This window comes from Schistocerca americana, chromosome 4 (assembly GCF_021461395.2).
Source record: "Schistocerca americana isolate TAMUIC-IGC-003095 chromosome 4, iqSchAmer2.1, whole genome shotgun sequence".
Lineage (NCBI taxonomy): Eukaryota > Metazoa > Arthropoda > Insecta > Orthoptera > Acrididae > Schistocerca > Schistocerca americana.
The window spans coordinates 652,111,241-652,255,419 of NC_060122.1; the positions used below are offsets into that span (position 1 = coordinate 652,111,241).

Consider the following 144,179-nt stretch of genomic DNA (forward strand, 5'->3'; position numbering starts at 1 on the left):
AACAGCATGCTTCCAGAAAAAGAATGCGTTGCACTTTTTATCGATCGCTTCTCGTACATAACCACTGCTGCTGTGTACATGTACGGAGTTATATTGACATCCGACCATGTCTTCTTGAGTGATATACGATTTTGTCAGGCAGTGTACAATCGGTGGTGCACTTTCTGCGATGGGCAAAGATTCCGGTTTCAAGTTCCTGGTCGGCAAATAATTTTAAAATCTCGCAACTGTCCATTGCAGTCTACTACCAAAGAGTATAAAATTAAAAAAAAAATAATATATTGGACAGGCAGAGTTAAGAATATTTTCTATCTTCAGAAGGGTGTTGGCACGCTGAATACAGAAAGCTAACTTGTTTGCAATGGTGCTGTAACAGTCGCAACAACTACACTGTTTGCAGCCTACTTACTTTCCAAGCTTTTACATCTCAAAGATAGGGAAAAATTTTCTATAGGTGCCGACTTAATCCTTTAGCAGCAAACCATAAAAATATTGTTTGAAGAGCAATTATAAATTCACAGCGATTCGAAGTTACTCTCAGACGATACGTGGCTGCAGAATGTCGAAGGTAAAATTAGCCTCCTCTTTAAAAAGCATGTTATAATTTTAACTGTTTACCACATGTCCAATCATCTCTTGTTTCTTCTTCTTCCTAGCCTTATCAGGTGACTCGAGGGAGTCGGCATGTTACTGATAATTTGGCGTTCTTACAAGGGAAACTCCCCATCGCGGCGCCCTCAGAGTTAGTGGAGAGACGCATTCACGCACGACTGCAGTTTCAGGCAACTGAAATGCGGTTTCAGTTGCCTAAGACTGCAGTCGTGTGTGCGAGTTGCGTTTGCGTGAGTGTGTGTGTGTGTGTGTGTATCTATTGCTTTTATTATTATCGTATGCATCAATTACAGTAATACAGATTTAGCAAAACAAAGAAATATATATAAAAACGAACATGTGAAATTATATATAGCACACAAGTTTTAAAACGGCTCAGACTACACTCGGATGTTGATGGACTCGATCCAGCGGAGTGCCTCGTGGGATGCTTGATGGAGCTTCTCAGTGCCACCAGGGAAGCGTCTGATTGGACAGTTATTCACAATGTGGCTCATTGTTTGGGTGTCACCACAGTCACACACACTGTCACTTGAAAAGCCCCACTTGTGCACGTTGTATTTGCACCTACCCTCTTCGGTCCGATATCCGTTTAACTGCACCCACATCTCCCTTGGTTGGTGGAAGCCTGGAACTGTAACTGTTGGATTGTTTACAAGTTCGTGGTTTCGGGTTCTTGTAGCTTGCCACTCACGTTTACACTCTGCGTCCTGATCGAATCCTGTGGATAGCATTTGGACTCCCACTTCATATGCTGATCTTCTAGATTCGAGGCGTTTCCTGGGCAGTGATAGCAAATCGTCATGGAGAGGGATCGAGTTGTTTTCAGAAACTTGCTGACAGAGGTTGTAAAGAGCAGCCTTTCGACGGAGGTCTGGTGGACAGATGTTTGAAAGCACTGGTAGCCAGTAAGTAGGTGTAGACCGGACTGTACCACTAATTACTCTCATAACTGAGTTCAGTTGGACGTCTACCTTCGTTGCGTGGGTACTTCGGAGCCAAACTGGTGCACAGTATTCTGCTGCAGAATATACCAGTGCAAGGGATGCTCCTCGGAGAACTGATGTGGTTGCTCCCCATGTACTGCCTGCCAGATTTCTCACAAGGTTCACTCGTGTTTGTATCTTGTTGGCCAAGTTGGAAAGGTGTTTTTTGTACGTTAAAATTCTGTCCAGAGTGACTCCCGGGAATTTTGGGTTTTAGTTGTATCTGACTGTGCCAAGAGGGCCGAACTGTGGACTGATCTTTGCTGATGAAAGGCGATTAGAGAGGTGGTACAGGCTTACCTCGGTTTTAGAAACATTTGGTCTCAGTCGCCATGTCTCAAAATACTCATAAAGTTTAGTAAGGCTGTTCGTTAGGTGTTCTTCACATTCAGGAAGGTCTTCACTCTGATATGAAATTGCCAGGTCATCTGCATATTGAAATTTTCGGCAGGTCAAATTCGGTAGGTCAGCTATGTAGAGGTTGAATAGCACTGAAGCAAGAACAGAGCCCTGAGGTAATCCGTTACTGAGTACATCCCATCTGCTTTTCTCTTCTCCTTGATGTACTTTAAACCGCCTATTGTTGATAAAGGCCTTGATGGCCGAAAGCTATAATTGTGTGAATCTTTTTGTTGTGCCTATCTGCGACTCAGTATCTCCACTATACGGCGAGTAGCAACTTTCCTTCTCTAATATTGTTGAAAAATTCAATATGTTGGGCAAATTTCATACACAGCAACATATTACGTAATATCCACCAAACGCTAAATCATAGAGTTCCCTGATTTTCATTGCAAAGTTTTTCGAATTTCGCGCCGTGTCTTACTTAAATCCAAATATCACAATATCTATGACAATTAACGAGTGAGGGCATCTCATCATGAAGTTGACATATAAATAAAATGAAATTTTTTTAGTGAATACTTTCTGTAAAATCGTTTGAGAAAGACTGCAGGGTGTGTGCCTCGATTCTGTCATTGCATCACATAGCAGACAGGCCGAAAACAGTCTTTCAGCCTTCCCTTCTGAACAAATGAATGAACGCACCCAGCGCTTTGAACGAGTATTGGTCATTGCTCATAGGCCACCATACCCTGCGCAGACTCTGACAATGCAGCCTGTCCTTCTCCATGAGCTCCATCACCTTTTGGTGGTCGTCAGTCATAGCCATTCGGACAAATTTCGAGATAGCGATATTTCCAGCAGTCTATTGGAGGACCTTGTAATGATCTATTCATTGGTTGTCGATAATAGGAGGCAGCAGTGCGGCGTCGTCCTCTGCGACTGCTCTGGTATAGCTGAGTACCAATTTGCAGTCTTAAATGGTTTAGGTTGTACCTGCGCAAGCACTTTGGTCTTGTCCATGAACTGGCAGCCTACACCCAGGAGGTGTGGAGTGTTATAACAACAATGTTATGCAGGAAATAAGAGGAAAAATTAAAATTCCCAAATGCTCTCGTCAAGAAAAAATAGCTGGAAGGAACAGAAGTAATTGTTAAAGTCATAAAAGAGGTAGTTTACAGGAAAACGTTAGGTACATACTGGAATTCGAAAACACATCTTCTCTATGTTTGTCAAATTACTGGCTGAAGAAAGAAATAAATGATTCAGATGCGGATTTAAGTTATAAAAATTAAATTGGGCATTATTAAAACTACAGCCGGCCGAAGTGGCCGTGCGGTTAAAGGCGCTGCAGTCTGGAACCGCAAGACCGCTACGGTCGCAGGTTCGAATCCTGCCTCGGGCATGGATGTTTGTGATGTCCTTAGGTTAGTTAGGTTTAACTAGTTCTCAGTTCTAGGGGACTAATGACCTCAGCAGTTGAGTCCCATAGTGCTCAGAGCCATTTGAACCATTATTAAAACTACACCTAACAAAAATAATGTATAAGTTCTTTCTCTATGTTACTGTATACGCAAAAGTTAATAAAGATTTTGTACTAGAGTATTTGCTTGTCATATTCGTTAACCTACCAAAAATCCTAAGATATTTTCTATATACAATGATCAACGTAGTGGAAACTAGGTTGTTGAAAGTATAGTAACACACTTTTCTTACCTATATGATGGACAAAGAAGAAAAACCGGTACAAGCGATAATAGCAGCACAAAGAACAACAGTAAACACAGACATTAAGTAAGGGGTACTTACTCTTCCGCGGCTTCTTCCTATTCTGCTGCGGCTGGGTAGCGCTGGACGACCTCGGCTGGCCGCTTCATGCTGACTGCTATTGAGGCTGCAGAGCTGCTGGGGCCGCCTTATATCACCGTTGTCATTGGATGCTGCGTTCCTATTGGCCACTGCCAATTTCAGGTGCCTCTAGTGGCCTAATTGTGAACTAGACCAGTTCCTTGGGTCTCTGGATCGGTGGCGTATGTTTCTTGTGAGGTGGAAAACAGTGAATTTCAAAAATGGCAGGCAATTATAACAACAGCATCGGTCTGTCTGACTTACAGAATGCATCTTGATACCATTCTACTGCATAACCATTATCTGCTGGGCAGTATTCCTCTTCTTCTTCAAGCACTCATCCAATATAACTTTTTTTTCCATTCTGCATTCAGGAGGCTATGGCCACAGTCCTCGGCTGTATAATTACAGGCAATATGGCCGTTAAACTCCTCCCAGGCAGACAGAACAGATCCTAGACAGCATCGAGGATGGGAGGGGAACTAGATGGTGATGAGCAGTTGAAGCGCTTCAATGGCATATATCACATCTATGCTCCCACTGAAGCGAATTAGCATCAACCGCCCGCCTCTCCTGCTTCGGAAGAATGAATGCTTCATGTGAAAAATCTCAGCAGTTTGCCATGCACATGGGCTTGTAACGGTTGCGACATGCTTCTTGGCTCAATCCTTCTGCATTGTCACAGTCTACTGAACTGATTTCTTCTTCTTCTTTCTCCTATACTCTTCCATTATCATAGTCGTCTATTTCCCATGTACTGTACTGTGGCTACAGTCCTCATTTGAATGTTTACATGTAATACAACTATTGAAAGCTGCTCTATCCTTCACATACATCGCACTGGTTGAACGCATCGCGATGCTTCCACAATGACTGCTCAGTATGGACTGAACCTCTCCCACCAATTCTGGTCACATGAGTGTAGAAACAAAAAATTCCCACTACATTTGAATTTCCCGCCAATTTCTGTGGGAGGGGCTGATTTGTAATGTTGGCCCAGCCCTGGGGTAAAGTATCTACCACCAAAGTTAGAAATTCCCGACAAAATTCGAAATTCTCGCCAACATTCGAAAAGTTCGCCAAAATTCGAAATTTCCGCCAATAGGACAGGTAGCGAGAGGGTTGAGGAGGGGTGGGGAGGGGGGAGGGTGTGGGGACCAACTTGCCATCTGCGGAAAGCAAATGACGTTATCCAGGGCTGGGGTGGGGGTTGGCGTTGGGTGTAGTTGAGGGGGTGGGGGTAATTAATTGATCAATTTAATTAATTTGTATATCAGTTCGATATAAATTTGAAATCGAATGCAACAGCAGCCCCATCTCCCTACTACTTGCCTCGAAGTGAGTCACTAGAGCTCATTAGTCAGAAATTTGTGGAGAAGGCCACCAACTTTGTCAGGCACGTTCTATCCTTCACTTATTTTCTATTCAATGGAGAATATTGTGAATTAACGGAGGGAGTCGCAATGGGTTGACCATTCTTGCCAGTGGTTGCGAATTCGTATGTGGAGCACTTCGAGGAAGAGACCCTGACGTCATCCAACCAGCTTTTTACGTTATGTGATGATACGTTCGTCATCTGGCCCCCTGGAAAGGACAAACTCCTTGACTTCCTTGTACGTCTGAATTCAATACATTCTAACATGAAATTGGCTATGGAAACCAAAGAAGAGGGAATACTACAATTCCTGGACGTCAAGGTCGACAGAAGAGCTGATGGCACTCTGCGTCACGTTGTGTATCCGGAGAAAACGCACACTGACCTCTATTTGCACGCAGGTAGCTGCCACCACTCTGCGCAGAGGAATGGAGTACTAAAAACATTAGCAATCAGGGCGCACCCCATCTCAGACGCTGAGAGTCTGCTCCACGAAGTGGAACACCTCTGAACTCTTGGAGACAGAATAAATCGCGGAGGAAGAGGTAGCTACATCCTGTCGGGTAAAGTAGGGGCATGCTGAAAAACACCGCGTAAAAATTGTCTTTTGTGCATCGAAGATAATCTTATCACTCAGGACTGTGGCTATTATCTCAGCAAGGCTTGGGACCAAGCACTGGTTCTAATTAAGAAGATGCTCAGCAAACAACGACCTGGCGACCAGGGCGGACAGAGCAACTACATTGACGCTACCACAGACGCTAACGCAAACGTCTCCGCGACTGTCGACGTGCGCCCTCGGGCGCGAACTGCAGATGGAACAACTTGCGGTAGGAGGGGTTATAAGGCAGTTGTGTGCCCTCTGGGCTACTCCCGTCCATCTCGAATGTTTTCGAGAGGCTGTACGCCAGGAAGAAGATGCTACACGTCACTCAAGCGTCATACCAGAAAACAATTTGGGTTTAGAGCGACAATTCTACTTCTCACCAGTTGATAAGACTGTGGAACTGGCAATGAGGGTGCTGGAAACAAGAGAGTACCTTGCAGTAGTGTTCCTCGACATCTCCAGGACATTCGACTCCATGTGGCACAACGATCTCAATCTCGCGTACAGACTCTCTGTGCAAAGGATACAATTAGGGTGCGAGGCAACGGGAGCATGGGTGACGGAGTGGTGACTTAAATTCAATGCTACCTTCACCCGAAGGAACCTCCAGCCAGATCTGCCACCTGTAAATATCATGAGAGGGCCCACCCCATGGACAAGGACTACGAAGTGCTTCGGGGTGATACTCGACCAAAGGCTCACCTGGCCCCCGTACATTCGTGACGTGAGAAGCAGAGCAGTGGGGCACCTCCACGCCCTGTATCAACCCTGTATCCGCGGCTGAATGCACAGTTGTCTGTCGCGCACCACGGCATTACAATGTATCTAACACCGGCCAGATCAGTGTTGGAGTACGCAGCCGTGGTTTGAAGAAGTCGGCTGCCTCACATATCGCGGCGCTGCAAAGGATGCAGAAACAAGCTTTGAAACTCTCTCTACGCCTCCCAAAGTTGTATTCAACTCATTCGCTTTTGTGTGACAAAATATGGCGGAGTACACGTACCTTCTACGAAAAGCTGGGTCGATCCTGTAATCGGCTCATCATGGAACTGGAGCACCAGCCACACTACAGGCCAATAACACGTTGACCTGACCTGCTGCGAGAATAATTTTCTCCGCAGCAGCCTGAGGCAAGCTCACTTCCATATCACCAGAGGCCAGCCTTGAACCGAGAATAACTTTCTCTGGAGGTACATGAGAACAATCATCTCCACCTTGCCTGAGGCCAATCCAGTAAGTAAGGTAAAACACACCGCTGCAGCGAGAGGTTCACCAGGAATAACATTTTAATGTTTAACCTGCAAGGAATGCTCGACAACTGTAGCGACTAGTGACCGTGGAGCTCAGTTCGTCAACGCGTTTAACGATGGCGACATGTCTGATCGCCGAAAAATTGTGCTAGTTGGACACTATGGACTGGCAGACATCTGCGGACAGCTCGAACACAAAGTAATTTACAGTAGATTACAGCATGAACAGTGTTTAATTTCTAGAATTTTAGCTGCCAGAACACACCTCTTCAACCATACAAGCCCAGCCATTAAAGTTACAAGTTTCGATTAATGAAAGTGCGTGATAAAACTTACAATGAGTAATAATTTAAAAAAAAATCTGAAATCCAAATTTTTAAAATTTAATTTCTTATAACCAAACCAATAAAACCACAAGATTTAATACAAACATCAGGTGCTACCGCGTCTGTCGCCACAGCAGTGTCACTTTGCTTCCTCTGCTCGATATATGTCGGCACAAGTTGAGAGTTCAAAAATGGTTTAAATGGCTCTCAGCACTATGGGACTTAATTTCTGAGGTCATAAGTCCCCTATAAATTAGAACTACTTAAACCTAACTAACCTAAGGACATCACACACACCCATGCCCGAGGCAGGATTCGAACCTGCGACCGTAGCGGTCGCGCGGTTCCAGACTGTAGCGCCTAGAACCGCTCGGCCACCCTGGCCGGCCAAGTTGAGAGTCTTCGTGATTATGACGTCATGTTTTCAACTACTGTCAGCCGCAACAATTGCACTGCAGCTGCTCGGTGATATTGAGTCCAGTATTAACTGCTTGTAATAAATCGTTTAGCGATGAATGACGATGAAGATATTGCTGGCTCGTCAGGATCAGCTACAATTCCGCTTTCTTGAAGAGTTAGGAAAAGCAAAACATGGTGTGACATGAGACACAGTGTTAGATGTTTAGTAAATCCTCTACACTGAGGTGGCGAAAGTCGTGCGATAGCTTACAATATTGTGACGGACCTTCTTTTCCCCGGTGTAGTACAGTAGCGTGACGTGACACGGACTCAACAAGTCCCCTGCAGAAATATTCACCCATGTTTCCTCAATACCTGTCCATAAACGCGTACGTGTTGTCGGTGCAGGATTTTGCGCACTAGCTGACCTCTCGCGTATTCGCCATAAATGTTCGATGGGATTCATGTCGGGTGACCTGGGTGGTCAAATAATTCGCTCGAATTGTATAGAATTTTCTTCAAACCAATCGCAAAAAACTGTGGCCATGTAACATGGACATTGTCATCCATAAAAATTCCATCGTTGTTTGGGAACATGAAGTCCATGAATTGCTGCATGCGGTCTCGGCATAGCTGAATATAACTATTTCCAGTCAATGATTGTTTAAGTTGGACCACAGAATCCAGTCCATTCCATGTAAACAAGCCCACATCATTATTGAGCCACCACCAGCATGCGCAGTGCCTTGTTGACATTTTCTCCATGGCTTTAAGGGGTCTGCGCCACACTCCAAACCTATCATCGGCTCTTACCAACTGAAATCGGAACTCATATAAGCAGGCCTCTGTTTTCCAGTCGTCTAGCTTCCAGCTGATATGGTCGCGAGATGAGAAGAGGCGCTGCAGGCAATGTTATGCTGTCAGCTGTAGCACTCGCATCAGTCGTCTGCTGCCGTGGCCCATTATCGCCCAGTTTCACTGCACTGTCCTGAAGGATAAGTTCGTCATACGTCCCACATTGACTTCTGCGGTTACTTCACGCAGTGTTGATTGCATGTTAGCACTGACAACTCCACGTATACGCCGCTGCTCTCGGTCAGTAAGTGAAGGCCGTAGGCCGTTGCATTGTCCGTAGCGACAGGTAACGCCTGAAATTTGGTATTCTTACCACTCTTGACACTGTGATCTCGGAATACTGAATTCCCTAACGATTTCCGAAATGAAATGTCCCATGTGTCGAGCTCCAGCTACCATTGCGCGTTCAAAGTCTGTTAATTCCCATCGTGCGGACATAATCACGCCTGGACTCGCATTCGGGAGGACGACGGTTCAATGCCGCACCCGGCCATCCTGATTCAGGTTTTCCGTGATTTCCCTAAATCGCTCCAGGCAAATGCCGGAATGGTTCCTTTGAAAGGGCACGGCCAACTTCCTTCCCCATCTTTCCCTAATCATATGAGACCAATGACCTCGCTGCCTGGTCTCCACCCCCAAACAACTTAACCCCAACATAATCACGTCGGAAACCTTTTCACATGAATCACTTGAGAGCAAATGAGAGCAGTGCCAAAGCACTGCTCTTTTATACATTGTGTACGCGATACTACCGCCATCTGTATGTGTACTGTTCTCTATCCCGTGACTTTTATCTCCTCGTTGTAGGTGTCATTTGTCTTCTAATGAATTGTAACTGTGAAGAACTAAATGTGATATAAAACGGCACGATACGCAATATTATACCAGATCTTTTTTGAAGGCGAATAACAATCGACGAGGCTGTTGCCCAAATTTATCAATAGCTAAGTTAGTAAAATCAGAGTTTCAATCACTTGCCTTCCGTGTGCCCTTAGGATGGTACAATTCACATTACCTGTTTGAACTTATCATAGTTTACAATCACAATTTTACTCTTCCTGGAGTTCTGAAGGATCTTTGGATTGTGCGTGTAGCAGCAGGCACAGTACCAGCAATTAATACAACCTTTTCTATAGTATACGGAAACTTTGTATGTTCATCAAAAATATCATACCACAGCGTTGCTTCAGATAAGAAGTTATCAATATTATAGTATTTTTTAGTCGCTTTGGCTCATGAAACACTATACTTTGCGAGCTGTAAATTATCAAACACATTCGTCACAGCATGCTAAGTTACTTGTACTAGTTTTGATAAGACAAATTCTGGTACCCATTCAGTGCTCATCCAGATGTCATAAACGTGTAGCAAATTGCAGCGTGAGTTCAACCAATATTGTGATATGAGAAATAACATGAAAGGCATCTTGCAATATTGGTAGATACCTGCGTAGCCTTCGTCTCCAACCCAAATCGAGAATATCGGAAGATGTGTGTCGGAAATGAGTGTTTCTACAGAAAAGACTGCTGAAGAACTCTCCACATAGATTAAAACTGATGGCTCTGCCGTCTTCCCGTCCCAGAAGTATACATCTTTCTTCCCCAAAGTCCGAGTTATTTAGAAATGGGTTCAACTGACGACTTGTGAGGAACTGCTTTCTATTGAAAACATCAATCGCTGACTCCCACCAGGCCACGCCAGCCCTGAAAAATGCGACTTATCGTTGTTTCAGGCTTTAGCCTACTATAGTCCATTGGATTAGACTCATTTCGGATTTGAATGTCCGGAACTGGCAGTAGCGTTCCCTTGTTGTTAAATAAACATAATTCACTAAACTAACTCACCACGCTTCCTTAAGCAGGCTAATCTTTCTTTCATTATTATTTGATATCACAAATGTGTACCAGCGGCAATTTATTATTTCCTATTGTGTTACCAATAGGAGTTTTGTAGCACACCACTTCTGTGTGTTCTGTGTTTCATCTTCGTCTTGTTTACTCTTCTCACTATGCTGTGGATATAAAATTTGATTTACCTAGGAATGTGTCCTTTGTTACACCTTTGTGACTTCGTATCAGGGCACGACTTACAGCTAAGTATACTCTTAAATTGTTAAAACAAACTGTAATATAACATCTTCAGTGCTAAAATGTCTGTATGGACAGGTTCCGAAAGCTGTGTTTAGCAATTGTTGGAGACTGCGACGGTGAATTTCATTCCGCTACAATTTGGGTCCGCCTCGTAGGCAACTTAACAACAATACTTCGAAGAAGCCCGTAAGGAAGTAGCCACAGCTCACAAGAACGACTTAAAAGCCTTCGTTTGAGCCGCATTACACCAACGAGCTCGTTACTAAGGAAGGCAGAACGACCCACAAACGAATGAATCCCATACTCTGCATTCGAGTGTCTGGTTTTATACTTTCTACAGAGAAGATGGTAATTACCATAGTATTGTGTCACGACGATCGGTCACATAATGCTACAAATGGCTAAACTAGAAGTTTTATAGAATCACTGTAAATCACTTCTAGAAGTGTATGAGAATTCTGTAAAAACTCTGTACTCCACTTTCCAAGTGGAGGGGGACGGGGAAGGGGAAGTGCCGCAAATTTATACTCTTGTAGCTGAAAGCACGTTATCCATAAGCTCATGTTCAAACACTGCTTACATCATTTATTTCTAAATGACACGTATGACAAGAGACATCGCCATGCTATTAGATCGAAGAGGGTGCTGCCAGTTGTAAACAAAATGCAGTAAACATCGATCATAACTTCGGAACGAAGGTCAACTTATCTTGGTTGTACTGTAGATCTCTGAGGTTGCCGCCAGACGTAAACAAAAGACAGTCGACCGGAAGGTTACCCAGGGCGTTACTACAATTAGACAAAACTAGGCGGCCTGCTAGGGTTGCAAAATTTTACGGGCTGCAAAGGATGGAAAAAGTTAATTACAAATCAAACAGCAAAAAAATTGGGCAAATGTGGAGAAAATTTGGAAAAAGAAAAAAATAAAATTCCGAATTGTTTTCGAAAGCGTACGGAACAGTTACTGAATACTTCTTTACTTACTTTGACGAAAGTAAGCAAACCCATTATCTCTACCTACCTCAAAACTAAAGGAGTCGCTACTCTTAATTTAAAATGAAAACAAGGCATGATTTATTTATTCAATTGCAAGAACGTGGATACTGAAATATGTGAGAGTTATTCCTCATCCTAAAAATAATTCAATTAAAACAGATATGAAATAGCACCACCATTATCCAGACGTCCTTGTCTGATGCTTAGGCATGTCTCTCATCAGTACAGCACAAATTCTAAATTCAAGGAAAAATTCATTCTCACCAGAAAATAGTTTCACACCTTCATTAGGCCATTTTCTTGAAATTGAATAAATTTGATGCAAAATTTGGTTGCATTGGCATATTCAATCAAGTTCTACTTTAAAATGTCCAGCACATTCTTCTTATTTCAATTATTTTGGGAAATTTCAAAAACTGAGTGCAAAAAGTAAGAAACTGACAATATTCGTTGTCCTCAGTATTAACAGAATTCCTCAATTCGTGTAAACTGAGGACTGTCCCCAGAAAATGAGGACGCCTGGTCACCTTACTTAAATGATTAAAATTATAATAGGAGGTCAGCATTGTTGTGCCGTTGGATGTTGGTGGTCGTGAAGGGGAGGGGGATTTCGTTGACGCCGATGATAGTAAAAAGGAGGGGGGCCTTATTTTTCAGTTCTCCCCTAGATAGGTTGCCATACCTAGATGGGACCTATTCGGGATACTCTTGAGATGGGGATGTAGAAATGAAGTAAAAAAAATTGTTTAATATAATTACTTTTTGTTTGGAACACAATTACATGGAACTTTTTGCGGAAGTAGTAGATGGTCCACCATATTTTTCGGAAGATTTCGTCTTTTTCAGCAGGTTTTTTTTCCCTTTTACGAATTAATAAAACTCCATGCAACGCAATCTGCGAGACGACCTTGTCAAAACAAACTGGTTGGCATCAATAAAAACAACTGAGGCTGCATTTATTTGTTGAGCTAACAGATGGCATTACTTCAGTATTTTAGCCAAGCTGGTGAAAGTATTTTGCAAAATCGGGACAAAATTGGGTCTTGTTGGGATGTCGGGACAAGAAGTCTATAACTGTGACGGCCCTAATATATCGGGACGGATGGTAAACCTACGCCTGGGGCGGCTAAACACTTAGCAACGGCCCTGAGGTTATCGATAGGTAACGATTACAACTTCGGGCCGCAAATTATTGTTACGTTGCACTTTAATACGCTTGTACTGGTTTAAACCTCCGGTGCCGACTTGTTCAAGTGAGTTCAAATAAAATCCCCTGGTAGATGCCAGAACGGCGTTCCGGTCGAAATTAAGGCCTGGTAATGAAGCATATAGAGTGACCTGCAGTTGGATACAGCGTTACGCAAGAAGCTAGAGCTAATAGCTTACCGCTGGAGGGGAAGGTGCGTGTGCCTGATACTGAGAGAGGGAGAGTGGTGGCGAGCGAGTTGAGGAGGGGAGGAAGGCGCGTCCGTTATAAATACGAAGTTAAGCCGCTCAGATTGTTTAGTCTGTCATCTTATGTAGGCAGCCAGCAGTGGAGACAAGAGGAGCAATTTGTGAACATCATGTCGAAAAAAGTAGACGTCAAGTACACGCAGGTTAGTGCTGGCTAAACAGTGTCAGGTCATAGGCTGCCCGCAATAGCCCTTTCTTTTAAAGAAGAAAATACCATAAGAATGGGATAATGGGATGAGGAGTTCCGCCTTATGCAAGACACCTTTTTCCTTTTGTTTCACCCATACATGTTTCAGCACTTTTGTGCTACCATCAGTGGGTTCTATTTTTATTTTTAACTGTAAATTTGTTGTTAACATATTAACATTTTCGTCGTTTACAACATTATGTAAAAGTTGCATTTATAACTTAATTGGCGAAAAGTAACATACCTTACATTATATTATTGTCCTCTTGTTTTGGTAGCTGTTATGCTACACAATATACAACATGTCATCTGCAAACAGCAAAACGTAATTTATTTTCTATTTGTTATGTATTTACGAACTACGTAGGAACTGATAGATATCTGTACGGAATTGTATCAGTAATCTCTAATTGTGTATGCATATACACTGAGGTGACAAAAGTCATCGGATACGTCCTAATACCGTGGCGGACCTCCGTTTGCCGGCGTAGTTTAGTAATTCGACGTGGTGTGGACTCAACAAGGCGTTGGAAGTCCCCTGCAGAAATATGGAGCCATGCTGCCTCTATAGCCGTCCATAAATGCGAAAGTATTGCCGGTCCGGGATTTTGTGCACGAACCGACCTCTCGATTACTTGCCATAAATATTCGATGGGGTTCACGTCGGGCGACCTGGATGGCAAAATCATTTGCTCGAATTGTCCAGAATGTTCTTCAGCCCAATCGCGAACAACTGTAGTCCGGTGACATAGCGCATTGTCAACAATAAAAATTCCATCGTTGTTTGGGCACATGAAGTCCATGAATTGCTGTAGATTCCAAGTAGCCGAACATAACTATTTCCAGTCAATGATCGGTTAAGTTGGACCAGAGAACCCAGTCCACACCTTGTAAACGCAGCCCACACCATTATGGAGCCATCACCAGCTTGCACAGTGGCTCGTCGATAACTTTTGGTCCTATTGCTTCGTGAGGTCTGCGGCACATTCGAACCCTATCATCAGCTCTTACCGACTGAAATTGGGACTTATCTTACCAGGCCACAGTCTTCCAGTCGTCTAGGGTCCAGCTGACATGCTTACGAGCCCAGGAGAGGCGCTAAACAAAATCAACAAAAATTCCTAGAAAAATCCCTGTACATATATTAAAATGTGAGTCCACGTAGGATGCATAACTAAATTTAAAATACGTTAAAATATGTTAAAATTGCGCATCCCTGATACATGGCATGCAACAAGATATTCTCTTCAATCCTAGGCCGGCCAGAAAGTCTCTCGCAGTGGACGAGCTACATAAAACGACAAAGGTCGCCAATTAAATGAGCCGAAAGCACCGTTGAATCAAATACAAAGTATTAAGTTCCAACATCCCAAATCCTCATTACATAACTTACAACGGTCTTGACTTAAAGGCGTGCCGCACGTGGATGCGCATGAAGATAGATAGGCGATCTTTCGAACACTGAAACGTCCAAAACTGGGGGTTATCTAAACTGTGCACCTGCAGGAATGTACGGAAACACAATTTAACCCCCCTGAGTAAAATTTGCGACACTCCAGTGCTGCATGTACACCCATCAGCTTTTTAAATTGGGGATCTTTGTCTTTTTCTGTCGGCACTATTTTAATATACACACATCAAAAAAGTTTTGCATCACCGCGTTTCCCAGAACTCCTGAAGATAGATGTTGACTGCGGATATTTTATCTCAGACACAGTCCCTTTGACTGTTCATATATGTCACTAAACCCGCCCAAAGATGTAAACAAAGATGCAAGAGCAGCGCCTATTAGTCGGAGGTTGTCCGACAGCCGATTAGTTCCAGTCATTCCACCAGGAAGGAGGTACAAGGCTCGTGTTGTCTGTAGTTCAACCATGTCTAGACAGTCAATACCGCGGTTCGATCGTGTCCGCATCGTTACATTGTGCCAGGAAGGGCTCTCAACAAGGGATGTGTCCAGGCGTCTCGGAGTGAACCAAAGCAATGTTGTTCGGAAATGGAGGAGATACAGAGAGACAAGAGCTGTCGATGACATGCCTCGCTCAGGCCGCCCAATGGCTACTACTGCAGTGGATGACCGCTCCCTACGGATTATGGCTCGGAGGAACCCTTACAGCAACGCCACCATGTTAAATAATGCTTTTCGTGCAGCCACAGGACGTCGTTTTACGACTCAAACTGTGCGCAATAGGCTGCCTGATGCGCGACTTCACTCCCGACGTCCATGGCGAGGTCCATCTTTGCAACCACGACACCATGCAGCGCGGTATAGATGGGCCCAACAACATGGCGACTGGACCGCTCAAGATTGGCATCACGTTCTGTTTACCGATGAGTGTCGCATATGCCTTCAACCGGACAATCGTCGGGGATGTCTTTGGAGGCAACCCGGTCAGGCTGAACGCCTTAGACACGCTGTACAGCGAGTGCAGCAAGATAGAGGTTCCCTGCTGTTTAGGCGTGGCACTATGGGAGGCCGACGCACGCCGCTGGCGGTCATGGAAGGCGCCGTAACGGCTGTACGATAAGTGACTGCCATCCTCCGACCCATAGTGCAACGATATCGGCAGCATATTGGCGAGACATTTGTCTTCATGGACGACAATTCGCGCCTCCATCGTGTACATCTTGTGAATGACTTCCTTTAGGATAACGACATCTCTCGACTAGAGTGACCAGCATGTTCCGCAGACATGAACCCTATCGATCATGCCTGGGATAGATTGAAAAGGTTTATGGACGACGTGACCCACCAACCACTCTGAGGGATCTACGCTGAATCGCCGTTGAGGAGTGGAATAATCTGGACCAACAGCGCCTTGATGAACTTGTGGATAGTATGCCATGACGAATAGATGCATGCATCAATGCAAGAGGATGTGCTACTGGGTATTAGAGGCAACGGTGTGTACAGCCGTCAGGACCACCACCTCTGAAGGTATCGCTGTATCGTGGTACAACATGCAATGTGCGGTTTTCATGAGCATTAAAAAGGGCGGAAATGATGTTTATGTTGATCTCTATTCCAGTTTTCTGTACAGGTTCCGGAACTCTCGGAGCCGAGGTGATGCAAAACTTTTTTTGATGTGTGTATTTTAAACTCAGTAATGCATCCTACATGGACTCACATTTTAATTTACACACGTGGTTTTTTATAAGACTTTCTGTTTTCTTTTCTTGTGTTAACAACGTGGATAAATATTATTATTGATTTATAACTTAGCAGATACACCTGAAGATGGGACACAACTCCTGCTTTCCTTTTTAGAAATAAATAATTTTTACAACTGTAGCGCGTTGTGTCATTAATGACGAATACCAAGAGTTCTGGAAAGGCGTGTCTCTGAATTCCTCTGATGTCTGTTTTGTAGCTTCAAGAGAGTAGTAGGCCCTTTGGAAAGAGGCATTTCAAGAAGATATGGAAAAACAAAGGCTAGGGGGTAGAGAGAGTGCTGCTTGTGATGAAATTCACATCATCTGCAAAAATATCGAGTGAAACTGAGACAGAGTAGTATACCACTACACATAGGGAAAGACAGATTTTGAACCATTCCAGTAGTCCAACTAATAAGTCATGGTGTATATTCCTGCAATTGGACGGATGAAGTAAACATAACTACAACTTTTCACCAATCTGGATGTTTCCCATATTCATGCATCTTGAAGATGTTGCAATGTGTGGTAGGTGTGAAGTGTGATACTTGCCATGCCAGTTTTAGTCTGCCACATTTTTAATAAATAAGAAGTATTACTACTACCTAAATGACAATGCACTTTCATGTATTTCTGAGTTGTATATTATTCAGTTCAGACTATTCTAAGCACATGTAGAAAATATCAGTTCACCAGCAAAATGGATTTGGTATGTGCACTTGTTCGGTGGAAAACTGTTTTCTTGGGTTTAGTTATAATATTTTTAGTAGAGTTATCAAACCTACACTGCTGAATACGCAAATAACAAAACACTAACATGCTTTTTACAATGCAAAAGTAAATATATAAACAACTTCACAAATAGTTATTACTTTTAATTTTATTATTTTGTGATTTTTTTCTATATTTTTATCTTAATGAAATGTAATACAGTTGACATAATGATTTTGTTTCAGATTTTCATCAACAACGAATTTGTTGATTCAGTTTCTGGGAAGAAATTTCCTGTTTACAACCCTACAAATGGAGAAAAAATTGCTGATGTGTCAGAGGCTGACAAGGTAACAAATTCCAATTTTCTCATTTCTATGGAAATGTGTTTATTGTGAATGAAAACATGCACAATACTGCAGTAATGTTGTATAATATTGTAGAATATTACAGCAGTAGTGTGTGTATTTTCATCACAAATCATTTGTATTTTCATCACAAATATAACGCATAAAATATGCTACCAAGAACCACCGGAACAGTCAATCAGTGAAATGTGTTTACTCAACTCACATATGCAATTTTCTTTGATTATTGATGAAACTGAATGTTACAGGCTGATGTAGACAAAGCAGTTGCTGCAGCTAAAGCAGCATTCAAGAGGGGCTCAGAATGGAGGACAATGGATGCCTCAAAGAGAGGAACACTGATGCACAAGGTAAATATTACAATTCAGAAATGTCGACTTTTTCTACCACTTGTCTCCAAATATTCGGGTTTGACTGTATAGCTGACTTCTGGAGGAATTAAGAAGCTATATTATACTGCATAGTCCATAACTACGTTAGACTGACTCACAACACAATAAAAACAACTGTTCTATAAACAATGCAGTTGAGTACATTTATTTCTGTCAGTTTTACACTGACGTGTCATTACTGTATTGAAAAATAAAAGAAATCTAGCATGGGCACCCTTGCATCAACCAGATGCTGAATAAAAGACACTCATGGGACATTAGTGACATGAAGAATACCAGAAAAATACTAGTATCTACTAGCATATGTGAGCATAATCAGTTATGAAGTGCAGGTATAGAAAAAATACGTACTACCTAATGTGAGTAGTAACATAAGCATCTAAAAACAGCGAAAGAGAAGCAGTGAATGGATGGAATAAAATAACACAAATTCTGATCCATCAATTTGTCCCCCTTCTTCTCCCCAGCGCAACACTCAGTTTATGTGATAGGGCAATTTCATTTTAGTTGGTTCCTCACTATAGAGCAAGATAATTTTGGTGACTGGTAACGACTAAGAGGTAGCCACTGTATTACTGATACTAATATTACTACTACTAATAATAACAGTTACAGGTATAGACAATGTCACATACAGTACACAGTACAATACAACTGATAACTCAAAACAGTTCACTAGTTGTTAATATAAGAGTACTTATATATTACAATGGATAAATTCCTCCTCATAGTGGCAAGGGTGGGCAACTGATTAGTCATGCAGTCTTTGGTTGAATGGTTGTTCTTGATAAATTCTAGTCTTAATGACAAGTAACTTTTTGGTGATGTTTAAAGATGAACACTTTCATGTAACTTATTCACATACAACAAGCTTGGACAAGAAACAACTGGCTGACTTAGTAAAGAGTAATTACTAAAAAAATTACATGGAACATACACACACACACACACACACACACACACACATATATATATATATATATATATATATATATATATATATATATATACCTTGCGTTATGTATAACAACAAGATATAGAAAAATAATTGTATCTCAACACTTCTCCTTAGTTATTTTTCTTCTTAATCCTACAAACACTTCACAAGTCTGTGGTTTAGTCAATATTTCAGCAAGTTGACTTGAACATTCAGCATGTTTCAGTTCGATAGTCGTTTCAATTTGACAGTAGTTCGATAGTCGTTTCAATTCGACAGTGGTTCGATAGTCGTTTCAATTTGATAGTGGTTCCAATATTTTGTTAACTGAACTTTCGTGGGATTTCAGTATATTTCTTTCCCCTTGTTGTTTTTTTGTCATAGGTATTCTTCAACATATACAAGTATATATGTCATCTTAATTCTCAACACACAGTTCTGTCTGTTGATTGAAACCTGAAATTCCAAGTTCTTGTCCAAGGCGTCTTACCCAACACATGCCATTGGCCGAAGGGACACCGTCTCGGTATTCCTCTTCAGCTGTTGAAGTTGCCACAAGACGTTCTTTCGATCGTATCAAACAATGGGTCCTCCTTGCATTATAAGAACTCCACTGGTGCCACATCTAATTGATATCTCATCTCCATAATCAGAATCAGCATAGACAGTGTTGAGCCTCTATCAAAGAATATACCACACGTCACAGTCGTTTTATGTACCGGTACAGCAAAATATGTTTCATGACTTGTCAGTGACTAACCATTGGTTTATTACTAAATCAGCTCGAGTAACGTTTATTACTAAATCAGCTTGAGTAATTAATGGCAAAACTAATGTCTGGACGAGATATTGTTGCAGAGTACAGTAGACTCCCTATAGTCTATCGATGGGGTTCAGTCCTTTCCAATGGTTCATCATTGACAACTTTTTTTTCATCTGCCAGCGTTCCAAGCTCCATGGTATAGCTACTGGATACAAATTATCGAAATTAAACTGTCTCAAGATTTTATTTGTATTCAAAAACCGATTAACAAAAATTTCATGTGAACTTATTTTAATTTCCATTCTGATATATGACGTTTTATTTCGAAATACTGGGTGAAATGTTATTTGAAACTTCTGATTCAGCTCGTTCAGTTTAATTTCCTGTCCGGATGCTACTGAACATGATCCTCTGACAAAAGTCCAAATTTATTGTTGTTTAATAGACTCCATCGATAACAGATAAAAATCTACTGTCTGCGAAGTTGAAGAATGAAACTGCCCTCTCTGCCTGTACCGACAGTAATTTGCCGGTTGACGCTGTTTCGGATTATCTACTGATATGCAATTTGCGGTCCCTGCCCCCCTGCCACACATATTTTCGCAATCAAGCAAAAGGTAATACAGGCCTTGGACAATAGGTAGTAATATTTAGTGAACGGTTATTGAAAGAAGATACCATGCAGCGACTTTCAATTAAAACGTACTCTCCTGTACGGCAATTACGTAATGTGTGTACGAATACAGGTTGTGACATAGGAACGAATTACGGAAGTTTCGACCTGGCCGTGAGTCGTGTGGGGATAGCCACAGCGGTTAAGGGGACCCGGAACGTCGTATACCTCCAATGTTAAATGTAAGGAACATTTTCTTATGAACTATTAACACCAGAATGATGAAACTTTTACAGTATAATATTGCATATATTTAATACCATGTACCATATGGATTTTAATTTATTGGTGTTTTTTGGGAAGATATTAATTATTTTGTTACTGAAAATAATAGACACATTTTTTGGCATAGTATCTTCGAAATAAAATCTTTTATCAATTATGTATCACAAAAAGGCTATGAGACAAGGTGTATATTGGCACTGTTTACATTTCTTGATAATTTTAAGCCTTTATCTCAAATAGTTTAGCAGAAAATGTTCCTTATATGGCAAAAAAGTGAATTTGTGGAAAACGAGTTTCAAAGTTTCACTAACATTTTTGTGGAGTCCAGTACCATAAGAGGGGTTTTCACTGTCACTGGACATCTCCCCATCTAGCCTTCTTTTCACACCTTCCATTCTTTGTCTGGCTTGCCTCTCACGCCCCTTTTCTTTCCTTTCAGCATCCCGTTTCCTCTCATTGCCCATCAACATCATTGCACTCACCATGTACTTTCCGGGCATCACATCCAACTTCTGCAGCACATTGCACTCTATAATGTTGTACGTAGCAATGGCATCATATACTCCAAAAAGAAGAGTTTTGGGATTCTGGTCCAAATTACATTATTCACACTCTCATTTTGATTTTGTGTACGTCCATGGAGACATTTCTTCAAAAGTTCAGTTGCACAAATATCTCTGAAAATTGGTTTTATAGCCTTCATGACAGTTTCTGGTAGACTGTGATGATGCTTGTATACACGTTCAGATCCCTGATATTTGTTGTACTTGCACCAGGAATTAGGTCCCTGTGGGCATAGTCCATGAGTGGTTCCTTCGCAGTCGATAAGGTGTGGTAGTAAAGTGCCATTACAGCCTTTTCCACTGTATCAACACTGTGAGTATTTTGTCTTATTGCCAGTCCATAGTCTCTCTGCAATCTGTTGATTACCTCGCCTGTCAATCTTTTATCTCCACCCAAAGGTTTTCCATCACTGAGCACGTGGCCTTTCATTTTGGTCTTCAGTCGACGCAACTTTGTTCCCATACGTTTCTGAACGTGACCTATGCACTCCTGTTTAGAAATGGTAACATCATTTCCATAAGGTTTCAGCTCAGATACAGCAGCAAAAGACTCCGAATCACCTTCACCCAGGAACTGTAGGTATCTGACCTTGTACCACGGAAGAGAGCGACTGAAAATGTCTTTCACACCGGAAACTTCCGTGGCCCCACTAGACCCACTATAATTCTTTCGACAGTTTTCTGCATGCTCATCCTTGACTCTTTTAGGACACCTACAGTGCTTGGATTTAATTACAACATCTATAACTTTTGTAGTATCAGCACTTGCCGTTATTACCCCATTATGTGAAGTGTGCCCGCGCTTCTGCCACGTACCATCTAGTGCGAAAGTCAGGTCCAGAGGATTCTGAACATCTGGAATTTCTTCATTCACCGCCACAGCCTTCTCCACTGCTTCTTTCATGGATTCTTGGGCAATATCTTCAACACAGGATCCAACAACCGAGTTATATTTTGAGAATTTCGTTGGTGGTGGTGGTAGATTCATTATACCACAAAACATTTGAGCAGCAGGATATCCCTTACCGATTGAACTTAGAGCATAAACACATCTAATATTCACACCATAGTACTTGCTTTTCTCACTATCAGTTTCACCTTGGCCTATTTCGAAATATTCTGAGTTCCAAAATGAAACACTGTAATGACAACTAGTACAATGGAGACAGGTTTCTGCTGCAAGTCCTATGTGTCGCTTGACATTTACTGACATACTCAATTTGCAACATTCCGTACACAGTACTGAACTCTCAATCACCTTTGAGAGCAATGAAATGTTAATTATTTCGTTCACATTATCCTCACTACACTTTTCCAATAAACTTTAGTATTTTTCAGTTGATCCATGCAACTTCTTGCTTGTGCTAGAGACAGGAGTAGATTTCACTTCATGAATAACCTCACTATTTTCAGAATCATTTCCCAAGGTCGGAGAAATTATCACAGTTCCACTAGTGTACCTCGGAGGAGGCTTCTTCCTCTTGTAAACTCTGTTACTAAATCGAGGCATATTTGATGAGTTCCAGTTACGCAATAGAAATACAACACAAATCGTGCAATTAACCACCAAATGCTCAAAGTAAACAACAGTATCCAAAGACTACAATACGCAGACAAAACAATTACCTACGAAATCGTGTTGCCAAAATAATATAAAATCTTTGGAAAGACCGGAAGTTTTGAAAAACGATGTTTTCAATGAACATGTATCCATGGAAATTTCAATGAACATGTATCCATGTCCTCTACAGCACATTATTGAAAATACTGTTTTCAATACTTGGAGTTGAGCTACAGATAAGATTAATATGTCATTTTAAAGAGGAAGATCTGTAGTATTTTATTTCACAATAAACTGAAAACCCAAAATTTCATTTTTTGGTTCCGGGTTCCCTTAAAGCGACGGCTCGCATAAAATGGGAAATCCGAGCTCGCGTCTCGGTGCGGCATTCATTTTCATTGTCGTCATTCTCTTATACGGCTGATACGATTGTTCGTATTCACAACGGCGAATAAATTTCATGTATTTCATAATGGCTGTAGTAGACGCAGTGCCTGTTCCTTCGCACATGCATGCATGTCCCAAGGAACAGTGCATCGTCCTTCTCAACAACGCAAGCACTGCATTATCGTAGTTAAGTTTGGGCAGTATTTTTACGTATAATAACAAATAATAAATAGACCCATACTCAAGGATACGAGCTTAAGGGAGCAGATGCAGGAATCCTACAGTGCCGCTAATGGCAAGATCCTAGTGGCGGGTGGTCTGCCGTTGCCTTCCTCCAACTTTTTATTAAGTGTTATGTGTGTAGCTGTGTCGTGTGGACTACTGTGATAATTTTTTTGCAATGTAATGTTGAGTTTGTGTTGTTATAAATGAAAGGAATGGGGAGGGTGAAACTCGGTGCGGGTACATAGCCTAGTCCCCGCGAATAGCACCAATGGGGCCGCAGAGCTTAACGTCCACAGTCGACGAACGGATCGCCATCAGTTGCGTCGCATGCCCTCACTTCATGACACGCTGCTTAGGAGTTTGGAGATTAATCCAGAACATTGGTGCAAAGACTGGAGATCAGGAACTTTACACTACCATTTCTCCACACGTTATCGACGAAACAGTCGCACTGAAAATTTCATCCACCAAGTCGAGCGCCACCACAGAAGCGTGCGTTGGTGACCTTGGCTATGGAGGCTGGTACTCTTACGTATATTGTTGTTGTTGTGGTCTTCAGTCCTGATAATAAATTGATTTGATGCAGCTCTCCATGCTACTCTATCCTGTGCAAGATTCTTCACCTCCCAGTACCTACTGCAACCTACATCCTTCTGAATCTGCTTAGCGTATTCATTTCTTGGTGTCCCTCTACGATTTTTACCCTCCACGCTGCCCTCCAATACTAAATTCGTGTCCCCTTGATGCCTCAGAACATGCCCTACCAACCGATCCCTTCTTCTAGTCAAGTTGTGCAACAAATTCCTCCTCTCCCCAATTCTATTCAATACCTCCTTATTAGTTATGTGATCTACCCATCTACTCTTCAGCATTATTCTGTAGCACCACATTTCGAAAGCTTCTATTCTCTTCTTGTCCAAACTATTTATCGTCCATGTTTCACTTCCATAAATGGATACACTCCATACAAATACACTACTGGCCATTAAAATTGCTACACCACGAAGATGGCGTGCTACAGACACGAAATTTAACCGACTGGAAGAAGATGCTGTGATATGCAAATGATTAGCTTTACAGAGCATTCACACAAGGTTGGCGCCGGTGGCGACACCTACAACGTGCTGACATGAGGAAAGTTTCCAACCGATTTCTCATACACAAACAGCAGTTGACCGGCGTTGCCTGGTGAAACGTTGTTGTGATGCCTCGTGTAAGGAGGAGAAATCCGTACCATCACGTTTCCAACTTTGACAAAGGTCGGATTGCAGCCTATTGCGATTGCGGTTTGTCGTATCGCGACATTGCTGCTCGCGTTGGTTGAGGTCCTATGACTGTTAGCAGAATACGGAATCGGTGTGTTCAGGAGGGTAATACAAAGCGCCGTGCTGGATCCCAACGGCCTCGTAACACTTGCAGTCGAGATGACAGGCATCTTATCCGTACAGCTGTAACAGATCGTACAGCCACGTCTCGATACCTGAGTCAACAGATGGGGACGTCTGCAAGACAACAACCATCTGCACGAACAGTTCGACTGCGTTTGCAGCAGCATGGACTATCAGCTCGGAGACCATGGCTGCGGTTACCCTTGACGCTGCGTCACAGACAGGAGCGCCTGCGATGGTGTACTCAACGATGAACCTGGGTGCACGAATGGCAAAACGTCATTTTTTCGGATGAATCAAGGTTCTGTTTACAGCATCATGATGGTCGCATCCGTGTTTGGCGACACCGTGGTGAACGCACATTGGAAGGGTGAATGCGTCATCGGCGTACTGGCGTATCACCCGGCGTGATGGTGTGGGGTGCCATTGGTTACACTTCTCGGCCACCTCTTGTTCGCATTGACTGCACTTTGAACAGTGGACGTTACATTTCAGATGTGGTACGACCCGTGGCTCTACCCTTCATTCGATCCCTGGAGAACCCTACACTTCAGCAGGATAATGTACGACCACATGTTGCAGGTTCTGTACGGACCTTTCTGGATAGAGAAAATGTTCGACTGCTGCCCTGGCCAGCACATTCTCCAGATCTCTCACCAATTGAAAACGTCTGGTCAATGGTGGTCGAGCAACTGGCTCGTCACAATACGCCATTCACCACTCTTGATGAACTGTGGTATCGTGTTGAAGCTGCATGGGCAGCTGTACCTGTACGCGTCATCCAAGCTCTGTTTGACTTAATGCCCAGGCGTACAAATGCCTTTATTACGGCCAGAGGTGGTCGTTCTCGGTGCTGATTTCTGAGGATCTATGCACCCAAATTGCGTGAAAATGTAACCACATGTCAATTCTAGTGTAATATATTTGTCCAATGAATACCCGTTTATCATCTGCAATTCTTCTTGGTGTAGCAATTTTAACGGCCAGTAGTGTACTTTCAGAAACGACTTCCTGACATTTAAATCTATACTCGATGTTAACAAATTTTTTCTTGAGAAACACTTTCCTTGCCATTGCCAGTCTACGTTTTATATCCTCTCTACTTCGACCATCTTCAGTTATTTTGCTCCCCAAATAGCAAAACTCCTTTACTACTCTAAGTGTCTCATTTCCTAATCTAATTCCCTCAGCATCACCCGACTTAATTCGACTACATTCCATTATCCTTGTTTTCCTTTTGTTGATGTTCATCTTATACCATCCTTTCAAGACACTGTCCATTCCGTTCAACTGCTCTTCCAAGTCCTTTGTTGTCTCTGACAGAATTACAATGTCATCGGCGAACCTCAAAGTTTTTATTTCTTCTCCGTGGATTTTAATACTTACTCCGAACTTTTCTTTTGTTTCCTTTACTGCTTGCTCAATATACAGATTGAATAACATCGGGGAGAGGCTACAACCCTGTCTCACTCCCTTCCCAACCACTGCTTCCCTTTCATGTCCCTCGACATATATTGAGTCTATAATAATTCTTTTTCAATAGGAGGTAAGTAGGCATTTATACTGCTCATTACTCGAGGTGCATCAAGTCTGCTGTGGACGGGTACGCTCTACTTCGTCGGCTTACCGTTAGCTGATGGGCTGGATTCGGTTAAACCTGGCTTTGCTATTTTCAGAAGATTCTACCTCTCACAAGGGGGAAGTTCTAGTAGCAGGGAAGGGAAGTACTAGAGTCTGTTTAAAATTACTTGACAGGTGACGTCTGTCACTTACCGTTACAATGTTGTCCCATCGGCTGCCGGCTCCCGCTTGGCTATAGGCGACACACGCAAGCTGTTTATGTGTAACGCAGTAATGTCGGAAGTGGCCGCTACGACGTATGTCGGAAATGCGAGATGCTCTGTTGGCAGCTGATTTTAAATGATCGACGACCGAACTGCGCAGACGACGCGTTTTGTAGCCCTGAATGTAAAATAATGTCCTAAGCTAACAACAGCCTCAATATATTATGCTAAGTATCCGGGAATACGGCGGTCAAGAATCCGCGGCAGGACTGAAAACAATGTCACTTCGTTCACGACGATTAAAGCTAACCTCTGCGAGCAAACTCAAAACAGAAAAAATTTCGCGCTTCAGCGCTCAAAGTAAACTGTAATTTCTCGCTCATTGCTTACCTCTAATTATTACTACACTAGGTACACGAGCTGCCGCTTTACCAACAGCTGAGCAGTGCTCGTAGGCATTTCGTTGTAGATTACAGGCGACACAGGCAGATTGCACAAGAAAAAATAGTGATAGGAAGAAAAATAAGAGTAAATAAAAAAGTCAGTACGATGACGATAATGAAGTGGCAAAGAAAGAGAAATAAAAAATTGCATTTAAATGAATTAATGGAATAAAAATGATAATCAAAGTCTTTCGGTAATATTTAGAAAGAAAAAAATTTACTGCCTTTAACAAAATTCGAACCGACCACCTTCAACACTGCAGGCTGCTACACTACCCATTGCACTCTGCACAGTGAACTGTGACCTTACATGTCTGACTGTAAGTCGCCTAGCCTCAACGATAAACTGCAACCTTCAGAAATTCGGCTTCTCGCAGTTTCCAGCGAAGCTTATCTAATGTAAGCCGATGTTGGTAATAATGCTAATAGTGTAATGACGCTGAAGCGCGTATTGTGTGGAACTATCGACTAGTGTTTAGTTAGTTCTGCGTATGAAAAGTGTTTATTTAATTCGCATCGTTGTATGTATGTGTGTGTGTGTGTGTGTGTGTGTGTGTGTGTGTGTGTGTGTGTGTGTGCGTTTTGTCATTTGATACGAAATAAAAGTGCCAGACCCGTAATTCGGGATCCAAATACGTCAAGAAAGAATGCCGGACAAGGAATTCGAAGTGAACTGACAAACTGTTGTCGCTGTTTGGCAACGGCGAACGGTTCAGACGTGTCGTTGACAGCGCTGGGTGGAGGAAATTAAATCCAACGCGTGAAGTGTCAACTATCAAGCAATTTTAATCAGACTGTAGCAGCAGAAGATGAAATCGAGCCAATGGGAGTGCTTATACTGGGACGGAAGCCAGCCAATCTGTAACCACACCACTTCGTGGCTGAAACACAGCCGTGACTTACTCGTATATCTAATAGTAATACCATGGAGCTTGGAACGGTAATGGATGAAGAAACGGACTGTTAGAAAGGACTGAACCCTATCGAAATGTTCTCCAAACTAGAGATTTGGAGAGTCTCATAAGAAACCATTGCGGAGTCTAGAGTACAGATAGAAATCCTGCGGGGTACGGGATTTTTTTTTTTTTTTTTTTGTGCCTCTTATTTTCGAGGGCGAGTAATTACGTATTAACTTAGGCATGGCATTATCTTTTGGTGGCAGTCCTGTGTTAGACGGCTCAGGTAAAGTTAGTTGCAGAAGGCTTTTGACAGAAAGTGGACTTTCCTCTAGCTAGGACTAAAATCACTGGCATAGTAGTTGTGACGGAATATTTTGTCCACTTCTTTAAAGCGAATCATTAAGTATTTCTAGAACCGTCGATAAAATGTACTTAAGATTTCCTTTACTGATCCTGATATAGTTAAGATTACTTTGCATAATGAAACAGATTGCGTCCCACGTCAGCTGGAGAACAGGGACGAAGACATCGGACGTTCTCACGGATGTCGCAAAGGCATGAAAAGGAACGTCACAACTTCATTGCGTTTCGCATTCATGTGCCCTATGACGTCCTAGATATCATTTCAAACAAAGAACAATGAAATCAAATACAGTTGTGTTGTACTATTGTTTTATAAGACCTAATGGTGTTTCATTGTTTGTAACATCCTTCTGCTTTACAGAAACAATCTATTAGCCGCCCTCCCCCCCCCCCCCCCCCCCCCCTCCGCACACGCTAGCGACATTTCCTGCAATCGGTCGCTTTCCTTGACCCTATCACACACACGAGCGATTTAGTAAGTAATTTCAATTATTATTCCAAACGTCACAGCGTCTTAAGTACTGCCTTGGAAAGTAAACTGCTGTGTTCAGGGATGGCGCAGGTCTCCGTAAGTTGACTTAATAATTGCAAAAAATAATAATAAACGGAATAAAAATTATTAAAGTTATTTACTTCTACGAGGAACTGTAGGCTATATTGCAGAATACATTACATCTTCGTTTCACACCATGTTTGTTGTGTACATCTTTCCAATCTGCATTTCGCAGATATACTTTAAAGTCTGAAAGCTTCCTACTCCCTTTTGAATCAAACGGAGTTCAGGACTGATATGACCTCAGTGAAAACGCCCTGAAAATATTTCCCTTTTTACGATAAATTTTGATACATGAGTGAATATTACATGATCTGACTTCGATTTCATTGATATATTCAGAAGTAGGAAGTATTTTCACAGAGCAACTAAAAATATAAGGCAAGCCTGAACATAAATTTAACTAGATGCAACTTAAGAATCGCATCTTTTTATTTCAGGGCAAATCTGTAACTGTATTTGTGGTCTCCCTTGTAGAAAAGAACGTGTGATACGAGGATATAACCTCACTTTGTTAGCCCTAGAATCACGGGTGACCGGCGGGGGAGGGGGGAGGACAGTGGGGGCAACTGCCCATAATGAGAATTCATTTTGTTTACCAGTTGGAAAAGGATCTGTAATTTCAGGTCCCAGATTTTTGTGAACTAAAACACCTAGACAGTCATCACTAAAATAACCTGAAAATAACGATAAAATGACGAAAAAATGATAAAAACATACGCAAAGTGAGCTATAAAATGAACTAGAGCGATGAAAAACTTTATAGGAGGTTAATACTGATATTACAGAAAGGAAAATTAATTTAAAGATTAATTTGAAGACTTGCGAAACATCTTACAGCTATTGCAGTACGATAGTGGCTACGCAGAAGTTCTCGAAAGTGAGAGAACTTCCGTTGATGGGTAACACTTTATTGTAGTTAGAAAATCTTTCAGTGTTTGCTGAAAAAACTGGAGCATGTGCTTTGATAATTTCGTTTAGTTTCAAATACTGTTGTTAAATTGAACAATTTTGAGCTGCGAGTTCTATTTGTCGAGATGCTCCTTTGTTATTCTTCTGCCTCCAAACACTTGTTGTTGAGAGCGAACCAAGTAGCTAGAGATGCTGTTCCAAATCTTGCTCCAACTTCTCAAACAGTAAACACTAAACTCTCCTGCTGTCTTTGGCACTAGACCCCATACCGGGGACGAATTTCTATCTAATTCAGTTTTTAATCATGGCTTCTAATTTTTAGATAAATGCTCACATAAGACAAAATTGACCCTTTCGAATCTTGAAATAGATACCAAAAATTAAACTGAGACGAATATGAAAAACGTAATCACAAACCTCAAGAACTAAGAGAAAATTTCCGTCATAGATGTATCTTGGATTGCAATTTGTCTGAAAAACAAATTTTTAAAAGTCAGCACAAACGTGACAGCACTGATATCTCAATAAGAACGACGTTTGGACTTGTATACCACCTGCCATTATCAGGGCATAACAATTGACTGATGAAGAAAGCAGAAGGAAAATGCAGCATGGATACAAAGTTCAGCCTCAGTTCAAGTATTAATTTTTATCGCTGTTGCGTTGCTCTAAATCGTTTGGCAATAATGAGGAACAGATACCTACAAGCCGAAAGAAATGTTATGAACATGTATTTCGCAGCTTATTTAACCCTGCAGTAGGCGTGTGCTATATCGTTACGGGGTTAGGTGCGTGGGGGACTCCTATCCCCCATATGTGTTTCTTAATTACTCTTTGAAATTATTATCAAATGTTCTTTAGTTGCTTTTTCTACGTTTGTATATGTTTAGGGATGGAAGTAAAACACAAATTTGCAAACAAAGATTTCAATAATTTATTTCAGAGACAGTTAACAAATGGCTCTGAGCACTACGCGACTTAACTTCTGAGGTCATCAGTCGCCTAGAACTTAGAACTAATTAAACCTAACTAACCTAAGGACATCACACACATCCATGCCCGAGGCAGGATTCGAACCTGCGACCGTAGCGGTCGCTCGGTTCCAGACTGTAGCGCCTAGAACCGCACGGCCAGACAGTTACCACATACGGTATGCAAATGAGGCAAACACATCCCCCTTTTACATTTATGACACCATTTTCTAGTTGACTTGTCTTCCTGCCTTCCACGCTAGTAGAAACTGAGACGTCCCCTTAGAACAATTATACACGACTGTGCTTAAACTGACACACAATATTTTGTTAGCGCAACGCAATCTGACTTTCAATAATCCCTACAAAAGAATGGGCCCTGACTAACATTAAACTATACTTTTCACAAATCACTTACCTCACAAAAATCTTCGCTACTCAAGCTACTGCAATACAGCGAGCGCCACTACTGCCAGCTAAATAAAAGATTCAAACTACTGAAGGCACTAACTACTGATAGGGATAGTTAGCAAATGAAAGATATTAATAGAGAACAAACAATGTATTTACCTTGATATCATCATATATAAATATAGCAGTTCATGACAAATTTCAAAACTCCGCCATCTCTCTCCCCACATCCACCACTGCTGGCGGCTCACCTCCAACTGCGCAACGCTACGCGCTGTTCACAGCCAGCTGCCTAACACTACAATGGCGAGTATTACAACAATGCAAAGCAGCCACAGACTGCACACAGCACAGCCAGTGATTTTCATACAGAGGTGGCGTTACCAATAAAAAAACCTAAACAGCCTACTTACTATTGGTGGGCCACCAGAGGTGCAGACCCACTGTAGTCCTTGTAGAAATAATGGTATTTGTGGGCCATCAAAGATGCAGACTCACTGTAGTAATTGTAGAAATAATGGTATTGGTGAGTCATCAAAGGTGTAGACCCACTGTAGTCCTTGTAGAGATGGTCAGCAGCCATCTGTTGTGACTGCGTAGGTGCACAATCACCATCGAAGAGTCTTGCAGAGAATATAGCAAGTCCATAAACCACCAATTGTGCACTCACAAAGTTTTTGGAATTGTCCTTAGAACCAGCAATGCTGTTATCCAGTCCCTTGCTGAATCATTAACACATGTGCAAACACTATCAGTCCCTACTTCTCACATATTGTCCATATATTATGACCAACAGAAACGTGTGCAGTGAAATGTAACTTACAAGTTAATAATATGATGAACTGCTGCCAATTACAATTTTATAACATGAGAATACAATTACAAAGATACAGAAAACATCATTAAAAACATAATAATACATATAACATTTGTAGTAATACAGGCTTTACAAAAGAATAGAAATAAACATATACATCAGTGTTACATAAATAATGACATAAGTACATACATAAAAGATCAGAATAACTTTCGAAACATCAATTTCACACATGAGCATTAAAACAAAACAGAACAAGTAATGTCTAAACATCTTTACAAAGTAAATGACATAGTATTAGAAAAATCCTACAACATAAATCTTATTAGCTAAACACTTAAAGACAGGAAAAAGACAAATACACAATGGTACATACACACATAGCAAAATAATACAAAAGGAAAGGACCGGGTTTGTTTTACTGCAGTATTTTGCATGGAGATCTCCCTTGGTTCATCATTATTCCCAAAAGTCCTATCTATACCTTATTTCTGTACTTTTTTTTTGTATAACTTCTCAATGCATTTTTTTCCTATTGTCCATAGTCAGTTTCTTATGTAGTCTACCCTCTCTTAAGCTAACTCAAATCTACTGAGCTCAGATGCAAAACTAAGGGACGAGGCAATGCAGCAGCACAAAACAATTAGCACACACAGCAATGATCAAAAATACAAATGGCGAAGCAAGCAGCATAAATTACAACTAATATAAGGCAATGAGCAGCAAACAAGAAAAATAAATCAGTAGTAAACTGGCTTAGCAGAGTAACACAAATTAAAGTTCCGTAGCACTATGCCTGGCAAACAGCAGAAGCAAATGATATAACTAGTACCTAAACATGACAAAGCTCCAACAGAAAAAATATTACACTAAAAATGACCATGTCTAATACCTATGTCATCTTAACACTAGAGTGATGCATCACAAAAACTTACTCTGCAAGAAAGTTACCAAGTCAATAAAAAAATTATTTATGCAATTCCTGTGAAAGGAAATGTCTATTTGTGCTCTCTTTTCTAAGAAAGTATATCATAAACGTATTCTTTACCGGGTCTGTAGACAGAAAATAGTGATATTAGTACATATATTAAATTTTATAATAACCAATGCTGCAGTGCAGCTAGGAACTAAATATTAAACAAAATAGGCAAAGCAAGGCGTCAAACGTCATTCACTAGGCATATGGCATTTCATAATGCAGTAAACAATCTTTCAACTAGCAAGACAATAGACATAAAATGTTTCTCATCATTTCATTTCAGTAAATATCATAAATTAAGAACTCTACAGTGTAATCATGTTTTCAAGTTTTAGGGTGTCGTATTTACGATGCTTTCTACAAAGGAATGTCGATAGCGAGGATAATGGCCCCCCCTTTTTTTTTCTACCACCTAATGGCTTTTTCTCAAGGCGGCTGTCACACCTGGCCGCTCACGACGCATTACGTGCAGGTGGTCACTTAACTTTCTTACCGAAATATTTACGACACCAGTTTCCGCAACAGTGACAGTCTCATATAAAAATATTTCACAGGTCAAGAATTTGGGTTACAAATCTGTAGAAACAAAATCTTATCAATATAACAGTGTCCAAAAAATTTTCGCTGGCATTGTGATATATTCACGCATTTACACACATTTCATAACTCTTAAAGTACGAATCTTGGTTTCCAACAACCTTTTTCACAAACCAGAGCCTTAAACACTACTCATTATTCCTTACCTTATTCGTCGACACTTCTTCAATATTTCATCATAACAGCTACGTGGCTTAATCAAATAACTCATATAGCATCAGTCTATTAATCATAAACATATCTCAGCAGCATAATACACATCGTCGTCGTAATAATAACATCATAACACCTCAGTCAAATCTCAAAATTGTCGTAGCTTCCTCCAATAATTTCAAAACCTAAAAAGAATTCTCTGCTCATTTAAATAGTGTCATCTACCTCAAACGTACTTTAAAAATCATGATCTCATACCAAATACATCATTCAAAGCTCTCATAGTATCACATTGGGTCCAAAAAAATATGAACAGTTCACACAGTACAGACAAAATACAATTTCATAAGTGTGAAGTAATCCAACTGTGTAATTACGTAAACATCTGTCACTGATATAGTAAAATAAATGTTTGTCTCTCTCAGTTAAATGATCAGATAGCTGTGTAATTTACATGTTAGAGAAATATGGTACCGATGTGTAAAGTTGTATAAGCAAATACCATATTAGCTAGGGCTCCTTGTGCTTGCCAAACACATGGTACACAAAGTAGGCGTGTACCCCCCTGAGTATTAATGTAATTATACCCTCAGGTGTTACAGATTACACCAATGGAATGAAATATATCACGGAAAACTTTCTTTGTAATTCAAAAATCTTTAAAAATAAATGTTTTAAGTATAAAATTAATCACTCAAATACGTGTACTGTAGCGCTAAACTGTGCGTCTTGTAACATAATCTCTGTGGAAGTGTCGTAGTTATCGTCCTCCGAAAGCCAAGTTCCGCAGAAGTCAATGTACTTACCTCATGATAAACAAAAGTGAAATGCTTTGAGTATAGATATCGTAGTTATTATGCTTATTGGTGTGATGAAGAAAGTACTGTACAGTAACGTATTGTTGTGCCACGAAAAAGGCTGTCTCATTGTTGCTATACCACAAAAATTACTACTAAAACATGTTTTTCTTTCCAGAAGAATTCAGAAAACTGTGCAGATATAAAACAGATACAGCACAAAAGCAACATTGTAAATTGTCACTCATTAGTAGCGTCGTGATAAAATCGTGTAGCTGTCACATAAACTAACCACTGTGTCATCTGGTATTTCGCTGAAAGTACTTTAAATCCTGAATGTATTTTCAAGTAAACCAAAATGTTGCATTAAAATCTCATTAGCAGTACCAGTATATGTTCTATGTATGTAAACCTGATAGTCGTTACGTAATCGTGCAACTAACAAGCAAGAATGTACAAATAACAACACTGTGTCGTCTGTTCACTATAACAATGCATTCGTAATTTCTGTTTAAATAAGTTCTCTTGGTTCTTGATTGGATATTTAACTTTTGTTGCATGGTAACAGATTCTAAGCATACTAGTAATGTAAAGTGAAAAGTTATATGGCAAAGACAAAGTTAAAAAGCAGATTATCTTTCAATAAACGGTTTTACATTTGAAATGTGGTGTAAACCTTTACTCTTCCTAGTAAGCAGAGTTTCAACTTCAAAGCAATTATCATGTTGTATACATCGGTAAAGAATGCTAAAATTTTTCTCAAGGCTAGCGTCTTATGTTATTTTTCTCGGAGCCAGCGGGCGCACGCGGCTGCCTGCTGTGCAAGTGATTGTCTGTCTCTTTGTTGGCGCGCGCCGTTATTGGGATTAGGAGACCTAACTTCTACAAATTCACTCTGACGAGAAGGCCCTGCTCTGTTTGAATCCCGCCAGTTCTGATGCAATTCAGGTCTGTCGTTACGAATATATCGTCTGTCGTCATGTCGGTAGATTCCGTAGTTTCTTCCTTGTCCGTCACGTGGTGGAGAATTTCTCCCTGAATCGTAACTGTGCGCCAAACTGTTGCGTCTGAAGTTATTCTGCCTCCCTTGATAATAATTGTTTTGGTTCCCATATTGTCCATTTCTAAGGTAATCTCTGTCATATTCATTACTACGGAAACACGATCTTTCTCTGTAACTATTATTACTCTGCCAGTGGTTGTCATATGGGTGGTGTCTGTTTTGGTCACAATTTGCGTTGTGAGAATAGCCTTGTTGCGTCCAGTTATCGTTTCTGTCATCACAGAATTGTGACGGATCCCTGAAAAGCTTCAATGTCGTCTTTGCAACGTCCTGCCAAAATAATGTGTCGTAAATGTTCAGGTAATTTGATTAAGCAAATGCGGATGAGTTCTGAAGGGCTGTATGGGTTTGAAAGATATTGATTCTTATGCAACATGTTTTCAAAATATTGGACAAGACTGGAAAATTCAGATTGTTCAAAGTGTTTCATCATCATGATGCTATGTTTTACTTGGTCTTGTGTAGCTTGAGACCAATATGCTGAGAGGAAGGCATGGTAAAATTCTTCTTCACTGTGGCAATCGTGAATGACCGATCGCATTCTTACAGCTGGTTCATTCTCTAAATAGCCACACATAAATTCTAATCTGTGCTCTAACGACCAGTTGGGAGGAAAACAATGAGAGAATTGATGGAGCCACGCTTGTGGATGAATGTCGTTGCCAGAATTCTTAAATGTTTTGAATTTACGTGTAGTAATGAACAGCTTATAGTCAAAGTCATCATGTCGACGAGTCGCATATCGGTCATTGTTACGTCGTTTCGGCGGTTCCATTTCAAAATTCGGTGCACCTTGCCAATTTCTTTCATAATTTCCGAAATGCGCTGTGTTATTATTTTGTGGCTGTTCCGTATTTCTATGTCCCTCTTCCTGTATTGGGGCGCGAGTGTCCTCTGAAATACGTAATTCTTGTATTACCTGTGTCAGCTGATCTTGTACTTCCCGGATTTCTCTTTGGTGTTGCGTATTAATTTGATTCTGATTTTGTTTGAATTTCCTAATCTGTTCGCACTCTTCTGTGTCATTAAAGACTACCGGTTTTGTGTCGTTCAGATTATCATCTACCTTCGTAGATAAGTTAGTGAACTGATCCGAAAGTTCGGCTACTTTCTCCGATAGTGAACACGTTTCCACAATGTGTTTTTCTGAACCAAGTTTCAGAGTGTCCATTTGTGTTGAAATCGAATCTACTGTGTCCTTTAAGTTTTCCTGAGTTTTTGCAAGTTGCGGTAGATGCAACTGAGTCAAATTTAGCTTGCAAGGTCTCATGATTTTCATGAACAATAGTCTGCAGTTCTTTTATGGCTGCTTCGTGATTCTGTAATGCAGTTTCATGCCGCGAAAAAATAGGTTGAAAATGCTCACAAATTTGTGTTTTTACGTCATTACAGACTTTTTGACATTTCGATTCAATGTTATGTAACTCAGTAGTTAAATCTTCACGTGTTTGTTCAAGAGTTTGTTCCAATGAGTCTAACTTTTGAAGCTTTTGCTGCGTTTGTCTCTGATTTTGTTCCATTGTGTCTAACTGTTTAATATTTTGTTCCACTCTGTCTAACGTTTTAAGATTTTGTTCCACTGTGTCTAACTTTAGAAGATTTTGTCCCATTTGTCTCTGATTTTGTTCCATTTGTTGCATTAATTGCAATAATAATGTATTAGTGTCTGGAATCTGTTTCTCTATGCTTTTTGGCAGTGCATTTTCACCGGCAGCATTCACATTTTGACAAGCAGAAAATGTGTCTTGACTTATTTGAGAAAACGGTGATGACCCAAAACCTGAATCTACAGTATTTGCGAAATTGTGTCCTGTCATTTCGGATTCCTGAGGCGAGCTGTTGCCGACCGATCGATCGATAATGCTTCCCTGTTCACTACCTGTTTCACTGTCTATGGCATTGTTTGCAGCCCGCTCCATATCCCTATGCACAGTTACCAAATTACTACTTTGAACGTCTGTTAATTCATTACACAGTGGTGCTGGCAAGCTACGCTCGTCGTCACTATTATTTCTCAGTTTACTTTGGAGCCTAATGTTACGTTTTTCACACGCCATTATTGTCACAATATTTCACACGATAACACAGAAAAGCACAATTTGAAGAGCAAAATAAAATAACATAGCAATGGAAATAATGTCTACTTAATTGCCAGCGCAGCTGCGAAATACTTGGTGCAAATCTACATGCATGCCACAACTGTGTACAACAATGAAAAACTACAACTAGAAAGGAAATTCTCTCAACAATTACGCGCTAGCAATAAACAATAGCTACACTAATTACACAAACTACAAGAAAAAAATCAGAAGATTCCAGTGAGGTATCCTAGGCTAAGGGTCGACATATGAAACGTCCCCTTAAAACAATTATACACGACTGTGCTTAAACTGACACACAATATTTTGTTAGCGCAACGCAATCTGACTTTCAATAATCCCTACAAAAGAATGGGCCCTGACTAACATTAAACTATACTTCGCTACTCAAGCTACTGCAATACAGCGAGCGCCACTACTGCCAGCTAAATAAAAGATTCAAACTACTGAAGGCACTAACTACTGATAGGGATAGTTAGCAAATGAAAGATATTAATAGAGAACAAACAATGTATTTACCTTGATATCATCATATATAAATACAGCAGTTCATGACAAATTTCAAAACTCCGCCATCTCTCTCCCCACATCCACCACTGCTGGCGGCTCACCTCCAACTGCGCAACGCTACGCGCTGTTCACAGCCAGCTGCCTAACACTACAATGGCGAGTATTACAACAATGCAAAGCAGCCACAGACTGCACGCAGCACAGCCAGTGATTTTCATACAGAGGTGGCGTTACCAATAAAAAAACCTAAACAGCCTACTTACAAAACGTCTTTTGAAACCTTCTAAGGGATTATCTTGTGGCGTAACTGTTGAATTTATGGCCGGCAGAACACGTGCACGCCGCCGTAATTCAATGGGAATTTGAGAGACAGCAGATCAGTACTGAATTTGAAGTTTCATCATTTCCTAGGCGAACCTCTGCAGAAACTCCGTTCTTTTCAATGATTTAGGTGTTGTAGAATTTGCTCGGTACATGCACAGTGCGTTCATGGCAGAAACATTAAGTAAATTATAGAAAATAACCATAGGCCACCTATGAATGTTTCGCGACAGATCATTTTTTTTAATTAGCTGATCAAGTAAATCAACTCCAATCTCTGTCATATTGTGACAATTTCTGGTTTCAGTGAATGTCTTGTATCTTTATCAATGGTATCATCATGATGTAATGTAGATACCAAGAGAACAGCTTGATTAACTTTAGGTCAGTGTGAAACTAGCGTACAATTCTCTTGGAAGCTAAACAAAGAAGAATATTGTGGTCTTTGCTTATGAGGTAAAAACTCTTTGGGGATTTCATTCTTGTTTTCCCGGAGCGTTAAAACGTATGTCAGTCTGTTGTCTTCTAGTTGCTTCTTAGCCAGTGCTATACTACTGAACCAGTTGTTACACGTAATGTTACGGTGAGTCCCGCTGACAGGTTCCACTAATCTCATTACTACATCTGTAGGAGAATTACTGTGCGTGAAAGGACCCTCTGGCTGAGTGACAGCATAATTTTCTAAGTTCAAGGTATAGCACTTTTAGCATCTACCAAAGCAAATATCTTAATGCCGTATTTGGCGGGATTTTTAGGAAGATACTGTGTGAATCGGCATTGTCCTCGAAAAGAAAGTAACTGCTCGTCGACAGTGAAATACACACTTGGAACAAAGTTTTTGAAAAATTATGAACAACAGTCTCAAAAATGTCTCTAATTGGGGCTAATTTATCAATTTCTTTTCGAAGGCTACTATCCCTTACGTCATCAGAACGTAAACATCTCAGAAGAAATTTAAATCTTTTTTCACTAATAGTTACGTAACAGGATGCTAAACCATTGCTTCTAGAGTTATCGCAGAGCAAGCTCAGTACTTCTTAGGGTTTCTATTAGGACGAGTATGCCGAAAAGTGCTCTTATTTCAGTCTCATCAGTGTGTCTAGAAGCTCTATGTCTCTGAAATTTGCTTTTCAAATTTCTTACATAAATATTTGTGCAATTAACTATAATTTTGTAAACACTGCTGTCTAAGAAAAGATCTAATAACTTATCTTCAGAAAGTATTCCTGATCCTTGCATCTTGGGGCCATGTAGATGAATTATTATATTCTCTGACCTTCTTCTCACGTTTATTTTAGGAAGACTTAGACCATTTTGTTTTACTGTCCTTCCCAAGATAATAGGAAATACTAGACTCGCTGTTCTTACTATCGTATTCATCTGCAGATTGTTCAGTTTCAGTGTCAAGATCGCTTTCCATTAGCTGATCATCGTCATTTGAATCAGATTCTTCAGAATCAAATACGTCATTTTCATCATTCACTGCATCTTCATCCACACTTCAGGGTCGGAAGACACATCCACCCTGCTTTTTTTCGGAACTGACATCACTAAAATAAAAACATGTTCCTGAGTCTCAGATTATGTAAATTATAGTACACGTTGAAGACTGCATGAGGAATCATTTTAGTTAACATAGTTATTTTATTCAGATTAATAAAAATTTTGAATATTGTACTTATAACGAATTAAGTACGAAAAATGTTAAAAAAAGAAAACGCCTACCTTAAAAAACTGTTATGCACATAGGCGCGTGGTGGACAGTTGTATCCCAACTCACTTCAACGTCCTGCTGCTCTCTGCTTAGCTGCCCAACTGACGTTAGCTGCAAACGGATCTTCAACAATGCACCCATTTGAAAGGTACTGAGCGTGGGAATGCCGCAAATTTTGTACACAGTGGAAATAATCACAATGTAAAATCGCTGAATGACAGCTGTACCCACTGCGGCCACTCCAGGGTTAAATACGCTGGAGTCAGTGCTTCCCAGCGCACTAATGGTCAGATTTTACGCTGCTTCCGCACAGAATAAGTACGTGCGTTTTTCTTTCTTGCTAGCATTTAAGAAATGAATTGTCGAGCCATAAATATACTTGGGCTTGAAAGGCAAACATGAAAAAAATGAAGCAAAATCTTAAAAATTATGTCGTCCTTGAAAAATTAAATACCGTGCACTACATGTATGACCGATAAAACGCAAAATAAAATTCCAATTTCTATACCCAGAATGTTCTGGATCTTGGTAATTGTGAACAAGGTGTCACTCATAAGAACAGAAAGAGTACATGTGAATAAACTCTGGGTGTTACTGATAATCTATAACAAAATGAAACGAAGCTGCCGATTGACTGACAACGAGTGATGAAGCTACTTCATTTGTGGTCCCATTAAGATGGATATCCATAGCGAGACTTCTGTCTCGGAAATGCAGCCTTCCTAGGGAAACCTCTAATGGCTACGGGCGTAATAAAACAGTTGCGCAACAAAACACACTAGACACAAACTCACTCTTTCAAAATTCAAATAAGGATTAACAATTGTCAGTCTCTAATACAAAGTTGCACATTGTACTATATTTCTTTACATTTAGACTGATGGGGTGTTCATTTTTACTGTGTCGCTGCTGATTGGTGCTAGTCGTTAGAAGTAGAAAGTCCGTCACTGGCACCATTGACAACCTATGTGGTCTAACAGCGAGTAGCGCTCAGTGAATCGGTGAGATACGACAGCATTCATTTAACTGATTTCATAATCACTACCGCAAATAAGCGCCATATTTGAGCATGAACTTCTCTATAATGTGCTCTAACGAAAAAAAAAAAGGAAGGAAGATTAGGGTTTAACGTCCCGTCGACAACGTGGACATTACAGACGGAGCACAAGATCAGATTGTTTCATGGATGCGGAACAAAATCTGTGGAGCCCTTACCAAGGACCATTGTGGCATTTTCCTGGATCGTTGGAGAGAAATCACGGTAAACCTAGATCTGGATGGCCGGAAAGGGGATTTGAACCGTCGTCCTCCCGAATACGATCCCAGTGTGCTAACCTCTGCGCCACCTCGGTCGGGTTGCGAAATCCATTTGATTGATACGGAGTGGAAGTATTGTCGGCAGTGAATGAAGTTACCCCTCAATTTTTCCATAATCAACAATGAGCTGTAAGCGAGCAATGACGCATTATAAGGTGTACAAACATAGTGGATGGAGCGAAAAACGTTCGATATTCGTCAACTACCTCATAAACGAATGAAAACCGAAAATGAAGGTGAGATAATCGAAAAATATACTACCTGCGATAAAACATAACAGGAAGGTGAATCACTTTTAGATGTCTCCATTAAATATCTCAGCAAATGTACTGGTGGAGGAAATAGAACTAGCGTGTACCTCTGCTGGCTTCAACTGGTTTGACGAAAGGGACAGTAATTTCCTGACTGGTATTCCAAAGTTAGAGAAAAGGAGAGTGACGATTAACTAAAGAATAAGTTTTTACTGTCTCCGTGGCAACCGTACAAAAATCATAATTTCAAGAATGACGTAAGTAGCATTTAGAGAACATTTTTATTAGACTGGCTGTCATGATATCCAAGTGTGGTTTATTTAAAAACAGTTAAAAGTGTTCTTTGTAAGTTATCACGCACATTCATAAGCCGTCCATGTTTCACGAATCTGCAAAAATGCATATGAATTCCGAATGGCATAAAGATGTGGTTGAAGAGTCAAGTGATTCAGTTAATGTTACGACAAACAAAACTAAGAGTGTGTAAGAATTTGTCAATGACAGTCTTGCGATATTAGTACAAACTAATTGCGCTAAGTTGAAATCAGTTATTTCTTGCGTAAGGTTTTGTGCGTCAAGTGACTTCTCTTTAAGATGAAAAAGAAATTCGGATTGTGTTTTCGATGATTTACTGCTTTACGATGCAGCCAGGTAATGAAATATTGAGGAAACATTTTGAAGGTGCCCCTAAAAGTGCCGCCTATATTTCTCATAGACCCCAAAATAATTTACTTGAAGGATGCCCCGAAGTACTGAACCTCTCACTTAGAAAGTGGACCTTGTTCCTCCACTCCGTCTAATTTTTACGTTACTGCCCAATGAACAAGTGCCCTTGCCTTTCCTCGAACCTCAGAACTCATGTCAACAAATCCTGAGTCACGTTGCCCTAAAATCGGCGGTTAAATTCCAGTGCGGTCCCATCTTTTCGTATGTTTGTGCTCCCACGGAACTCCGAAGATCTTGTCTATAACCAGACCTCCGGGACACGGTTACTGTGTGGCCAGTGTACGGTTTCTGGCCAGCACACTCACCGTATGCAATTTGGAATAACATGAACGCGACTTTAGAAATGCTGAGGCAATCTGCAGTTCCTGCCGTTTCTTTTACGCTACACAAGTTATCCACACGGATCCGTAACATTCGCTAGACGCCTGTCCCTATTCTGCAAAAAAGACGTCTTGCCCCCAGATCCAGGCACCCGGCTCACAGAAGCTGCCTGAGCAGTCAGGGAGAGCCGACTACCGGGGCTGAGCGCCCAGCCTGAAAGCTTGTGGTTCAACTCTCTCAAGTCCAGGTAAGGCGTAACCGTACCCCCGGAAATCTTTGCCCCTCTGGTTATCAGTAAATGTTTCATTGACATACATACATACATTAATCCTTGTTCCATAGTTCATGAATACGACATTTCGTAGTGATGCGGAACGTGTGATTTTAACATGAGTTTTCTTTACACAAAATAATTATTTTTTTTATAGTTACTACTTCATATCTAAGAATTCATCTATGAGTAGAAGGAGTTTTCATTCAGAAATTCTTTTAATTTACTTTTAAATGTTGGTTTTCTATCTGTCAGACTTTTAATACTATTTGGCAAATGACAAAAAAATTTTGTGGCAGCATAATTCACCCCTTTCTGTGCCAAAGTGAGATTTAATCCAGAATAGTGGATATCATCCTTTCTTCTAGTGTTGTAGCTATGCACTTCACTGCCATTTTTGAATTGGGATGGGTTATTAATGACAAATTCCATAAGTGAATATATGTATTGCAAAGGTACTGTGAATATACCGAGTTCCTTAAATAAATGTCTGCAAGGTGATCTTGGGTGGACTCCAGCTATTATTCTGATTACACACTTTTGTGCAATGAATACTTTCTCTCTTATTGACGAATTGCCCCAAAATATGATGCCAAATGAAAGCAGCCAAAGAAAATAGGCATAGTAGGCTAATTTACTGATATGTTTATCACCAAAATTTGCAATAACCCTAATAGCATAAGTAGCTGAACCTAATCGCTTCAGCAGATCATCGATGTGTTTCTTCCAATTCAATTTCTCATCAGTGGACACACACAGAAATTTTGAGTATTCTACCTTAGCAACAGACTTCCGTTCATAGTATATATTTATCAATGATGTTATGCCATTTACTGTGTTTCCTCAAAATTTAGTGAGAGTCCATCAAAATTTAGTGAGAGTCCGAAACTGCATATATACTAGTCTCACGCCACGTGCATACCTAAAGTACAAATTAACAAAAATTATTTAATTAGAGGGATGTTATGACCTCTTAAACCATAATCAGTGTCCCATTTGCATATGAAAGCTAATCATTACTAAAGTAAGAAAAAAACTTTGCCGATCCCTTGTTTGAAAAATTATTAAATGCAATTAAAACTGAACGTCGGACTGGATACAGCCTGACTCATTTCATAACAAACAGAAGCAATTACTGCTGCTTTAAGTAATATTCGTGATTTTAAATTTGAGGAACTTTGGCTTAGGAGGGAGCAAACTGTTGTTGATCTTGATCTTGACGAACCCAACCTTCCACTTCGACACACAGCACAAAAAGTTTCGATCTAGGTCAAGAATAGGTAGGGTACATCAAATTCTAAGTACTTCAAGAACTTTTCAGAAAATAATATTCCGACTTTTTCAACCAGTTGATTGCGTCACTCAAGAGTAGATTCGACACTGATTCTGGAAAATCTTTTAAATTACTGGAAAAATTTACTCTTGGACATCTTTCACGCGTCTATAAAATTGTAAACTTTTACAAAAATTATGTTGATGGAGAGAGATTGATAAGCAGTAGAGACATGTTTTCTTGTAACTTCTGAAAAGCCGAAATGAAAAGGAAAAGAAATTGAGGAAAGTTATGGAGTTCTTAACAAATATAAATGCACAAGAAGATTAATCCAGAGTTTGTGCACTTTGTTCGCTTGCTTATCACAATTTCTGGACCATCCTGTTCTAATGAATGAAGTTTTTCTTTGCTTACGTTCATTGACAATGATGTTGCAAGATGCTTCGCTATTTTGCACATTTACTCCGATTTTACCAACAAACGAGATCCAGATGATTTGTTAATATTTGTTTAGCGGCATCAAAGGACATCATAGTTTTTACATTATGCATTTGACTTTTTGTACTGCATAATAATACTGCATTAATAAAATAAATAGTAAAAATCATTCCGAATTATATTTACAAGAGGGTGATTCCTTTTTTGATAACTACTCACCCGCACAAAACATGAACTGCCAGGCTTGATATACTGTAGTTCAAAATGACTAAATAGATCTTTCTTCACAAGTTTTGGTGATTTCACTTTTCCAACAAAGCTTCCCATTTGTAGAGCTAAATGTCCTTCAATATTGGGCATTTCCGAGGGTGGGCTTTATGCAGTCGATCAGAACACACTCAACTTCTACTCGGTAATCATTCGAAAACCCGTGAACAAACTACATTTTACAAACAACAGTCTAATTTTACAGATGAATGTATTTTATAGGCAACTTATGCCCGCAATAATACCGCGTTTAGAAGTTAGATATCTGATTAGAGTCCCTTGAGCCCAAATCAAATGACAGAAACAATGGTCTTAAGTAGCCTACTTTTGTGTGTTACGTTGACAAGTGAAAGGTATGAAACTTGAAGAAAAAAAAAAAAAAAAAAGGCGACACGTACCAACAATCCGCAAACTTTGATGGCTAGGGTATATACGGAAGTTGAGGAGCGAACAAATCAACAATTTTTCACTGTGACAAACTGGCCATAGCAAAGCATCTGGCGGCCAGTATATGAACTAACAAATTTATTCATACCGAGGCCCACGCAAGAGACGCACTGCAGCGCGTATGCAACAGCACTTGACAATGCAGGTGTTGCGAGTCGCAGCAGCCTTCTCTGGGGGGGGCGGGGGGGGGAGGGGGGGGGGGGAGCGAGCGAGTAACTATTTCATTTCAGATGAGATTGACAATTCTCAACTGCGCGTTTAAATGCATGCAAGCCCTCGGTAGCACATGATAAAGTTAAGGTCTTTAGTGGGTTTCTTTCCATTGCTATAACGTATTGGTTTTCTGTTGACCCTCCATGGAGCCGAGCGTTAGTGAAGTATGGTGGTCAAGACACTAGTGTGACGTCACAAGTTCGTTGCGGGCCTCGTGTTTGTCGCGGGCTCCGATCCATACTAAGGACACTGCTACCAATTGGAAAATCATAGTTGTAACACACTTCTTACAAGGGATGCTCTCCATCGGAACCCCCTCAGATTTAGTGGCAAGAGGGCCCAGTGGACAGCCCGTCAAAACTGAACACACATAAAGCACGAAAACAAAAAGATGTACTGAACTGTGAAAAAAAAGCAAAATCAAAACAATTTTTTCTTCAATGTTTTCTGTAGTCAAGTTTACGTCTGTGTCCTGGTGTAACGTCTGTTTGCAACAGCGGAGTGTAAGGTAGGGACATATAATGACAATTAATTCTGCACCACAACTACTCTATTAGCAGCCGAAAGGAAGTTGTTTTTGAATGGGAACCGCAAACATTTCATGAAAAGGCGACAAGTCAAGAAAATTCTCCACCGGGAAACACGTTTGGTGTGCCACACACGACATTAGTGGCAGTACTTGTGTCATATGGTAGAAATCTCATATGCACACACCTAATTTGTATGTCTGGTAAGTGAATGAGAAATGCCTCCTTGGCTGATTTAGATGTTCATATGAATGTGAATTTGATCACACCCAAGGAAATGATGAAAACATGATAGTTTGTCACATAACCTGTAACAAATGGACGCAACTGTTTCACAGTCACACAGTTTCTCTGTGCTCTGTCAAAACATATGTTTTTAACGTTTTTGAAGCTGCATTTCAGTTTTGAAATTCTGGCTCTTGAATTCCTTGGTTGTAACATATGGGTAGTTCAAACCTGTTTATTTGTTGTTTTTATTTCTGTGAGACGCCTATGTGGTATCTCGCCTGCCGTTGCTATTCATCACATGTACTTGCGATGGTACCACATGACTCATATTCTGTAACCAAAGTATAGTGTGACAACTGCCAAGACTGCAGAAAGAAGACAAACATTTCAATGACCAGACGGACAGTTCATAATGTGAAAAAAAGAAAATAAAATAAAGGGCGTGAGGGAGTTTTGAACTAAGGCTCGTCCAGTTTACGGTCTTACGCCATAACTACTTAATCACAATGCCACGATATTGCATTTGTTAAGCTTAGACCATCACTCTTCTTATTTCGCTTTTTTTTCACAGTTCACTACAGTTTCTCCTGTTTTCATGTCTGATCTGTGTTCATGTTTTGACAGTCTATCCATTGGGTCATCTCATCACTAAATCTGAAGGGGGTGCGATGGGAAGTTTCCCGTGTTAGTGACTGTTGCCTCTGACAACAGACCAAAGCTTTTTTCCTTTTTGGTTTGAAGATAACTCTGAGGGCTCAAGTAGCCTAGTTTACAGTACAGCCCGTTTGTTTAGGTCAAATCTTACGACTCTATTTTGAATCACTTCTACTGGTCCAACTACCTGCAATTGACGTGAAGTTCTGCATAAGTACCTATGTAATCCCAGTGACAACACTGTTACCTGATCTAATGATCACACAGACAGTAACGACACTGATAATCCTTAATAAAAACTGATGAATATGTGGGATTTCTGTTGGTTTATAACCCAAGGAAACACACTCATTTCTGTAAGACTCGGTGTATTTCACCACAGACATGCACATTACAAAAAGTCATACAGCCAACTGAACAAGCAAGATGGCGTGGGCTATTAGGCTATAGAATCAAAGAACTTGTGATGGTGGAATATGTCGTTCGTAACTTTTTGACACCACTCAGCATCCCTCCCCCTCCCTCCCCACAGTGGAAGGAGGGCGTGTCCAGCAGTGAAGCTGCTGAGAGAGATGGCAGTGAGGTGACGGGGATGTCCATCTCTGGAGGTTGTTGCGGCAGGGGCCACTCTGGGGGTCGACGTGGAACTCCTATAAGTGGTGTGGGCATCGAGGCGTCAGCCCGCGCGTGACGATGGAGCGGTGGGGGGAGGAACTGTGTCCCCCTTATGATCGGCTGGCAGCATTTGAACTGTAACTGTCCCTAGGGGGTTTACTGTAGCTCAGAACAGCGTGTGGTCGACTCTGCAAGGGAGCGAGCAGAAGCTGGTGTTCAACTGATGAAATGGGTCCCTGGTTGCATCTTGCAGCAGGATGAAGATGTGGTTGTTGTCGATGAGGATGGTGACATCCTCCACAAGTTCGGGCAGGACATCGTTTTGCAGAACCACTAGAGGGAGTAGGGGAAGGAGGCAGAGAGAGAGGACGAGAACCCGAGGAATGGCATTGATGGTGATGCAAACGCATGTTCAGGTGAGGGCTGTGGCAGCAGCTCTGATGGGTCATAGCTTGAGCACGAGCCCTCAGTGCGGGGAGGCTGCATAACCATCAATGATGGCGCGCGGCCTGCCCTTGCCTGCGGCTGGGTGAGCTACAGGTGCAGGAGTGCCAACCTATTGCATGAGCTCCTGCTGGTGGCGCTGATGTGTGAGCAAATAGACCTGGTCAGCCATCTGCAGACATGGGGGAGGAGATGAACCTGGAGATCTGTATACAGTTTTGATAACCACACCGACCACAGGGTTTTGTCCATCTGCTCGCTGACCAGGAGGCATAGCCAGCGCCAAAGCTGGGACGGGGTGTGGTTGCCGAGATGTTCCTCATATAGTATTTGCAGAATAACCTCTTGTGGGGAACGTGGATCAGGTATGTGTGCCTGTGCAGTTGAGTCATGATGCACAGGAATTTTGAGTTGTCATTGGTGATGTGGTACAGTTCCAACAAGTTCTCCAACAGTGCAAACCACGTTGCTGGGTTGTCCTCAGATAGCAGGGGCACAGTCGGTAAGCAGCCTGGTAGTGGCGACAAAGGTGCGGCTAGTCCTGCATCTGGGTCTCTCGTATTGCTCATATGATGTGGATGCTGGATCGGCACAGTCGTCATAGATGGCACTGCGTAGGGTGTGAGCAAGCAGTCTGTTGGAGCAGATGAGAATTGCACAAAAGCACTAGGAAACGATGCTGTATAACTGTCCAATGCAACGTTTGTGGTGCAGAAGTCTGACATGGAAGACATGGCCGGCGCCATTTGAAAAGCGAGTGGGTGAAGAGCTGAAGCGGAAACCCCCTGCAAGTTTACTTGTGATGGCGGGGGTTGGAAGATGGCTGGCTCTGAGCACTATGGGACTTAACATCTGAGGTCATCAGTCCCCTAGAACTTAGAACTACTTAAACCTAACTAACCTAAGGACATCACACACATCCATGCCTGAGGCAGGATTCGAACCTGTGACCGTAGCGGTCATGTGGTTCCAGGCTGAAGTGCCTAGAACTGCTCAGCCACACCGGCCGGTGGGTTGGAAGAGTGGACGTTCGCGGAACAGCACAGCAAAATGTTCCAATCGGGCTGTCAACATGACGAGCCAGGGCTTGTTTGGAGGGGCAGAAACCACAGTTAGTATCACTAAGCGGAACATTGTTCACATCAGGTGGGGGCCTGTAAAGTGCACTGGGGGGCCGATCGGTCACTGGGGCAGAAAATGGCCTGGAAATGTTCATGATACACACTGGGCATTGTCCACTTTGTAAACCAATGAAACAGTAAAGCACTCGGCTGCTGCGGGAGCATGATCAGTACACATGGTCTGTCCTAGAAAGGGCAAGGTTGCACACGGCACTGTCGTAATGGTCGCCTGGGCAGCTGGTGTGTAATACACAGTCTGTGCGCGAAATGCAGAATCCATATCAGCATGATGAAATGCAGGAACTTTGGTCTCCTCGTTATCATTTTCGAAATGCACATGTTGATGCACTCTCGCTGGAGAGGCAAAGCTTGAGTCTGCCGCCATATATTGCACTGGTGAGTGGCAAAAGTGTTGAGACGACTAAACTGCAGGAAACGTGTTGTAGAATCCAGGTGGTGGTAAAGCGACGAAATGTCCCGTTGCAGGTGCAGGACCTTCCATATCCATGTGCTGTGTGGCAGGATGCATGGCCAAGTGGAACAAATGAAGGCATAAACAAATCCGGTGCAGTAGACGCAAAAATACTTGCACTATGCGCAAATGGTGCGCGAATTCTTACTCGGGGTCACCACTGGGATTTCTGTTGAGTTGTACTCCAAGGAAACAGACTGATTTCTGTAAGACTCGGTATATATTTCATCACAGACATCCATATTACAACAAGTCGTAGAGTGAAATGAACAAGCAAGATGGCATGGGCCATTAAGTTACAGAGTCAAAGAACTTGTGATGGTGGAGATATGTCATTTGTATTTGTCGACGCCACAAATAGTTACATATTTGGTGATGTTCAAGGAAATACACTTTAATGTAACTTATTCATAGACAACATACTTGGACAAGAAACAACTGATTGACTGAGCAAAGAGTAATTACTACAAGTGTTATTAAGAAAAATACATGAAACAAACAAACACCTTACACAACAAATAACAACAAGACAAAGAAAAATAATTAACTCTCAACACTTTCTCAGATAAATAATGTAAAGTTTGTGAAAGCTTATTAAATAATTTGTACCCCATGAATTCATAACTGTTAATTGATTTTGACATGCTGTGGTTTGGAGTATGAACACATCTATTGCTTCTTCTGTTGTAACAATGTACATTTTCCCTGCATTTTGCTTCTGGTTACTCCTTTTTTGCAGAAATTGAAATATACAGAGGGGTCCAGGAAAATTTAGACACTCTTTGATAGTTAATATCTGTGGAACAAAATGACACATCATTGCAATTTTGCGCACTAGCATAGTCTGTTGTTTTCTCAACAGATCTTGGTGTGAGTTTTCCAGGAGATGAAAGTGCACCAATGAACAAAGTAATATTGTCATTTGAGCAGTGCAAGGCCATACTGAAGTGCAAAAAACATGATGGAGGTGCAATGGCATGATGTGTACAGAATCCAGTCATCAACACATACAACAATTTATCATACAGTATTTTGGATAAATTTGAAGCTAAGGGTACTGTTCAGGGAGTGCATAAGAAAATGTCTCATGGACCAAAAACATCAACAAATCCAGCTTTCAGTGCTGCTGTGTTGCAACATGATACTAGGTCACCTCAAAAATCTATGAAGCAGTGAGCACATAAAAGTGGGGTAAGCCGATCAAGAATATGACAAATTCTGAAGGCTGCAAAGTGGAAAGTTTACATTTGAAGATAGCAAGGATGACCCATATCAAAGAATGGAGTACTGCATGTTGTTTGAAAGCATGCTTGGTGAGAATGAATGGTTTGCCGGGACTGTTATCTCATCTGATGAGCCACAATCCAAACTGAATGGTACTGTAAACTGTCACAACTCCATGTTTTGGGCTCCTGAAAATCCTCATATTCATGTGGCCAAATATGTTAATCCACTGGGTGTTAATGTGTGGTGTGGTGTGGTCTGTCACTGCATGGTTTAATTGGCCCTGTCTTCTTTGAAGTTACTGTTAGTGGTGAGGTGTATCCTCATATGCTGCAGACATTGATTTTATCTGCTCTCCAAGAGATGTTTGGAAATGAAAGATTTTATCTACAACAAGCATCACTACCTCAGAGATCTCAGAGCCTTCTTGGATGAAAATCTACCTGGACAATGGATAGGTCAAAGAGTACCCACCACAGTCTCCAGACCTTAGACCTCTTGACTCCTACTTATGGGGACATTGGAAAATGAAGTTTATTGGCAGAAGCCAGCTACACTGAGCAGGCTATGAGAAAACATTAAGGCTTCCTATGCAGCTATGACATTGGCAATGCTGATTGCTGCAGTTCAATCAACAGTTCAACGGCATTGATGTTTGCTGCTGATCGGGGTCTCGTTGAACACATAAAGTAACCTTCCTCTCATGCAAGAATTGTAATGGTGTGTCATTTTGTTCCATTAATTTTGACTATCAAAGAGTGTCTACATTTTTCTGGGGCCCTCTGTGTATGTGTAAAGAATTTATTACAGCCATGACTTCTTTTTTAAAAAAGGTTAACAGTGAGCTGTATATGAAGTACTCCTCTAATAATTTCCTTCTGCAGCATTAATATTCCATGCACCCAAATTGCTTCCTCACAAAATAATGCCATACGATCTGGAAAACTGAAGAAAAAAGGGCGTTATCACATAGGTACATTTCAGGTACACAATCCATAAGCCACCTTAAAAAATACATTACTCTAGACAACTTGCCACCTACATATTTTACATTTTGATCCCAAGATATTTTATTTTCTAAACGTACCCTCAAAAACTTAACATAACGTGGCGAATCTCATGGAAGCCCGCCTTTTAGAGTAAAAACCATGTACTGGGTTTAGTTTTCACTCAGCAAGAATCCATCAGCTTTAAACCAGTATATACTTGAGTGAATGTCTTTTCAAAACAAGTTTTCAGACTATTGATATTGTTAATAGTGTGAAGAAAAGCTGTATCATCTGCTTGTAGAGCTGCACTGGATGTAAAATATGATGATAGGTCAGTGGTAAATAAAGCATCCAGCACAGATCCCTGTGGAACACATGTTTTAATTTATTCTATACTGGATAGTCCTTTCCAACAATGACAACCTGGTTACAGTTCTCTAGATAGAATTTCAAAAGATTTAAGGCTGTTATCTCAAATGCCAGAGACGGCGATTCTTTCTAGAAGCAGTGCACTCTTTACATGGTAAAAGGCTTCGCTTAGGTCACAAAAAATTACTTCATCAAAGCCTTTGTCCTCAAACACTCAAAGAAGATATTGGACTACAGAGTCTATGGCGTTGACAGTTGACAAGTTTTTCTTAATATATGATACATTAATTATTCATAAGTTTCCAAAATAAACAGGGAACTTTTGGTAAATTATATACTCCACTAATTTAGAAGAAAACTGGGGCTTTGGAAAATGGCGTGAAACTTGTAGAAGTTTTATCTCCCTTTTTTAATGTGGAGCTAGCCTAGACAGTTTAAAGCTTTTCAGCCAAAATATCTCTCTGCTACACTCCTGTTTAAGGCTCAGACTATGATAATCAGCCTAAAGCTTGTAGAGGTTTTATTTCTCTTTTTATATTTTGGAGCTACCCTAGATAGTTTGAAGGTCATCAGGAAAAAATTCCTTGGATCCATACTTGTTTTTACAATACATTACAAGGTACACAATACAATATATTTCTTTTATTAGTAGGTTGCAAGATATTAGTATACAGGGTATTCAAAAAACCGTGTTGAATACTTTGAAAGGTGATAGTACTCATTGAAACAAGAAAAATAACTTCAATAAACACGGGTACAGAAAAACATAATTTCCGAGATAAACATGAGTATATAGGAAGGGCTGTGTGAAGCTTAGTTATGGATACCAGCACAGTTGCTGCAGTGACACTCCGTCAAATGTGTCAGCAGGGTATTATGATGTCTTACTCACAATACTCTACCTGCTATTAGGTGGTCTGCAGTCAGCTGTGTTGTTCAATACATGTTGTAGGCTATGTTAGTTTTTGTCATGTCTGTGTGCCTTATTGTCCATTAGTGTCAACCCTGGGTACATATCACGGTGTTTTACCTTCTTCCAAATGCGGATTCACTTATGTGTTTACTGTTATTGCACTGTTTGTACATATAAATGGTATATGACATTTACATTTTCTCTCTTGCATTACTTGTTAGCAATGGAAGCCTATTACTCAACAAGTGGAATGGTGGATATGATATCCTGCTGTGGTTTAGCAAATGGATGTAGCTTGTGAGCCCATGCCTTCTCTGCTAAAAAATATCCACAGCACAGAGTGCCATCTGATAAGATGTTCAAGCAGTCTTTTCCAGTGTCTGAGGGACATGGGTACCCCTGCAACTTGGAAAACTGACAGTGGAAGGCCCTGCAGAGCCCACACACCTGACATGGAGGAGAGTATGCTATGTTCAGTGGAAGAAAGCACTTGGACCAGTGTGTGGTGGTTGGCAGCAGCAGAAGATATGTCTCACTCTCTTATCTGGGAGGAACCTCATGAACAATTTCTGTGCCCATATCATCTGCAGCATGTTCAGGCCCTGAGGCCACAGGATCATCATGGCACAAGACATGGCCGTTGCAGAAGTATGCCGCAGGTCCACTGATCACATCCAAGATTTTATTTACTAATGGGGTAGGGTTCACAAAATAAAGCGTTAAGAGTTTCAATAACCAGCATGTACGGGCAGATGTAAATCTATGGGTAATTCAAGAAAAAGTTCATCAACACCGATTCTCAATCAATGCACAGGGAGGCATATTTGGTGACATATTAATTGGGACATAAGTGCTACCACAAAAGTTAACTGGGATGCATTATCTGGACTTTCTCATTAATGTATTGCCTACCTTCCTGGAGGCTGTGCCATTGCTACTATGAATACAAATGTTGTTCATCCACAATAGCGCACCAGCACACTTTCATCACAATGTGCGCAAACATCTGACACAGACACTTCAGGACCGCTAGGTTGGTTGAGAGGGGGGGGGGGGGGGGGACAGACCTTGGCCTGCTCATTCCCCAGGCCTCAATCCCCTAGACTTATGGTTATGGGGACACTTGAAGGTATTGGTCTACACCATGCCGCATCTTCAATGCATGCTGGCAGGTACAATGATAACCGGATATACTTCATAGAGTGTGTCATTCCTTATGCCGGAGGGCAGAGGGGTCTATTGTCATGAATGGACACCATGTTTAACACCTCCTGTGAACAAGTGTTTGTCGCAGAATGAAAGCATTTCTGTACCCATATATATTTGACTTATCTCAGAAAGTATGCATATCCAGACCCATGTTTATTGGTCTTATTTTTCTTGTTTTGATGAATACTGCCACCTTTTGAAGTATTCAACACTTTTTTTCAGCACCATTTATAACTATTCTATACAATGATTCGAACTATTCTCAGGATGATACCAGGTGAAATCTTGGAGAGAGTGAACATACTTTGTATTTGTTGATCTATAAACATTTTTGAAAGTAACTCTGGTAAAATGATATCAGATTTGCTAGTACTACTTCCTACAACTTTATCATATTTAGTATTAAAAAAAAAGATGGAATATCTGGGGTTGTTGTTGTGGTCTTCAGTCCAGAGACTGGTTTGATGCAGCTCTCCTCCATGCTACCCTATCCTGTGCAAGCTTCTTCATCTCCCAGTACCTAAAGTAACCTACGTCCTTCTGAATCTGTTTAGTGTATTCATCTCTTGGTCTCCCTTTATGATTTTTACCAGATATTCTGAGCAAGCAGAATATCTGGGGAGAGACATTAATTTTGTTGTTTCTATCATGTCTGGGAACATTGCTTATTAGTTTCTGTACATCTTTGTACTTATTGGTGGATATCTCAATTCTGTGTGCCTTTCTCTGTGTGCCTTTCTGCCTTCCACAATGGCTTTTTGGTAATTGTTCCTAAATTTAACTCAAGAAAATATGGTGTGGTGTCTCCAGACTATTATACACTACTGGCCATTAAAATTGCTACACCAAGAAGAAATGCAGATGATAAATGGGTATTCATTGGACAAATATATTATACTAGAACTGACATGTGATTACATTTTCATGCAGTTTGGGTGCACAGATCCTGAGAAATCAGTACCCAGAACAACCACCTCTGGCCGTAATAACGGCCTTGGAACACCTGGGCATTGAGTCAAACAGAGCTTGGATGGTGTGTACAGGTACAGCTGCCCATGAAGCTTCAACACGATATCACAGTTCATCAAGGGTAGAGACTGGCGTATTGTGACAATCCAGTTGCTCGGTCACTATTGACCAGATGTTTTCAATTGGTGAGAGATCTGGGGAATGTGCTGGCCAGGGCAGCAGTCGAACATTTTCTCTATCCAGAAAGGCCCGTACAGGACCTGCAACATGCGGTCGTGCATTATCCTGCTGAAGTGTAGGGTTTAGCAGGAATTGAATAAAGGGTAGAGCCATGGGGCGTAACACCTCTGAAATGTAACATCCACTGTTCAAAGTGCCGTCAATGTAAACAAGAGGTGACCCAGATGTGTAACCAATGGCACCCCATACCATCACACCGGGTGATACGCCCGCATGGTGATGATGAATACACGCTTCCAATGTGCGTTCACCATGATGTCACCAAACATGGATGCAACCATCATGATGCTGTAAACAGAACTTGGATTCATCCAGAGAAGTGATGTTTTGCCATTCGTGCACCCAGGTTCGTCGTTGTGTACACCATCGCAGGCACTCATGTCTGTGATGCAGTGTCAAGGGTAACTGCAGCCATGGTCTCCGAGCTGATAGTCCATGCTGCTGCAAATGTTGTTGAACTGTTCATGCAGATGGTTGTTGTCTTGCGAACATCCCCATCTGTTGACTCAGAGATCGAGACATGGCTGCATGATCCGTTACAGCCATGCAGATAAGACGCCTGTCATCTCGACTGATAGTGATACGAGGCCATTGGGATCCAACACAGTGTTCCCTATTACCATCCTGAACCCACTGATTCCATATTCTGCTAACAGTCATTGGATCTCAACCAATGCGAGCAGCAATGTCACGATACGGTAAACCGCAATTGCGATAGGCTACAATCCAACCTTTATCAAAATCGGAAACATGATGGTATGCATTTCTCCTCCTTACATGAGGCATCACAACAACGTTTCACCAGCCAACACTGGTCAACTGCTGTTTGTGTATGAGAAATCAGTTGGGAACTTTCCTCATGTCAACATGTTGAAGGTGTTGCCACTGGCGTCAACCTTGTGTGATTGCTCTGAAAAGCTAATCATTTGCATATCACAGCATCTTCTTCCTGTCGGTTAAATTTCACATCTGTAGCACGTCATCTTTGTGGTGTAGCAATTTTAATGGCTAGTAGTGTATATATGGGACACAAAATCGTGTAACGCCAGTGACAGTCGATCTTTCTTCCCAATGAACTATTTTTGGAGTTGCCTGTTTGCAGTTAGTCCACCCTATAGTTTTGAATTGAGCAGACATGCTTCCTCATTGTGAGCCATTTGTGCAGAATAAGGGTTTTACTCTGTACCATACTGTATTGTATGTACTTTGATCCTTACCCTACTGTGGTGGTCTACAGTGGTGGCTCATGACAACTGCATATTATGCCAAATACATATTGAACCAGATACTATGCATCAACAATGCAGTCACTGTGTAAACATTGTGCATCCCAGTTCACAAATTCCACAAATGAGTGCAGTGCTGGAGTATACAGTGCCTCACAAGTGACTCTCCAGCAACACGTGTTCTTCAAAAGTGACAGTGACACTTGACAATTGCCAATAATTCCTCACAACAGCCCTCTATGACTGACTTATTGTGAGACTTCATCACCACCTCCGGTTTGCATGTGGAGCATAGTGAACCACTAGTACTGACTAATTGTATCTATGATCTCCCGCTGTGAATGATGTCTCATCCATGGCGTGTGAAATAATTTCTGATCTAGTGTTGATACAGCCACAAATTCAGATACACAATCTGCTCATGCTACCAACCACATCATGCGAAAATGAACAATCATCTACATTACCACTACCAATTGTTCCATGGCAGCTGGCATAACCATCTTTCAGAGAGTTTACAATATGAAAGGGTGGTTCCAAAATGTGGACCTTAACCTGATGGGACCCCTCCCTATATCTGAGGGTCTCTGATACATCCTTTCAGTCATCAACCCGTAACACAGCAGGTAGAAGCCATCCCTCTCCAAGACTTGTCAGAAGAGTCAACAGCTAGAGCCATCCCAGTACGCATGCCTGGTGTCCATAATCACCCGCCAGGCTAACAGTTTGAATCTGATCTGTCCAGTGAATCATGTAACCTCTGTGGCACTCATTATTATTGAAGTACCGCCTGTCACCCTCAAAGCAACAGGCTTGACGACCACTAAAAACTACCCTTATGTGCCGTGGCAGTCTCTGGACAGAAGCTTTACTGTGGGCATTATTAGGCATAACCACCGCCCACAAAGATGACCTTGGTGACTCCTTCGCTGAAGTTCTGTATGATGAGCCACTTGCCATTCCCGTCAACTTTTTACTACAGGTACTGCCGGTGGAAACCACCTAACTTCCCACTCTCTTTGTCATGGTAAAATAACACATTGCAGGGCTCAAGATAATGCCTCTGAAATCTCACAGGACCCATAAAGTTTTCATCCATAAGACACTCACACAACACAACCATGTCATGCTTTAGGATGCCATGATTTGGCTTGTTTCACAGCCTCTTTATACAGACCTGAACAAGGCTCTAAAACATGGCACACATGCGTTTGAAATACTACTGAATGGAACACTCAGCACAGTATCTATCAACTGTCTAAAACCAACATGGACACTTCACAAAAACCCATCCACCCACAACACATCAATCCCCACCACCCGACATGGCAACCTGACAGAATACACCATGTTCATCAATGGTTTCATTGTACGACTCGACAGCAAAGACTTCTGACTGAACAACCTTAGTGTCAAACTGCTTGAAAAGTTCCCGGTTATTGAAGATCAACATCCTGAATGTGATGTTGGGAACATCAGCCAGCATTTCACACATTCCTATGAACTAACCAATGATGTGGACAGAGCAGCTGTCACATAACAGCTGACCCTGCATTGTTTTCTTACAGTCACTGCCTGCCAGAATATCACATCCCTCCACCACCAAATCGAGGACCATGCAAGCTGATGTCTTCAGAATGTCCCTGACAACTGACGTTCTACAACAGTACTGCTATGGATATATTTGGTGTACACACGCATACCTGCAAGATTGTCACCCTCATGCTGTGCAATGGGAGCCAGACCAATTCTGCTCCAACAAATCTAGCGGGGACATTGTCCTGCTTGAGCCTACAACATATTGTCTACCATGACACCATTACACGAATGCCATCTTTTAGCACCTTTATAAGCCCAATGCAATCATGCACTATAGAAGGCAGATGGGGAGGGGGCAGTGTTCTGTGGGACACCATGTCATGTAACCCTGTCGACAATTGATCTTGCTTCAGAATGGGCTATCTTTGGAGTTTACAGTGTGTAGCTAGTGCACTCTATGATTTTGGATTGAGCAGACGTGCTTGCTCGTTGTGTAACATTTGTGCAAACTAAACTTTTATTCCATCCTTATCATGTTGTATGTATTTTGCATCATACCCTACCATACTGATCTACATGTATGTATTGTACTACTTAACTTGGTTCTTGTGTTAGTCAATTGTTTAGTGTAAAATGTATTTTGTCTGTTTGGAACCTTATTTTTGAAGCATTCGTCAGTTACTTTGCTTTTCTCTATGGGAACGCTATCATTAAATTGTGTCAAAAAATTCTTTAAAAATGTGTCAAATATTATCATTGTTGAAAGTATTATGTGTGTCACTGTAACAGTGACCAGACAAGTCTTTGTCAGCAGGAGCTAACAACCTTGTTCCCTCAGTTCAATAATCATGGCAGTACTTACACAAAGATAATTAAGTTTCAACATTACTGTCAGCATCATCTAACATAAAAATGTATATTACTTTATGTAGGAAAACAGAATTGTAGATAGGCTGAGCCTAAGTTGATTATAACAGTAATTAATGGCCAATAAAATATACTCATCTTGATTTCTCTTAGAAAAATTGGATTCACCTCAGTTTCCTATAATACTCAGAGTATGATTTCTTTGGAGGCCCTGGTCTTGACACTTTTACGAAAAGAAAATGAACCTTTTAACATTGGATGATTAAAGTATAGTCTTGACTTCATCCTGGGCAATAATATGGTTATCTCCATTTATGTCATAAATGACACTAGTTAAAATAAATGACACTAGCCCTGCAGGAACTTGAGCAATATGCACAATGCCACCTCAAAAAGCTCTCCATCCTGCTCACTTCCTACTCCTGCCTTGGAGTACCACTGTACACCACCTCTACAACAACCTCCAAACCTCCCCCACATCCCCTCATAGCTGACAAACCCTGTCTCGCAGACCTACTACACTTACCCCACCCTTCAAAACTCCCTCCCACCACACACAGAATCTAGTTAAAAATGATTACTTTCTAATTAAACAATCCCTTAAGTTTCACTAGTTTTATACTTTCTGCTATTACTGTTGTAATATTAACATTGCTATTCCTGACACAGTCCAATTTTACTGTAGACATGTCACAATAAAGAACTTCACATTATTTAACCTGGAAGCCGACCACAGATTTGGCTTCCAATATCTGTCCTCCTCCAACCCAAAACAGTGACTCCTCTCAAAAAAATTATAATACAGAAAAACAAAGGTATCACATCTCATTGGTCCAAAGAGTTTGTATGGTAAAATTATAGCTACTCAGAGTTGACAATTGTAAGGAAAGTACTAAGCAGTACACAAACATATTTTACAGAGGAAAGCATATATTTCTAAGCATAACTTTTGGTAATGGAACTCTGAACTGGAATAATTTTAATATATCGTTATTGTCATGTTACTGATGAAAGAAACTAATCCAATTTCACAGGATAATTAACATCTTCAAAAGTGACATGAAAAAGAAAGATATGAATTTTCAAAATATAAATAAAAAAATACAAGAAGATAAATGAAATTTCAAGTGATGGTCACCAAACAACATAATGATCCTGAAAACTCCCACAACAAAAATAAGATGTACAATTTTCTAAGAAACATAAAGGTATGAATGGTATTAAAATATTAATTAAACAGAAAAATATCATAAACTACTGTTGATCTGTTGACACGATAACACAGATCTGTTTCAAAGGGAATTACAAAACCTGACTACGACATCACCAGTGACAAGTCAGGTGATCACAACTTTTGGGACAGACCTAGTTATATAACACTTATCAAGACAGAGCCAGTTTTAAAATTTACAAACATCTAGTCTGGAAATGCTTAATCTTCTTCTTCTTTCTTCTTCTTTCACTTGCACCTTTTTCTTGCAGTTTTTGCAGGGTTGGCATGGTTACAACAGATTTGGAATGGTTAATTTAAAGGGGTGGCCGGATGCCCTTCCTACCACCACCCCTTACCCCTCAGGATGGAATCAGTGTACCCCAGCTGTCTGTGTCTAGTGTAAACCATGAAATAGTGCAAACTTGTTACAAATGTCTGCAAGTCATAGAACTGAGGCGGGACGTGGCGACCAGCCCAGTATACACCTAGTGGGGTTTGGAAAAGCGCCTAAAAACCACATCGAGGCTGGCCGGCACACTGGCTTATGTCGTTAATCTGCTGGGTGGATTCGATCTGGGGCCGGCGTGTCTACCTGAGTCCAGGAAGCAGCGCATTAGCGTTCTCAGCTAACCTGCCGGGTTCTGGAAATGCTTAATCTCAAGAGCAAACTGCACTGTCTTTTGTTTTCCAGTTCAGTGACACCACATTTGTGTCTTGTTACTTCACAATCTGCATTAAAATATACAAATATTAAAATATCATAATGTATCCTTATCTATTTTAATACACTTAACAGCATATCCATTTTCTCTATAAGTACATTGATGATATAAGGATATTACTACTATCTTTAAACTGTCAAAAACTGTTCTTCACACAAAAAAATCTAGATGCAGTCTAATAACCGAGCAATTTGGTGACTGGTTAACGTAGACTGCCACACCACTCTTACACAAAACATTAAGCCTTTTACGCTACATAGAGCTTGCACGGGATAACTTGGCCAGTGTGCAGAAACCCACTCTCATTCTCAGCGCTGGGAGAGTTAACCCCAGTCTTCTGAAGGGGTGGCCGCCTAAGTAGCCTTTCACTTACACACCTGTGAGCTTTGTCTATTACGAAGAAAACATTCTCTGTCTGCCTTGGCTAGAGTGTGAGAATGGAGGTGTGTGGATGCCAGTTGTACTGCAACTTCTCTCAAATGATTTTAAAGATTTAAAGAAATTATTCAGTAAAAAAAAAAAAAAAAAAAAAAAAAAAAAAAGGAAAAGAAAAAGGGGTTCTCATGCGTCTCATAGCCTCATACACCATCTTCATGATGAACTGCTTTTCATTTATTAATGGTCATAGTTGTGTGATATTTCTATGCCTAGTAATATACTGTGCTAAAATTGAATACTTCGTGATGAAAAATAGGGATCACTATGAGTTTGTATTTGGTGCGTGTAAGTCCATTTATTGCTGCATACAAAATGGAGCTAACACATTGAATTTTTCTTTAAACTTGAGATGTCTACATCTATCACCAGTCTCAAGAAAATGGATTATATGTAGTGAACCCAATCATCTGCACAAATGAGAGCAGAAGTGAAATATTAATTTCATCCTTCAGATCTCATAAACAGTTTGAGATACTGAAATGGATTTTTAGCAAATGATAACATGCAAATCAGAGAGTATTATGCCACATAGCTAACATGCAAAACTTTATCTGTTGTGATATGCAAGTGACTACAGATTCTTCATTGGGTTATGAATAGCTGGTGAAATGAGAGTTAGTATGAATTTTGTAACACCATAAATGAAGGAAGCACACTATTGCTTTTTGTAAGTTTCTGACTTTCACTGGTCCTCAGTTATTTAATTAATAGTAGACTGTTTCTGGATTCTGTTGTAATTGCAGCTGGATTAGCATGTTAGTGAGGTGAAACTATGTAACACTGCTGTGTTTTGGGGGAAAAAACTGATTTTAACATGGCAAGAAGAGACAGAAAGAAAGGTGTAAAAATAGGCAGAAATAAATCACTCTCTCCGATCCAATTGCAGTGGAATCCTGTACCCATTGTGTTTTTAATAATAAACTGTTGACTTGTACTGGCATAACCTCTTAATGTGGTTGTTTACAGACTTACTAGCTGACCCATACAAGTTTTGTGAGATATGCATTTGTGCAAAGGATTACAAAGTAAAAGTACACCTCCCCTACTGCTGTCCCATCTGCATTGGAGCCCCTTCCGCTACCATTGTTCCCTCCTCTACCATGCCTTCTGTGCAGCTAGTGGCTAAGTAATACCTTAAGGGCTTCTTTATCTTTCTGCCTTAGACTAAACTATCATTTAGGCAGAGAGTAGGTACTGTTTTCTGTCAGCCCACAATGCCTGGCGCTCATTCTTCTGCAGCTATCTTCCCTCCTTTTGATGGTTCTGTTGGTGCTGCTGCTATTGTTGTTGATGAAACTTCTGTTACAGATTGTGAAGGTACTGCCACAGCTGCTGTTGTTGTTAATGGTTCTGCTACTGTTGTTTGTGCTCCAGATGTTGTTGGTGTTGTTACTAAAGCTGGTGCAAGTGCTGCTAGCTTAATTGTTCCTGCATTTTCTGTTGTTGCTGATGGTGATGCTGTAGCCATTGATCATACTGTTGTTGCTGCTGCTGCTGTTATTCTTGCCTTTTCTGCTGCTTCTGAAAGTCTTCCCACTACTGCTGACATTGGTGCTGTTGTTTTAATTGATACTACCACTGCTTTTTTCATGTTTGCTGTTGGAAATGGTGTCAGCTTCTCCAAAATAGGAGTCACTTTTGCTCCTTTTTCCATATCATCTCTTAGTGCAGTATTTGCACCAGTGGCAAATACTTGTCTTGATCCATGCTTATTAGATTCTGTGGCTAATTGTTCTGACAACTGGGAAATAGGTTCCGTTGTTTTTCTACTTATTGATGTAGTTTCCAAAAGATTCAAGAGCTTCTGCCCCATGTATGAGGTATGACTGTCCACTGGCAAAACTTGCAGTGCAGACCCTCTGTTAATGTATGACACTATGTATTAAGCTATCTATAAGTATTGGTTAACAGCCACATTCTGTCAGTGATACAACAAAAAACTGTTCTTTGTTGTGAAGTGATGTCCAGAGACTATATCATTCATAATAAGTATGATTCTGGTGTGGCAAATTTGCTGCCCAAAAACAATCACTTGAACTTTGCTCTAACTTTTATATCTCCTAACTCAGAGAGTAACAAGCAGCAACAGCCCTCAAACATGCCGTAATTTGTCCTTAAGTAAATTCTCTCCATGCCAAGCTCCAATGTAACTACAAAAATTTAAGAAAATCGACAACTATTTAAATTTAAGATAACTTAAACCTACAGTTAACATGTGGAGAGAAGTGCCTCTCTTTGCAGGATGTTTTCAGACTTCACAAGCTGTTCTACATCTATTGGTTCATTATCAAACAATAGAAATACATATTACATACACACAAGCTTCTCATTTAAAATAAAAAATCATGAATAAATTCACAAATAGCCAGTATGTTTACACTCTCTTTCCTATGGTGTCATCAGAATTCATTATATTTAAGTGGCTTGCATCATTATTAATATCAGGGATAGGACATCAGGTCTGACAGTGTACTGGCCTCTGACAGAAAGTGTTTTAAACTTCATCTGGCAGTCAGAGAGGTAACCAATAAGACTCAACCAGAAAATAATTGCAATTGATGACTTAAACAATGGTTTTGTCTTGAGTAGTTCTGATCAAGAGCTCTTAGAGTTGTAGTCTTATAGAGGACTAGTTTTGGTTCACCCCTCACAATAAATTCCCAATAAAAAAGTAGGACATTGTGCACCAGTGACTCATAATATATTTGTAAATCCAACTGACATTTTTGAGGACCTCTGATTCTATAGATTATAACATTTCACTACAGTAGGGAAAATAATATGCTAAGAAGACTGTATTGACAAATTATACCACAGCAATGAAACTGGGTTCAGAGTGGGGAAATGTTAAATATTGAGCCCCGCAAGGTTAATTATTTGGCCACTCCTGTTCTTGAACTACATAAACTATTTACCAAAAACCTGCAAAACCCTCCTAAAACTGTCATGTTTGCTGCTGATATAAGTATACTGATAAAGGGCTCAAACACATTCAGGACAAAACTGGAATAGTTTAACAGCAACTTAATCTTGCAAAAACCAGTATTATGCAATTACAAAGAAATAAAAGGTACAAAACATCAATGGTGTAATCTCCCCCTCCCTCCTTTTTTGTTGTCACTACTACTGTCAATGGTAAAGTTAAAAAAATGAGAGGAGTAAGATCTATAATAAACTTTTTACCTCTTCTTTTCTTGTAGTTGGCTCCAGTTCTTCATGTCTAGAGGTCTGGTTCTTGAAACAGAAATTTTCAAATTTTAAGTTCTCTTGTTTCAGTGATGTAAATAAATTTGATGAATGCCTGTGCAGATTTTTTGTTTTATTTGATGTTTATTTGCTTCACATTGTAGTATATCCCAGTGTCTTTAGATGAATATCCTGAGAAACATAACAGAATTATATTGTCATATGAATCTGCGGACATAGTGTATATTCTCTTCCAGCCTAGGGATCATTATGCATCCATGTTCAAAGGTCTTGTCTTCTATACTAAAAGTTAACAGTACCTGAGATTTCACCAATTTGGTTTGCTTACCAGTAGCTCCTCTTATCTTTACATGTACTATGGGCATTTCCACAAGGTTTGTCAAGGTGTGTTAATTTTTTAAATTGGTTCTTCAAAACTCTTTCAAAGTACTGTCCCTATTCTTATAATGAGGACCATTTAAAAATTCTCTTTTGATTCTCCCCTGATCAGCTTCTAACCAAAATTTATTTAAAAAAACTTTTCTCAAAACTTTGATATGTTTCCCACTGACTCAAATTTAAATTTACCCGTGATAGAGCTTTGCCTTCAAGACACCTTTTAAAAAAATGTATTTTTTGTTTGTCATTCATGCCTGGCACAAAACTACCCCTACAGTGGTGCAGAAAATCCACTGGATGTAAATTGTCTGATGGAAAACTTTTGATAGGAGTATTGAGCCACACAATACCATTGTTTGCACACAGATTTTTGTAAATGCAGTTTTCCTGAACTTCTGAAATTTTTTGATCTAAAACAGTTACATTAGTTTGCATACTGTTTTCAACATTTAATGTTTTTTGGTTTAAACTGGCAATGTTTTGTTCCATTCTTTTCTGCTACGGCCTTCTGTTCAACTCTGTCATCATCAACATTCTTCAATTGTCTTGCTGACTCAACTGTCAACTCATTTTTCATTTCTACTTTGTAACCCACTTTTTAACCCCTCTGACAACCCATTTTTTAGCTCTGAAACTTGATTACTAAGTTGGTACATTTGATCTTGTACTTGCCTAATTTACAATAGTTATCTGTCTTCATTTTCTCTGTTTTTGCCAAAATTAACTGCAAAATATGAGTTTTTACTGTTTCCTTGCTGACTATGATTTCACTCAGCTCAGACATGTCCTGACTGGATTCTGCAGATTTCACTTCTATCTCACTCCTACCGTTGTCTCTATTCATTTTGTTAGCACGCCCATGAGTCCACAAACAAATTAACCTTATGAACAGTTTGTAGCAATCTTTCCTTTTTGATATCCCTGATTGTAGTTGTAAATTCCTCTTTCATTCAATCCAGGCCATCTTTGCTGGTAGTGTATTATTATGGTTGATATGATTTGCTTTTTTGGACAGCCCTCGGTCTTCTTTCCTTGGTCATTGGAAATTCATTCACACATAAATTGTAAATGCACTAAAGTACTATGTTCTTTTCTGTAGCAGACAGAACTTCATTATTAGTCAACTGATCCCGGACGAGCCCCCACTTGTAATCTACCCCTTCCTCATTTGTTATTGTCACTACTACTGTCGATGATAAAGTCTTTTCAAAAAATACAAGAGGAGTAAGATTTACAACAAGCTTTTTATGTATCATCTTTTCTTGTAGTTGGCTTTAGTTTTTCATGGTTATGAGTTTGATTCTTGAAGCTGAAATTTTCAAATTTTAGGTTCTCTTGTTCCATTTGATCTAAATAAATTAGATGAATGCCTGTGCAAATTTTCTTATGTTTATTTGCTTCACATTTTCCTATATCCCACTGTCTTTTGAATTTTCATGCTAACAAAGCCAATACTACATTGTTCTTCTAAAATACAAACACATCCAACCACATCAGAAGCATACCCACTACTACTTCCTCACTCTGTGGTAATAACAATATTTCAAAGGGCTTAGAAATTTTCTCGACAAATGAATTTCTATTAATTTATAAATGAACCCAGAAATAACCATAATAAACAGTACCAGATTATGTAATTAATAATAGAAATATTAAGTGTGCCAGATATCTCGCAATTTCAAATGGTTTTTTATTTACTTTTTTTTTAAATAATTTTAACTGTACATACGGAGCTAGTGCATATTGATTGTAACAATGAAAATAAAGTAATTCAATTTCACTGTTTTTAGCTAGAAATATAACATATTGTGCATAAAATTATTCGAAATTTTTCAAATAGACAGTTGAGATAATATCGAACTGTCCAAAATTCGAAAATTAGTTCTGGTATCGACTACTTCTGTTGAGGAAAAGTAATGCTAGAGGAGGGTGTCCCTTTACGAAGGACCTATATTAGATGAATCTCTATGTGTCAAGTTCTCAGGCATCGAGTTGGAGAATAAACTGAGTTGGCACCAGCATGTGGACAAGTTAACAAAAAAACCTCAGCTGTGCTTACTTTACACTTATAAATCTGTCTTACTGTGTCAAACTCCATAAGAGATTGCCTAGCGTATTTTTGCTTGAAACTGTGCTATAGAATAATCTTCTGGGGTAACGCCAATTAAGTTCAATATTTATTTTATAGAACTGTGCAGTAAGAATATTGTGTGAAGCTGATAATCAAACCTCATGCAGAACTAACTTCAGGGACCATTGTCACCAATACTTCTTAACTTTATTTATGTTTAACACAAATAGGGAATTCAGGATGAACTGTGAAATTCAAAACAAAATATTAGAAAAGCAATAACTTTCATGTAACAGTAAGTTATCAAATTATGGAAATGTAGTATAGTAACACTTACACATTAAAATGTATTTAACCACCAGTTTCAGAAGTCACACATCCATTCCGAAGCAACCATTAGCAGTGATGTCACCACTTTGTTACAGTCTAGGGGCACCACAAGCACTGAGAAATGGGAGAAAGTGGTCACTTTACTGCTAATTGTAGTTTTAAAATCTAAATCAGTCAATGTTTGCCATCTGAAACTAGTCATTAAATAAACTTTCCTAAACAGGTAAGACTGTGTGCTGCATTATTGTTCACATAGAGATTTTGTGACCCTGACTGCAATTCAGATGTGAGTTTCATTTTTTCTGTAAAAGTTTATTAAACTGCTGGTAGATGTCAGGCAAGAGAGTGGACGGAAAGAATCCGGGGACGTCAGATCCGGTGAATGTGCGGGACATGGTATGGTGCTTCGACGACAGATTTTTTGCATGCTTCCTATTTACCACCCTGTATATCCTCACTCAGTTTCCACATGGTTCACTGCTTCTGGCTTTTAGGGTAATCTAGTAAGACACTGATAGCACATGCAAAGAAAGTGATTGTTCTGAGGTAATGTCTGATAGCTATGCAATACACCCTAAGTACAGGTAATGTGAGTACAATCATAACTGACCAAAGCCAATAGGGAAACTACTGTTGTCTACACTTATTTAAGGCTGCCTATGATAGTTTTACAACTCTCTTCTTCTACAACTACACCCATACTCTGCAAGCCACCATGAAGAGCATAGCAGAGAACTTTGTACCAATTGTTAGGTTCCTTCCTATTCCATTAATGTATGGAGCATGGGAAGAACGATTGAATGACTCTGTGCATGTTTTAATTATTCTAATCTTATCCTTATGATTCCTATGTGAAGAATACATAGGTAGCTGCAGTATATTCCTAAAGTTATCATTTGAAGCTGGTTCTTGAAACTTTGTTAGTAGACTTTGTCATGATAATTTATGTCTATCTTCAAGAGCCTGCCAGTTCAGTTTGTTCAGTTCCTCTGTGATACTCTCTTGTTGATCAAACAAACCTGTGACCATTCATGCTGCTCTTCTCTGTCTATGTTCAATATTCTCTGTTAGTCCTGTTTGGTATGGGTCCCACACACCTGAGTAATATTCTAGAACCAGTTGCATGAGTGATTTGTAAGCAATCTCATTTATAAACTGATTGCACTTCCCCTGTATTCTACCAGTAGACTGAAGTCTACCACCTCCTTTCTACTGAGCCTCTGTGATCATTCCATTTCGTATTCCTACAAAGTGTTACACCCAGGTACATGTATGATTTGAGCGATTCAAACAGTGACTCATTGATGGTATAGGCATAGGATGCTATACTTTTTATTTTGTTAAGTGTGCAATTTTACATTTTTGAACATTTAAAGCAATCTTTGCACCACTTTAAAATTTTATCAATATCTGACTGAACATTTATGCCGCATCTTTCCTTATCGATAAATGGATCATATACAAAAAGTCAGAGGTTACTATTAATATTGTCTGCATTGTCTTAATATACTATACAAAATTAGTCTTCAACGGGTGCTTTTGACTGTGACGTTATAACTTGAATCATTCCACATTCCAGAAGGCCCACAATGATGGGGTTTGCAGAGCATGATGTGTGAATTAATTACTGAATGAATAAAACTGCATCATTTCACTTACACAACTTCACTTACATATTACTCCTTTCACTCATTCCAGCTTTCCTTTTCATAGCTTACTTATGCACTAGAAGATAACTGAAACTAAAAAATGAGCAACAGAAACACTCTTATATAAAATCCATTGTTTGTCAGCATACATTTGTCTGCAAATGCACTTTATTTGAGAATGATCTTTTTTGGAAAATTATCTCTCATTGTTAGTTTCTATGATTTTTGCTCTGTGTGGGGGTTTGTCTCATAGAATGTGTCTATCATTTTTGTGATTCTTGTTTTTAATTTCATTTCAAGATTATAATGATGCTTATTTTAGGTATGTATATGCTTGACAAAGAGATTCTTGCAAGTCTCTATTTTGAAAGTTGGCAGCTCTCTCACTCACGTATTGCATATACCAGGAACTTGTAAATCTGTTACAAATAATTTAAAAGATAGAAATAAAATTTTAATATCCATGAGTGTGATAAAAAGCTAAAAGAAAAGTTTCATGACTAAGCAGTAAGGACACCAAATTCTAAAATTTGAACTACAAAAAATGTGATAGAAATTTACAATATTGTCCACACAGGACAAAAATTTTTTATCATTCTCAATTTTTTTAAACTTCTAAGGTCATTTTTATAAGATCACTGCTTTTATTCCGTAACCAAATTTATAGTGCATGTGAAATAAGAGACTCGAAAGAAGATGTTGCAAAATCTACTACTGAAAATAGTGCAAACTCTGTTATGAGCAAAGCACATATTCATACATAAGATTCGTATTGTATTCCACAATATGGAAAGAGAGTTTGAATGAATAAACTGATAAATCTTAACTATGTAGATCTGCCACTATTTAACAAAACTGTGCAATTATTCTTAAAGATGTAGTGAGGACGTAGTCAATATATATAGCTATTTGAGTTTTGTGTTTATGGGATTGTTGTGGGTCAATATTTTATGATACATTGGTAGCCTTCTGTAACATTACAAACCTCTCAATCATTATACAGGCTGAATTTCCTTATTTTATGGTGCAAGAAGTTAAATGTAGGTTGATCAGACTGGAGCACGTTGTTAAAAACACATTTACTATTCCAGAGACCTTCTTCATTAAGAATATGCTGGTACTTACCAGTTTTAACACCCAAGACTTTAGTCTTTCCAGTTTCTTTTAAAACTGGGACTTCAAGCTTAGAAAGATTTTGTTTCACTGTATGTACTGGTATTTCCTTTTTCTTTGCATGTGTGAATGAATTATTCTCAATAAATCTCTATTTGTCTCTAATAATGAAAGATACTATTCTTGTTATAAGTGTAAAGCCTTGTTTATCCAGTGCTCTGTGTTACAGTTTTGTGGGTTTATCACTTTACGTAGATTCACAACTTATAAACAGTTGTATAGATGTTCACCTTTATTTAGCTGGCAAATTGATATGTTAAATTTGATAAAAAAAAAAAAAATGTCATGTGACTAGGGCCTCCCATCGGCTAGACTGTTCGCCGGGTGCAAGTCTTTCAATTTGACGCCACTTCGGTGACTTGTGCGTCAATGGGGATGAAATGATGATGATTAGGACAACACAACACCCAGTCCCTGAGTGGAGAAAATCTCCGACCCAGCCGGGAATCAAATGCGGGCCCTTAGGATTGACATTCTGTCATGCTGACCACTCAGCTACCAGGGGCCTACTTAAATTTGATGAAATAGTGTAAATTTAATGGAATTTTGTTACTTCTGATATAATGACTGGGAAAAATAATTATTAATAATTTAGTGGTAAATGAAATTTTCTTTCCTGTTTATAATAAAGGGGAATATGTTACTTAAAAACTAAGTGAAATTTGTGTGTCTTTGATAGTGCACACACACACACACACACACACAGGTGAACATATATTTTCCAGTAGAAAAGAAGAAAAGGGGGGGGGGGGGAGAGAGAGAGAAGGAGGGAGAAAGAGAGAGAGAGAGAGAGAGAGAGGGAGCGAGCAGAAATGAATTTGTGATATGTGGCAGTCTTACTTGTCCTGTTGTGTTATCAGATTTTGTATGAAATACCTCTTCTTATTAAGCTGTCAAGCTGCATGCATCTGTAGTGGAATACAATCTCTGATATCACCAAGGAACTGAAGACAGTGTGTTTATCATTGTTGTGAAAAACAAGAATCAATACATTTTTTATTTTACTTCAGATTTCTATGTTTCCTTAATTTGGACATGGAAACACACAAATTTATGGTAAGCATTTAATCTAGATTTTTATGTTTTTTATTCTGTTTCTAGCTAGCAGACTTATTAGAAAGAGATATTCACTATTTGGCTGTACTGCAGAGCATTGAAGGAGGGAAGATATTTCCAGCTTCATATGGTGAAATCAAATTTTCTGCCAACTGTTTGCGTTACCTTGCTGGCTGGGCTGACAAAATCCATGGCTACACCATTCCTGCAGGTACTGAGCTTCATATCTTAACCACAGTAGCAAATGATAGCAGCATACCAGCTTAATAGCCCATAAGCATAAGTAAATGGCTATGTTTTGACTGTAATAGATAATGAAATTTTGTGGATGATTTATTTGTTGCAATTATAGCTGTGTGTGTGTGTGTGTGTGTGTGTGTGTGTGTGTGAGAGAGAGAGAGAGAGAGAGAGAGAGATACTCCAATCGAACCACACTATGGTCATCCCAGAAATGTCTCAGCATCGCCTCCCCTGAAGATGGTATGGTCTTTGCCTTCTTTGGAGGGAGTGAACCAACAAGTTCCCACTGCTTGCTTTGCTTCTTTTCCTTGGGGTCACAATGAAACAATTAGCAATTATACATGGTGGTTAGGTGGCAAAAGAAGTTATCTGGCTTGATCTGACACAACTGGAACATTTCTGCTTCTGCCATGGTTTACTGGGCTCTTTGAATGGGAATGAGCTATCACAGAACAAAGTAGACAGTGACCATTGTCATGTTCGTAAACTCATGTGAAATGCTGACATCTAATCCACGAGTTGTTTTCACTTTTTCCCCTATTGCCTCGATTGTTATATGCTTGTTTTTGAGCACCTGGGCTTCTGCTTCTTCTGTGATTCCCAGCTCTGCTTTACCTTTCAAACTTCTTTGGTCTCACTGAAGCGTCTGTGCCATCTAATCATTATGGTGGAGTGTAGCTGTACCCTTCCACCAACTCAGCACTGATGATTGCAGCATTGTTCTGTTTCAGTTGCAAAAGAAATTACCACATGATACGGTACTTTAGTACCATGCTATGGTACTGCAGCATGTGGATTTGGATGTGTACCGTGACTGCAGACATGTAATCTTATTTTATGCTGTGATAATTAGATCTCTGACTACTCATCATGTGATGGAAGAAGAAAAACTAGCTCTGTACCTGGAAAAAGGAGAGAGACATGAAAGAAAAGGGTTGAAAGTAAGAATGGCTATTGTTGCTGACTTTAAAACGTCCTGAGCTTTACTGTTGCTGTTTCTATCAAAGCTTTATGTGTTGTGCAGTCCTTTTGATCCAGGGATTAGAGAATCTTGGCTGCTATTTGCGTTTTTGTTTTTCCTCTTCCCTCTTTCTTATCTATGCTTCTTTCTAAAATATGACTAGCACTGTCAAAGAATCTCCCACAACTGCTGGTGGTGGAACAGAGTGCGAACCTTCGATAATGCTAGCCACTTGTGTTGGTGAAACAACAGAAACCACTAAATAACCATCAATTGAGATCCCAAGATGAATGCTGACAGGCAATGCACCAAGATGTGGCCATAAAAGCCTCACCAATTAATGTTTATCATCTGACCAGACACTGATAATAGTTGTAATGATGTTACTCATATCAGCTAGTACTGCATATGAATTAACTTAAAGGACATAGATAAAATAAGACAGCTAAAGTCTTTTAAATTTCAGATGGCCCTTACTTCACCTACACAAAGAAAGAGCCTGTTGGAGTGGTTGGGCAGATAATACCATGGAATGCTCCTGTCGTGTCAGCTGTACAGAAATTAGCTCCAGCTTTTGCTACTGGATGCACTGCAGTACTGAAGCCTGCTGAAGATACACCTCTCAATGCCTTATATATTGCAGCTCTGTGCAAAGAAGTGAGTGTGGTTTCTTCTGTAAGCCTTTTTTGAGACTTGTACAGAATAACAGAAAATATCTACAATGACTGCAAGTATCTACACACTATCATAGATTGGAGAAATTTATAAAGATTATGGTGTCACTCTCAGAGTAAAACTCCCAGTATTATCTACAGCCTCATTGAAGCAGTAGACTTGCAACATGAGGACATGCAGTTAGATTAGGAGACTGTTTGCTACAGAGGAAATATGTCAGTTAAGGTATTTAAGCTTCACTAAACACAACCAGTTGAAATATTTCTGATGTCATAGCAGAGCGAAATTGTGATAGAATAACTCCAACTCCAAACAACCAGCTCATCCCCATATTTTAATATAGAGTGAGAATGAAGAACTGAAACTGACTGATATGTACAATGATTAAGCACGGGACTTGTATTCAGGAAATCTGAAGTTCAAATATGGAGGTAGCTATCCTTATTTTTATTTTCTGTAATTTCCTTAAATCACTTAGTGGCTGCAGGAACAATTCCTTTCACAAAACAGTGGCTAGTGGTAGTATTAGTAATTTCTTCATACAAGAATATTTTTACAATGAAACAGAATTTGCCTACTTAATGCAAACGAAAAACATTTGTCATAAACACACACGTATGAATCTATACATATGTGTTTAATGAGAAGAGGTCAGGAGGTCAGCCATGATCTTGTTGAAGTAACCATCTTGGTATTTCTCTGAAGTGATATAGGAATTCCATGGGAAACCTATCTTAGAATTGCTGGACAGAGCATGATCCTCAATCCTTTTGAATCTGAGGCCACTACCTTAACAAATGCATTGCTTCATTCAGTTGTATCTAGCATACAATGGTAGTGTTTGTACAGGCTTGGAACACATTAGCTTCCTAACTGAAAAGAAGTTGTAGGCTGTTAATTTAGTCACTCAACCATTATCGGCAGCACACACTACACAAACCTGCAGTTGACTTGAGGACTATGCCCATGCTGCTATTTCTCTGTTACATCTTCATGTCTTCCCATCTGCTGTCTGAAAAAATAAGCAGTATTTCTTCATGATGAGTGAGAAATTGAGCTTAGAAGAATGGCAAGACATTAGTATTGATAGTAGTAGTAGTTTTATTTATCTGTAGGTCTCTTTTACAAGGATATTGGACCTGTCTCAGAATTTTGTGCCATCTTGGGTGTATGAATTTCCTGTAAAAAGCATTATGTTGTGTTTGTATAATATTGTGTCAGAGAAATTATTTAGCTGTCATTATTTTTCATGAACTCATACTCTGTTCTCTAACTAATCTTAATTTGTGTAGAATGGACTACAACCTACACTCGACTGTCATTTTAAATAGTTGTGTTATAGTTATCACTTTCATCTCCTGGAGCAACACCAGACAGAAAATGCTGTTTCAAGTTACTCGATAATTGGTTCTTGTTCCATGACCAATGGTAGAACCTTTTGTGACATACTTGCTAATGCTTTCTTCCATATATAAACAACAGACTGGTAGATGAACTCACATTGCATAGTTAGGATATAATTTTTTTTTAATATTTCTTTAAAATGAGCTCAACTACTACTTTCTCATTATTCATTTAGCCCATTTCAGCAGTTTGAAAAATGTGCCCATATTTAGCGCACTTGATTCCCAGTAAAAAATCTCATAGCTAAGAATTGGGTCTACTTAGGAACGGTATTTCATCACAAGACACTGACTATCACACAGTGACAATAAGAGCCTAAGGACATAACATGCTGATGGTGTTTTATTTCCAGTACCTTCATTGTGTTCATTCCATGACAGCTGACAGTCATTACTCATCCATAAGAAACTGTGTTTGTTATATAATCTGTAGATTTATGTTTAATGTGATAGAGTTGTTCAATGTTTAATGTGATACAGCTGAAACTTCCTGGCAGATGAAAACTGTATGGCAGACCAAGACTCAAACTTGGAACCTTCAACTTCCACAGACAATTGCTCCACCGATGAGGCTACCCAAGTACAACTCATGACCCACCCTCACAGTACCTTATATCCTATCTTCCAAACTTCACAGCATTTCTTCTGCAGAACTTGCAGGACTAACACTCATGGAAGAAAGAATATTGAGGAGATGTGGCTTAGCCACAGCCTGGTGAATGTTTCCAGAACAGAAATTTTCATTCTGTGCACTGGTAGATTAAAACTGTGTGTCAGACCAAAACTTGGAACTCTGGACCTTCGCTTTTCATGGGCAAGTGCTCTACCAGCTGAGCTACCCAAGCACAGTGCATGGCCCATCCTCATGGCTTGACTTCAGCCAGTACCTTATCTTCTGTCTTCCAAACTTCATAGGGGTTCTCCTGCAAAACTGCGTGACTAGCACTACCAGTATAATGGAATACTGGAGTAATGGATATTATGTAGTCACAGCTTGGTGGATGTTTTCAGAATGAAACTTTCACTTTGTGGAGGCGGGTACACTGATTTGAAACTTCCTGATAGAGTAAAACTTTCTGCAAAAGTGAGACTCAAACTCTGGACCTTTGCCTTTTCTGGGCAAGTCCTCTACCAACTGATCTATCCAAGCATGGCTTATAACCTTTCCTCTCAGCTTTACTTCCACCATTACCTCATTTCCTACTTTCCAAACTTCGAATCAGCACAACTTCACCGCAGAGCAAAAATTTCACTATGGAAAAATTTACCACGCTGTGGCTAAGCTGTGTCTTCACAATATCCTTTCTTCCAAGAGTGCTAGTCCTGCAAGTGTCATAGGAGAACTTCTGTAATGTCTGCTGAGTACTAGATGGCCTATCTTAGTGCACTGATCTTAGAAAAGTGCAAATAAAAATGTATGGGGTGTAAAAATGTTGTAGGCACTAACTTACAGACAAAATTAATGCAGGAAAATGACTTTATCATCTGTATAATGGGACTGAATTATGTGACAAAAAATGAGGCAGAGGTTTGTATGAAAACTCAGCAGTATTCACTAGAAGCTAACAAATGCAAAAACGCAGTAGTTCGTGTGTAAACAAAGAAATTCAGAAAACAGACTTTAAAATAAGGAAACTGTTTTCACAATATACCAAGTGTGATGCAAGCTGCATCAAAATCTGCACACAAAGCATGGAATGCATTTAAACTATGAAGGGGAAAGGTTTGTTTATGATCTTGTCAGTGAAATAATGAATGAAAGACTTTTAAGGAACAAAACAATCCATCAGCTTTCTGCATGTCCTACTGACAACACTGAGGAAAGTAAAATGAACAAGAAAGAAGAATGAAAAGCAACACAACTCACCATCCTAATTTAAACTAAAAGTGTGTGATGCTGCAAATATGACTCCTAACTACTAAATCGTGAATGCACCTGATCTAAAAATTTATCACCATAATGTGCAATCCCTGCTTAATAAGATCAACAAAATTAATGTGCTGTTAACTTGTGAACTAAAAGATATCTCATTGTTATGCATTTCTGAACATGACTTAACCCAAAATTAATTCAGAATGTCAAAATAAATAAATTCATTTTCTCTTCCTACTTCTGCAGGAAAAACAATGAGCAGGGTGAGCTCACAATTTACATAAAGGAAAATATAAATTTTACTACCTCACCTGACTTCACTAGAACAAATGTTGAAAAGGATTATGAAAATGCAGCTATAAAAATTACTCAATTCAACCAGGTTTTTGCTGCAGTTTACCAATTAACGTCTGGAAGTTTTGAAGTTTTTTTTTTAACAAAATGGAGTCCCTGCTGAATAAAAGTAAATAAAATGGATTGTGAGATGATAATATGTGGCGACTTCAATATTGATTTCCTCATGAATAGTAGAAACAGAGAGGCCTTTGAACCTTGCAACACCCTGTAATTGAATGGCTGAAGTAAAAGCTGATATCTGAGTAACAGAAATTTGTGAAACAGATTTAGATCAATTTCTAGTGAAGAAAAGTTTACATAACACTTCACTAAAGGTTTTCAATGCAGGTCTTATTGACTATCTTGCTCAAATAATAAACTTAGAAATGAAAGGCAGTATTATTAACATGTCTTTTAAGAATCATATGCAGAAGGTATAATCAGGATAATGTAAGCTACTTGAACAGTTTACTACAGAAACAAAAATGGTCACTGGTTTAAAAAATTAATGTTATAAAAGAAAAATTCAACACTTTCATTGATACATTGACCAATTTCTTTCAGACTACATTCTCACCAAAAATTGTAACCATAAAGGAGGAATTCTAGAACAAGCAAATCGCTCACAGCGGTAATAAGGGTTTTATGCTAAAAGATTCTACTTCATGAAATATATAAATCAAAAAATTCCTCACTTGAAATACATGTATACTATAAAAATACTCCAGAATACTAAGGAAGGTAATAAGAGCAACAGTAATAATGCATAATGCTGAATACATTTATAATTCAGCTAATAAAGCGAATATTATATGGAGTGTTAGAAAAAGAGAATCTGGTGAACACAGACCATCCTTCAAAAATATAACACTATAACAAAAAATAAAAAAACCCCTTAAAAGTAGTCAACATATTCAACAATTTTTTAACAGGTGCTACTGATAACATGACTATAAAATAAGTGCTTATAGAGAGTTAGTGCTTATAGAGGGCAAGATGAAGTAGCTAATGCAATAAAAGGACAAAAAAATTCCAACTCTGGAGGCATTGATAGTGTCCCCACAACAATCTTAAAGGAAAACGCATCAAACATAACTGAAATTTTTACACACCTATGCGACTGCCCACTTCAGGCATGCACTTTCTCTGACATATTGAAAACACCTAAAGCCATTCCAGTATATAAAAAAGGTGAGAAAGATAATGTAAATAACTACAGACCCATCACAGTTTCCTCCTGCATTTCAAAAGTATTAGGGAAAGTTATGTATGACAAACTTATGAAATTTGTAAATAAAAACAATATCCCTTGCGATGAAAAACATGGATACAGAAATAAGAGGTTAATGACAAATGAGTGCAGCAATTCCATATTAAGCCTGATGAACAAGAAACAGGAATCAATAGGAGTATTTATTGACTTGTCAAAAGCAAGGTGGACTATAAGATTCTTCTGTTAAAGTTTGAAAGACTTGTATTTGATGTCTTTCCAACAACTGGATCAGTTCCTTCCTGAGCAATCGTAAGCAGACAGTGTGCATCAAGCACAGAAATATCACCCAATAAATTGTCTATGAACACTTGCCAGACTATAAACAAATTAAATACGGTGCGTCCCAAGGATAAGTAATGGGCCCCTTCTGTACCTACTGTGCATAAATGAACTCAACTTAAATGTGGATGCACATAAAACAATCATATTTGCAAAAGTCACAACATTCCTACTAAAAGGAGACAACAATGAAGATTAGATTAGATTAGTACTTGTTCCATAGATCATGAATACGACACTTCGTAAAGATGTGGAAGGTGTCAGGTTAATAAAAGGTGCCTATACAAGATATTACATTAGACAAAATATTACATGACACTCAATATTATTAATTTTTTTTGTCGGGGTTGGGAAATTACCCAATTATTATATCCAAAAATTCATCTAATGAGTAGAAGGAGTTGCCATTAAGAAATTCTTTTAATTTCCTTTTAAATGCTATATGGCTATCTGTCAGACTTTTGATGCTATTAGGTAAGTGACCAAAGACTTTTGTAGCAGCATAATTTACCCCCTTCTGAGCCAAAGTTAGACGTAACCTTGCATAGTGAAGATCATCCTTTCTCCTAGTGTCATAGCCATGTACACTGCTATTACTTTTGAATTCATTCGGATTGTTAATAACAATGGCATACTTCAGTCTATCTGGGAAAATACCCTGCTTCAGAGAGCTATTACATATGTGGTTAAGAATCCCACTTATTTCTTGGGAACAAGCTTTTATTATCCTGCTGGAAATGCCATCAATTCCATGTGAGCTTTTATTCTTGAGAGAGTTTATTATCTTCCTAATTTCAGAAGGAGAGGTGGGTGGAATTTCAATTGTATCAAATGGTGTGGGTAAGGCCTCTTCCATTAACTACCTTCCTTCTTCTAACGAACATTTAGATCCTATTTTCTCTACAACATTTAAAAAATGATTGTTCAAAATGTTTTTGAATTCCGGCTTGTTGTTTATCAAGTTTCCATTCTCTTTGATGGTGATGCCGTCATCCTGTACTCTTGGTTGCCCTGTCTTCCTTGTAATAATATTCCAAATTGTTTTGATTTTGTTATCAGAGGTATTAATCTCAGACATGATGCACATGCTTCTGGACTTTTTAATACCCTTTCTTAATGTAGCGCAGTTGTTTTTATAATATTTGGCTGTTTCTGGCTCATTACTCTTTCTTGTTGTTAGATACAGTTCCCTTTTATGGTTACAAGATATTTTTATTCTTGTGGATTGACAAGACAGCCAATCCACTATGAGGAAGCCGGAAGGCACGCGTTTAAGTTCACGCAGGCCGGCGTGAGGTCTGGAACAGGACAAGGAATTTATAGTAGCAAAGAACGTACATAACTACTGGAATACTTAACTTTAATTCATAATTGGTGAACATCGCTCTTGACGGTACATGTTTTACAGCATCAATAGTAACTGGTAATGGCGCCTTGCTAGATCGTAGCAAATGACGTAGCTGAAGGCTATGCTAACTATTGTCTCGGCAAATGAGAGCGTAATTTGTCAGTGAACCATCGCTAGCAAAGTCGGCTGTACAACCGGGGTGAGTGCTACGAAGTCTCTCTAGACCTGCCATGTGGCGGCGCTCGGTCTGCAATCACTGAGAGTAGCGACACGCGGGTCCGACGTATACTAACGGACCGCGGCCGATTTAAAGGCTACCACCTAGCAAGTGTGGTGTCTGGCGGTGACACCACATTTATTCTTTTAGTAAGCCAAGGCTTTTTGCATGGTTTCTTATAATTAGATTTAACTACTTTCTTGGGGAAACAGTTTTCAAATTCTCTTACAAGCGTATCATGAAATAAGTTATATTTTAAATTAGCATCAGGTTCCTTGTACACCTCATCCCAGTCTAACTGCTGAAGATTTTATCTGAAATTTCTAATTGTTGAGTCATTAATCGAACACACAACTTTGGAGGGTAGTTTTGAATTACTGAATGGAGCTATGTCATATACTGTAACTAGCTGAGCATCATGATCAGAAAGCCCATTCTCAACAGGACAAGAATTTATGTTATTAAACCTATCTTGGTCTATTAAAGTGTTATCTACCAATGTGTTGCTGTCCTTTACCACCCGAGTAGGAAAGTTAATGACAAATGTCAAATTGAAAGAACCGAACACTCTTTCAGTGAATCAATATTGAAGTCCCCACAAATAATAATTTGCTTTCCCCTATCTGACAGATAGCACAACAAGACAAGGCATCCAAGTTTTCCAGGAATAAATGAGAGTTTCCTGAAGGGGACCTATATACTGTTACAATTATAAAAAGGCCCTCCTTCAGTTTAAGTTGACAGGCACATGCTTCTATATGTTGCTCCAAGACAAAACCTTTTTGTATCTAAGCTTTCTACACAGTGATAACTTCTGACATATATGGCAACTCCTACTCCCACCTTATTCTCTTTACTCATATGTGCAGCTAGTTTGTAACCACTGATATTTACCCTTTCCATATCAGACACAATGTGATACTCAGACAGGCATAGTATATCTATTACATTATCAGATACAATGTCATCTAAACAAACCAGGAGCTCATCTACTTTATTCTTCAATCCCGGAATATTTTGGTGAAAAATGGTAAAATTATTTTTTACTTTACTTTTGTGAGAATCTACTTTTTTCTTTAATCCACCAATATTTTGGTTAAATATGGTAACATTATTATTTACTTTCCTGTTGTGAGAACTTTGTGAGTTTTGGACCTCTTTAGCAACTGCCTGCTTGAACTTCTCATCGGACCCTGATATTAGTCTAAAAAAGAGGTACATCCATGAGTACTAGTGTCTTCCCTTATGGATTTCGCTAACAACCCTGCCAGTTTACCCTTCCCTTTCCTATTGAGATGTAGGCCATGCCTTGTGAAATCCCCCCTATCAATAGCCTCAACAGGAACCAATCCAATGTCTGACAGAGTGGCCGCCCTACGCAACTGATCCAACTCCTTATTTACCCTCCTGACAGAGCAGTTTAACTGGGGCTGATCATGCTGCACGAAAGCAGGCACCAGCCCAACATTGGTATGGGTCGTTGCTGAGGCTATTTTCACCAGGTCACACTCAATGCTGTAGCCCTAATCCCTATCAATACTGTTTCCCACTCCACCCACTATCATCACATGATCCTGCTTTGTGAATCCCTTGCACAAGGAACCTATATCCTCTACCACCTGGCTAAGACTTGTACTTGGCTTGAAAAAGTTTGTGACCTGGTACCTGTCACCTAATTTTTCCTGCAAAATCGGGCCCACACCTCTTCCATGGCTGCTACCTAGCAACAGAACTTTCCTCTTACTTTCTACTTTTTTTGAAACAGTTGGTTTCCTAGTGACATTCTGTTGCATCTTAACTACATCTTCTTCTACTGGAGCCTCTTCCATACTTAACTGTGGTAGCAAGGCAAATCTATTGGTTGTGCCAATTGGGAAACTGTCAGACACTGTCCTCTTTCTGTGGCCCCTGTTCCCAGCTACCACAATTACAGGAGTCAGTAAACACTGTCACAAAACAGCTTAGCTGCTGGGCACTGAATAATCAGCTTATATATATATATATATATATATATATATATATATATATATATATATATATATATATATATATATATATATATATATAAGTTAAAATATATAAATAAGTAAATAAGTTACAGACAAATGTCTGCTTGTGTCTGTGTATGTGCGGATGGATATGTGTGTGTGTGTGTGTGTGTGTGTGTGTGTGTGTGTGTGTGTGTGTGTGTGTGCGTGTGTGTGTGCGAGTGAGTGTATACCTGTCCTCTTTTCCCCCTAAGGTAAGTCTTTCCGCTCCCGGGATTGGAATGACTACTTACCCTCTCCCTTAAAACCCACATCCTTTCGTCTTTCCCTCTTTCCTGACGAAGCGACCGTTGGTTGCAAAAGCTTGAATTTCGTGTGTATGTTTGTGTTTGTTTGTGTGTCTATTGACATGCCAGTGATTTTGTTTGGTAAGTCACATCATCTTTGTTTTTAGATATATTTTTCCCACGTGGAATGTTTCCCTCTGTTATATTCATATCATTAATTTGAACCCAACAATTACATTTGTTATTGTCACTGTTGCATTTTGAAATCTTTTCTGTCATCTTACTTTCTCTTTCAATTTTTGCAAGTAGTTTCACTTTGTATTCACCTTCTCCTTTTTACCGTAATCTACAATACAATTTTATCCTGCCTATATATACTCAATAATAAGTAACCCACTTCCAAACTAAACTAAAAAAATTTTTTTTCCACTTTCAAAACTACCGCTGCTATAAAATCCACTGTTTCCAGTTCACAAACAGTTCCTTTCACCTATTAAACAACCATTTCGGCTAGTTCTAATAACTTTGGCTTTATTTCCATTTACGTTTTTCCCACATCACTGATCATTTTTAGCCGCTTCCCACAGGTTTTAACGTCATTATTTCTTTGTCAGACAACTGTTAGCCTCATTTTCATAATCTGCCACCACAAAACCACTCCTTTAATACATTTACACGCAGTTTTTTCGTATTTTCCCTTTAACGTGTTTAGGTGGCAACACAACCACCTAACCTTTGTGCACATCGTTGTTTACCAACCCAAGTTAGACAAATGTCTGCTTGTGTCTGTCTATGTGCTGATGGATATGCGTGTGTGTGTGTGTGTGCGAGCGAGTGTATACCTGTCCTTTTTTACCCCTAAGGTAAGTCTCTCCGCTCCCGGGATTGGAATGACTCCTTACCCTCTCCCTTAAAACCCACATCCTTTCGTCTTTCCCTCTCCTTCCCTCTTTCCTGACAAAGCAACTGTTGGTTACAAAAGCTTGAATTTTGTGTGTATGTTTGTGTTTGTTTGTGTGTCTATCGACATGCCAGCACTTTTGTTTGGTAAGTCACATCATCTTTGTTTTTAGATATATTTTTCCCACGTGGAAGGTTTCTCTCTGTTATATATATGCCTGCAGAAAATATCTAAAGTTGTATTTACAGCATGACTGCTTTTACTCTACTGAAGAACATTTAAATTTATGAAGTGTGTAATACAAATACTTAATGTATAGAGTGTATTTTTGCAACCTTAATTAAGTATGCCTAGAGATCACTTTCAGAGGTGTACTTATAACCTGGCTTGTACAAAATCTTATGCAAAAGATGCTTTAGCAGACAACAGGTTGGTGGGTTTGTTTGGAGAGAAAGGGACTAAACTACAGGATCATCAGTCCCATAGATAACATGGCCAATAAATACAATCCAATCATTTTACAACTAATAGTTCATTTATGAAGACTAGTATGGCTGCAATGGTAGAGACTTTCATAAAGCCAAGTGGCTCCAGAGACTATTACACAGTTTCAAGATAACTGATCGTAAAATCTGGAAATTCTCTTTTATCGTTTGAGAAAATAGATAACATTGTGCTACTTTTGCAACCAGTCAATGAAAATTGGGATATTTCTGGATAGAATTTAACATGTGGTAGCGATACTAATCCACAAAAATAGAGAGAGGCATGTAATATCCAAATATCAGCCCATCTCTCTGCTATGTCTTGTTAAAGCTACTTGAGAGAACAATGTGTGATAGGATTTATAGCCACTCTGCAAAAAATAGCTTAGTTACACCTACACACTTTGGCTTCCATAAGGAATTCTCCACAGGGAGAGCTATATTTAGTGTAACAGAAGTAACTGCAGGTGAATTAAATTTCAGATGGTATCCAATGGGGATCTTCTGTTACCTTGCTAAGGCAGTAGACTATGTAGATAATAACACTACTTAAAAAGTTTCCACACAATGGTAGGCATCAAAGGGGAACCTCTGACTTGGCTAGAATCTTACTTACACAACAGGAAACAGAGTTTGATTAATGGAGGCAGGTGTAACAATAAACTGAGACTAGAGAGATGTAAAATACGGAGTTCTGCCATGCTCAATTCTTGGGCCATTGATTTTCTTGATCAATGTTAATGTCCTATTAATTTCAGTTAATAACAGAGCAAAAATTGTGATTTATGCTGACAAAAATATTCTGCTCAAATGCCCAACTTCACAATGAAGGATACAGCCCAGAAAGTCACTAAACAAATATACAGATAGACCACAGCAAATAGCCTGACACAATTTTTTTCAGTTTTCATTATACAGTTTGAGACAGCACATAACAAAAGTTCAAGTTTCTAAAATGAATATTAACAAGCAGGAAATTAATGAAACTACCCATGCAAAATTTCTGGGCATCCAGGCGGACAGTCAGTTAAGATGAAATGAACAAATTTATCAGCTCCTCAAGAAATTAATCTTAGCATGCCTTGCTCTGAGAGCCATTTCTCACTTTGCTGACAGAGAAATAGTGCTGTTGCCATATTTTGCATTTTTCCATTCTGTAATCACCTGTGGTCTAATTTTCTGTAGAAATGCTGCAGGAGTTGAAAAAGTTTTCAAATTACAAAAATGAGCAGTGAGATACTGGGTCCCTAGCAGAATATCCTGCAGAGGTCTCTTCATGTTCCTCATGATATTCACAATTACAGGGCAATAGATTCAATAACCAATGTTTGTTGTCAACAACAGGGAATTCTTGAAATTGTGACATCCACAGCCATGAAAAGGACAGGGAAAAAATTTCCACTAAAGCTCTGCAACTCTCAGGAATGTATATCAGGGAGTTGAGAATAAGGCATAAATGTGTACAATAAGCTTCCCATCAATATAAAAAACGAAATTAATAATGTACAGGTATTCAAAAGTTACAAGGCACCCCTTGGAGTAAAAACAGAGGAAACCACTTAGGTAAGAACACACTCTTAAAAGGAAAAAGTTATACATTTACTTACATCAAGAATATAACAGATTTTAATTTAGCTTATGATTCTAAACATGTTATTTATTTATTTATCTCATTGGGATAAAAATTATACTTGCATTTCTTCTCCTTTTTAGCAGTCACTTAAACTTTGGCAGTAAATTGCAGGTTGTAATATTGGATGCATTCCGCTGTTCTTTAAAAGTAGGTAAAATAATGCACATACAATATGTAAAATCCTGATGTAATACTATATTGGTTCACTTGATTCATTCTATAGCACCTGTATTCTACTTTTAAAACATGTACTCAGCAGGACCAAATAAAAAACCAAATCAAATCAGCATTTGTCAACCAGAATTTCTTTTGTAGGCTGGTTTTCCTGCTGGAGTTGTCAATGTTGTCCCAGGGTATGGGCCAACTGCAGGAGCTGCTGTTGCATCGCATCCTGATATTTCAAAAGTGTCATTCACGGGCTCTGTTCCGGTAAGAATTTTTAATGCTATAATAAGTTTGTTCTTGAAGTTTAAAAAATCGTAGGAACATTGACAGTCTGTTACTGGAAACATGCAGATTTTTGTGCATTTGGTCATTTAGAAATGCCTTATTTGTAATAAGTAGTTAATTTGAAGTAGGTTTAGTAATGTAAAATGCGTATCTGTACCTTTACATGAATGTTTTTGGCATGTTATACAGTGCTAGTAATTTTAATTGTTACTAAATCAAACAAAAACAAATACACTATATCAGAAAACAAATTTTAATATGGAGGTTTTTCCCCCATGAACGTTGGGCCTCACCAAGGTAGGGTAGCTTGTGTGCTCCAACAATACAGATAGACATACTGTAGATGCCACTACAACTGAGGGGCATCTGAGGAAAGGTCAGACCAATCTGTGGTTCCTAAAGAGGGGCAGCAGTCATTTTAGTAGTTGCAGGGGCAACAGTGTGGATCAGAGGTGGTCTGCTGGGCACCCATTTACCCAAGCCAATGCAGCCAGGCAGGCCTGATGTAAATGCAGTCAGTGTACCAGCAAGCATATGTCATTATGTAGAAAGGCAAAGTGAGAGAGCTTAACTGGGCAGGCAGGCATTATGAGTAGTGTGTAATAACTGGACATGATTGGAATTCAGAGGTGGCAGATTAAATCTAATACTGTGTTATTATTTACAATGTATTTACATTACACAGAAAAATGGAGATATTGTTATTTTTCATTTACGTATAATATTATGTACATTTGCCATGTTTTCCTGTAAGTGAGAGAATGTCTGGTCAAATACTATTAATGGATTTCAGTTGAAGAACACCCCTCAGATGGCAATCTGTAATTTGATACTGATGTTTCTATTTGCAAAGCTTTAAGGCTTAAAAAAATTGTTCACATATATATGTAGAACCAAACATTACACATTATAGTTTTGGATGTATTTGAGAAAATCTATCCTGGGGAAGGCAGGAATAAAACTGAATGATGCCATTCACCATTATAAACTTCTCCTTAATAAAGCATTCACATTGCAGATCTATTAATTTTAATAGTCCTTTTGCAGACACTAGTCTGATGTCAGCCATACATTGTGACATGAAAATATCAATACCTGGCTCAAGTGCTCTCAAATCCTTGAATCTTTTTGTCAATGGTACATCTAAATTATTGAGAGACTGAAGGAAATGACTCATAAGGTCATTATTAATATTAGCTCTGAATTTCTTCACATTCAGAAAATGCATGAAATTACAGCCCTGGAATTGATTTCTCTGTATCTTCAATTTCATTTGCACTGTACTAATTTTAGAAAACAGAGATACAATTAATTCACCTTGTACTTGTAAAGAGGTGGTGGTGGTGTGTTGGGGCTTATGGGCGCTCAACATCGAGGTCATCAGTGCCCTGACACACATTAAAAGGAACAAATGTGGACAGACCTAAGAAAACTAAAGCACACACTCAAAGAAAGCAGGAAAAGAAGGAAAATGCTACATAAGAAAGTAAAACCTAAGGAAAGGGGAAACATAGCAACAAGAATGTCACGGGAAATTGTTATTGGCTGGCCACTTACATAAAATATGGGCGAGCTTGTCACACAGTGAGCAAATTAAAATCCTCTCCCTAAAATCTTTGTAAAAACATTTGACAGGGCAAGCACTGAGAGTATTCAAATGACTCATTATGTCAGTAGTATTCAAATGACTTATTATGTCAGTACGAGGGTCAGAAAGCTCAGGAACAAACCTTCCTTTCATATTTATAAAACGATTTACCTGCTCAAGCAAAAGGAGGAAATATTCGAGGGTTTTACCTCTACTTAGCCATCTTATCAGTCAGTAACAGGGTTTCTTATTGAAATCAGATTCCAGTAAACCCATTAACTCTTGAAACTGTCTGCAATTCAATTTTGCAGATCACATGAAATTTACAATCCTAACAATGACATTCGTAACCAAGTCAAAGTGCTTCTTCAACAATTACATAATGTACTGAGTGAAACTTCTGTTCTTGCTTCAACTTAGTTTTTAGAAGTTCCACAAATCCCACATTATAGCCAGCCATATTTTGGACAACATCAGTGGTGGCAGAAACCAGCGATTCGAGGGCAGATTGATATTCTCAAGACCGTGTTCAACAGCATGAAATATATTTGCACCGGTACATGTATCTCTTATGGCCATTAAATCTAGATGTTTTGTGATATTCAGATTTATATCCATTCCTCAGATAATAATACCCAATTGTGCTATATCAGTAATGTTGTACTCTCATCAAGGCAGATAGAATATGCAATGAATTCTTGCCCCCTCAACATTAGTGACATTCAACATCTGCACTAAGGTCTCCTATAAATCATGCAATTTTACAATGAGGCAGATGAATTGCATTAAAATGTAGTTTACTAAGAGGTCATGTGGATTCACTGGTATTGTCAAGGTATTCTATTACAAATGGCCCTGTGGAGAATGGTTGAAACTCCTAAGCAATTAAGTAAGCAATTTTAAAGCTCACCCAGACTGCACCTCGTCTGCAGCTTCAGATTCCTAGAAATAAAATTGCCAAGTAAATAAAATTGTAATATATTTCTAATAATATTAGTAGTCAGTGTCAATTTAATTGAAGTAAGAGAGGTTAAATCATCACTGACAGAGTCTTTTAACAATGCAGTTAGTTGAAAATGCTTTTCTCCTGAACACTGTTATATATGTCACTACAATTTACTTTGTATGTCAGTCAATGTTATAGTTTTTTGCTATAACAGAATGTCCACATACTAAACATTCATCAAGTTCTCTAATTTGAACAAAAAGCCACTGCCCTTTCCACTGGGACCCTTGTTGCAAGCTGTTTGCACTACAACGTGGTCTCTTTTCAGCTGAATACATATTCACAGTACCAGCTGTCACTGCAGTGAACCAATAGGTTATTTTATGCAGCCAAGATGGCCTACTCCACCTGCTCACTGTCTATATACTGAGCAGGTAGCCACTAGATGAAATGTCTAGTTTGAGCAGGCCTGGTCTGGATGATTAACTGATTTGGCCTTGTGTCATTAGACAACATGGCCTTGCTGTGTTGGCACTGTGAATAGTTGAAATCAAGGGAGAACTACACTCATGATTTTCTCCCAAAAGGCATGTTGCTCCACTATATGGCTTAATGATGGCTGATAGTTACAGAATTGCCAAAATGCCTCTGCAGCAGCTGCTTCACTGGCTGTGCAATGTGTGGAGGAGTGCCATGATTAGAATAGATGAGATGTAGTTTTTGTTCCAATTCATCCATAATGACAAGATCCTCTGAGAAGAGGAACATACCAGAAAACAAGAACACACGTAAATATTTAGAAAATAAAAACAGATATGCTAATGTAACTTCCATAGATGCCAAATGAAATTGCCCAGGTGGATGTGGAGTAGGTAAAAAGAAAAGACAAAAAATCATTTACAATGATCACAATGCTGCACAAAATTTGTGCAGAAGTCAGATTGTACACAAAATCACATTATGTGATATTATTAATAACATACATTCATCAGTCAGTTCTGCTAAGAAATTCATCAGCGGAGTAGCAAGACTTGACCACCAATAAATCCTTTAGATTCTTCTCAAACTGAACTTTTTTATTAGTTAAACTTTTGATGACTGCTGGTATTTTACTGAAGACGTATATTGCTGAATAGTGGACACCTTTTGGAAGCAAAATAAGTGACTTTAAATCTTTGTGGAAGTTATTCTTATTTCTAGTGTTGATTCCACGAATTGAGCTGTTGTCTTGAAAAGCTTTTCTTTAAGAAATAAATATATTGGGAAGCAGTAGGTAGAATCCCCAGTTCCTTAATCAGCCCTCCACAGGATGTTCTTGAGTTCACATCACAAATAATTCATATTGCATGTTTTTGGGCTCAGGAAACTTTAGCTTGGCTTGATGAGTTTTCCCTGAAAATAATTCGTATGACATATTGAATTAAAGTAAGCATAGTACACCAGCTTTTTATTTTTATATCACCTATATCTAACAACATGCACATAGCAAATAGAGATTTATGTAGGCACTTCAGCATAATTGCTGTATGCTCCTCCCAGTTAAATTTATCAAGCTGTAATCCCAAGAATTTAACACTGTCAACTTCTTCTATCTGCTTGTCATCATATTTTAGGTATGTACTGGCAGGAAACATTTTACAAGTTCTGAATTGCATATAGTATGTTTTTTCTAAGTCAAAACATGGCCCTGGGAGTAGACAACATCCCATTAGAACTAATGACAGCCTTGGGAGAGCCAGGGCTAACAAAACTCTACCATTTAGTGAGCTAGATGTATGAAACAAGTGAAATACCCTCAGACTCCAAGAAGAATGTAATAATTCCAATCCCAAAGAAAGCAGGTGTTGACAGATGTGAAAATTACTAAACTATCAGTTTAATAAGCCACGGCTGCAAAATACTAACACGAATTCTTTACAGACGAATGGAAGAAGGGGTAGAAGCCGACCTTGGGGGAAGATCAGTTTGGATTCAGCAGAAATGTTGGAACACGTGAGGCAATACTGACCCTACGACTTATCTTAGAAAATAGATTAAGGAAAGGCAAACCTACATTTCTAGCATCTGTAGACTTAGAGAAAGCTTTTGACAATGTTGATTGGAATACTCTCTTTCAAATTCTGAAGGTCGCAGGGGTAAAATACAGGGAGCGAAAGGCCATTTACAATTTGTACAGAAACCAAATGACAGTTATAAAAGTCGAGGGGCATGAAAGGGAAGCAGTGGTTGGGAAGGGAGTGAGACAGGGTTGTAGCCTATCCCTGATGTTATTCAATCTGTATATTGAGCAAGCAGTAAAGGAAACAAAAGAAAAATACAGAGTAGGTATTAAAATCCGTGGAGAAGAAATAGAAACTTTGAGGTTCACCGATGACATTGTAATTCTGTCTGACACAGCAAAGGACCTGGAAGAGCAGTTGAACAGAATGAACAATGTCTTGAAAGGAGAATATAAGATGAACATGAACAAAAGCAAAATGAGGATAGTGGAATGTAGTCGAATTAAATCGGGTGATGCTGCCGGAATTAGATTAGGAAATGAGACACTTCAGGTAGTAAAGGAGTTTTGCTATTTGGGGAGCAAAATAACTGATGATGGTCGAAGTAGAGACGATATAAAATGTAGACTGGCAATGGCAAGGAAAGCGTTTCTGAAGAAGAGAAATATGTTAACATCGAGTTTAGATTTAAATGTCAGGAAGTCGTTTCTGAAAGTATTTGTATGGCGTGTAGCCATTTATGGAAGTGAAACATGGACAATAAATACTTTAGACAAGAAGAGAATAGAAGCTTTCGAAATCTGGCGCTACAGAAGAATGCTGAAGATTAAATGGGTAGATCACATAACTAATGATGAGGTATTGAATAGAATTGGAGAGAAGAGAAACTTGTGGTACAACTTGACTAAATGAAGGGATCGGTTGGTAGGGCATATTCTGTGGCATCAAGGGATCACCAGTTTAGTATTGGAGGGCAGTGTGGAGGGTAAAAATCATAGAGGGAGACCAAGGGATGAGTACACTAAACAGATTCAGAAGGATGTAGGTTGCAGTAGGTATTGGGAGATGAATAAGCTTGCACAGGATAAAATAGCATGGAGAGCTACATCAAATCAGTCTCTGGTTTTTTGAAGGTATAGTGACAGAGAATTGGCTAGGAACCATTTATTAATGTCAATGAAAATTTCATTAGCCAACCTTTCCAATGCTATACCTGATTTACTATTTATTGCAATGTGTTTATCATTTGTAAACAAAACAAACTTGGCATCTGGTAATGTACTGATGAAAAGTCAGTGATACACACAAGAAAAAGAAAGGGACCTAAGATGGAATGTTGGGGACACCACATGCTATTGGTTCCCAGTTGGATGATGCCTGATAGCTTAATACATGTCTCTTTCCTATTGACACCTTTTGTTTTCTTTCTGTTACAGACAAAGGACTTGAACCATTTTGCAACATTTCTGTTACACCATAATATTCTAATTTACTTAAAAGCATATCATGATTTACACGGTCAAATGCCTTTGACAGATCACAAAATGTAGCAGTAGACTGTAATGTATTGTCTGATGAATTAAGTATATTCTCACTGTCTGTTTAGGTAGCCTTCTCTGTATTATAATCCTATAGAAATCCAAATTGTGGCTTGGATAATATTTTATTTGTGGTCAGTTTGTTAAGAAGATGGCTGTATATTATCTTTTCTAAAACGTTTGAGAATGTGGGTAAGAGTGAAATTGGACAGAAGTTTGTTGGTCTTTTTTTTGTCTCCTTTCTTATGCATCTTGCACAAAAATGATCCTAGCACACATCCACACTGTTGAAATGTTAGAATGGTGGTGATATACAAAAACTCTCACAGCTTTAGGACTCATCTCGTTGAAGAAATATGGATGTATGGTAAACAATGCCATCAACTGGCATCACACAGTTATCTTTGCATCTGAAACTGTACCAGTTGAGGTATGATCAATTTTTCCAGTGTCCATATTCTGCAATTCTGTGTACATTGACATGTCTCTAGAGATGGAAATGGGCTTCATCCATTCACATCGATGCTGTTGAAGGGTTGGAATGATGGTAATACACAAAACTCTCACAGCCTTTAGCAGTGTTGGTATGGCTAATAGAACTTGCAGGATTCATCTCCTTGATGAAACATGGCTGTAAACGACGCCATCAACTGGCACCACACAGTTACATTTGCTTCTGAAATGGTACCCGTTCAGGTGTGAGAGAATTTTCCATTGTCCACATTCTGCAGTTCTGAGTATCGATATGTCTTTGGAGATGGCAATGGGCTTCGTCTGTCCACAGGATGTTCCATGGCCATTCATTATCCACTTCCATGTGAGCAAGACATTCTGGAGCAAACATTTGTCTTATTGGCAAATCAGCACGAAGCAACTCCTGAACATGGGTAATTTTGTATGGACAACAATTCAGGATGTTTCATATAATTTTATGCACCATACTCAGAGGCATATCCGAAGTTCATGCAAATCCCCTTGCACTGTGTGTTTGCACACAACTGCTTGACCTCTACTGCAATGCCATGATCTCATCTTCTCTTGATATCTGATCAATTGTTTTTCTCCCACTGCCACATTGCACTTCATACTAACTTGTTGTTTTGAATTTTCATAATCATTTTCTCCAGGCTTTTTTCATACCCGTGAGTGTCCATAACTTCTGCATAACTTCTGGGACACAGTCACCATTCTTGTAAAAGAGCTCTACTAGCAGTACATGATCTTTCATTGAGACAGCAAGCCACGTGTCTCAGACACAAACTGAGAAACAGCCATGTACTTCGCATCTTTTATTTTGCATCTTCTGCTGCTTACAGCACCATTTAATGATAAAATTTTCTTTAAACTCTTTTGTTTCTGTAAGGTTTTCCCTTCTTCAATAATATTACTATCAAATTTGATGGCATTTTGAACAGTAGCTTCTTTTTTTTTTTTTTTTTTTTTTTTTTTTTTTTTTTTTTTTTTTTTTTTTTTTACAGCATTTTGAAACCGGAACTTTAAATATAACCACCCTGTGTTTCACTGATCTCTTCAGTGGTATGGGAGTTAATCTGGGGCAATTTTCCTGGGTTTCCCTTTGTAAATGAACATTTGGAAGTGGAGTTATGCATTTCTGCTTTTATTATGCTACCCTCACTTTCAGATCTTGTCTCATCCATGAGTGATTGGACATTGACTTTGGTACCATTATCAACCTGTGGGGAAGCAAGCACTGCACCTGTATGCCTATGGTGTGGTCCCCATAGCTCAACAGTGGCTAACACATATCCAGGCAGCTCAGACAAAGAGTTACACAATAATATAAAACAAAATTAAATATTTGAACGATATCACAATACTGTGCATGCTGATGTAAAAGCATACCATTGTTATGTAGTCAAGTTTCAGCATGATCAACTGATTATTTTCCACAGAAATCCACTTTTTACGAAATTTCAAATATACATAATATTAAAAATAGAAAGTTGTTATCCTGGCTTTAGTTTCTGTTGTATGTAAAAACATGAGTTAACTGTTTTCATGAAGCTACCTCTTTTACCTTTTTATCAGATAAGATTTTTTAACAAAAAGTGTAACATTAAGTTAGATTAACCAACCTTTATAATTAAGATACAACGCTTTAATGACAGAATTATCTTTAATAATGGAGCTCTACCAGTTTTCAAGATGATAGTGTGATTTCAATGAGGTAAAGATAATGGAAAACAGACAGTTCAGAGGCCACAGTCTACCTTCAGTTCCAGTAGAAGTCAGAGTTTAAGAATTACTCAACTGGTTCTTTTATAGAACATTAACAGAGTACAGTTTTGATGACAGAAAGTTGTTAGCCTTCAACTATCAATGGTAAGTATTGTTTTTTCAAGTGAAAAGGGTGCTATATGAGCACTGCTACGGACGATGGAGGCATTCTAACTGTAGGTGTTCCATTTGCTGTTTGAACAGAGAGTGTATAAGGAACTATGTAGTGAAACTCGAGAGATCATTTGATTGTTGTCAGTCATTTACTAAAATGTAGACTTTCACGGCCGGAAATATCATGTCCATTATAATTATCCGGGCTGTTATGCCATGGTCGGTTGATGAATTTTGGGAATCGACACAGAATTCATCAACTGACCACGGCATAACAGCCCGGATAATTATAATGGACATCAGTCATTTGTGATGTATTTTGCTACACTTCAGAATGTGCTACGATTATGTCTGCGACCATGTCCACTGAGACTCAAATGGCTTTCAAGATGACTGATCTGATTGTTTCTCGATCAAATTAGATATAGCACTTGCTTTGTACATATGTGTAAAATTGAAGTTTTATGGAGTAATAACTAACTGGAAAGCCTATGCTTCATTTTCTAAGTTTTGTTTTGTGTGCCGCCCATAATGTTACAGAAAACCACATGGCAAGTGACACAGTTCATCCACTACCCTTATGATGAGCAATGAACTGTACTTAATTAACAGAGGGAGAGGGAAGTACTAATACTTGGAACTTCAAGTAGAAGTCATATCTGGACTGTGTCAAGTGCTGATTACAATAGGAAAACTTTAATGAGTTGCAAAATTATTACTCATGCGTGTGAACTTTTATTGAATATACTGATTCATTAAACAACAGTAGACTTTCATTTATCATCATAGTTTCTGACTAGTGGATTATGCTTAGAGAGTCAGAACATTTCATTTCAGTTTTGAGAAGCTGAATTGTGGACCCGAACACTGCACATTATCCATTATTTTGTGGCTGCCCATATGACTAATTTAAGACTCTTGTGAGAGGCACTGGTATTTAAAAATTGTATACACCTTCAACAAAAATAATTAACAAACCACCTTAATTTAACGCACCACCCCACATATGCTGCATATCAGTCAGGGAAAGTAAACAATGAAACTGATCGGTATGGAAGTATAGAAAGTGAATCCTATAGGCACAAACAGAATAATGGGATGAAACATATAGAGGCACGATATAGTGGATGAAGTGGTGGGAACATTGTTATGTTTTTTTCATGAGTGGGAAGCTTAGACAATGAATGCTACCCAGGCTTAATCTGAATGTGGAGAGAGGAAAGAAGATAGTGCTATGTTGTGGCTACCATCGTCGGCGAGTGCAGAGGGAGACTGCATCATTGTGGAGCTTCTTGAGTGTACAAGCTACAGTGCATGCTCACCTGTGTCACATCTCACCTCCCGTCCCCCTTCCCCCATGCCTGGTGTTATTGCAGTAGGCAATATCCACTGCCATCAGTGCCACCATAGCTGCTGTTGCTGCCTGCATTACATTGTAATGTGCTGCAACATGGTTGCTAGTACACTATACCAGCATCACTCATCGAGTTCAAGCAATTAGCTTAAGTCAAGAATACTTAAAGCTGAGATTAATTACTTCTAACCAGTTGTGAAAGGTGAAGTTTACTGAAAAGGTCAAAGTGAAATTTAAACTAGGACCATTGTCTGGTGATGATTGTGTAGAAATAAAAATTAAAAATGAGTGTTTTTCTGAAGTATTGAAGAGAACTAGTGGAAACACAGATAGTGAAACTGAATTTGATGATTCTGGTATTCAAATGAGTCAGGTAATGATATAGGCTCCTTTGAAACCACTCAAAATGCAATTTGCAAAGATAAGGACACCAGTTTGGATACAGTTATTCTTTTCCAAAATTGAAGGAATAAATCTTAAAATGGAATCAAGTAATAGAAAATGAAAGAGTAGTTTAAACCTTAAAACTGATTCTAACAACGAAGAACTGCAAAATAAAATGGCTTCTATTTTAAAGTGTAAGTTGGAGTCCAGTAATAATACACTGAGGAATGAAATGAAATTGAATGTAGACAATTTAAATTATAATATTGACTTCAGTCATCATGATTTGAAGATCAAACTATGATAACAGTTGTCCAAATTATAAAAGATGTTTAGAACTGAAATCAGTCAAGTTATCAATGAATTCAAAACAGACAATAAGCTGTTAGAAGACAAGTTAACAGAGAGAATAAGCAAGGAATCTGAACTTTGCTCTAATTGGCCTGAAAATGTAAATTCTAAAGTATGTATTTGTCAACCAGAAAAAAAAGTGAAAACAATTTTTGTAAAACTATGTGAACAAATCACGAAATAGATTTCAGAAAAAGTAGAAACAACAGAATGCCAGTTAAATGATTTAAATTGTAGCATTGCTAAGACAGAAAGTAGAGGAACCTTCATTTATTTGTCTACTACTATCATACGGTATGTTGCTTCTGTTGACACTACTTTTATTGGATGTCAGAAATTTTGGTGTTTTGATCCAGATAAGCTATCTCACCCATAAATCTCTGGAATGATTTTGAGGGTGTGTTGCTGAAAGGGTGGTCTGAGCATGAGGAAACTTCTTTTACTCAAACTCATTTGACAAGAGATGCTTCGTGTTGGTCAGTTGATGTTATGCTACATTTTCAAACACTCTCTCAGTTTAAATCTACTTTCATGATTGAATACTGGTCTCATGCTATACAAAACAATGTATTAAAGGAATTTTGGAGTGGTAAACAATACAGTGCAGGTCGCAAGTCCATCAAAGAATTTTCTAGGAAATGAGCTTCATTCCTGTTACATTTGACAAAAGATGAAACTAGAAATTATGATATAGAGTTAGAAGGTAAACTGCCTTGGTATTAGCAAAAAAATAAATCATTTCTCCACCTGGGGATAATGTGAATAGATTCATTGAATTCCTAGAAAGGGTAGAGAGAGTGACTACCAATGAGGAGCTAGTGCATAGTAATAATAGACTCTATAACAATAGAAAATCCAGGATGGAATAACAACAATTTTATGAAAAGAATATATTGATAATCACCATATAGTGGAGATTAGTGAAGATGCTGAGTCACATATAGGCACAATGTAAAGACTATCAAAAAGTAAGCTTTTGGCCAAAAAGGCCTTCATTGGAATTAGACAAAACACACACACACATACACACACACACACACACACACACACACACACACACATGAAAATGCAATTCACGCACACACACACATGACCACAGTCATATGTGTGTATGTTAACTAATTTCGATGAAGGCCTTTTTGGTGACAAGCGTATCTGTTTGGCAGCCTTTATATTGTGCCTGTCTCCAACTCAGCATCTTTGCTATATGGTGAGTACAAAGTACAATAAGGCTGAGGAACCTATGAGCTGTGCTAGCTTGTCTAAAGAAGTAGAGGCAAATGCTGATTATTTATATAGCAATGATGTGAAGCATGCCACTGCTCAAAAAGTTTAGATGATGTGCAGCAAATAAAACTAAAAGAAGTTGTCAAATGCTTTGATTTGAAATTGGTGGACAGTGTAGGAAAGGCAGTAAAAAATGTGAATACTGGTAAATCTGCAAAGATACATGTGTGCAAATGTAATTGCAACTGAAGGGGACTATTTTACCTCTAGACAGACTGAGAATGATTTGCTAGATGAATCTAAATAAGCCCCTGTAAAAGTAAAATAAGCCACCCTGTTGTTGTAGAGTTAAATATTTCAGATGTAATAGTGTACTGTCTTCTTGATAGTGGCAGTGAAGCAAGTGCATTGTCCCAAGCATTCTTTGATTCTCTTCCCAGCAGGAACAAGCTAGGCCTCACCTTCTCGGGTCATAACAAGACCAACCTGAAAATTATCTTCCGTCTACAAAAAGGAACTATTGGAATAATTATCAAAAGTTCAAAGCTAATACCTTCCAGACATTTATTTCAGTATCTAAATATTCTACTCTTACTATGTCACTATATACAAATAACTGTAATCAATATAAAAAGGTAATCTGACAATTTCAAAACTGACTCAGGTCTTCACTCTTGTAATACAAGAATGTGCAATGACACCCATATAGAAACGGTATACAAGGCTTTAGCACAAAAACACAGAAACATTCATGGTACTAGATTGAGCAATAAAGTTTCAAAAGTTTCAGTACAGATAAAAGAAATAAAAAAAACAGTGTTCATTTAAGGAACCAGTATCAAATTTCTACTGACAAACTGCTATTATAGTGTAAAAAAAAGTACTTGCAATAACTTTGTAATAAATAATTACATTCATGTGCTATGTATCAATAATAGTTTTAATCAAGTGCTTACCATGATATGAATTAATATTTTGAACAAAAGTGTTAGAACTATTATGTGTTTGTATGTAAATGCCAACTACAGATTACATTGCAACAACAACTACCATTGCTACTACTTATTTCTGACAGCTTTATCATCCATGACAATTGCGAGATCAGTGAAAGAGATAGGTGTGTGTGTGTGTGTGTGTGTGTGTGTGTGTGTGTGTGTGTGTGTGTATGTATGTGTGTACATGTGACGAGTGTTTGACTGCTCTTCATACTGGAACATAAAACTGATTTTGCTTTTACACTTAAACATAGTGTAGTAATAATTGAGGACTGAAAGGTGTCAAAATTGCGCCTAGGTTGGAAAAGCAGTCATGGCAGCAGCTGCACAGTCAAACTTGAAGAAAGTATCATTGGAACTGGGTGGAAAGAGTCCTCTGATAATACTTCCTGATGCTGACAGTAAGTAAACTGTTTCAAATAGAAATATTAAGGTAAATATGATACAAGGTGTTTCGAGACATATGTTTTGAGCATTGCTTGACTGAAATTTAATGTGGCTTAAGAAAAAAGGAGGAAGAAGATTGCGCTATCATGTACAGAGTGTGACAGAGGAAATATGATTTTTCAAACAACTTGTTAGATTTCTCTCTTATCACAGCCAGAAAGTGTAGAGAAGCAAAAAAATATAGATAAATTGGAACACTAGTTTACATACATACACACTATATCTTTCAAGCAAACAAAATTTTGTGTTTGAAAAGTATATATTCCTACTATCTCACCCAACAGCACAGAAATCATTTTGCCTGTAAGATGTTGTGCAGCTGTCCATTACTGTAAAATATGAAACCATAACAGGTAAAAGTAACTCTGGGATGTATGCAGCATTTGCATATGAAGTGTAGAGTATATGCTTAAGATCAATGAACAGTGACATGATATGAAGTGATACAGACTGTTACTACATCATTTGCAACTTTTAGGTGTGCCTATTCCAACACAATTTAATATTTTGATAACCAGTAAGTTTGATTATGGAAGAAGTTGCCTCCTAATTTTGGTAAAGCTAATTATTTGCCTAACTCAGTTGTTATTCCAATTATCTCTTCTCTAATGTGACTGCTGACATACCAATGCATCTTTCATGTTGTTCTGTATTGACAAAACTTTGATATGTGATGTAAAAAACAAAAACTGTCATAGCAGCAGTAATAATAACACAATCATCATGTGTTTCAGTTGATGAAGCAGTACAGATAGCACATGATGCACTGTTCATCAACCAGGGACAAGTCTGCTGTGGAGGAACAAGAACTTTTGTGCATGAGGATATATATGATGAATTTGTTAAGAAAGCAAAAGCAAAAGCTGAAGCAAGGAAAGTTGGTGATCCTCTGGCAGATGGCATTATTCAAGGTCCTCAGGTAATAAATCAATCTATTGAATAAATCACTCTATTGCAAAGAAAACTGTATACATCAAGTATAGCATTAAATTCCAGAAATCCCTGCAGATTTAATGAAATTTTTTCCACAATTAATGCATTTTTCTGCAACTGAGGAACAGTAATTTCTAATGCATAATGAGATGAAATTGCAAGGACAATGAATGGCAGACTAATACTTACCTTCCATGCAACTTTACAATTTAATCAGTAAATTCTCCACTTGACACAAATAATAAAATAATACAGTTTGAAATTAATCAGTCTTTAGAAGGAAAATGTTAAGGGTAATCACATGCATCCACACTCACACTTTGCAAAGCACTATCAAGTGCATGGTAGAAGGTATTGCCCATTGTTCCAATTATTAGGGCTTCTTCTCATTCTGTTCACATATGGAGTGTGGCAAAAATGATTACTTCATGCATTTGTGTATGCTGTAATTAATTGAAGCTTGTCTTTGCAAGCTCTATGAGAATGATTCATAGGGGATTGACACATATTTTTATATTCATCACATGAAATTGGTTCTTGAAACTTTCTAAGCAGGTTCTCGTGGGATGGATTGCATATCTTAGCATTTGCCAGTTCATTTTCTTCTTCATCTCTGTGACACTCTCCCATAGTCAAACAGACTTGTGACTTGTGACTTGTGACTTGTGACCATTAAACAGCCCTACTTTTTATACAATCAGTATCGCTGTTACAGTGGTGGATTTAGCCTGTCAGAGGTCTGATGTGGTAGAGCTAAATCAGGCCTCTGATCTACTAAGAAATTGATGTATTTGTAATGGGTACATTTAGCAACAGATAAATAATATAGATGTAACTGTTGATCGACAAAAAAATAAGTGCTCAAATAATTGTAACACATGTAATTTAAATTTTGGGTGAGGAATTTAGAATACGAATCAGCATTTAGTGCAGCAACCATCAGGTAGAGTACAAAGAAATAAAAAAGAACATAAAGGAACATTACCTTTTATTTTATATGTTGTTGTTGTTGTGGTCTTCAGTCCTGAGACTGGTTTGATGCAGCTCTCCATGCTACTCTATCCTGTGCAAGCTTCTTCATCTCCCAGTACCTACTGCAACCTACATCCTTCTGAATCTGCTTAGTGTATTCATCTCTTGGTCTCCCTCTAGGATTTTTACCCTCCACGCTGCCCTCCAATACTAAATTGGTGATCCCTTGATGCCTCAGAACATGTCCTACCAACCGATCCCTTCTTCTGGTCAAGTTGTGCCACAAACTTCTCTTCTCCCCAATCCTATTCAATACTTCCTCATTACTTATGTGATCTACCCATTTAATCTTCAGCATTCTTCTGTAGCACCACATTTCGAAAGCTTCTATTCTCTTCTTGTCCAAACTATTTATCGTCCATGTTTCACTTCCATACATGGCTACACTCCATACAAATACTTTCAGAAATGACTTCCTGACACTTAAATCTATACTCGATGTTAACAAATTTCTCTTCTTCAGAAATGCTTTCCTTGCCATTGCCAGTCTACATTTCATATCCTCTCTACTTTGACCATCATCAGTTATTTTGCTCCCCAAATAGCAAAACTCCTTTACTACTTTAAGTGTCTCATTTCCTAATCTAATTCCCTCAGCATCAACCGACTTAATTCGACTACATTCCATTATCCTCGTTTTGCTTTTGTTGATGTTCATCTTATATCCTCCTTTCAAGACGCTATCCATTCCGTTCGACTGCTCCTCCAAGTCCTTTGCTGGCTCTGGCAGAATTACAATGTCATCGATGAACCTCAAAGTTTTTATTTCTTCTCCATGGATTTTAATACCTACTCCGAATTTTTCTTTTGTTTCCTTTACTGCTTGCTCAATATACAGATTGAATAACATCGGGGAGAGGCTACAACCCTGTCTTACTCCCTTCCCAACAACTGCTTCCCTTTCATGTCCCTCGACTCTTATAACAGCCATCTGGTTTCTGTACAAATTGTAAATAGCCTTTCGCTCCCTGTATTTTACCCCTGCCACCTTCAGAATTTGAAAGAGAGTATTTCAGTCAACATTGTCAAAAGCTTTCTCTAAGTCTACAAATGCTAGAAATGTAGGTTTGCCTTTGCTTAATCTTTCTTCTAAGATAAGTCGTAAGGTCAGTATTGCCTCACGTGTTCCAGTATTTCTATGGAATCCAAGCTGATCTTCCCCGAGGTCAGCTTCTACTAGTTTTTCCATTCGTCTGTAAAGAATTTGTGTTAATATTTTGCAGCTGTGGCTTATTAAACTGACTGTATGGTAATTTTCACATCTGTCAACACCTGATTTCTTTGGGATTGGAATTATTATATTCTTCTTGAAGTCTGAGGGTATTTCACCTGTTTCATACATCTTGCTCACCAGATGGTAGAGTTTTGTCAGGACTGGCTCTCCCAAGGCCGTCAGTAGTTCAAATGGAATGTTGTTTACTCTGGGGGCCTTGTTTCGACTCAGGTCTTTCAGTGCTCTGTCAAACTCTTCACGCAGTATCGTATCTCCCACTTCATCTTCATCTACACTCTCTTCCATTTCAATAATATTGTCCTCAAGTACATCGCCCTTGTATAGACCCTCTATATACTCCTTCCACCTTTCTGCTTTCCCTTCTTTGCTTAGAACTGGATTTCCATCTGAGCTCTTGATGGTCATACAAGTGGTTCTCTTATCTCCAAAGGTCTCTTTAATTTTTCTGTAGACAGTATCTACCTTACCCCTAGTGAGATAAGGCTCTACATCCTTACATTTGTCCTCTAGCCATCCCTGCTTAGCCATTTTGCACTTCCTGTCGATCTCATTTTTGAGACGTTTGTATTCCTTTTTGCCTGCTTCATTTACTGCATTTTTATATTTTCTCCTTTCATCAATTAAATTCAATATTTCTTCTGTTACCCAAGGATTTCTACTATCCGTCATCTTTTTACCTACTTGAGCCTCTGCTGCTTTCACTACTTCATCCCTCAAAGCTAACCATTCTTCTTCTACTGTATTTCTTTCCCCCATTCCTGTCAATTGTTCCCTTATGCTCTCCCTGAAACTCTGTACAACCTCTGGTTCTTTCAGTTTATCCAGGTCCCATCTCCTTAAGTTCCCACCTTTTTGCAGTTTCATCAGTTTTAATCTACAGGCTCGTGGTCAGAGGTCAGAGTGGTCAGAGTCCACATCTGCCCCTGGAAATGTCTTACAATTTAAAACCTGGTTCCTAAATCTCTGTCGTACCATTACATAATCTATCTGATACCTTTTAGTATCTCCGGGATTCTTCCATGTATACAACCTTCTTTCGTGATTCTTAAACCAAGTGTTAGCTATGATTAAGTTATGCTCTGTGCAAAATTCTACCAGACGGCTTCCTCTTTCATTTCTCTCCCCCAATCCATATTCACCCACTACGTTTCCTTCTCTCCCTTTTCCTACTCTCAAATTCTAGTCACCCATGACTATTAAATTTTCGTCACCCTTGACTATCTGAATAATTTCTTTTATCTCATCATACATTTCTTCAATTTCTTCGTCATCTGCAGAGCTAGTTGGCACGTAAACTTGTACTACTGTAGTAGGTGTGGGCTTCATATCTATCTTGGCCACAATAATGCCTTCACTATGCTGTTTGTAGTAGCTTACCTGCATTCCTGTTTTCCTATTCATTATTAAACCTACTCCTGCATTACCCCTATTTGATTTTGTGTTTATAACCCTGTAGTCACCTGACCAGAAGTCTTGTTCCTCCTGCCACAGAACTTCACAAATTCCCACTATATCTAACTTTAACCTATCTTTTTCCCTTTTTACGTTTTCTAACCTACCTGCCCGATTAAGTGATCTGACATTCCACGCTCCGATCCGTAGAACGTCAGTTTTCTTTCTCCTGATAACGACATCCTCTTGAGTAGTCCCCGCCTGGAGATCCGAATGGGGGACTATTTTACCTCCGGAATATTTTACCCAAGAGGACGCCATCATCATTTAATCATACAGTAAAGCTGCATGCCCTCGGGAAAAATTACGGCCATAGTTTCCCCTTGCTTTCAGCCGTTCGCAGTACCAGCACAGCAAGGCCGTTTTGGTTATTGTTACAAGGCCAGATCAGTCAATCATCCAGACTGTTGCCCTTGCAACTACTGAAAAGGCTGCTGCCCCTCTTCAGGAACCACACGTTTGTCTGGCCTCTCAACAGATACCCCTCTGTTGTGGTTGCACCTACGGTACGGTTATTTGTATCGCTAAGGCATGCAAGCCTCCCCACCAACGGCAAGGTCCATGGTTCATGGGGGGAGGTATTTTATATGATTGGAAACAAAGCTTGTACATTTACAATGTCAGTTAGCTTTGTAGCTTTAGTAAAAGATAGTAGTTTTTAGTCATGTTATTATAGTACATGTTTTTGTGCCTTTATTTCACAAAAATTCTCAAAAATGTCATCGAAATCTATTTCCTTTGAAACTTTTCTTTGAACTGCTAAAATTGACAGATTGGGTAGACATTCTGGATTCACTGTAGAATTACTGGTTGCTTCAAGCAGAAAATTTGTTTTACAATTTCGAAAAATTTGATGACATCCTTCATGGCCATGTATCATTGTAACAATTTCTGTATAAATTGGTCTATACATTTAAAGACTGATCCATGAACTGCTTCTTGAGTTGACAATCTAGTATCATGAAATAGATCTCCCAATATTGTTTTATTTACCCTCCTCCTTCCTAGTCAATCACTGTTAATGTCTGAATAAATGTATTTTTTTATGTCAAAAGTATCAGCCTTCTCTGTAATTACAGTTCATTCCTTTACTAAAAACTCATTCAGGGATTTTAATTTGGCAAATCTTTTATTCAGAGTCTTTTTTTAGAGACTGTAGATATTGTTGGACTAAATTTAGTACCTGCAGTATTGTGTGCCAAAAGTTGATGTAGAATATTTTATTGTACTTCTCCATGTACACCTGAGATTGATATGGGTATGTCATAACCTTCAGTCCTGCACATCACAGTATCCAGATGAACTTTTTGCAGTTGCTGTTGAAAGTCTTTGACATATCCTTTGCAGTTTTTCCTAACATAGAAAAACCCCATGAAAGATTCTCAAATTTCCACCACGTTGTCTTCTATTGGGACAGATCTAATTATTTGACTCATTTGGTCAGTTTTGTTGTCACCAGGAATACTATCAAAATTATTACATAATAGTTAGCCTTTTTTGAATTTGCAGTAACTTTTTCTGTAATATGTTCACCCAAAATAAAAATATATTCATTTTATATCCCTTTGGACAAATATGAAGGTACCCTCTTGGAGCTACCAGTGAACTCTTCAAGTTTTAAATAATGTTCTTTCAATACTGGATCATATTTCACCATCAACTGTGCCAATTCTAAGAAATTTTTTCTGTTTTCTTATGGAGTGTCTTCAAAATGCCTATGGAAAGTGAGGTTTTGTTGGGCTAACAATAGTGTAATATCTAATGGTGATGTAAAATTTTTCCTCATTTCTTGGCCTCATCATCGACAATATTTCTGATTGTTCTTGTCAATGGTTTTATTAAGTTTCAAGCCCATAGAGAGGGTTTTCCATTTTTCTAAATTTGATAGGGGTGCAGGTAGTGATTCATGCTTTGTTTCTTTGATATCATTGGATTCAATTTCCACCAGTGACAGAAGCCAGATATATATTTATTTTTGTTGGTATCATCCTCAAAGACAAATAATCAACAGTAAAAAAAGTACAGTTTCTTTGTTCATGGTGAGTATAGCATCCATTTCCTTAAATATTTAGTCTTGTTCATATGTGAGTCAAACCACAATGAAGTTAAGCATTGATGTGTTCCTTTAGTGTGTTTATCAGGTGTTTCTGCAGATTCAAAAGGTTCCTCATTTGTTTGATATATTTCACTATCCTTTTCAGTAATCGCAGTTGCAATATGCTCTGGAAAAGGTATTTGCTAGCATGCAGTCCATTGGATGAAAAGGAGTTGAAGTTAAATGCATCATAAATATGTTTATGGAGTGATTTCTTTATCAGTCCTATATTTTTCATCTTTTTCCAGTGTCGTTTATGTCAATGTCTTCGTTAAAATCATGCAGTAATCTTTCCACCTGCTTATGGAGTCTAACAGATTGATTACAATTTTGTTCACCATTTTTATTTTTATTTTCTCAATGAGCAAATAGGTATTTGGATAAAGATAGCTGCTGGTAAACCTTTCAGGATGTGAGGTCATGGTCCAAGAAATTCTTTGATCATCTAAATAAAAGTATAAAGAAGAATGGCTACTCAGGTAAAGAGAATTTTTACCAAGGAACAGAAGGCCAAAGGACAAGGACGAACCACAATGATGGAAAAATACAGTTTCTCTCCTTTTTATTAAAAAAGTAGCAGATCAGATTGGTAAGATTTTACAGACACATGACATCAGACCAGTCTTTAGACGAATACAGAAAATAAATCAAGTACTCCAATCTGTGAAGGATAAAGGCCCTCCTCTGTCAACATGTGGTGTATACAAAATTCCGTGTACGTGTGCAAAGTTTGTATTGGAACTACCAAGAGGAACTCAAATACACTGCTAAAAGAGCGCAAAAGTCTATGCTGACTAGGAAAACTAGAGAAATCAGCTGTAGCAGAGCATGCTCTTTAGACAGGAAACCACAAAGTGAAGTTTTATGAAACAGAAATTTTCTCTACAACACCAAATTTTTATCCACGACTATGTAGAGAAGCCACTGAAATTCATAAGCATCAGGATCATTTTAATAGGAAAGAGGAGGCAATGAAACTTAGTGACATATGGACAGTCGCTCTGCAGAATATCTAGAAAATTTTATTTTTGACAAGACCACAATCAATAGTTAAATTTTATCTTTGACAAGGATCATCTCTGCTCATCATATGCTACTTTGACCACACCCACTTTCCTACAGTATACAGGGTGTTACAAAAAGGTATGGCCAAACTTTCAGGAAACATTCCTCACACACAAAGAAAGAAAATATGTTATGTGGACATGTGTCCGGAAACGCTTATTTTCCATGTCAGAGCTCATTTTATTACTTCTGTACATAATCATGGAATGGAAACACATAGAAACAGAATGTACCAGCATGACTTCAAACATTTTGTTACAGGAAATGTTCAAAATGTCCTCCGTTAGTGAGGATACACGCATCCACCCTCCGTCACATGGAATCCCTGATGCGCTGATGCAGCCCTGGAGAATGGCGTATTGTATCACAGCCGTCCACAATATGAGCATGAAGAGTCTCTACATTTGGTACCGGGGTTGCATAGACAAGAGCTTTCAAATGCCCCCTTAAATGAAAGTCAAGAGGGTTGAGGCCAGGAGAGCGTGGAGGCCATGGAATTGGTCCGCCTCTACCAATCCATCGGTCACCGAATCTGTTGTTGAGAAGCGTACGTACACATCGACTGAAATGTGCAGGAGCTCCATCATGCATGAACCACATGTTATGTCGTACTTGTAAAGGCACATGTTCTAGCAGCACAGTTAAAGTATCCCGTATGAAATCATGATAACGTGCTCCATTGAGCGTAGGTGGAAGTACATGGGGTCCAATCAAGACATCACCAACAATGCTTTTCCAAACATCCACAGAAAATCTGTGTTGATGACGTGATTGCACAATTGCGTGCGGATTCTCGTCAGCCCACACATGTTGATTGTGAAAATTTACAATTTGATCATCAGAATCAAGGAAGTACAGTACATACTGACGAAACTAAAATGAGCTCTAACATGGAAATTAAGCGTTTGTGGACACATGTCCATATAACATCTTTTGTGTGTGAGGAATGTTTCCTGAAAGTTTGGCCGTACCTTTTTGTAACACCCTGTATATGTCACTACCGGATGTCCAACCAGTCAGTTGGCAAGACTCAGCAGAGGAGTGCCTCTTAGGATGTCCAGCGCAGTTCTGGACGAAATGTCAAGAACAGAAGAGTTTCTTGGGTCACAACCTCACATCTTGAAAGGTTTACCAGCAGTTATGTCATCCAGCCGTGAAAGCCTTCATTGTATCATTTGGATAAAGATCCAGCTAGTGATTTAGCCTCTTCAGTTTTTACTTTCCTGAGTTTTGTTTTCTGAGAGCCAGATGGGTGAATCCATTTCACTAAAAAAAATTCACAAGACTATTTCAGTGACAGATCATGACCTACACATTAAAAAAAAGTAATTTTTTTCTCTTCATGTAGCCTGCATGCTTGTGGTAGATAGTACAAATGAATGTTGTGTGTGGTGTTTATATTGTGACTGACAATAAAATTCATTTTGTCAGAGTATTTTTATTTTACTGTTTGATAAACCATCATTTGTTTGTTAAACATCATGATTCTGCAGTTTGTAACACATTTTGATATTACAACAAATAGTTATTTGCTGGAAAACATTGTAAAGAAAGAGTCTATGTTAGGTGTCCATGCATTTCTGATCCCGACTGCATGTACTAGAATATTTTGAGGTAATAATAAGTTAATTAGAAATGTAGGTACCTATTTTTTGGACTTTCCTTAGACACATGACTATACATTCACTTTTTAAACTCACTTAACCAAATAAACAATTAAATTAATTACATAGTATTTGTAATTGAGCTATATGAAGAATGAAATGGAATGAAGTTAACACTAAAATCTACATATTCATGCATGAGCATGTACTCTTGACAGGTACTCTCTGACTGACAGTTTCCACTGCAAGTAAAAGAGAAGTCCTGCAACAGCTTCTGTCATCCAACATTTTGTCCCCTAACAAGTTACAAGTTATAACATAATTGATGGGGGCTGACATAGCACTGTGAAGGTAACATCAATCCAATGTTACGGAATTTTGTAAGCCACAACACTGATCGCAAATATTCATTTGTTCGGTTACTGGTTTCAATTATTTTGTGATTAATATAAATACAGAAATGTGCATATGTTAAAAAAGTGTACATAATGGTAAGTTAACAACTGTAATAAGCAGTGTTATAATATACATAGACTGCCTGTATTGGACCCAAAGCCTGTTTTCCACTATATGAAAAGCTTTCATATGTATTATTTCCTGACATAACTCTGTTCCTCCCCCTGTTGCTCACATTTTTCTTGCTTTGGCTTCAGTGAATCTATTGTGCCCACAGCCTTTTTATCATGGTTTGATATGCTGATTTTTTTTTCAATTTGCTTATTTGTGTATTGTACATGTCACAGACTACCTCTAGGCACTAGCTTTTGTAATATTAATGATAGGACATTACCATATTTTTGTTTAGCCTTGGAGCTTTACTTAATTTTATTCCACATTCTCTTCATTTTCATTATCTCTTGGCCCCCTGTTGCGAGTGGTTTCTCAGATCTGTTTTTGATAAGCCCACTGTGTCTGTGACTTATTTCACCATTTGACAAGCTGCTGTCAGTTAACTTTATTGTTCTGCATATGGCATATACACATACTTGCAGCTACCCTTCAGAATTTGAAGTAATATTTCCACTGTGACTCATATAATAATTCTAGCTCCCTTTTAACTGCATTTTATATATTGAATTTAGTTGTATGCAGATGAAGTCTACTAACTTTGTATTACACCATTGAAAACTGTACTTGGCCAACAACATCTAGTAGCCACACCACCCTCAGCTGTTTGCAAGCAACAACCTGACATTACAGGACATGTGTGGTTATTACATGCATTAAAAAAAAGTTTTGCATCACTCTGGCTCCCAGAACTCCTGAAGACAGACGTTGACTGTGGATATTGTATCACAGACACAGTCCCTTTGACTGTTCAGAGATGTCACTAAACCCTCCCATAGATGTAAACAACCATACACAAGCAGCAGCTATTAGATGGAGGGCATCCAACAGTCAATCAGTTCCAGTCATTCCACCAGGAAGGAGGTACATGGCTTGTGTTGTCTGTAGTTCAACCTGACTTTATGTCAGGAAGGGCCCTCAACAAGGGAAGTGTCCAGGCATCTTGGAGTGAACCAAAGCGATGTTGTCTGGACATGGAGGAGATACAGACAGACAGGAACTGCCGATGACATGCCTTGCTCAGTCCACCCAAAGGCTACTACTGCAGTGGATAACCACTACCTATGGATTATGGCTTGGAAGAACACTGACAGCAATGCCACTGTGTTGAATAATTCTTTTTGAGCAGCCACAGCATGTCGTATTATGACTCAGACTGTGCGCAATAAGCTGCATGATGCACAACTTCACACCCAATGTCCATGGCGAAATCCATCTTTGCAACCATCACACCATGCAGCACGGTACAGATGGGCCCAACAATAAGCCGAATGGATTGCTCAGAATTGGCATCACATTCTCTTCCCTGATGAGTGTCACATATGCCTTCAACATGACAGTTGTCGGAGTCGTGTTTTGAGGCAACCCAGTCAGGCTGAACGCCTTAGACACACTGTCCAGTCAGTGCAGCAAGGTGGAGGTTCCTTGCTGTTTTGGGGTGGCATTATGTGGGGCTGACATACACTGCTGGTGGTCATGGAAGGCACCATAACCTGAATGTCATCCTACAACTGATAGTGCAACCATATCAGCAGCATATTGGCAAGGCATTCGTCTTCATGGATGACAGTTCGCACCCATATCATGCACATCTTGTGAATGACTTCCTTCAGCTTAACGACATCGCTCAGCTAGAGTGGCCAGCATGTTCTTCAGATATGAACCCTATTGAACATGCCTGGGATAGACTGAAAAGGGCTGTTTGTGGATTATGTGACCCACCAACCACTCTGAGGAATCTACACCAAATCACTATTGAGGAGTGGGACAATCTGGACCAACAGTGCCTTGATGAACTTGTGCATAGTACGCCACAATGAATATGGGCACGCATCAATGCAAGACGACATGCTACTGGGCATAAGAGGTACCGGTGTGTGCAGCAATCAGGACCACCACCTCTGAAGGTCTCGCTGTATGGTGGTACAACATGCAACTTGTGGTTTTCATGAGCAATAAAAAGGGCAGAAATGATGTTTGTGTTGAACTCTATTTCAATTTTCTGTACAGGTTCCGGAGTTCTCAGAGCTGAGGTGATTGTAAAACGTTTTTTGATGTGTGTATTTTATTGTGATTTTACTCTATGTGACAATGCCACTTAAGGCTACATACTTTAAATATTTTCTCTGTTAACTTCAGGAAGAGAGGTACGTTTGCTAAGCTTCCAGTCTGTGTATATTATGACACTGCTTATTAAATTTGTAGTTTACCATTATGAACATTTTTATAACATATGCACATTTCTGTATTTAGATTAATCTCAAGATAATTGGTATGATCGAAACCAGTAAATGAATAAATGAATATTTGTGATCAATATTGTGGCTTAAAAAAAAGTTCAAACTGAATGCCGTCATTTCTGTTCTTTAATAGGTATATTGTCCCTACTACAAATGAAATCATCACATGATTTCCCTCTTGTTTGGATCTATTGTTTATGTTTCACATCAAAGCCACTATCAAGAATGTGCTGATTATTATTTATTTAGTCCATCGAATCCTGCATGTACAAGATATACAAGGGTACTGGACAAACTTGAAATTTTTAGAACAAAACTTCACTTTATGATATGTGATACAATTTTTAAGCCATAAATTATACAATATTGCTGAACAGATTAGTTTATGTGTGATAATACACTAATCACTGAGCACAGCACAGCTCATCAAACTATATCACAGTTAAGAAACTTAGTCAGCTGCACATAAACAATAGCAAAAATAAAAAATAATACACAGAAACATAACAGCAGAATTCACATCAGTTATATACAATAAACTTATACATACTACAGTACAGCCACTCTGTAGACTAAGAGTACCAGAATTTCTTACGTCAAATACAATTGTAGATATTCATCAACAGAATAAAAAAAATGCTTAAGTAAGATTTTTTATGTTATTCCTAAATGCATTTATATTTTCCTTAATTGATGGCAGTATCTTATTGTAAAGCACACTGCCCATATTTCTGACACCAAGCAAACTTTTGGCCATCTGTGACTATTTAGGTGAATGCCTGCACTAGTACAAGTATTATGATCATGTATAGACTTATTAGTCCAAAACAAATGCAAAGTTTGTAATACATACAGTTTGTAGTACATAAATGCAGGGAACAGACAGTATTTTCAGTTCCCTGAAAATTAGCTTAGAGGAGGTATCTGGAGACACCTGTTTTGTTATCTTCAAGGTTCTTTTTTTCTTTTTTTTTTCATCAGAAAAATTTTCCAAACACTGACCCCCACAACTGGATATCATATGAGAGAACGGAGTGTACTAATGTAAAATAAACTGGTTTTAGGGTGGAGATATCACAGGACTGACTAAGAATATGAAAACCATAGCACAGACTACTCAGTTTGTTTAGTAGCTTTCCTCTGTGAATATTTCACTGTAAGTTATTGTCCAGCCACACACCAAGAATTTTGATCTCATTGATTTGCTCTATTGTTTCATTGTCAAGTAGTATGAGTTGCATGTAGGTGGGGTGATTTTAGAAGGCAGTTTTGCTTTTATTTAATGGTAGCTTGTTTTTTTGTACCCAAAAAATTAGTCTGTTCATAGAATCTGTTATTAGTTCCTTAACAACCTGGAGAGACAGATTATGAAAAAGGAGATTTGTGTCATCTGTAAACAATACAGGTAAGGCATTAGACAGATTCCAAGGCAGGAAAAGTAAAGGTCCTAGGACTGAACCTTGAGGGGAACCACACCTGATCATAGTTTTGTTGGATAGAACTCTAATGCTGTCTTTGTTTGAAAATTCAACCACCTGCCTTCTGTTACTGAGGCATGACTGAAACCACATATTGCAAGTGCCTGTGTTGACATGACATTCTAGTTTTCCAATAAGTGGAGAGTGATTGACTATGTTAAAGGCGTTAGTCACATCTATAAAAAGACAAGAGACAGAATGTTTGTCATTGAAAGCACTTAGAACTTCACCTGCAAAAGAAAATAAAGTTTCATTAATTGACCTATTCCTATGAAAACCAAACTTATATTCTATGAGTTGGCAATATTTTTCAAAGAATGAAATTATATGGGAATATATTACTTTTTCTAGGATCTTTGATATGGCAGAAAGAATAGAGATTGGTTGATTATTGTTGATATCATTTATGTATCCCTTGCTAAACAGAGGATAACTTTAGCAGTTTTGAAGACATCTGGTAAACAGCTTGTCATTATGGAACTGTTAATTAAATCACAAAGTGGAATTATAATTTCTAGAGTAAAATTTTTTAACAAATTATCAGATTTGGCACCAGTCTACATGAAAATGAGCTGCTACTTATTCAGCATTTGATCTTGAGTTACTGGTGTGGGAAAAGACAGTGCAGGTGAAGTACTCTGTGATACAAGATTAGACACAATACTTCAGAAATGTTTGTTAAAAGTTTTACTTATCTCCTTTGCATCTGATATTTTAGTTGCATTGTGTATTAAGTTATTTAATTCTTTAATACTTCTTGTTCCAAGGGTGCTTCTAAAGACATTCGATGTTGCCTTTCTTATTTTCTTATAATTTTTTTTATATAATGATTATTTGCTGTTTTCTTAGCCTACTTATAACTCTCCTAAGTATCTTTTTGTATTTTTTATAAAAGAATGAAAACTGGGATCATCTGTTCCTTTGCTTTCCACATACTGTTTCCTTTTTGTAGAACAGGAGCTGATTATTCCCTTTGTAATCTATGCCCTATAAACTGATTTATTTGAATTATGAGTTACTAGTCTTTTAAGGGGAAAGGCAATCTTAAAGTAATGGACCACTGTGTCAAGAAATATTTTTGCTTTCATACTTGTACATCCTCACTTCACTTAACACATCCTTCCAGTATTCACAATACAACTATAACTAGATAACCATTTATGCGATATCAGGTGTGTTCAGCAGACAAAAATGTTTCAAAACACTTTGCTGTTCGTAGTTCTGGCATATGAGGTCTAGATGACTCTAGTTTTGATCTTGATGTCCACAGCTGATAAAACCATTGCTTAAATCTAGATGACTCCACTCTAGTTCTTCTAGTTTACTTACCATATTGATAAAATAAACTCTATAATAATTATAGATAACCTTTGAGAAGGTTAAGAAATTAATAAATCACTGGTAAGCTCTTCACTGCACTTACACACATATTTTTAAACTGCACTTGTAGTACACCTCTGAAGATCAGGCAAAGGTGGCAAGAAACATCTCATGTAGAATAATTGCAGTTAGCAGACAAGTGGTTATCATTCTACAGTTTTAAGTTTCATGCAGCATTTTACAAAAACTCTGAACATGTCCACTGGCAATTGCCATGTTCTGATAGTAGGTACCTATGTTCAAATTTTGCATGTGTATGGGGCCATGAATTCAAAACTGCATCTGGCCTTCTTTGGGATTTGATTAAATACAGTGTGGTTGTGGGTGGGGGTGGGGAGTGGGGGGTGGGGGGAGAATGGGGGGAATGGCAGAGGAGGGGGGGGGGGGGGGAGGGAGGTGGCCCTTAATCTCGAGGCACTCAAGAATTGAAGGTTCCCGCCCCTGCAGGACCAGGCCCAATGAGAGGGAGGGGGAGGGGGGGGGGGGCTGTCCACTCTACCCCTCCCCTTAGTTCAGTACTACCCTGTCCTGTTACTCCTAAATGGTACAAGTCACACACACTTGAGCAGTGTTCTAGAATAGGTCACACAAGTGTTTTGTATGCAATCTCTGTTGTCAACTTTGACTGGATTTACCCAAGTATTCTAGCACGGAACTGAAGACTGCCACCTGCTTTACCCACATCTGAGCCGTTGTGATCGTTGCATTCCATATCCATACAGATTGTTACACTCCAGTGCTTGTATGAGCTGACACACTTAAACTAATTAATACTATAGTCATAGGACACTACTTTTTAAAATAAATTTGTGAAGGGCACAATTTCACAGTTCTGAATATTTGAGGCGAGTTGCTGGTATTTGCACAACATTGAAGTTGTGTCAAGATCTGACTGAATATCTTTGTAGCTTCTTTATACATAACTTGTATCATTATCAAGTGTAATACTTGTAGGTATGTTTCAATAAAATGTGGTGTATTTTGAAAAATTCCAGAAGAATTATCATAAATAGTAACATGGAACCTAAAAACAAAATGCAGGTGTAATGAACTTTTTAGCAGAGTAGGTGCTATATTATGTATCTAAAAAAGAAAATTATTTTCAGATTAATGGAAAGATGATGAATAAGGTTCTGGGCTACATTAAAGCAGGAAAGGAACAAGGAGCCCGTCTTGAATGTGGTGGAGAACGTATAGGTAGAACTGGCTACTTTATCAAGCCAACAGTTTTCTCAAATGTTACTGATGACATGAAAATTGCAAAAGAGGAGGTAAGAACATCATAACATTACCCTTTTTAGTAGCTGAAACTTGCCTATCTGTGGACTACTCAGAAAGGTTAAGTTTTTCGTGTAGAAGTCTGTCTATGATTACCAAATTTTCCTGTTTCTGTGTAAATAATGTATAGGTTTTGATAAATGGTGGTAACACATGAATGTTTACGACACTACAGAAAGTTTAACAACAAATAATAAATGTCTTATGTCTGATTTTCATATCTTTCTCTTATTTTCTAGATAATGTTATACATATGTTCATATCTGTTTGTGAAAAACTTACTCAAATGTAAAAAAATTGCAATACTCTTTTAAAATTTTAAAATATGATTTAAATACTGCACAAAAAAAATTTCAGATATTCGGACCAGTACAAAGTATTATAAAATTCAAAACTCTGGAAGAAGCCATTGAAAGAGCTAACAATACTACTTATGGGCTAGCATCTGGAATTGTGACTAAAAATATTAATAATGCTCTGATGTATGCTAATGCTCTGGAAGCTGGCAATGTCTGGTAAGTCTTACTCTTACCACCAATAGCTGCTAAAGATATAAATCAATGCTATTGTTGTCAACAATAATGATGTTGATTTGGTGAGTTAGTTTTGTGTGACTCTTAGTTGTCCCATTGTGCTAAAAAAGTCATTATGATACTGTAATGAGATCTTCCTAATGATCTGTATTTTTTAAATTTATTGGGTGGTTATGAAACACACCAGCTGACAGTGGTGATAGTAACAGTCCTCTATTTTTGTGTTAAATATGGGGACAGCCGAATTTGGCCAAAACTACTATAAACAGTTAATAAAACTTGATCTAGGCTGTTTTGTTAATTAAATAATGAAACATATAACTGACTAACCCTACGACAAAATTATGCACTTCTGCTGTATTTTCTTTATTATTTTCACTGGTAGCTCAAATAAAAACATATAATCCAAACACACAGATTGGTCCAAATTCCAGTGTGGCTCACATCAGTGTTACTGCAGCAAAATTATTTTAAATGGAAACGATATTGCGGCTTGGGCAGCACAATGTTTGGCAGTCTCTCCTTCATGTTGTCTGCCACTCACTGCTCACCTTCAGCTGAGGTATTTGCCTTTGAAATGAAGGCTTGTGACATAATTATTGCGCTTGCAATTGAGCTAGATAGTGGCAACATGTCTTTAATTCAATTGGTATTTTATACAATTCAAAACTGAGCTGAAGGCCAATTTATATAGAATCAGTACATCACAATAAAAATGGGAGTCCATTGTAGTGCTAGTTTGTTTGCATGAAAGTCATGTTTATAAGATGTTCATTGAATGAGATTGACACGAGGATAGAATGGCTAAAACCGTGTAAAATATTCACTAAAACTTTCTAAATAAAAATGGAATGCAATGTTATAATATATCACTGTCATGTGTTAGCAAAAAATATAGATGAGAACCTGAGAAAATTCTGGTCCTACATAAGATCTCCAAGCAGGTCAAAGGCTTCTATGCAGTCACTCATTGACCAGTTTGGTATGGCAATAGAGACAGAAAAAGGAAAGCTGAAGTTTCGAATTTCACATTTAAGATGTCTGCAGAAGGATCATATTGAGATTTTCACTCCGCAGTGGAGTGTGCACTGATATGAAAGTTCCTGGCAAATTAAAACTGTGTGCTGGACCGAGACTCAAACTCGGGACCTTTGCCTTTCGTGGGCAAGTGCTCCACCATCTGCACCATCCAAGCACGACTCACACCCTGTCCTCACAGCTTCACTTCTGCCAGTACCTCGTCTCCTACCTTCCATACGTTACAGAAGCTCTCCTGGGAACCTGAAGGAGAGCTTGTGTTAGGAGAAGACAGATATTGGAATGCATCTAATAAGTGAGAATGTAGAGCGTAGGCACTACGCTGAGATGAAGAGCTTGGCACAAAAGGGGAATTCTGGCTGGCTGCATCAGACCAGTCAGAAGACTGATGACTAAAAAAAAAAAAAGTTTAAAAGAGCTGGCTGTGGTAGTCTTAAAGAGATGATTTACTAACATGTTTCCATCTTTGCTTAAAACTGAACTCCACAAACTATTCTTAAAATCATTGATTAATGTTAGAGACATTACTTCCTTGAGATATCATTACTGCTCACTCAGAGTAGTGTATAAAAACAATAAGAAATTTATCAGGAAAGTAATATGTGTTATACTACACTACATATTTTCATCACTTGACAATGTAGTTAATTTCGCTTCAATAACTGATGGTTTATTTTTTAAGGATCAATTGCTACAATGCCTTTTCACCACAAGCACCGTTTGGTGGCTACAAGCAGTCAGGAATTGGCAAGGAACTGTAAGTAAATATACAGGTTAACAACTAAAATGAAGTACTTAGTAAAACTACTTTTTATTAATGTCACTAATGTTTTTCAGGGGAGAAGAAACACTGCATGAATATCTAGAGGTAAAGACAGTGTTTGTGAAACTTCCAAAAAAATCATAAGATGTTACAGCAATCAAATAAGAATTTTATAATGAGCAATATGGAAGTAAAAACTATTTTTTCAAAGTACATCACCTTCTTCTTATTTAACCCCTTTATGCACCTTTTGACAGTAAAACTATAACTAGCATCCAACTTTTGTAGTTCAGTTTAAACAAATGATGGCAATTGTATATACGTACAGGAGACACTGATAAGCCTGGTGAAGAAGAAAGATGACGTAGTAAGAATTAACAATGAAAAAGACTGTGGTATATGTTCGCCCATTGAAACTGTAGTAAATAATACAAGATATGTTATCACTTAGTTAATTTCATGTTCCATGGATCATTTGCACAGTAAATTATAATTATTTGGAATGAGTTATTTTACTTTCATGTCACAAATTAATTTACAAAAACGGCTAAATACTGATCATTTATAAAGTAATTTATTATTATTATTATTATTATCATTATTATTATTATTATTATTAAATATACAGATGCAACTGAGTAATATCCACCACCTTTTACACTTTACAATAATAGAAATCCTTTCATGTAGTGGGATGGATTGTAAAGTAGCAACTTTTTCAGTTTGTTTTCAAATTTTAGTTTGCTATCTGTCAGATGTCATATAGCACTGAGTAAGCTACTGAAAATTTTAGTTGTGGTATTGTGTACCCCTTTTTACATTAAAGACAATCTAAATGTGGAGTAATGAATGTTATTTTTCCTTCTGGCATTGTAGTTATGTGCATAATTGTTTCTTATGAACTGGAATGGATTATTTACAACAAACTAATGAAGGAATAACTATTCTGTGAAGCAGTAATTAGAAAACCCAACACCTTAAACAGATGTCTGCAAGATGATGGTGGGTGAGCACCATATATTATCCTTACAGTATGTTTTCGAGCAATAACCATTTTATTTCTTAAATATGAGTTACCCCAGAACATTATTCCATAAACAATCATTGAATGAAAATATACCAAATTACTGACCTGCCTCTCCCCAAGATTTTTAATGATTATAAACACAAATGTGGCTGACCTAAGCTGTTTTAGGAGTTCCAAAGATGCTTTTTCCAGTTTAAGCTTTTATCATTATGGAAATCTAAGAATTCTGAAGTTTTACCCTATTTATTACTTTCTCACTATGTTTTACACTTATCATTGATATAGTACTCCTAGGTGCATAGAACTGAATATGTCATGCATTTTTATAATGGAGGATGAGACTATTCACAGAAAACAAGTCAATGATACTTTTAAGAACATAGTTTACCATTTCTTCTACTGTTGTATGTATGCTTGGATTGTTTATAATACTAATATCATATGAAAAAAGAACTAATTCTTTGATTGTCTATTAGACAGAAGATCATTTACATATATGAGGAACAACAGAGTACCTAAGACTGAGCCTTGCTGATCCTCATATGTGTTTTTTTCCCAGTTTACATATATGAGGGACAATAGTGGACATAAGAATGAGTGTAGGGGATTTCTCCCCAGACAGAACAATATCCTCTGTCTACAGTGGTTGAATTACTAAGTACAACTTTCTGCATTATTTTAGGTAAATAAGACATTATCCAGGCTATACCATCAATCCCGTAAAAGTTCAATTCATCTAGGAGGATATTGTGATTCACCCAGTCAAATGCCTTAGATAAGTCATGGAAAATACCAACTGGCACTATCATGTTATTTAATGCTAGTAAAATTTGGTAAGTGAACATTTAAATTCCATTATCACTAGTGAAACTCTTATGTAATCTGAACTGTGATTTGTTGCTCAAGTGAGATGGTATTCTAGAACACATCACAGTCTCAAAAATTTTGGAAAATGATATCAGCACTGAAACAGGTCAGTATTTATTGACAATACTCTCCTATCATCTTTCTTAAAGGCAGTTTTAACAATGGCATATTTCAGCTTCTCGGCAAAGAAGCCTTGAGTTAGTGAAGGATTACATATTTCAGATAAGACACAGCTTATTATATGGGAACAAGTCTTTAGTACTGTGTTGGAAACACCATCATAACCAGATGAGCTCTTTTTCACAGAATCTATCATTTTCTTAATTTCAGAAGGAGAATTTGGTGATACATTCATGTGAATGAATTTTATGAGATTTGATTTTTCATTGTACTGCTGGGATTTTTTTCTTGAACTATTTGTCCTAATACTTTCGACTATGTTTAATAAAATGAATATTAAATCTGTATGTTACCTGTGACTCATCATTTATAGCCCTTCCATACAGTTCAGTAGTGATGTTATCCTGTTCTGTGGCTATTGTCCTGTCTCTCATTTCACTACATTTAAATACAGCCTTTTAAGTCTGTTGTTGGAATTATTGATTTCTGACATTATGTGCATGTTCTTTGAGTTTTTAGTAACTTTCCTTAGTAATTTTGACTAGCTTTCTAGTGTGCAACTACTGCTGGATTTCTGCTTGTTCTTGCCAACTAACACATTTCCCTTTTTAAACAAATACTAACAAAGAGATAGAGGGGCTGGCCAGTACTTACCTCAGCTCAGTACAGCCAATAGATACACATAAAACACATAAAACAGAACCGAAAATTTACGTTCCTAGCTTTCAGAACAAATGTTCCTTCATCGAGGAGGAGAGAGGGGAAAGAAAGGGAAGAAGGGAAAGGAGGTACAGTTACTCACAACCCAGGTTATGAAGCAACAGGGAAAGCAAAATAGGGAGGGTAGCAAGGATGGAGGCATGGTTGTCAGAGGGAAGCCAAAGATATTCTACTGTAAGTACTGTGCCAGCTTCAAACCAAAGAGGATGCATACAGAAGTAAAGAGGTATATAGTATAAAGATAAACACAACTATGTAGGATGAAAAGATGTGTGAATGGCTAAAGAGGAAAGGGAAAGAGGAGAAGACTGAAGAGTAAATGGGATTGAGGTTGTTTAACATAGGTTCAGTCCAGGGGGATGGCGGGATGAAAGGATGTGTTGGAGTGCAAGTTCCCATCTCCGCAGTTCAGAGGGACTGGTGTTGGGTGGGAGAAGCCAAATGGCACATACAGTGTAGCAGGTTCCTAGGTCCCTAGAATAATGCTGGAGGGCATGCTCCGCTACTGGGTATTGGGCATCTCCTAGGCGGACAGTTCGTCTGTGTCCGTTCATGCGCTCAGCCAGTTTAGTTGTTGTCATGCCAATGTAAAAGGCTGTGCAGTGCAGGCATGTCAGTTGATAAATGAAATGTGTAGTTTCACACGTGGCCCTGCCTTGAATTGTGTATGTTTTACCAGTAGCGGGGCTGGAGTAGGTGGTTGTGGGGGGATGCATGGGGCAGGTTTTGCAGGGGGGTCGGTTACAGGGGTAGGAACCGCTGGGTGGAGAAGGTAGTCTGGGAATATTGTAGGGCTTAACAAGGATGTTACGGAGGTTAGGGGGGTGACGAAAGGCAACTCTGGGTGGTGTGGGGAGAATTTTGTCAAGGGATGATCTCATTTCAGGAGTTGACTTGGGAAAGTCATATCCCTGGCGGAGTAATTTGTTGATGTTTTCGAGGCCAGGATAATATTGGGTGACAAGGGGGATGCTTCTGTGTGGTCTGGGAGTAGGAACATCGTTGTTGGATGGGGAGGAATGTATTGCTCGGGAAATCTGTTTGTGGACAAGGTCTGCGGGATAGTTGCGGGAGAGGAAAGCATTGGTCAGGTTATTGGTGTAATTGTTGAGGGATTCGTCACTGGAGCAGATACGTTTGCCAAGAATACCTAGGCTGTAGGGAAGGGAGCGTTTGATGTCGAAAGGATGGCAGCTATCAAAGTGAAGGTACTGTTGTTTGTTTGTAGGTTTGATATGGACAGAGGTGTGGATGTGAGCTTCAACAAGATGAAGGTCAACATCCAGGAAGGTGGCTTGGGTTTTGGAGAAGGACCAGGTGAAATTCAGATTCGAAAAGGAGTTGAGGTTATGGAGGAAATTAAGGAGTGTTTCTTCACCATGAGTCCAGACCACAAAGATGTCATCTATAAACCTATACCAGGCCACCTGTTGTGTCTTCAGGAAAGCCTCCTCCATGTGGCCCATAAAGAGGTTGGCATAGGACGGAGCCATCCTGGTTCCCATGGCCGTTCCCCTGATTTGTTTGTAGGTCTGGCCTTCAAAAGTGAAGTAATTATGGGTGAGGATGAAGTTGGTTAGTGTGATAAGGAACGAGGTTTTTGGAAGATCTACAGGCGGGAGTTGGGAGAGGTAGTGCTCACGGGCAGAGAGACCATGGGTATGTGGGATGTTTGTGTAAAGGGATGTAAGAGTTGACGCAGTCCTTCTGCCACATACTCCACACGGTCAAGTACGACAGTTGTGGAGCCTCTACCCGCCGGGAGGATGACAATAGAGCGGTCTATTTTCAGCTCCTTAATGGCACGGGATTCAGCTGGGGTGATGTTGGGGGTTGTCGGGATGTTCTTCAAGAAGAACTGGGAGGCAACACTGGATGTGAGGAATTCCTGAAATGTCTGCAAGGGATGGTTTTGGGGGAGGGGAGGAGGATCCCTTTGAGAAGGCAGTCGGAACTGTTCTAGACAGGGTTCAACACTGGGTCTAGAATTTGGGGGCTGTGTTTGGGTAGTGAAGTGATATTTCCAGTTGAGGTTCCTCCCGGCAGATAAAGGCTCCACAACTGTCGTACTTGACCGTGTGGAGTATGTGGCAGAAGGACTGCGTCAACTCTCCGACACCTCAACCTACAAAGCTGTTACCCAGGATCCCATTCCCTCCATCCAGACTGAGCTGCAAAAAATCCTAAAAATCCAAGGTCCCTCACAAGGTCTCACAATGGCTTCCATAGACTTACTCACTCAACCTGAGCCACGTACCCCTACCTTCTACCTATTACCCAAAATCCACAAAGAGAACCATCCTGGCCGTCCCATTGTAGCAGGCTTCAAAGCCCCAACCGAACGTATCTCAGCTCTGGTAGACCAGCACCTCCAACCTATCACCCGCAGACTCACATCCTACATCAAAGACACAAACCACTTCCTAGAACGCCTCAAATCCATTCCCACTCCTCTCCCACCTGAAACCTTTCTTGTCACCATAGATCTTACATCCCTTTACACAAACATCCCACATACCCAAGGTCTCTCTGCCCTTGAGCACTACCTCTCCCAACTCCCGCCTGTAGATCTTCCAAAAACCTCGTTCCTTATCACACTAACCAACTTCATCCTCACCCATAATTACTTCACTTTTGAAGGCCAGACCTACAAACAAATCAGGGGAACGGCCATGGGAACCAGGATGGCTCCGTCCTATGCCAACCTCTTTATGGGCCACATGGAGGAGGCTTTCCTGAAGACACAACAGGTGGCCTGGTATAGGTTTATAGATGACATCTTTGTGGTCTGGACTCATGGTGAAGAAACACTCCTTAATTTCCTCCATCACCTCAACTCCTTTTCGAATCTGAATTTCACCTGGTCCTTCTCCAAAACCCAAGCCACCTTCCTGGATGTTGACCTTCATCTTGTTGAAGCTCACATCCACACCTCTGTCCATATCAAACCTACAAACAAACAACAGTACCTTCACTTTGATAGCTGCCATCCTTTCCACATCAAACACTCCCATCCCTACAGCCTAGGTATTCGTGGCAAACGTATCTGCTCCAGTGACGAATCCCTCAACAATTACACCCATAACCTGACCAATGCTTTCCTCTCCCGCAACTATCCCGCAGACCTTGTCCACAAACAGATTTCCCGAGCAATACATTCCTCCCCATCCAACAACAATGTTCCTACCCCCAGACCACACAGAAGCATCCCCCTTGTCACCCAATATCATCCTGGCCTCGAAACCATCAACAAAGTACTCCGCCAGGGATATGACTTTCTCAAGTCAACCCCTGAAATGAGATCATCCCTTGACAAAATTCTCCCGACACCACCCAGAGTGGCCTTTCGTCGCCCCCCTAACCTCCATAACATCCTTGTTAAACCCTACAATATTCCCAGACTACCTTCTCCACCCAGCGGTTCCTACCCCTGTAACCGACCCCGCTGCGAAACCTGCCCCATGCATCCCCCCACAACCACCTACTCCAGCCCCGCTACTGGTAAAACATACACAATTCAAGGCAGGGCCACGTGTGAAATTGCACATGTCATTTATCAACTGACATGCCTGCACTGCACAGCCTTTTACATCGGCATGACAACAACTAAACTGGCTGAGCGCATGAACGGACACAGACGAACTGTCCGCCTAGGAGATGCCCAATACCCAGTAGCGGAGCATGCCCTCCAGCATAATTCTAGGGACCTAGGAACCTGCTACACCGTATGTGCCATTTGGCTTCTCCCACCCAACACCAGACCCTCTGAACTGCGGAGATGGGAACTTGCACTCCAACACATCCTTTCATCCCGCCATCCCCCTGGACTGAACCTACGTTAAACAACCTCAATCCCATTTACTCTTCAGTCTTCTCCTCTTTCCCTTTCCTCTTTAGCCATTCACGCATCTTTTCATCCTACATAGTTGTGTTTATCTTTATACTATATACCTCTTTACTTCTGTATGCATCCTCTTTGGTTTGAAGCTGGCACAGTACTTACAGTAGAATATCTTTGGCTTCCCTCTGACAACAATGCCTCCATCCTTGCTACCCTCCCTATTTTCCTTTCCCTGTTGCTTCATAACTTGGGTTGTGAGTAACTGAATCTCCTTTCCCTTCTTCCTTTTCTTTCCCCTCTCTCCTCCCCGATGAAGGACCATTTGTTCTGAAAGCTAGGAACGTAAATTTTCGGTTCTGTTTTATGTGTTTTATGTGTATCTATCGGCTGTACTGAGCTGAGGTAAGTACTGGCCAGCCCCTCTATCTCTTTGTTAGTATTTGTTTCACATCTCATATGAGATTTTCCATTAATCATTTACATTTCCCTTTTTCTGACACAAGATTCTTTCATTCCCCTTGAGTGATTCATGGTTTTTTGCATGACTGTTTAATGTCCATTCTGGTTAACTTACACAGAAAATTATTTTCAAATAATGATAGGAATTTATCATGGAACAGATTAAATTTTATGTTAGCATTTGGTTCATAATAAATTTCATTCCATTCATCTTGTGTAAATTACTCTTAAAAACATTTGTCTTGCAGCTAATTAATCTAAGTGATTTCCATAGAAGATTATCAGTACTGCAAGCCACTGCCTTATTTTTCCTGACTAATGGTGCAGTATGATGAGAGAGAGTATTTTGATTAGATTAGCTTTCGGTCCTTAGATCCGTGCTGAGGAGATCCTCGTGGATGTGGAAGACGTCTTTTTTTTTTTTTTTAATCTGTAATAACAATACTGATAGTATGAATATATACAATACATCATCTGTTTCTATTAAAAAATTCGTCAATGGAGTAGAAGGAGTTGGCCACTAGTAAGTCTTTCAGGCTCCTTTTAAACTGATCTTTATTTGTAACTAAATTTTTTATGTTTACTGGCAAATTATTGAAGATGAGTGTTCCTGAGTAGTGGACCCCTTTTTGAACTAAAGTAAGTGCTTTTAAGTCCTTGTGCAGATCATTTTTGTTCCTGGTATTGTATGTATGAACTGAGCTGTTTGTTGGAAAAAGAGATATATTATTTAGGACAAATTTCATTAATGAGTAAATATACTGAGAGACATTAGTTAGTATACCCAGTTCTTTGAAGAGGTTTCTACAGGACGTCCGTGAATTTACTCCACAAGTAATACGTATTACATGCTTTTGGACTCTGAAAACTTTTGTTTGACTTGAAGAGTTACCCCAAAATATTATACCATATGACATTATGGAATGAAATTAGGCAAAGTATGCAAGCTTTTTCATTTTTATGTCGGCTATGTCTGCTAACACTCGAATTGCAAATACAGATTTGTTAAGGCATTTCTGCAGTTCTGTGGTGCGCTAATCAAGTTGTAATCCCAGGAATTTAAGACTGTCAACCTCTTCTATCTGCTCTTCTTCGTATTTTATGCATATGCTGGGTGGAAACCTCTTACAGGTTCTGAATTGCATATAGTGAGTCTTTTCGAAGTTTAATGTCAGTGAGTTTGCTTTAAACCATTTATTAATATCCATGAAAATATCATTGGCAGATCTTTCCAGAACTACACTTGAAATACTATTTATTGCAATACTTGTGTCATCTGCAAACAGAACGAACTCTGCTTCTGGCAGTGTAACTGATGAGAGATCATTAATGTACACAAGAAAAAGCAATGGCCCTAAGATGGATCCCTGTGGGTCACCACATGTAATTTCTTCCCATTCTGATGATGAATGATGACTTAATTCACTAGTCCCTTGCACTGACACCCTTTGTTTCCTATTAGTGAGGTATGACTTGAACCATTTTGCAGCACTGCCCATGACACCATAGAATTCTAATTTACTTAAAAGGATGTTGTGGTTCACACAATCAAATGCCTTTGACAAATCACAGAAAATACCTGCTGATTGTAATTTGTTATTCCTGGGTAAACGGTTATTTTCTTGCTTTGAACTTCACCAAAGAAAACATTATAAATTAGAGTACTACTGTCTTTATCCACCCATGTTGGAAAGTTAATTACTGAGATCAAATTGTAGGATCCAAATAAGATTTCCAGATCATTTTTCCTATCAAAATTCTTAAGAAAATCTACAATGACGTCATCACAGACTGCTTGCTGCTGTCTGCCAGATAGCGTAGATAGAAACCCAGATTCCTCATAAATGGTTCACAATTTGTCAGTGGGGATCTATATATGGTTACAGTTAAAAGTGAACTATTTTTCAATATTAATTCACAAGCACTCACTTTTATGTGCTGATTGTTACAAAATCGACTTGTCTCAATGTTTTACGTACAACTCCTGCTTTTCCCAACAATAGTTCTGGAGGATGAATAAGATGATAAGAGTTTAATGTTTTGTATGTATCTGGTGATGTGGTGCTCTGATAGACACTAGTTGTCTATTTTTCAGCACTCCATACATTTTCCAAACAGAGAAGAAGCCCTTGTAGCTTATTGCTCATTAGGCTAGACAATAGTTTGAGATGCTCTGATGAACATTTGCCGGTCGACATGCAGCAAGGGAAGTTGGAGGGCATTCAGAATAAAGAGACTTTGACGGTCAACATTTTATCAGGAAACTGTCAAAGTATTCATAATAAAATTCCTGAATATACTGCCCTCCAGGAAAGTTCTTGCACTTAAATTATTCTTGGGTCTGAGACCTGGCTGCCTTTCACTCAAATTATTCGTGGGTCTGAGATCTGGCTGAAATCTGAGGTGGAAAGCTCTGAGATATTTAGTGAGTCATGGAACATATAGAGGAAAGATGGATTAGAGGCCATAGGAGGAGGAGTGTTCATTGTAGCTGACAAAAATATTGTGTCTATTGAGGTCAAAGTTGAGTGTAACACTGAAGTTATCTGGTTGCATATGGCAGGTGTACGTGAAACCAAGTTAATTGTTGTGTGCTTTTACTCACCACCAGATTCCTCTGTGACAGCTCTAAAGTCATTCAAAGAAAGTCAGCAGCAGCGAGTACTGTTTGTATAAAGCGTTTATTTTGCATTTTGTTTACGACCTTCCACTAAGGAAGGGATTCTATTTGTGTTTATCTGCTCTGCATAGTAACTAACAGTTCTTGATAAAACTTTACGTAGTTTTCGTGTTAGATTTCTTAGTGTTTTCTTGATCGTTTAGAACAGAAAGCGCCCTAAAACCGTCTTTTGTTTGTTTCGCGGCCGTTAGCCACTAGTCACTTGAATCAGCAGTTGTCTTGTGACAGCCAGAGCGAGAGCACCAGCAGCAGCGAGTACTGTTTGTATAAAGCGTTTATTTTGCATTTTGTTTACGACCTTCCACTAAGGAAGGGATTCTATTTGTGTTTATCTGCTCTGCATAGTAACTAACAGTTCTTGATAAAACTTTACGTAGTTTTCGTGTTAGATTTCTTAGTGTTTTCTTGATCGTTTAGAACAGAAAGCGCCCTAAAACCGTCTTTTGTTTGTTTCGCGGCCGTTAGCCACTAGTCACTTGAATCAGCAGTTGTCTTGTGACAGCCAGAGCGAGAGCACCAGCAGCAGCGAGTACTGTTTGTATAAAGCGTTTTTGTACTTATTTGCTGCGCTTAGCTTTTAAATAGTTTTTCTGGGAAAACCTAGCGTAGTTTTCGCGTCTCGTATTTCAGTGAGTGTTTCTTGATTATCAGAGTAGCTCATCAGAAGATTATCTTGGGAATTTGTCACCGTATAGAGTAGGGTAAACATAGTCATGTGTAGGGACTGTGGTTGTTGTGAGCGGACGCAAGGAGAATTGGCCACTCTTCGGGTGCAGGTGGAGGCTTTGTCTGTTAGGCTCATCGAGCTCGAGGCGCAGGCGTCTGCTCGTAGTGGCGTTGGGGCAACTGTGGTGAGACCTATGCCTACTTCGGTGGCCTTGGAATCACATGGAACCCCTGATGTCGCTGCGTCTTCCGGCAGTGAGCATCTTACCGGTCAGCCATCACTCCAGGGTGAATGGCGGACAGTGGTGGGCTCGCGCGTGGCTGGCCGAAAGGCGAAGGTGGGATCTGGCCGCGTGGCAGCTGCCTTACCCCTTTCCAACAGGTACGGGGTGCTTCCTAGTGGTGATGACATCGTTTCCGAGCCACCACAGGATGCCTCGCCTGTTGGGCCAGTGGCCGATTCTCCGGCAAGGTCCCGACAGTCACAGAGGGCGGGCCTATTAGTTATAGGGAGCTCCAACGTTAGGCGGGTTATGGAGCCCCTTAGGAAAATAGCGGGTAGGTCGGGGAAGAATGCCAGTGTGCACTCGGTGTGCTTGCCGGGGGGTCTCGTCCGTAATGTGGAGGAGGCCCTTCCGGCAGCTATTGAACGCACTGGGTGTGACCGGCTGCAGATAGTAGCACATGTCGGAACGAATGACGCCTGCCGCTTGGGTTCTGAGGCCATCCTTGGTTCCTTCCAGCGGCTGGCTGATTTGGTGAAGACAACCAGCATTGCACGCGGAGTGCAAGCTGAGCTTAATATCTGCAGCATAGTGCCCAGAGTCGATCACGGTCCTCTGGTTTGGAGCCGTGTGGAGGGTCTAAACCAGAGGCTCAGACGACTCTGCGACTATAATGGTTGCAAATTCATCGACCTCCGTTATTGGGTGGAGAACTGTAGGGCCCCCCTAGACAGGTCAGGCGTGCACTACACACTGGAAGCAGCTACTAGGGTAGCAGAGTACGTGTGGCGTGCACACGGGGGTTTTTTAGGTTAGAGGGACCCCCCCTTGGGCGAAACGATAAAATACCTGACGGCTTACCAGAGAGGACATTATCATCGTTGATAAAGAACGTCCGTCCTCAGAGACCAAAAACAGGAAAAGTCAACGTAATATTGGTAAACTGCAGGAGTATCCAGGGCAAGGTTCCTGAATTAGTATCTCTTATTGAAGGAAATAGTGCGCATATAGTATTAGGAACGGAAAGTTGGTTAAAACCGGAAGTGAACAGTGACGAAATCCTAGACACAGAATGGAATATATACCGCAAGGATAGGATAAACGCCAATGGTGGAGGAGTATTTATAGCAGTAAAGAATTCAATAATATCCAGTGAAGTTATTAGCGAATGCGAATGTGAAATAATCTGGGTTAAGTTAAGTATCAAAGGTGGGTCAGATATGATAGTCGGATGCTTCTATAGACCACCTGCATCAGCAACCGTAGTAGTTGAGCGCCTCAGAGAGAACCTGCAGAATGTCGTGAAGAAGTTTCGTGATCATACTATTGTAATAGGGGGAGACTTCAATCTACCAGGTATAGAATGGGATAGTCACACAATCAGAACTGGAGCCAGGGACAGAGACTCTTGTGACATTATCCTGACTGCCTTGTCCGAGAATTACTTCGAGCAGATAGTTAGAGAACCAACTCGTGAAGCTAACGTTTTAGACCTCATAGCAACAAATAGACTGGAACTTTTCGACTCCGTGAATGTAGAAGAGGGTATCAGTGATCATAAGTCAGTGGTTGCATCAATGACTACAAGTGTAATAAGAAATGCCAAGAAAGGAAGGAAAATATATTTGCTTAACAAGAGTGATAGGGCACAAATCGCAGAATATCTGAGTGACCACCATCAAACGTTCATTTCTGAGGAAGAGGATGTGGAACAAAAATGGAAAAAATTCAGGAACATCGTCCAGTACGCCTTAGATAAGTTCGTACCGACTAAGGTCCAAAGCGAGGGGAAAGATCCACCGTGGTATAACAGTCATGTACGAAAGGTACTACGGAACAAAGAAAGCTTCATCATAGGTTTAAGAGTAGTCGAATCATAGCTGATAAGGAAAAGCTGAACGAAGCGAAAAAGAGCGTAAAGAGAGCAATGAGAGAAGCATTCAACGAATTCGAACATAAAACATTGGCAAACAATCTAAACAAGAACCCTAAAAAGTTTTGGGCATATGTAAAATCGGTAAGCGGATCTAAATCCCCTATTCAGTCACTCGTTGACCACGATGGCACCGAAACAGAGGACGACCGAAGAAAGGCAGAAATACTGAATTCAGTGTTCCGAAACTGTTTCACTGCGGAAAATCGTAACATGGTCCCTGACTTCAGCCGTCGCACGGACGCCAAAATGGAAAATATTGAAATAAACGATATCGGAATTGAAAAACAACTGCTATCACTTAGTAGCGGAAAAGCATCCGGACCAGACGAGATACCCTTAAGATTCTACAGTGATTATGCTAAAGAACTTGCCCCCTTTCTATCAGCAATTTGTCGTAGATCGCTGGAAGAACGTAAAGTACCTAGCGACTGGAAGAAAGCGCAGGTCGTTCCCATTTTCAAGAAGGGTCATAAATCAGATGCGAATAATTATAGGCCTATTTCGCTTACGTCAATCTGTTGTAGAATAATGGAACATGTTTTGTGTTCTCGTATTATGACGTTCTTAGATAATACAAATCTCCTTCATCATAACCAACATGGATTCCGCAAACAGAGATCATGTGAAACTCAGCTCGCCCTATTTGCCCAAGAAATTCACACTGCCGTAGACACTGGCGAGCAGATTGATGCCGTATTCCTGGACTTCAGGAAGGCATTTGATACGGTTCCGCACTTACGTTTAGTGAAAAAAAATACGAGCTTACGGAATATCGGACCAGGTTTGTGATTGGATTCAGGATTTCCTAGAAGAAAGAACACAACATGTCATTCTTAACGGTTCAAAATCTGCAGATGTAGAGGTAATTTCGGGAGTACCGCAGGGAAGCGTGATAGGACCTTTATTGTTTACAATATACATAAATGACTTAGTTGACAACATCGGTAGCTCCGTGAGGCTATTTGCAGATGACACGGTTGTCTACAAGAAAGTAGCAACATCAGAAGACTCGTACGTACTCCAGGAGGACCTGCAGAGGATTAATGCATGGTGCGACAGCTGGCAGCTTTCCCTAAACGTAGATAAATGTAATATAATGCGCATACATAGGGGCAGAAATCCATTCCAGTACGATTATGCCATAGGTGGTAAATCATTGGAAGCGGTAACGACCGTAAAATACTTAGGAGTTACTATCCGGAGCGATCTGAAGTGGAATGATCATATAAAACAAATAGTGGGAAAAGCAGGCGCCAGGTTGAGATTCATAGGAAGAATTCTAAGAAAATGTGACTCATCGACGAAAGAAGTAGCTTACAAAACGCTTGTTCGTCCGATTCTTGAGTATTGCTCATCAGTATGGGACCCTTACCAGGTTGGATTAATAGAAGAGATAGACATGATCCAGCGAAAAGCAGCGCGATTCGTCATGGGGACATTTAGTCAGCGCGAGAGCGTTACGGAGATGCTGAACAAGCTCCAGTGGCGGACACTTCAAGAAAGGCGTTACGCAATACGGAGAGGTTTATTATCGAAATTACGAGAGAGCACATTCCGGGAAGAGATGGGCAACATATTACTACCGCCCACATATATCTCGCGTAATGATCACAACGAAAAGATCCGAGAAATTAGAGCAAATACGGAGACTTACAAGCAGTCGTTCTTCCCACGCACAATTCGTGAATGGAACAGGGAAGGGGGGATCAGATAGTGGTACAATAAGTACCCTCCGCCACACACCGTAAGGTGGCTCGCGGAGTATAGATGTAGATGTAGATGTAGAAAGTCGATTGTCGGTAGCATGCAAATATCCATATAATACAAAACTAGCTGAAGGTGACTTTAATCTGTTGAGTATAGACTGGGATGTTTGTGGGTTCATTGGAAATTTGGGGTAAGGTCTTATGTGATCAAACTGTTGAGGTCATTGGTCCCTAAGCTTGCACACTATTTAATCTAACTTAAACTAACTTACGCTAAGGATGACACACACACCTATGCCCAAGGGAGTACTCGAATCTGCAACAGGGGGGGGGGGGGGGGGGGGGGCTGCCGCGCAGACTGTGACAAGATGCCTCTGACCGCACAGCTACACTGCCTGGCTATACTGCAGGAGGTACAGACAGACAGACGGTGAAATACTTTTGAACATGTTTTCTGAAAACTGTCTTAAGCAGCTAGCCCAGCAGCCCAGTCACAATGGAAGTATCTTAGACCTTATAGTTACAAGTAGGCTGGACTTATCGACAATTTCAGTATAAAATAGGGATTAGCGATCATAATGTCATTATAGCAACTATGATTACAAAAGTTAATAAATCAGTCAAGAAGGTTAGGAGAGTGTTTCTGCTAGATAGAGCAGATAAGCAGTTGTCAGCATCTCACTTAGAAAGTGAACTGAAATCACTTAGTTCCAGTAAGATGGATGTAGAGGAATTATGGGCAAAGTTTATGCAAACTGAAAATTGGTGTCTGGAGAGTTATGTGCCTAGTAAGTGGATAAAGGATGGAAAAGATCCATCACAGTTTATTAACAAAATTTGGAGAATGCTGAGGAAGCAGAGGCCGTTTGCACTCTCAGTTCAACGGGGTTGCACAAATGACGACAAGCAAAGGTTAATAGAGATTGGTGCTTCTGAGAAAAGATCCATGTGCAAAGTATACAACAACTACCAATCAGACCTTAGCAAATCATCTGGTCCTAAGTAAAATTGCTAAGCTGGTCTAAGGCTTCCATTCAGTCACTTGTTGAACTGTTTGGGAGGCAGATGAAGACAGCAAAATGAAAGCTGAAGTTTTAAATTTTGCATTCAAGAAATCATTCACACAGGAGAATCATTCAAACATCTCATCATTTGACCACTGGACAGACTCCCACATGGATCACTTAGTAATAAGCAACCCTGGCATAGAGAACAACTGAAAGATTTTAAGGCAAGGAAATCACCAGGTCCAGATGGAGTCCCAATTTGGTTTTGCAAAGAGTACTCAGTAGCATTGGCCCTTTACCTATCCTGCATTTATCATGAATCTCTCACTCGGAACAAAGTTCCAAGTGACTGGAAAAAGAGCAGGTGTCTCCACTATATAAGAAAGTTGAAATTACAAAATTACAGACTAATATCCCTACTTTTGGTTTGTTGCCTAATCCTTGAACATATTCTCAATTCAAATACATTAAACTTTCTTGAGACTGAGAAGCTTATATCCAAGAATGAGCATGGTTTTAGAAAGCATCGCTCATGAAAACTCAGCTTGCCCGTTTCTCACAGGATATATTGTGAACTATGGATGAAGGGCAACAGGCTGATTCCATATTTCTAGATGTCTGGAAAGCGTTTAACATGGTGCACTATTGCAGGCTGTTAACAAAGGTACAAGCATATGGAATAAGTTCACAGAAAAGTGCGTGGCTCAAAGATTTCTTCAGTAATAGAACCCAGTATGTTGTCCTTTACGGTGAATGTTCATCAGAGACAAGGGTACTTTCATGAGTGCTCCAGGCCAGTGTGACAGGACTGTTGTTGTTCTCTATATACATAAATGATTTATCAGACAGGGTAATCAGCAATCTGTGGCTGCTTCGTGGTGATGCTGTGGTTTATGGTAAGGTGTCAAAGTTGAGTGACTGTAGGAAGATACAAGACAATTTACACAAAATTTCTAGTTGGTGTGATGAATGGCAGTTAGCCGTAAAGGTGGAAAAATGTAAGTTAATTCAGATGATTAGGAATAACAAACCTGTGATGTTTGGTTACAGAATTACTAATGTCCTGCTTGATGCAGTCAAGTTGTTTAAATATCTGGGCATAAGATTGCAAAATGATATGAAATGGAATGAGCATGTGAGGACTGTGGTAGGGAAGGTGAATGGTTGACTTTGATTTATTGCTAGAATTTTAGGAAAGAGTGATTCACCTGTATCCGGCCGAAGTGGCCGTGCGGTTAAAGGCGCTGCAGTCTGGAACCGCAAGACCGCTACGGTCGCAGGTTCGAATCCTGCCTCGGGCATGGATGTTTGTGATGTCCTTAGGTTAGTTAGGTTTAACTAGTTCTAAGTTCTAGGGGACTAATGACCTCAGCAGTTGAGTCCCATAGTGCTCAGAACCATTTGAACCATTTTGATTCACCTGTAAAAGAGACAGCATATAGGCCACTGGTGCAAGCTATTCTTGAGTACTGCTTGAGTGTTTGGGCTCAGTACCAGGTTGGATTGAAGGAAGACATTGAAACAATTCAGAGGCAGACCTTTAGATTTGTTACTGGTAGGTTTGAAGTGTTATAGAGATGCCTCAGGAACTCGAATGGGAATCCCAGGAGGTAAGGTGATGTTCTTTTTGAGAAACACTGTTGAGAAAATTTAGAGGACCAGCATTTGAAGGTGACTGCCAGATGATTCTGCTGCCGCCAACATACATCACATGTAAGAACCATGAAAATAAGATACGAGAAATTAAGGCTCTTACAGTGACATATAGACAGTTGTCCTTCGCTTGCTCTATTTGTGAATGGAACAGGAAAGGAAATGATAAGTAGTGGTACAGGGTACCCTTCACTACACACCGTATGGTGGTTTGTGGAGTATCTATGTAAATGTAGATGTAGATGAAAGATCTTCACAAACTGAGCAAGTCAATAATGCACTGTTCCATGTCTGGCCATTATGCAAGCAGTTATTAGGATTGGCATTGATTGATAGAGTTGTTGCATGTGCTCCTGAGGGGTATCATGCCAAGTTTTGTCCAACTGGTGTGTTCGATCATCAAAATCATAAGCTGTTGGAGGGCCTGCCCACAATGCTCCAAACATTCTCAACTGAGGAGAGATATGGCAACATTGCTGGCCAAGGCAGACTTTGTCAAGCATGAAGACAAGTGGTAGAAACTCTCACTGTATGTGGAAACCCATTATCGTGGTTAAATGTAAGGCCAGGATGGCTGGCTATGATGTGCAACAAAACAGTGCAAGGGGTATCATTGATGTACTACTGTGCTGTAAGGGTGCTGTGGATGACACCCAAAGGGGTCCTGCTATGAAATGAAATGATGCCCCAGTCCATTACTCATGGTTGTTGGGCCATATGGTGGACAACAATCAGTTTGGCATCCCACTGCTATCTGGGCATCTCTAGACACAGCTTCATCCCGGAACCTCATTGACTAGAGTAGAATTATCTTCAATGATGAGTCCCACCTTGAACTGAGTTCCAATGACAAGCAAAGACGTGTCTGGAGTCATCACAAACAGTCTTTTTGATAACTTGTGTGTCAATGAGGGTGAAATGACGATGAAGACAACACAACCCTTAGTCTCTGAGTGCAGAAAATCTTCGACCTGGCGTTGAAGTGAATCCAGGACCCTAGCATGGTGTTCTACCATGCTGACCATTCAGCTATGGAGGCACACCTCTGTGACACAAGTAATCAAACGGATCTTGCTCAGATTCCTGAAGGAATAATACTCATCTATTCACTCATTCATGCCACATTTTGCTGTTCATTAGAAAGGAAGAAAGGAGAGGAAGTTTTGGTCTGAATATACATCTGTTTTACATACTGCCAACAGACATTGGAATCTTTTCAACCCCAAAACTTCTCAGTAACAGCATACTGCCAACAGACATTGGAATCTTTTCAACCCCAAAACTTCTCAGTAACAGCATAATTTAGTCTGTATTTCCCCAAAACTGGGCTGGCAATTTCAGTACTTTGGTGGTACCTTCATCATTCTCAAAATCACTTGAAAGATTTTGCAAGCACTACCACAGAGTGAAGCATCTCAAGAAATTTTATAGAATTCATCCATTTTAGGATGAATAATAAGTCGGCATTCATCAGTTCACTTTTTATGTCGTCAAAAATTCACTCTCCCCTTTATCCCACTGCCACTTAGCCTTTTGCTTTAATAAGTGTAATGTATCAGTGTTAACTGTGCTGAATCCAAGAAGGTATCACCTATCAATTCCCACCATACTAAAAAGTGACTTTAATTGATTCTTATCCTGTGGAGATGGACATTTTGCAGTGGCCACTATTTTACTTGGGTCAGGTCTTACACCTTCAGCATTTGCAATAGGCCCCAATTACTTAACCACCTGAACATTGAAAGAAGATCTACTCAACTTTACTGTGATACCTTTCTCTAAAAATGTGTAATACTGCCTTTAGTAACTCCCTATGCTCAGACGACATTTGTGAGATAATTAGGACATTGTCCCCATATAGTAATATCTTCTGCAACCATCTGGAACCTAATGATTGGTTCAGTGTCCTCATGAACATGATTATTGATATATTACTGATATATGGATGTCAAGTGCCAGATGCACATCTCCACAAGGTTGCTTGACTATGAGGAAAGGGTTGTTATATAGACTTGATGATCTCTCACTAACATATAGGTTAAGCATTTCCCTAATCTCTGGCTTGGCCAACTCCTTTAAATAACAGTCAGAAGATAAAGTTTAATGAAGAAATGTTTATCCTTCTTAATTTTAACTTACATTCAGAACTTTGTATAGTTCCCGGTTAATTTCAAAATACCTTCTTGTGATGTACTAGAATACTCAGTAATTCCTCCTCCTCATTGCCTCTTACTCTCTTACTAGCTTGGACTTCTTCCAAAATTTGATTTTTGACCTCCCTGTCTTCTACTATTTTGTCCTCATTAATGCTGTTCTTACCTCAAAAACCTATTTTACTAGCACTGGCACAAATAATTAACTGGTTTGTTGTGATTCTTTGTTCTGACTATTTTTGGTAAACGAGGCCTCAATTACTTGGTTTCGGTAAGGCAGAACTATTACTGGGTTTAGGTAAGGCAGAACTAACATTTTATTGTCAAAATCTACTAACACTTGATGTATTTCCAACCAGTCTAATCCCAGCAGTATAGAAACATTTAAATTATACATTTCCAATCTAAAATGTTATCAAAACCCCCTCTTTTATAGGCTTTCCCCTACAACCAGTTTTACCAACAATATGTACATCATCACAGAAAATGTAGGGTATTTTCCTACTTGCCCAACAAAACTCCATGCTCAACGCACTGATTCACTACCCAAATCTACAACGAAGTTCGCAATTTGATTCCCCATCTTTCCTACCACTACCAGATTTGTATATTCAGCTTCTTGTCGAAATTCTTTTTAGTATAATGGTTCTTCCTTAAACCTTCTTTCTTTGATTAATGTTTTTATTACTTTTCTTTTGGGTCTACTGCTACTCCTTATTGGTCTCCATGTCTGTCCCCTCCTGTGGGACCATTGTCATTTCCCACGTTTTTGATAATCACTGTTCCTGTGGGATGTGGATTGAAAAGAGAGTTTCAGTGACAGTGTATTTGATGACTATAGTTATTTTGATTGCAATTCCCATGACTGTCGAATATTGTCATAGTTGTTTCATCTCTGCTTCCCTTCTAGATTCCCATTTCCATTTTGGCATCTTATCTATATCTGGTGGCTCACTCACTTTATTTTTCTTTATCTAATCTACTCAACTGTTTGAGACAGGTTAATATCTCCACTACTTTTCTGAATTCTTTCTCTAACATATTTTCCCTCACTTGAACATCTCATCAGTGGGTCTATCTAGTAGTTTAACTTTATTCATATGCCATTTGAAGTACTTCATATATCCTCCTCATCTTTTTCCATATGGACTCAGATATGTTAACTCCATGAACAGTTTCTGCTGCTCCACTGTGGGCAATGTTTTACTTTAAATACCGGTACTCTACAAAATTCCTGCCAGCTAATAAACTTGTCCTGGTGCAACACTAGCTGTTCCAAGACTTCTCCCCCTAAAAATCATATAACAAATTGAATATTTCTGGTCTTATCCCAACAGGATGGAAAAGCAGACTCAAATTTTCATAAAGTACAGTTGGGTGTAGCCCAGTCCCACATTTGAAAGTTTGGAAATTTTTTTGTCATAACATTACTGGATTCAAAGGATTGCTCGTCAAAAGGAACTTTGCATTGTAATTCGGACTATGAGAGACACTGCAATATCATATCATACAAAGATTAGTTTGATTTACTTCTCTAGAAGTCATAGGATTACCATAGCCACCTATTTGCTTTGGGACACATACAGAGTTTTACACTGCACTTCTTGTATTATCAAGATGCATCTGCTCACTATCTCTCTGTACTTTAACGTTTTCTACTTGAACTTTGGTTGCTCTACTGTTTCGTTTTTAAATTCCTCTTCATATATTTTGACACTATCAGACCTTAATTTTTCTAAAGAATCAGTTAAATCTCCGCTTACTCTTTCAACGCTCTGTTCAAGAATTTCACTAGACATAACTTTAAAATTACTAAGCTCTTCAGCTAATTTATCTGTCTTTTGATTCATAAGCTGTTTTTCTGATTTAGACTCCTAAATGTGTGGATTCAAACCTGTTGTGTTATTGTCTATTTTTTCCGAGAGCTATCAAGTACATTTTTCTATTTGTGTTCTGATGGTTCGTTTTCTAACCAGGATTCCTTAATATGAATGTCTAATTATTCAATTACCGTACCTTAGTTATTTCCTCCTTCATTTCAGTCGTTATCTTTGAGTCTACAATTAGCTAAAGTGTATCTCATCTCTGTTTTTATTTCATTGTTACTGGCTAATTCTAGCTTCATATTATCATTGTGCCTTCTTGCTATTTCTTCCATTTCTTCTGTCCTGCCTATTTTCCATTTTACCTAAAATATCTTTTCTTATTTCGGTGCTGGTACCTATTAAACTATCATAACTTCTTTCATTGCTTTTTCTTTGCTATCACCTTCTTCTGACAATTCTTTGATAACACAGTAAATATCAGATGATAATTTAACATAATTATAATTTTCTAAAAATATTGACGGTCCCACATCAATTTAAATTCCTATCAATTTGCTAAACATTAATCCTAATAGGAAATCTCCTTTAGCTTCCCAGATTATGAAAGTCAAAAATAGCTACTTCAATAAGTAATAATATTTACTTTACTGTCGCAAAATGTTTAGCCAAAGTTCCTCCAATCTGACTCACCATTTCACTTATAATCTAATGATTTCACACGAACTGCGAGTGAGGTTGTTGGTAGCAGGAACGCGTCAGCGAAATGTGACAGCTTTCACTTTGTGAAGTGCAGGCCGAACTTAAGCGTTGTGCGGCAACAGCACAGACTCGAATCATTGATGGAGCTGGAAATCTCGGAAACTCGCCAAATATTATTAGTATCGCCTGTTGTACAAAGAAATTACCGTTCCCTCAATCCGACTTTCTTCTTTTCTTGCTTCTTCGTATTTAACTTGATCTACTTCTTACTTGCGTGTTGGTTCTTGTACGCGGAACTTCTGTCTTCCAACCATATCATTGTTCGGTTATTCGGGAATGAAACAAGTTTTTCGTAGAAGAAAAAACCACGCTGGTTTATTAAACGTCTACAGAATAACACTAAAACAATGATCATCATAAATTTCCAATGCGGCAAAGAACGCAAAACAGTCTGTGTCTGGCAAGACAGAGATACTCGTATTTAAATGTCAGTGAAGTTACTAAATAAAACTGTTCACAACGCAAAACTTTAAACTGTCCCTTATTTAATAACTTACACACTCTCATATTTTTGCACAACTGTCTTAGTCGGGCAAATAATGGTTTTGTTAATAAAACCGCAATCTTATTTTCTGTATCTGCTCTTGAATTCGTAATTTCATCAGCTGTAACTAATTCTCGAACAAAGGGGCGTGTGAGACGAATTTGTTTTGTACATCGGTGAAATTCATGATTCTGTGCGAGTCGAACAGCAGCTTCATTGTCCACTGGTAAGCAAGGTTTCGAATGCTTTAGCGCCGGCCGGCGTGGCCGTGTGGTTCTAGGCGCTTCAGTCTAGAACCGCGTGACCGCTACGGTCGCAGGTTCGAATCCTGCCTCGGGCATGGATGTGTGTGATGTCCTTAGGTTAGTTAGGTTTAAGTAGTTCTAACTTCTAGGGGACTGATGACCACAGATGTTAAGTCTCTTGCTTTAGCTGGCAAAGTTCAGTTAAAAGTCTTTTTTTTCATCTAGACTATTTCTCGTGCTAGCCACTATAACTTCAGCGTCTGTAGTAGAGATAGCAAATGAAGTTTTTGGCTCACTCATCCAACCGACAGGTGCACCAAAGTACAGGCAGAGAAAACCTGAGGTAGATCGTCCAGTCCCTAAATCACCTCCATGATCGACATCACTATATCATTCAAACTTTGGTCTTCACCGCTTTTATAAATAAGCCCATAGTCATATGAGCCTCTAAAACAGCGAAAAATATTTTTTGCCCTTCTTACATCACGCTTTGTTGGCTTTTGAAGACATCTAGATACTACTCCAACAGTATTTGCTATGTCTGTTCTTCAAAAAAATGTGTGTGAAATCTTATGAGACTTAACTGCTAAGGTCATCAGTCCCTAAGCTTACCCCGAGGGAGGACTCGAACCTCCGCCGGGATCAGCCGCACAATCCATGGCTGCAGCGCCTAAGACCGCTCGGCTAATCCCGCGCGGCTATGTCTGTCCTTGTACCACGCATCAGGTACATCAAGGATCCAGTACTTGTCTGTAAGGATATTCAGTATTAATAGGGTTGTCTTCTGTACCGTCGTCCTTGATAAAACTGGAGTTGTTACAGCTCTAGAATCCACTCATGCCAAAGTGCTCCAAAACTTTCTTGGTGTAGTGAGTCTGACTGACTTGAATGGACCCATCTTCTTTTCTGTCAGTTTCCATGCCTAAGAAATCTGATGCTGGCTTTGATTTTATTTTGATTGTCTTTCAAGATCTCCAATAAATTCTTTAAATTCACTGTTACTGTTTGCAGCAATCAATCCGTCATCAACGTAGAGTACGAAGAAAATCTTGTAAGAACCTTTCTGTCCTGTAAAGGGGCAAGGATCAACTTATCTTAAATCCTGAATCCATCACGTAATTAGGGAATCTCTCATTCCAGCAGCGAGATGCTTATTTCAGGTCATATAAACTTTTCATTAATCGACATACTTTTCTAAAACCATCATTATAACCGTCAGGTTGTATCGTTTCCTTCAGTTCACAGTAAAGAAAGACAGTAGTCATCTTTATTTGTGCAACGTTCATCTTCTCTTTGACTGCATCGGTGAGTAATGTTCGAATAGTCGACATCTTTGACACAGGGATGAAAGTTTGTTCATAATTATTGCATTTAGTTTGAAAAAAATCTTTTGATAAACAATCTTGCTTTAAATCTGTCAACCGACCCACCAGGATTCGTCTTCAGTTTATAGATCCGCTTACATTGAATTGCCCTCTTTGCAGGAGACAAATCTCCAAGTCCAAGTTCCATTTTCTTTATGTACAACCATTTTTTTGATCTATTGCTGCTTTCCGGTAGTCTCGTTGAGTCGAATTTATGGCGTCGAAATAAGATCCTGGTTCCTTAAAGGTCACTGATATCTTTTTGAACCGCTTTAGCGTTAAACGTTCACGCAGTTGTGTCTTAATTCTTCCATCAGATTGTTTTAACCTCTCTTCAGCTTCATCCTGTAAATCATCATAATTAGCGAACTCATTTTCTCTTGGAAAACCAAACCAAATTTCACTTTGCTCTTAATTTCGTCTGATGACTCTCCAGACTTCCGATGAGGGAGATCCAGATCCACAGGAAACACTGGGCTTTCTTTTTGCATAATTTTCTCTTCAAAAATAACACCCCGTGATCTCATGAACTGACAATTTTTTTCACATCTGATCTGATAACCACCGTCATGGTTATAGCCAATCAGAATCCCTTTTACTGGTTTTTGATCCATTTTAACCTTTAATTTTATGGAACGTGAACATAAATTTAGACCATATTATACCGAGGTGCTTCACGCCAGGCTTCTTTCGATACCATATTTCATATGAAGACGTCCCTAAAATACTGGAAGGTCCCGTTAGATTCAGAATGCATGCTGCACAATTTGTCATTTCAGCCCAAAATGACTGAAGAATGTTTCCATGAGCTTGCATCGTAGCCCTGGCTGTTTCAACAAGACTACGATTTCGTCTTTCACTGCATTCGTTTTACTGTGGAATGTAGGGCATAGTAAAACGTTGGATTGTGGCCTCTTTCTGTAAAATCTCCCTTGTCTGTTTATTGTTGAACTCTCCTCCATTATCGCTTTTTAAGAGGTTTTTAATCGTATGTCCAGCAGTCTTTGTTTCAGTTATAAACTGTCTTAGTTTATTAGGAACGTCTGGCTTTTCTTTGACGTAGAAACATCTCTCAATTTACTGTAATTGTCTTTGAATAACCTAAAGTAGCGATATCCAGAAATGGACTTTTCAAAAAGACTACAGACATGCATGTGAATCAGCTCTTCCGGTTCAGAAGCTCTCTCACGGGTGCCAAATGGAAGCCGATGTGCTTTACCATACATACAGCCTTTACAGAGACCAGAGTCCAGTTCCACGTTTACGCCAAAGATCTTGGAGATTAACATCTTGACACGTTGCTTATTCTGATGTCTAAATCTTTCGTGGTACAATTGTAATAAATTTTCTCGACTGATTTAATTTACTTCAGCGGAAGTGCTTCTCATCATTAATTTAAACTGTCCTCCATAGCGATCACGATAGTCAACTAGTTTTGTGACTTCACCAATTTTAAAATAACATGTGTCTTTTTTGGATATTTGCCTTGTGCTGCCAAGACTGAAAACAGATTCTTTGTAATTTTTGGTACATACCATACATCATTCAAAGAGGATTTGTGTCACTTTCCATTCACTGCCGCTTCCATTTCTATTGCGCAATTACCAACAACGTCAACAGTACCGCCGGCCGGAGTGGCCGAGCGGTTCTAGGCGCTACAGTCTGGAACCGCGCGACCGCTACGGTCGCAGGTTCGAATCCTGCCTCGGGCATGGAAGTGTGTGATGTCCTTAGGTTAATTAGGTTTTAGTAGTTCTAAGTTCTAGGGGACTCATGACCTCAGCAGTTAAGTCCCATAGTGCTCAGAGCCATTTCAACAGTACCACCATTTGCTGGTGTAACTGTATACGTCGTAGAAAATGGCTCAAATATCTTGAAAAAATGTCGGTATTAGTGATAATGACTTGTTGCACCATTATCTACAAACCAGCTACCGTATCACACTCAGATGACATAATAACAGACGAGTGAAGAGAACCATGTTCGTAATTGAAGTTTCAGCAGTTCAGACACATCACTTTTCTGAGGCTTTTGTGGTCGACCACCTTCAATCCACTTTCGGCATTTCTTGATCACATGACTTGGCTTCTTACAGTAAAGACAGACAACTTTATTTTTCTACTTTGATTGTTTTGAAGACTGTTTCAGTGAGTTGCTTATAAGAGCCTCTTGACTTGTAGAATCTCCTCCTTTACTAGACAAATCTTTTTCATATGCACAAAGTTGCGTTGTCAAGTTATCAACAGGCCAATCACTCTTTGACATAAGCATCCAACTTGTTTTAAATGAAAAATACTCATCTAGTAGCGTGGCTAAAATTTTACAGGATATAAAAAAACAGGTAATTATGAATTATTTTCTACATCTTTGGCCATTTCTTGCTTCAAATCATTCCACACATTTTTCAGCTTTGATAAATGAGTACCTACGTCATCACTAGATCCAAAAAATCGTAAACAAAGGTTATAAACTTTATCTTCAGAAACAGTACCAAATAATCTACGCAATTCAGTTCATACTTCTCGAGATGTATTAAGACACTTTATTTTCTACAATGTTTCCTCTATCTTATTCGTACTCAATACAGTTAAGCATTACTGTCAACCTTAAGATAATTATTTAGTACGTTCTTATATGTCTCTTTTTACATGAGCACAAGCATCTTCCGTAGGTTTTACGGGTGTAACTAACCTACTTTCAATAACGTCAAGCGCTCCAGGAATACCACGTAGACGGACATTTGCTTTGGAGTTCCGTGTATTCAGATTGGTTGCCCTTCCAGTAAATTAATGC

General features: G+C 39.2%; 1 protein-coding gene across 1 annotated transcript; it reads left to right on the forward strand.

The window, feature by feature from the left end:
* Nucleotides 1–13,189: 13,189 nt before the first annotated feature.
* LOC124612468 (aldehyde dehydrogenase 1A1-like) lies at nucleotides 13,190–117,862 on the forward strand. The gene is made up of 12 exons (XM_047140697.1): nucleotides 13,190–13,283; nucleotides 17,437–17,541; nucleotides 17,808–17,909; nucleotides 71,472–71,637; nucleotides 73,094–73,284; nucleotides 85,641–85,754; nucleotides 98,809–98,911; nucleotides 99,692–99,876; nucleotides 115,144–115,308; nucleotides 115,673–115,830; nucleotides 117,569–117,643; nucleotides 117,724–117,862. The coding sequence occupies exons 1-12, from the start codon at nucleotides 13,251–13,253 to the stop codon at nucleotides 117,791–117,793; spliced, it is 1,467 nt and encodes a 488-aa protein (XP_046996653.1). The 5' UTR covers nucleotides 13,190–13,250; the 3' UTR covers nucleotides 117,794–117,862.
* The last annotated feature ends 26,317 nt before the right edge of the window (nucleotides 117,863–144,179 follow it).

Excerpts from the sequence above, each read along its gene's own strand:
- LOC124612468 (XM_047140697.1), top strand. The coding sequence starts at position 13,251 with ATGTCGAAAAAAGTAGACGTCAAGTACACGCAG. Across the intron at positions 73,285-85,640 it reads TTGCAGCTCTGTGCAAAGAA|GCTGGTTTTCCTGCTGGAGT; the intron begins GTGAGTGTGGTT and ends TTTCTTTTGTAG. Across the intron at positions 117,644-117,723 it reads TCAGGAATTGGCAAGGAACT|GGGAGAAGAAACACTGCATG; the intron begins GTAAGTAAATAT and ends AATGTTTTTCAG.